General features: G+C 39.5%; 1 protein-coding gene across 1 annotated transcript; it reads right to left on the bottom strand.

Annotated features, from left to right (window-relative positions):
* Positions 1 to 42,552: 42,552 nt before the first annotated feature.
* ankrd50 (ankyrin repeat domain 50) lies at positions 42,553 to 84,951 on the bottom strand. The gene is made up of 5 exons (XM_004553705.4): positions 84,685 to 84,951; positions 82,285 to 83,398; positions 64,224 to 64,456; positions 44,551 to 48,095; positions 42,553 to 44,262 (listed from the first exon to the last, which is right to left on the bottom strand). Exons 2-4 carry the CDS (start codon positions 82,788 to 82,790, stop codon positions 44,554 to 44,556), a joined length of 4,281 nt encoding a protein of 1,426 aa, XP_004553762.2. The 5' UTR covers positions 82,791 to 83,398; positions 84,685 to 84,951; the 3' UTR covers positions 42,553 to 44,262; positions 44,551 to 44,553.
* Between the last annotated feature and the right edge of the window lie 59,228 nt (positions 84,952 to 144,179).

The following is a 144,179-nucleotide window of genomic DNA, read 5'->3' on the forward strand; positions in this document are numbered from 1 at the left end:
TTTTCAGGATATTTACACTGTAATTGTCTCACAATTGTATCAGTAACAGTTTTATATAAAGATTTCATTTTGCAAATAAAAATAAATGCATTTTATATTATTGCTTGGAAGGAATTAATGGAAGGACTTACTATACATTCTGAACATGGATGCATCATGCTAAGACAAAAGATCTCTGTAGACTAGGAGTTACACTGAGGGGAAAAAAGACTTAAGCCTACATTTTTTTCATTGTTAACTTCGGAAATGTGATGTTCACTGCCTGCAGCACAGCTGTTGGTCTCAGTCTGACCTGAACACTTGCATGTTTGCAGTGCATGCTAGATCTCTTTCAGTGTGTCAAAATACTGACTGTTACATTTAACTTCAGTTTTTAGGAAAATGGAAGACATCACAAGGAGCCAGTTTAGGCAAGTGGGGCAAGTGATGATTGAAGACTGTTTTGATGTGCCAAAAAGACATTAGAGTAGAACTCCGCATTGATAGTCTCACATTTGGGATGAATTCAAAGCACAAAAGCCCTTGAAAGTTTAAAAAACAGCAGGCATTCTCCTCCTGTATAAACCTTTGCGACTCTAAAAGCTCTCGCTTGAAGATAAAGCCTGAGATCCAGCTCTCATCAGCAGAGATGATCCTCGAAGAGAAAGCTGGGTCAGTTTGACACAGAAAGTGATGTTTGTGCTTAGTGCTCAAGTTTGAGGTCTGTGGTGAAATCAGAGTGCTCATGCAAGTGGTCAGGAGAGACCTTTCAGGGAGCTCTCTAAAAATAACAACCATGGTGTTGTAGTGTAATAGTGTAACTGTTATGTTTTTTCCTTACAAAGCCACTAGTGATGGTGGCATTGCTGTGCTTTTTATGAGTTTGTATGACTTTTCTGAACGTTAACATACCAAGTGAGAGAGACTGTTGCTTTATACAATTCCTCAGAGTATATCTGAAAATTGAGAGTTGTAATATGCAATATGATGTAAATATAGCCACTTCAAGTAGAAGTAGCCAATTAAACTTCTTGCCAATCTGTAAATAACTGTTGTAACAGATATATGAAGCATAATAGTTATTTGGGATGATGTTGATTAATGGTTGCATTGTTATATGCTGCAAGTATGTAGCAGACTTAATTACTGATATTTCAATATAATCAATTATATTTTCCAAAGGAAGATGATCCTTCTCTGACCATTTGCTGCACACATGTATTTAAGTACTGGAAAGCTGTGTAGAGCTAAAATCTATGGAAGACTGCCCATATGGACAATGCATTCATTCCATTCAAATATTAAATCTTGAGAAACTCATTAAAATTTAATCTAATGTTTGCTCACTCAGCTCCCAAACCCTGAAGGAACATATTGCTATCAGAAAATCAACAGAATAACAATTAATTGTGCATCCTATACACTGAATCTGATTCAGGTAGGGGCCGTGTAGAGGCTGCAATCACAAGTATCTGGGAAATGTTTTGAAAAAAGACAAACCACAAAATATGCTTTTCTTTTATGTGTGTTGGGATTTGTGGGTATTATAGAGCAGAATTTGGAGACAAATACTTTATTAACACACAACAACGCCTTGGAAAAAATTCTGAGTACAGGCGGCTTTTGAATCCACGGAGCTGTAACGGAATTTGTCTGGATCCCTCTTGTCCACGCACTACTGACCAGCTTGAGCCAACAGAAGAGGTAAAGGGTGTGTGGAAAACTAGAAAGAGAGGAGAGAGGGCGAAAGCGCTTTCAGTTTAATTGGAAGAGGTTTGGCGTTATTCCGAAATGAAACAAAGGGGAAACGGGAAATACAATTACACCCGCAGAGAAATGTGTCAACCAGGTTGTGAGCTCTCTCGCCATGCAGTCTCACTCCTCTGAAATGAACAGTTCCTTTAGCCAAAGGCGCTGAGAATGGCTTGTCTCACAAAAGGTGTGAAGTGAAGACTTTGTGCTGTGAGGGTTTGAGAGAGACAGCAGCACTCCCCAGGCTTAGTGAGGGTGAGATAAATAGTGAAAAGCAATGCTGTCTTTAACAGACCTCGCCATCTGGGCCTGTCATGAGAAGGAGACAACACTAAGATAACACCGAAGCTGACAACAAATCTACCTGCTGTGGTACTTTCCTGGTATTAATAATGCCGTTAATTAATGTAAACATATCATTTAGCAGGTGATGAGATATTAATAGCAGGTCAAAAGGAGCAGTGATTAGACAAAAACAGCAGTCAACTGGTAGGAAGATTGTCAATAACCTGTTGTTCATGCTGCATAATTGTCTCTTATCTTTAAATGGCATGTTGCATACTGGGATAATGAGCAACCGTCACTCAGATGGGTTCAGTCCAAATGCCACAGTGATGAATGAGGAGGCTGGGAGATTACACATGTGCTAATGGGACCTTCTATATAACACTTTTTACATTAGGCTTTCCAAAAAATTGACTAAAAATACGCCATATAGTAATATTAGCTTAGAATTTTCTTAATGCTTGCTCTAGGACACTGACTACACTCATATTAATGGTTAATTTTTCCAGGTGGCTAGGAAAGAAAGCTCTGGTCTGTAACGACATTTTCCAGATCTTGTTGAGGGATCCTATTTGTCCCTAAGCCAGATCGGATCAGAAATCCCTGTAGTGTATTTTGGATATGCTGCAGTGAGTCTTCTCACTGTAGGGCATGACAGAAATGCCAGGAGGCATCCTGATCAGTAGTTTTTTTCTGTGGTCAATATTACCCTGTGATGGAGGCTTACCTAAATAACAACCACCAGGACAAATAGGATGCAATATTTGCTAATATTTTAATCCCTATTTTTTTTTTAAATATGCAATATCTCATCATTTTCATAATGGCACAGTTCATGACCATGGGGTGCAAGACAGAAAGACCAGTTAGTCTAGAACTTTAACTTCAGGCTTTGCTCCCTTGTCCGTTACATTGTCTTGCATAAGCCCACATGTCTCATGTGCCGTCATCACTTGTGAAAACAACCGGAATACATTTGAAGTGCAGTTTCGTGCCTTGTCTTGACCAGAAGCTAAGTGTCAGCCTCTGAAACTGGAAAATGAAACCAACAGAAAAATTGCAAATCCTTGAATGGTCACCTTCAGCAACCAAGCTTCGAAAGAGTTATAGTGCAAGAGTGAATAGAATGACTGCAAAAAACAAACAAACAGTTTTGGTTTCTATAGGTGATTTCCCACATTAAAAGAACTGTGCATTTGGAAATTTTCTCTTTTATAATAGTTCATCACACCAGTCACTGACCAGTCTCTAGGCCTGAGTACAGTGACTGCCAGCAATCTCCAGTAACAAATCGCAACTAGTCAGGGAATACACTTTTTTTCCCCCAAGTACTGGGTACCAGGTGTTTGCTGACTAGTTTCTAGCTCTGTGACTAAGGCCTTATTTAGCACTGATCAGTAAATGTTCTTGTGCAATAATACTCCACCATATCATCTAACTAAGGTCAGTTCTGGCTCCAGAAACCAACATGTCAAGAACCATAAAGCTAAGGTTGAGGCATCAGGAGGCAACTTTGGTCACGTCCATCTTCCCCACCCCAAGTTCAACAATAGCATTGTCTCACATTAAAATTAACAGCGTGAATCCAATAGTGATGGTTATACTTCTCTTGCTGGCACAGTTTTCCAGGTTTGCAATGAAAGATTCACATCAGGCTTTCTCCACAGTAAAAACACTGGGTTATCCCCCGATGACACTGTCATTGTTTCAGCATGTCATCAATTTGTTTTACTCAGGCACATTCATAGTGTCTCGTATCTCTTTCATCACTTCCATTTAAAACAGAGATACAGTATATTCATATGTCCTATCCAAGATAATTACTGTTTGGCTTGTGTAGACTGTATCATCAAAGGCCTTTCAAATCCCCCTTTGAATATTTTACTTCTTCTTCCAGACTTTGTCACTTTCTCAATATCTTATCACATTCAACTTAATAGGATTTTTTATATCATCGTTGTCTCCTTGCCCTCCTGCACCACTTCAAAAGTCTTGGAAATGTTTCTCTTTCCTTGTTAAGTCAGTTTTAGTGAAAAGCTCCTGGTCAGTTCACACAGATGTGATATCGTGATCTTTCCACATGATAAAACTTCATCAACAAAGCTACGATTCACCATATAAATACACGGCCACAGGAAAATTCAGCTTTGATAATTTCTACATGAGTGGAACTTTGTGTAAGGAAGGCGACAGCCTACACGGTCAATTCACATTCTGCAATTCATGTAATCATCGTTCGCTTGGATTTACAGGTTCCCCCGGGGTCACATTGCCTTACTCGCTCTGTGTCACACCCAGAAAACATCTGGAAACGCCATTGGCTAAATGCTGGTCTAAACAAGAAATCATTGGCCATTTAATGAGTGTATCAAGCTTTTGAGCCGGGAGTTTGATCAAAGCGAGGTTCACTAGACTATGTCTGCTTCCCTCCCTTGGGCTTTTCATCACATCACAAGGACAGGGCGAATGAAGAGTAAGAACCCAAGTCGAAATGATTAAAGCAGCAAGGCAAAGACACAACATACCATCCCTTTCAGGTGAAAAGAAGGAAAAAGTATCTAGCTTGTTTCTCAGAAATAAAAATTGAAAACCCACGTATTGGGTTTTAATAGATTTCAGGGGCACAAGTGTCACCAAACACACTGAACACATATCCATGCCTGTGAAAAACTGCAAACCAGCGGCTACATGTTCTTTTTTTTTTTTTAAACTACAAATTCTTGTATAAAAAACAAAGTAATGTCATTAAAAAAGCGAAAAAAAGAGGGCAAGTTAAGAGATTTAGTAAGATGTACTATATGTACTTCAGTGGTCCTTAAAAGAATAGAGTTGGAGTTGTGTTTTCTTTCAGAAAAACCTTAATTCATCTTTTATGTTATAGTATCATCAAAATGCTAATGTAAATTATGACAGAAATCAGTCCCTATGCTTGAGCCCTGGCAGAGTTTTAGTGGGATGTATAAAATTAATAATGAAAAGAAGAGATTCTCATATAACTTTAATCTATTTCTTATGCACTCAAAAAAGGATTCTTTACCTTCAAGAAGCATGAAGCAATAATTTTGAGTAGAGTGCAAGTGAAATAATTAATCACCAAGGACGCTTGGTATAAATTGAATGTATACCAATCAAGTGAATTTCATTTGATCAGATTCATTTAAATCGTCTACTTTATTTGACTAGATGTAACATTAAAATGTAACATTTTTAATTGTTCTTATGTAATAATGTCAGATGGAAATTTTACAAAATGTATTTAATTAAATTAAATTTTTTCTCACATCCTATCCTGCAATTACCCCGTCTTTACACTCCCCATTTGGGTGTATCACCTCCGACACACTTGCCTCAGTTCACTTGTCTTCCATGTCCCACCACCTCCTTTTCTCCTCCCCGGTGTCATCAGACATCACATCACTCTCTAGAAATATGAAATTCAATCCATCTGTGCTATTTCAACACAACCTTGAACTGTGATAATCACTTCCCTGCTGTATTGTGGCGGGGCCAAATATGTTGCACAAGCATTCCACTTTCACTGCACTGTTGCTAATGCTGCTCCCTCTCTAGCCACAGTGTTAATATGGAAATCTTTACCTCATAAACTACAGTGTAAATGGACATAAATTAGAGGGTTTCTTTCTTTCTTTCTTGTTTAAGCTGTTTTACCCTTTCTTGCCATGCAGTATTGCACAAAAGTCTTGAGTCACCCATAATTTATTTGCATTATGCTTTCAATGAGCCAGACGTTCTTGTAGTTTTTTGTAAAATGCTCTTTACAGGCTTTTTGGAGGTAGGTTCTTTTTCATTCCAGTCTTTATATCTGATCTTTTTTAGTTAAAAGTGACATATGCATTATTCAAACATAAAAATAAAAGAGAGAGTTCAAGTTGTGTTGAAAAATAAAGGTGGGTTCAAGCTCACCGAAAACTCTGTTTTTGTCTTATATACTATAATATTATGTATATTTGGAGATGTTTCAGTAAATCTGTTTCTCTTTTTCCTTGCAAAATACAAAGAACTGAAGGGTGACTAAAAACTTTTGCACAGTACTGCACTTTTTAAAAATAATCAGGCCTTTTGAAATATATTTTCTCAATGCTTTTAATGTAAAATGGCTTAGTGCATTTTTGGATCACAGGCAATCTGCCTTTTCTGGTGAAGCTTTGGGCCATGGTTCAAAATAAAATTGCTTTTATGGGTGAAAAATTGATAGAGAGCTTTGCTGTTCCCAGACTCTTGCCAGGGCAGTACTACAAAAAAGAAAATCATGTTCATGGAGGATGAAAAATGCCACTTATTTTTCGTTTTGTGGACAGATTTTGACATTTCAAAATTTAGGTCAAAGTGAAAATTGGTCTAAAGGTTTGATTCTCAAAGAGGGTCCAGTTACATATTAGGACGATGTTTTGCAGGTTAGTGAAAGCAGGAAAACAACTGACATCTTTTCATTCAGTAGGTTTGATGTGTTTGGCAGTAGTTCAAATGTCAGAGCATCAGCCAAGTACAATGTACCTACTTGGGATCATAAAGATCTACTTTAAATTTAATTTCAATCAAACCTTTGTTGCTCATTTCAGCTCTTGTTTGACATTTTAGCAGATGAAAGCAAGGCTTTCGATTTTTATTTTGAGGAATAAATATTTAATATCTAATCGACGGCTGATTTAAAAGGCTGTGAATAGCAGAGGTTAATATGGCTTTGGAACCTCTACTGAGGTGTGCTTGTTAAAGTCAAAATGTATAAAGGGAAAATTTTTAAACCTTTAGTGGACTCTTTCTTTTCTCCTTTGTCTTTTTTAAGTCAAAAAACTGTTGCCAGCTCAGAAAAGGAGAGACGCACAACTGTCTCTGGGGATTCGACACAATTGATGTCTGAACCATGAAAATGCAACACAGGAAGAAAGAGAAAAGTACATTTGGGATTGAATCAGGCTGAGCTGTCAGGCTTTTATTGATTTTGGTGCATTAAATGAACATTATGCTATTGTGTAAGACTACCTATCATCAACCTTTATAAAACTTCAACATAATACTGCCCAAGAGGAGAACTTACAGTCAGGCCCACAAGTATTTGGACAATGACATTTTTTGAGTGATTTTCCCTCTGCATACTACCACAGTAGATTTTAAATCAAACCATCTACTGACTAAAGTGCAGACTGCAGCTTTAACAATTCAATTTAACAAAAGGTACTGAATTACCAGTTTAGGATTTACAGCCATGTTTATACAAGGTTTCCCATTTTGAGAGGCTTAAAAGTAATGAATGAATTTACTGGTTCGTGGTCAGTTGAGGCTTTTCCCCTCATTTCCCTTATTTTATGACATATTAAGCAAATAAAAGATATTTTGAGATAATTCCTAGTCTCAGCTAGGGAGTCCAAGGAATAATTTCATTTGTAATGAAATAATGAGGGGACTAGGGAAGAGGATTAGGGCCACAGAAAAGAAAAGCCTCAAAATTAGACAGACAACTGGCTGACAAAAAAGTCAGAATTCTGACTTTAATTTCAGAATTCTGGAAAAGAAAAAAAAATGTGCCTGCTTTTATTCCTGGTGGCTCTCTTCTGTAGGGAACAGACCTCCCCTGACCATGAAACTGTCAGCCAATTGTCTATTTAAGTTTGAGCCTCAGGTTGTAATTGCTAAACAATTGATGCAAAATAACTCACACACAGATTGTTTGTTTTATAGCCCAGTTCCATCAAAGTTGGGACTATGTAAAATGTAAATAGTAACAGAATGCAACGATTTAGAAATATCATGAGCCCATATTTTATAGTAGCACATAAAAACATGTCACATGTTTAAACCATATATATACCATTTTAAGGGGAGAAGAAAAGGTCATTTTTAATGTGATGGTAGGACCACATGTTGAAATTTTGGGAGAGGAATGGGGTTTCATTCTAGTCTGATATGGGATTCTAGCTGCTCAGCTGTTCAGCACCTGGACTGTAATAGATGCAGTATATTGTCCCTCGTGCACAGAGATTCATCCAGATTCTTGAAATGTTTGAAAAGTGGAGTTTGCTCTGAAAATCTGCTATTTATTTATAATTATAGTCAGCTGTACATCCTGTTTCTAATTCATGATATATTTCTCTTTTTATCACTTTTTTGTTATTTATATTATATACATTATATGTTTATATTATATTTTAAATCACAATAGCTTTTATCAATGTCATTTAAAGTAATGGCAGCTGTATAATGAAAAAAAGTATAAATGCCACTGATCCCTTTGTTGTCTTGCAGCCATCATACTGCTTGCCGCTGGGCTGCCATTTATGAGGTGGTGACATCATTGACTGCTTCCCCTTGTGGATGTCTAGTATGAATGTCAATCCAGTGACTCCTGGGAAATAAATGCATAGCATGGCTTGCCTGTCAAGTGACAAGATAACCTAATGGTTTGTGGTAATACCACAATTGCCATATATATATATATATATATATATATATATATATATATATATATATATATATATATATATATATATATATATATATATATATAGATAGATAGATAGATAGATAGATAGATAGATAGATATAGATATATATAGATATATATCTATAGATATTTCTACTCAAACTCGTATCCAGTATGATTATGTTATGTCTAAAGTGTGTCACTATTTCTTTGGTTTTATATGTACTTGCTTTTCTTACGTTTTCCATTACACTGTTAGTAAATCTTCACAACTGAGCCTGAGAGTAAACAGGTTATTGTCATCAGTGTCCACCAATATCAATGTTGTTCAATTCAAAACAGCGTTGTTCTGATGGTCTCATTTTTTCCCCCCCTCTCAGCCAATATTCCCCCACAGGTACAATACTTAATTGAACCAGTATGAAAGTGCATGCATCATGTTGTCAGAACCAGAGCTGATTTAGTAGCTTTATTTGGAAGGACAAACGGCTATTAAGTTGTCACTCGGTCAAAACAGCACATTATATTGTTACGATCACCTCTGATTACCTGCAATGGAGAAATGTGTGTTGTTGTTTTTTTGTTCATTTTTTCCTTCAAAAAAATTTTAACAAAGCAAATTTCTAGTGTAAACAGAAGGTGGTAGGAACACTAACAAAAGACAGCTGAAGAATCCAGATTAAAAACAATCATATAAGCCTTATATGATTCACTATATGGAGCAAGCTAAAGCTGAGGCAAGTCTTTTATAAGTTTTTTCTATTTCTTTTCCATATGGGATTGTCGCTCAGCTGGGTGCAAGTTTTGTGGGTGCAGTGAAGTTAAGGATTTGAATATTTTGGTAAAATGTGGTTTGTGGGAGAAAATATTAATTATTACTGAGACAAAATCCTTTGTAGTTCTTTAGAAGAGGACTTATGCACCACCTGTTCTGTACAGTGGCTCAGCATAGCCATAGGAGACAAACTAATTAAGAAACAGATAAAGGGTATGCATGTGACAAAATCACATTGTCCCTCCGTTTTCTGTACTACCATCTTCTTTTAGCTAATGACAGATGTGGCACTTTGGCGATCCACTCCAGGATAGCATTCTCCTGTTTATCTACAGTCAGGGCACTTTGGTTCCCATTCACAGTATTGACGGTAGAACCACAGAGGACTCTAGAACCAAAGATGATTTACATGCTGCACTAAGGGTTCTGACCAAAAGATACAGTACAAACACATGTACTCATCCTCATTTGTCTTGGCACAAAAACAATTGGATAAATCTAAATTATTACACAGTGTTACGTTACCTTGTTACTGCCCTTCAAGTCTTTAAAAGGAAGTTTTCTCCTAATAAACAAACATTGTACTATTTGCAAAGGTTTCTTTCTTCATCCATTTGAACTTTTTCCCTTTTGACTTTTCCACCTGCCTTCTTCTTCAGGGAATTATTTTTTTGTGTGTGTATTTCACAATTCCTTTCATCTCACCATCTTCCTCCGGCTCAAGAGAATGTATCTTAGGTCTTAGAAAGCAGCTCTACTTAAGCACAGTAAGAGGACTTGAATGCAGTGCCACAAGCCAATCCAATGTCGGCTGTGGAGGGCTGCTGAGGGGATACTGGACCATCTGAAAAGTAAATAAGCCACTTGGGAACTTCTGGAGTGCCTCCCTTAAGAGACTGAAAGTGGGGGGAAAAGAAAAGAGGCCAAGAGAGCAAGCTTAATGGAAACACTATATTCTGCCACCCTGGAGACCTTATAACCCTGCTGAAAACCTTGTCATTATCGTGTCATTAGTTGTAAGAGTGAGGGATTTTAGTGATCAGAATACATATTCTTAAACCTTAGTCCTTCCATGCCATGCAAGGCTAGAAATTTAATGCTATGAAATGACATAAGAAATTGAATATATTTAGGCATGACACACTGAAAATTTATCTACAGTTATCTACTATCTTCCTAAGTCATTAAATGCAGATGGTACGTTACTTTTTTGCTTAACATAAAGAAGAAGACTGTGCCCACTTACTGCAATAACAAATAGCTTTGGCCATAATTTCTGCCTGTGTGAACAGAACTGGAGGATATTTTTGCAATTCATTCTGAGCTACCTTAGAGCAATGGTGTCAAACTCACGGCCCAGGGGCCACTTGCAGCCTACGTCACCCCTACTTGTGGCCCGACGTGAAGAAATATGACGCAATTTGACTCTTGAAGTTACTTTTTTTGTTAGGGAGGATTTGTTTGCTGTTGAGTGCAATGTTAAAATAAGCTTTTTAAAAAGCAAAAAATGATTTAATATGAAGGCAATATGAGCAGAGAGAGCAAACATGTTGATGGATTGGCTGTGTTAGTTCAGTGAGAGAGTTATTTGTAAAGAAAACAATTTTCACTACCAGTCAAAAACTAATGTATACACTTACGTCTGCATTTTTATTTTGTTAAATACGAACAAAATTATAGCAGAAGTGCTGCCACTTGTCTGGCCAAAAACAGAGTACCAATTTGTTTATTTGGTAGTTCAATGACAGGCTTCAGTTAGTTAAGAGTGAGAAAAAATACACTGCGTTCACATTGGAAAGTAATTGCTGGAGGTTGCTGGCTGTCCCTGTGAAATTATTGCAGCCAAGTCACCAGCTTCCATGCAAACTATAAAAAGCTGCAGCAATCTACCAAGAGACCAAAGGAATCACAAGGTGGTTTTTAGTCTTTGTAACTGATTTTACCTAGCGACCTGTGGTTGCCTCCATTACCAGCGCCTTAGCAGTTAATTTCACTGTGGCTGCCAGCATTCACCAACCAATGAGGTAATAAACCTGTGTAATACACCATCCCTGTGTGACTGCAGCATAAATAGAACATTACATTAGACAATACATGACATCTGTGCTCCCTGATGAGGAGAGTGGGACATCCCCTGAGCTAGTGTGTGTACTAAACCTAATTATCATATTTATGTCATGTTTTCCATAAGACGTTCTATTTTTTGAGTCTCAGCCCTGGTATAATCTCATCATCTTGCTGCAGCCTCCTCGGTATCAGTTTCTGAATTGGCATTGAGTGCTAACTGTTCATTTCAATTTGTGCAGCATCTAACATTTGAAGCTGTATTGGGTGGATTATGACCACAAAACTGTATTTTCTTTTGACAGTTTTCTGGAATTATGCAAACTTTGTCTTATTACTTTTGCACTCATTATTTTTTCTGACATTAGGCATTTGATAGTAAGCTCTGTTAACAAAAAGGTACACCTACCTCCAACGGTTGATACGATCGGAAAAAACTGCAGCTCTCATATCCATAAATTATATGCCAGCTTCTAGGGAGCTCATTCCAACATACCTTTTGACCCTTTACAGGAAACACACACAGGACTGTTATGGCTACTAATGCAGCACCAGCTGTTATTTTTATGGATAATGTTGAAAGTCATAATGGTTCCTGTTTTTACTCACACTGAGCTAAGTTATTTCCTTTGGCAAAAAGATTTGCCTGGTGAGCTTATGTGCTTAAGGAAGTACGCTCTGAAAGATATGAGGTAGATGATAATGGGGCAAAGACAAGACATTTGAACAATTATATGATAATTTTCTTTCTCCTCATTGATCAGTGGTAACAGCATTTACTGCAAACAATCCAAACTGCACTGTGTTCCCTAATATTTAAAAGTCTCCTTATACTGTTAAGTGTTTCTTCATTTACTTTCTGAATAATTTCATTAGTTAAATGGAATTTGGTGGATTTATTACTGGACTCAGCTGAAGCCTAACAGCAAACGGCTATGACAGAAGCTGTGTAAGAAACATATGTGCGTACACAATCTGTTGTACACTACATCTGTGCTCCATGGAGAATTCCCAACGTGACATCTGTTGGCACGTTTATTTTTTGTGTCCAAATCAGAATAAACATAGCCTTTTCCCATGAACCCTTTTCTTGGCCTTGCCAGCATAAAACTAGATCGCCCACATGTATCAACCTCACTCTTTGCTCACCCATACACACACACACAAGTGCTAAGTAACAGTTGTACATATGCCCACTTAGTAGTTATCTTTATATGCAATATGCTGATTAAATTCCTCTTAGGAACATAATACTAAAGGCAAAAGGAGTTACTATACCAGTAAACATAACTATAGACTCCTTTAATTTTATTTCTTTACACTGTTTTAACTTGTTAATCCTGTAAATTAGTAATTTTATTGCTTAGCTATTAAAAGTCATCTTAATGCAAAAATCAGATATGAATTCTTGCAGTAAACAATTTTATCTTACGTTTATCTATGCGGAACACATAAAATCATCAAATATGTCTTCACAAAGCCTATTTGTAGATGTAAATAAAGTAAAAAATCACAGTAGTTGTGTCGTGTGTAATGTCTTTGGAAAGCAACATTTGTGAACGCAGAGCTTAACACAAACAAATAAACAACATGTGAAACTCACAGCCTCTTGATGGGATCACATCTGCCAAGTGGGTGAAAAATGCTTTGGATAAACTCCTGAAATTCCACTTTTCCATTCAAAGACGTTTTACAGAATGTATTCACTCATGTTTTATTTTGGTGGTTGCAGGTTTACACTCAGCAACTTTTACCAAACATATTTTTTTCTGTTTCTTTTACTAGTAGGTTAAACAAATAAACAAAACAATTAACTTCTTGATTTCAGTATAGCTGTAATAATAAACCTGAATTCCTGTACAACTTCATCTTCTGGTTTTGGGTAAATACGCAGTGCCAGGATCAAATTGGAAAACCTGTCCAATTGGGATTTATTTTAAACTTTTGATTGAACACCACACACTGCTTCTGTTCACAAAACATACACTCAACAAAAATATAAACGCAACACCTTTGTTACTGCTCCCATTCCCCATGGGATGGACGTAGAGACCTAAAATTCATTCCAGATACACAATATAACCATCCCTCCCAAACAGTGGTCACAAATCAGTCCAAATGTGTGGTAGTGGGCACATCTGCTATATTGAGATAATCCATCCCACCTCACAGGTGTGCCACATCAGGATGCTGATCTGACATCATGAGTAGTGCACAGGTGTACCTCAGACTGCCCACAACAAAAGGCCACCCTGGAATGTGCAGTTTTTTGCGCTATTGGGGGTCTGGGGACCCAGAACCCGTCAGTATCTGGTGTGACCACCATTTGCCTCATGCAGTGCAACACACCGTCGCATGGAGTCTATCAGATTGTCAATTGTGGCCTGTGGAATGTTGGTCCACTCCACTTCAATGGCTGTGCGAGGTTGTTGGATATTCGTGGGAACTGGTACACGCTGTCGTATACGCCGGTCAAGCACATCCCGAACATGCTCAATGGGTGACATGTCCGGTGAGTATGCTGGCCATGCAAGAACTGGGACATTCTCAGCTGCCATCTGCCCTGAACAATGTGAACCATGATTCATCCGTGAAGCGCACACCTCTCCAACATGCCAGACGCCATCGAATGTGAGCATTTGCCCACACAAGTCTGTTACGGCGACGAGCTGGAGTCAGGTCAAGACCCCGATGAGGACGACGGGCATGCAGTTGAGCGTCCCTGAGACGGTTTCTGACAGTTTGTGCAGAAATTGTTTGGTTGTGCAAACCAATTGTTCCAGCAGCTGTCTGGGTGGCTGGTCTCAGACGATCTTGGAGGTGAACCTGCTGGATGTGGAGGTCCTGGGCTGGTGTGGTTACACGAGGTCTGCGGTTGTGAGGCCGGTTGGATGTGCTGCCATATTCTCTGAAACGCCTGTGGAGACAGCTTATGGTTGAGAAATGAACATTCAATGCACGGGTGACAGATCTGGTTGACATTCCTGCTGTCAGCATGCCAATTGCACGCTCCCTCATTGCTTGTGGCATCTGTGGCATTTTGCTGTGAGACAAAACTGCACATTCCAGGGTGGCCTTTTGTTGTGGGCAGTCTGAGGTACACCTGTGCACTACTCATGATGTCAGATCAGCATCCTGATGTGGCACACCTGTGAGGTGGGATGGATTATCTCAATATAGCAGATGTGCCCACTACCACACATTTGGACTGATTTGTGACCACTGTTTGGGAGGGATGGTTATATTGTGTATCTGAAATGAATTTTAGGTCTCTACGTCCATCCCATGGGGAATGGGAGCAGTAACAAAGGTGTTGCGTTTATATTTTTGTTGAGTGTAATTTGGTACAAGGCTTTTACCATACTCTACAACAGGGGTGGGTGTCGTGCACAGCTGATTTAAATGGCTAAATTACCTCCTCAACATGTCTTGAAGTTCTCCAGAGGCCTGACAATGAACTAATCATTTGATTCAGGTGTGTTGACCCAGGGTGAGATCTAAAACCTGCAGGACACCGGCCCTTGAGCCCTGGAGTTCCCCACCCCTGCTCTACAACATTCCCAGTCAGTTTATATACAGTAAAAGTATGTGTTAAAATACATATTACCTTTCTTGTGGAATTAAAGTACTTAAAGAATTTAAGTCAAATAACAAAAAAACATATTTAACCATCTTGATGGTTTTTGTACACAGATCCAGAAATGGACAACATTTCCTCTACTATGGACATTGTTACAGGCCTGACTGACAGTAACAGATGAACATAGCCACCACCTACATCTTTAGCCGATTAGAACAATGTGGAATAGAATGACAAAACAGAGTGACACAGTACACTCATAGTACCAACCTGACAACAAATTGCTAGACTTCTTTTTGATACAAATAGCTAATTAGCCAATTACATGCCAGTAGCCAAGTGTCTTTAGACATAGTCAAGACACATAGTCAAGATGAAGTTAAAACTGAGCATCAGAATGACAAAACGGTCGATTAAGGTGACTTTGAATTGAACTTGTTTCTTAGTGGGCTTGTCTGAGTATTTCAAAAATTGTCATTCTGATAACACTGTAATATTGTTTAAAAAGAGACTTTTAACAGGAAGAAATTTACACATACTTTAGACACACTGTTTATTTACATTTACCCAAAACTACCATCTTTTCAGAAGTGCTTTTGTTGCCTAAACTTAATCATCTATGATTATGTGTCACAGTCATGTAATTTTATGCTTGGAACCCCCACCCCCCAAAAAAACGTTGCCTTGGAAAAGAAATGAATAAATCCAGAAACAACGTGGCCACAAAAGTACATTTTGAAATCTATAAACAGAATTTCTGGGTGAGAAGGTTTGATTTTCAGTTCAAAATATGACAACTTTTCAAGAGAAGTAATACAATCAATTTTTCTAACCTTTACAGGCCAAAACCACAAATTTCTCTTTCAGCAGATTTCAGGGTAGCATAAAAGGGATTTTTTTTTTCCCCTAGCAAGTGAAGTTCAAACATGCCAGTACACATATCACAATGTAACGCCATTTCCATGTCTCGCTCTTGATACATTTGATGTGTGTGTGTGGCCTTGTGTCCAACTTTATATTGCCAAATCAAAAGAAAGCTATCTCAGGAATTTTTGACATTTGGAAGACGCTTCACTGTGGGCAGCTTTTTGTAGTGATTCATGTCTTAGCGATGGGTTGCTTTTCACCACAATGTTAGTAACAAAGCATCAGACACAGCTAAACATTGTGTGGAGGGTGAGTCCTCTGAGCTCTAACAGATGGGGGAGCAGCAATCAGAGGTTACAGAGGACACAGCATTCTGTTTAAGAAGCTTTCTTTAGCGAGGAGCTAATAATGTTGTGAACTTTCCCTCCGTCAGAACCAGTAAATACATTTTAAACAGCCCTATTAAGTCATATTCTGCTGTTTTAACACAGAAGCCTGTTTTATGACTGGATGTAAAACATTAATAATGTGCCTGTATTTGTATCCTATCTTATCAAAAAGTAATTTAGAAAATTTGTTATATTCTAATGGACTGGAATTAGTTTTTCAGACAACCTCTGCATACAAATCCAATAAGCCATCAGACCCAGGAGTCAAAATGACGTGTTTCAGCATGTGAGTGCTCTTGAACAAACATCCCTGGTGAAAGTACAGTTACAGCTGCACTCAACATTTGTATTTATATTCATAAGAGGCTCCATAGAGTAGTGTTTTTCACATTCCCTTAAAAAAAGTATAAGATCCCCAGGAGGAGACACAAATCCCTTTGGGGTTGTGTCAGGAGGGGTATCCGGTGTAAAAATCTCTTTTTCCTTTTTTGTCCACAACTAAAGCTTGCTCAAGAATTGCATTTCCTAGTGCAATAATCAGCTGTTTTAGAACACACAGTGGAGCATAGAACCAAAATAACTTGAATGTGAATGTTAGATTTTACATTAAAAGGATTATACTGCTCTGTACACTGCAAACCCTCTACTGATTAAAAACAAACAAATAAAACTAGAAACACACCCAGTTTAACTCGTTGGAGAACCTGGATAGCTTGTTTGCTGATAAATTTGTCAGACATTGTAATGGAGACTTCCAAACTAGTACTATTTTCTACAGCACTTTACATCAACCCTGCCAGGCCTGTTGAAAGTCTTCCTCAGTGTCTGAGTAAAACTCTCAACTGTAGCTCAACCCAATACAAAAGAAGGGGTCACCACCTCGTAACACTACAAAGCAACTGCTAATCAAAATACACCAACTACCAGCAATGGACCACCTAGAGTCAAAATGTTAGTGCAGTTGTGCTAGGGACAAAGGCCCAGTGTCATTGCCTTTTAATTGGGTAAAGTCTGTCTACCTGAAAACCTAGAAAATTATGTTTTTAAATATTTGTAAACTGTGAAAAAATATATTTAAATCCAAACCAAGTTTTCTTAATCCTAACATAGTAGTTTTGTTGCCTAAACCAGCAAATAACACCAAAACTCAAAAGTGAATGCAGGGTCATTCAAACCCCCAGCCAAGAGTCAGTTTGGTTAGGTTACAACCTTATCCATCAGGGGTCTATCTTTTTTCAGACTTGTATAGAGTCGATGGTCAGTTAAGTGAGAGAACAGACGGGATGAGGGAACAATCTGTCGGTCAGGCAACGAAGGGGCTGCAAAAAATAAAAAAGTAAAGTCTGCAAATTTACAAGTCTATAGAGTTTGCAGTCTACAGTAGTTTCACGCCTTGTGTAGTCAAAGTTTGGAGTGCACTCTTTTTGTCTGTTCACTGTTACCAGTCGGGACAACTGATGGAATCCTACCAGAAGCCAGATAAATCACTCATGGTCAGACTGGTTGAGCAGATCTGGATCATGGAGTTCACACTGGAAGGCTCGCTATCTAGTGGAATCACTGGAATTTCTTCACGGTACTCATAGCTTGATAAAAGACCTGACCTGTATTTACAAGCAGGTTTACAGTCTTACAGTTTATTTTACATTCTCTTGTACAACATTCAAGTGAATTATAAATTCAACAATTAAAGAATCATTGTTGCAACTATTTAACATCCTGAAAATGTGTGGTATTCTTCAGCTAACCCATTAAATTGTAACTGATGTTAGAATTTCTTCAGCCTAACTAACATCATTGCAATACACACACATTTATACAATTATTGGACAAATTAAAATATGAGCGTGACAGCTTACAAGTTTCCTCTCAGCCACTTAACATGAAAAATGACAAAATACTCTAATGACTTAGATATGACAGACATAATAGTAAAATAATATTTATGAAATGGCATCATCAAAAGTAATTATCTGTAAATCATGAAGAAAATTAACATAAGTGCAATATGTTAGCTTACCGTAAATGCACAACTTCCTGTAGATCTTCAAAATAAAAGCTCCTTCTAGGGACAGCAGGAGATGTATAAACCAAAACCAATCTTTCATGCCATCACTTCTTGTAACAATAAAATAAAACAAATAAAAGAACGATTTCATAACTAGACAAATGACTTATAAATTACTGCTTATTTTAACCAATTTTAAAGAACAAATCTTCTGTCTGGGTGGTTGACAGTTAACAAATCTCTTCATTCTCCCAAAAAACTCACTTTAAACCCTACCACTTTTTTCAAATCAAAGAAAAAGAAAACTACAGAAGTCAAGTTCACTTCTTCTTTTCAACATGGCTGAAAAAAGTATCATCCTTGGTCCCAACATCACTGCCTCCTTTCTCGCCTCTCAGGGTGACATTTCAAGCTTAAGAATTAATTTATCTTCTTGCATTAAACTTTATCAAGACCAGAAAAAGGATTTATGGGGCTTTAAAAAGTCTCCTTACAGGTTGAGAAGAGTCTTTGATCTGTTTGATCAGGACACACTCTGAGCTTAGCATTTTAAAGGCAAGAGATCCTTTTGCGTGTGCACCAACTGAAATCTGTTACAAACTATAATGAGTGGTGTTGCAAGTATATGCTTCAAGCCACGTTAAATATCATCAACACTTTTCTTTTCTAAAATAATGACAACTCCAGTGTGTCCAGCACTGCCACATGCAATTTAATCTGTGCTTTGTTATAGAATCGGAGAAACATCTGGCCATTAGGGTTGACGACTGAAATGCAACCCAGTCTGTTAAACTGCTGCAGTGAAAATTTCATGAAGAGAGCAGTTGCTTTTTTACAATAGATACTCATGGTTAGAGCATTAAATATGATTAAAAATAGTTTATTTTCCTTGACATATTTTTTTGCTGTGTCTACTGTTCACCTCAGTAGGTAGAATCTCTCTGGAACAGCACATGGTTGGTTGAAAACAGACTACAAAGCGTTACCATTCGGCTCCTAGCCAACAGCCTCTAGCACCCACTCCACTCCCCCAACCCCCACTACCATAATTGCAGGGTCCTTGCACCCTTCAACCAAAATGGCTTCCATCCACAGCACTGCTGTGGATGAGAGGGTTTCAGTTGTATTAGCATGGAAATAATTAGGAAGAAAGGAAAAGAAATAGAAACAACAGTTATCACTGTGAGATGGGGTAAAAGCAAAAAACGGCAGGTGAATTTTAAAAATCAAAACTGTATTCACATATATGGCAAAATAGACAAAAGGCTGAGCCGATTACAGGTAGATCTTCTCATAGACGGATCTTAACATATTCCATCCCCCTGCAGACAGGGGACTGGCTGGCAGACAAAGACAAATAGAGGTAGGAGCTTCCTGCAGTACAGGGTGAAGCTGGTCTGCCCCCCCTGCTGTGGCACCCCACCTTCATGTCCAGAAATAACTGGTGCAGGGTGCTAACAAGTCAAGCCTTCCTTTTATCTGAGCCCTGGGGGAGGAGATTGGTGGGGGAAAGACGCATGGAAGGGTGGAAGTTGAGAGATTTAAGCAGCCTGACTTGCATCCGCTGATAGTCATGAAATATGTATGGACACCATGACTCAGCTGGGCCATAATTGATGTGAGGACGGCATTATCAATGGCACCTCCCAATTTGGCTGCACCTGTGAACCCAACCCCCACTCAGTTCCCAGTCCCCTATCCTCACCCCCACCTTGTGTTGCATCATCCCCCACCCCCATTTTTAATGAATTTCAGTTCGAGACAATGATAGACAGGGAAAGATGAATTGAGCGAGGCGCACCTAGAAGCTCAGTCACAGCCAGAGTAATTTGCTGTCAGTGTTAGCATTTTGTCATTAGCGTACTCTTGGGCTTCTTTCATGTAGTCAGGCTGCACTTTAGCAAATATTTGCAGGAGAGTAAATATTAAGTATACTATCATGTGCATGACAACACAATCAATACTGCAAAAATTAAACTGTCGGTCTACCTCTGTAGCAACACTTTTCTTCCTGAATGGATTGCTGTTCCCTTTTAGAGAACCTGTTATCAGCAGCCTCAGTCACACTCTGAGAGGAAATGACACTGGGAAAGAGTCATATGGAGCAGTTTCTTCTCACAAACATGTAAGCCATTAGATTACATTTTTCACCCTAGAGAAATTTCTTACTGTTGGCAGTTCTTGGACAAAGCAATTAAAGCTAGAGATTAACCGAAAAATTTGCAGCATCATTAAAAATACAGATAAAGCAATAAAGGATTTAGAGCCTAATAAACTTGAGTGCTAAATGTCTACCTTTTAACAATACATCCATACGTTTGGGCACAGTGACATGTAGTATTGACATTTCAGTGTAAAGTTATAGATTATTTCACTGTCCTTCTGCTAAACGAAGGAGACAATCTCCCTGTGCAAAAACACTAAAGTCTTGGACTATTGAGGAAAGACTCAGCAGAACAGAAATCAATAATCAGTGGAGTGTGCATATCAGTTCCTCCTTTCAGAGTCGGCCTCAGCGCATGATGCAATGCCAGATATCATCCTGAGGGAAATTCAATTTGCAAGGCCAGTAGAGAAAATAGTGCTCATCCAAAAGAATAAAGAAACAAAAGAACAAACAAAAAACTAAAAGGCACTACAGCTGCAAATAACACACTGCCTCAGAATCATCAAATATTCATATCTGTCACTTTACTGAAGTTATTGTTGTCATATGTTTCTTTTTTCATTCTAAATGACAAACACAGCTTTAACCTGCCGTGTGTGTGCTGCACTCACACTGTGTGTCTTTTTAGCCATTACTCTCAAAAATACAGGTCATGCCCACACTACTGTTCCAAATTTGGACCTTAAGATAGCTGGTAATGTCAATAATACATTTTGTAGGTCAGATTGTGACCTGTTCATATTCACAGTCTTCCATTTCTGTAAATCAAAACCTCTCAGTATGATCTGATATATATATATATATATATATATATATATATTTTTTTTTTAGCACTGTTCGGTATGAAAGGTAGTATTTCCTTGTTCCTTTTCTTTAAAGAGCAAATTCAATAGAACTACACAATTTCCATTTCACATTGAAAGGTTTTTTTATGTGGGGATGTGGGGGATGATGGGGGTGATTACAAAGGAAACCAGTAAAACCTGTTTGGATAGCTGCTGAGTGGATATTGATTGGTTTGGCAATGATTAAACCCCCAGGACTCAAAAGAAGCTGTTGCTGTACCACAGGACTTTATTTTAAAGGTTCATGCATAATTAATCACCAGCGTAAATAACAGTCCTAACAATTCTTAATGTCTCAACATTTATCAAAAAGAAAAAATATGGAGAAATACAGGATTGCTCTTCATCCAATTCTTTTGTTAGAAAAAAAAGAACAAACAAATAAAAAGCTCCTTAGATCAGTGGTTTATAAAGTGTACCTTATGGGATATCTGTGTCAGTAGCCCATTGGTATTAATCATAATATAGTGTTTTATCATTAAAATCATCACATTCAGATTGAGCTGTTATTTTGTTTATTCTTTATTTTTGTTGGATGTGAGCGCTGTCTTGTCCATCCCAGTCAGTTTCCAGTGACATATTTGTCTTTTCAGTGTAATTTTCAGTAAGTATGGAGCTTTGCAGTGCCTAAAAGTAGTGTTTTTATTTTTATATATTTAATGGATAAGCAAAATAAATCATAAGTATTCCTCTCTTGCTATGCAGCTTCTTTCAAGTGCTCCCTTTGGGGTTGTCATACTGCCCCCATTTCATTCTGTCCCCAGGATCCTGCTCTGTCATGCCAATTCTTTGCATGTCCTCCTTCACTACATCCATGAATCTGCTCTGTAGTCATCCTGGAACATTTCCATTCCTTAAATGACCTGTCAAAATATTTCTTGACCAGTCAAAAACAAAACTTTCAACATTGCATCTTCTCATTTCTCATATTCATGCAGAAAAACAACAGTCTTGAGTGCACAGGCCTAATCTGGGAAACATGGAATGTTGGAGGGATGTGCAGAGAGGGAGGCAGTTTGAACCTGACTGCTCTATGACTGAGCACAGTATCTAATTTATAAGGTCCAATGTAGCAAGGTGCAAGTTTCACGGACTTTAAGGGAATGTCCTTTGCAGCCAACCACACCTTTTGTCCAGGTGAGTAATTGGGTGCAGGAAGACGATGATGATCGACATACCTTTTATTTTGATCGGCTTTCTTGAGCTGGGCTTACCTAGTCTGGGTCCAAATCTGCTGTCAACTTTCAAGATGGTGTTAGGCCGAGGGCACCGGAAGTTCCTGCTACCCCTTTAGACACTTGGTGAGCGAATGTCTTTTTCAGCTCTGCCACAAATGCATCATATGGGCAGGCTGCAAAAGGTCAAAATTTTTAAAAAGCCTTTGCCCATGCCAGTACTCTTCCCCTCAGTAAACTCACCATAACAGAGAGCTTAGAAGGCATCATTGGGGAAGGAACGTACAGAATGGCCGAAAATTAGCGAACATTGCAGAAGAAACTCCTCACAGTGTCCTACTTCACTAGGAATGGCTCCGGTGAGGGGGAAACGGAATCCCGAAACACAGTAAACAACGAAATCCAGCAAGGTACAGAGTTAGATGACGAATGCACCCGAAGAGCAGGGAACTGAAGAAACTTGAGAACTCCACTTCAAGGTGGGATGAAGACTCCAGACGGGAAACAACAGCATCCTCACATCACAGACACTTATACTCACACACATGTAGATGCTTGGCTAACAGACTGTTTTGTTCTGCTCTGTGAATGGTGTGTAGGAATTATTTAATAAACACAATTAAATAAGTAGTCAGATGGTACAGATTGCTAATTTGTGTGCACAAGAAGTGTAAACATGTGTTATTAAAAATCTTGTCACACTAGTCAACAACTTTTTTATGTTACTTTTAGTAAAAGACTGGCAAAGATTTTTGAATCCACTATAGTACCCTTCTTAAAAAAAATATGAAATAAAAATATGGGTTTTGACTCATCTGGGATCATGCCTAGTTAATCCATTACAGCATCAATCAATATGTAAGTCCCAATTCCAACTCCCTGTTGAACCATCTGTTACATTGTACCAGTTGGTTGTGCGGAGAGCAAACTGATCCCCTGATTTTCTGAGTGAGGCTTTCAGATGTTCTTGCACACTTCATAGTCCTGCCTGATTGCAAACTGATTACAGGCTTCAGATTGCTCTGTTTTTTGTTTATTAGTATTCTGGAGATTAGAGGCCATCACCAAGTGCATCCATTCCTCTCATTTCATTTCCTCAGCTGTGAAGTAAAACTTATTAGAAGTTTGATGCCTGCATACAAATCGTGACTTTTTGATGACAAATGTTTTGAAGTTATTAGACATCAGTTTCCTTCAAAGTTTCATCAGGAAGTACATGTGGCCTGCAGTTATTATGTGGTGTAATATCTATGAGCTGAAGAAAAATGAATACTTGCATATTATTTAAATTGTTACCTCCTTTGTTTTTATATGTCTAGCTTCAGAGCAATGGAGCAAACACTTCCAATTACTGGCTTAAAAGTTGACCTTTAGGTCTTTTTTGTCATTTTTTTAATCATTGTACATGTTGTATTGCCATTTTATAATGTCAGAGGGGCTTGTGTGCCTGACTGATACCAGGGGCTATGTTTGCTCATGGTTCCCCAAGGCAAATAGGTCCTGGATGCAGGGCCAGACTAAGAACAATTCTGGACACTGCTATAAAGATTACAAAAGCAAGGGGGCCCCACCCTGGAGCCAAGACTGAGAGAGAGGCTCAAGGGCGAGCACCTGGTGGCTGAGCCTTAGCCCGTTTAGGCCATGGAGACATGGACTACCACCCACAGGAGGGACAGTGTCCTTCCCCACCAGAGAGGTGAGAGAAGAGCAATCTCTCTAATGCATGAAGTTGAGAGGTACTAGTTAAATGTAGTCAGGCTCACCTCAAAGCACAGCTCAGGTTCTGCAACCAGACTCTATTCCACTCTGGAGTTGCCTTCAGTCAGAGGCAGCAGGAAGGGGTAGGTTTACTTTTGTCTCCCTGGCCCACTGCCTGAATCTTGGGGTTTTCCCCAGTGGATGAAAAGTTGGTATCTGAGTACCTGTAGTTCAGGAAGCAATCCTGACCATCACTTGTACTTTTGCACTGAACGTCAATCTAGAGTACCTGGCCTTGCTGGAGTCCCCAGAGTCTCAACCGGAGTTGCGTTCCATTATTGGACTTCTGTGCCCACTACAGTTTTCCCATGGACATTTATGTGTTCAAAAGTGCACTTGGTACCGGGACAGCCTAGGTGGCAGTTTGACGATCAAATTTGCAAAGGTGTCATCAGATAATCATGTTGCTAAGAAATGGTGAACAGATGTTTAACAGATATTACTAACAATTAAAATCTTACCTATAGTTCTCACCAAAAAATAGACAGTGGATGTCAACTGCTTTTTTTTTTTTGCAGGTATCGCTAACATTAAGGAAATTTGTTTCACTGCACTTTTAATTTTAAACATCTTCACCTCTATGATAATATGCAAGGAGGTGCTTTTCTCCATCTGTGATGATGACCTTGATGATAATATTTAGTGTGTTATGTTGTCGTTTTTTAAGCTTTTACTATATGCATGTTTGAGATCTGCAAGAAAAATGGAGAATTCTCCTCAGTGTGTGATGCAACCCAATTACAAAAATGGTTAGTATTTTAAGACTCATGAAGCACTTTAAAGATAAGGTGAGAAGCTCAGGACTCATTTGGAAGGTGTCACTGCTCCTTCATAACAAAATAGCCAGTTGAGGCGGTTCAGTTATCTGTCTATGGTGATTGCTGGATGCCTCCTAGGTGAGCGAATTCAGGCATTTCAAATTGGGAGAAGATGCCAGGGGCAGACTTAGGATACGCTGGAGAGATTATGTCTCTCAGCTGATTTGGAAATGTCTCAGTATCTCTCTGGGAGAGCTAGAGGTGGCAGCTGCCCCTGCAAGCAGGATCCTGATAAACGTGGACGGATGGATAGTTTTGGGTTTGTTGTTGTTTTAAAGGTCATTTTGAGGTTATTTCACCAGTTTTTATTTAATTTTTGGGCTGATTTTTTTATCCTTTTGTCATTTTACGTTACTCCCATGTCATTAGTTAACTTGTTAACTTTTGTCTGTTTTTATTTTATACCTTATGAAGCACTTTGTGATTTTTTTTTTATCTAGAAATGTGCTATATAAATAAAATTTTACTTTACTTTTACTATTAGTCTGCAGTAATTTCTGATTTGTTAATCAGTCGTGAAGAACTTTGAATTCCATTTTGCAAAACAAGCTAAAGGCAAGTAAACAAAATGAAATTAAACAACTGAAGCTCCTCTAATAACTTGTGCACAACTACTTCAGTTAGCATGTAAGTGAGTGTATTTCTCCTTTTTAAAAAAAAAAAAAATTCGAACACAAGAAAAACAACAGTAGCACACACACAAGTCATGTTGTATGACCGCATGATGCTCCTACACTGAGGACAGGGGTGTCCAGTAAAGACTTCCTGTGGCATCACAAGGCCTGCTGGATGTCTTTGTTGTGTCAAAGAATGTAGTATAACCTACTCATCTCTGTGTACAATGTGACCCATATTCTCTCGCACAGGCTACTGCCGAGTTCCCTCATGGCAGGAGGACATTCGGCGGTACAGGTGCAATGAATCACACAAGGACACATTGTGTGGCAGACATGAAGCTCCTGCACAGTTCCCTGGGTTGAATAAATGAGATGAGTGAATGAGCAATCCTGGTCCAGTGGGTTTTCTGTGGACAGCTAAAAGTTTCTTACATCCTTCATGCAGATGAACTGCTTTTTTGTACCATTTTTCTGTTTTTGAAGTACACTTGTTTAGCAGTTGAAATACTAGATAATTTATCTATCTGTCGTTTCTTTAGGTGCCAGAGAGTCGTTATAGTATTACCAATAAGACAAAAGTTGTCTTTTTTTTTGTTATCATTTCAAGTTCACAATTTCCCTTTGAAGTTGTAAAGCCTGAATTTTTGGTTGCATTCTAAAGCATTTTCTCAGTGCTTTGTCCAGTTCTGACATTTCATTGACCCATGTCTCATTAAAAATCCTCGTCTTTCACCATTTTTCACCCTCAGTGCAGGCCAAGCAGTAAATTTCTGCAGGGGTGTTAATGTGCAAGAAGAGCTGGCTATCTTTATGGGTGATATGAGTGGGTGGTCTGCGCTCTGAGGGCCTTCTGCAGCCCCTTACCTTGCTGTAATGAGTCATTCAGTTCAGTCATTCTGCTCTTTGCTTGATTTGCATGGCATTGAAACATGCTGTACAATTCCAAAATGGGCTTTCAGTGTCCTTTCTGTACCGATTATCATGACCTGAAAAGTCCTCATTAACCAGCCAGGATTGCTTTTATCCATAAATGGTCTTGTACTGTTTGGAGAAGCATTATACCTGATTTTTAAATCTGTAAGACGTGGTTTTCTTAGTGGTTATCGACATTTAATATAAGCGCACTTCTCTAGAAGCCCGGGAGGGTGAAGGTGTTTTATTTACTCACCGTCTGTTGTAGCCAGTGTGTCTATAACTACAACTGTAAAAATAAAAGTATTATCTGTCAGCTGTACTTGTGTTGTGTGTGTGTGTGTGTGTGTGTGTGTGTGTGTGTGTGTGTGTGTGTGTGTGTGTGGGAGGGCTACCATTAATTAACAAACTGCATTTTGTATTTACTCAGGTTACCTGTCTAGTATTAAACTTTGATTGATTATCTGAAATATGCAAATCAGTAAAAAAGACTTTTTTCACAGCTCCGTATCAATGCAACTTGTAAGTTAAGTTGGTACTCACTCCTTCAATTCAAATATTGTGACTTCTGGGCTACAAAAGTTAAGATTACGATGGCCATCATACTAAACTTGAGGCTATAACAGGACCAAATCATGGATTTGCGGAAGGTGAAGTAAATTGTGTTAGTATTCCTGAGGCTGTCCTTGACCACAAAACAATACAAATAAATGCACATAAAATGTTTGCTGGTGTTGTCACCTTCAGACTGGGGTGAACTTGGCATGCTGGGAACCAAGAAAATTAAGCTTTATAACCTATGGTTAACTTTGTAAAAGGGTCCATTTTAACGGTAATCAAGTGGTTTTGGCGCCTAAACCTAACCAACCACTGAGTGAAAAGGGAAGAAGAAAAATCTAGTAAAAATGTAAAAATACTTCCAGACAAGACTCTTTGTCCAAAGGCAGGTGTCTTTGTGCCGCAGGCAAATTTGAAATGCTTACATGGTTCAAGTCACATGACCGTTTGGTATTTCCACATTTGTGTTTGTGGGAGGTAAGACAAACCTAAGCCAACACTTTTGGTTTTAAAAAAAAGCATGGCACTTAGTGAAGCACCTAGTGAGTTACATGAATATGGTTAGTGAAGTGCAATAGTCATGGGTAGAATCAAGAAACCTCCGTGGTTAGAAAAAAAAAATCCACGCTGACTGTTGATAGAAGACAGGACACAAAATGTGGTCGTCAGTATCAAAAATGACACATTTATCCAGTCACCTCAACCTCCTCTCAAACTCAAACTATGTGACAATCCTCGTGCTGTTTCCAAATCCAGAGTGCTGTCATTATTCACATGGCCACAAGAGGTTTCTTGTCAGGAGGCATAAACACAGCCCATACCACCGCTCCAAACAGCTGCTTCGGCGCTTACTTATCAACTGACTTTTCGTCTTGTTTCAGCACTTGTGTAAACTGACATTTCAACAGTCAACAAGGTTTTAACAAAACATCACAGTTGTTTTCAGTGATTATACGTCACTGCTTTGACCTTTCCTGGCTGCTCAGTTTAACTGATGGTGTAACTGCCTTAAAAGGCACATTCCTGTGATTTAAGTTGTAACGGAATAACAGACACACACCTCGTTGTGAAGTCATATTCAAGCTGCTTTAAGTACTTAATTTGCAGCCCAATAGAAACTCTCTTATGTGCACAAATTTGACGTTTTAAGACATTTTAAGTAGCTTAAGCTGTCTGCACTTGCAACTTTGTGCATACTTGCTAGAATGCACATTTTATATTACATTGTCTGTCTTGTGTGTTTCATTGTCCTGCCTTTATGTGAGGTCACACTGTCCTTCAACTCAGTTGAGTGCTTTTTCTGTCACCATCACTTATGCTGATCAGTGTCTGCAGCAAGGCAAACAAGACCGACAAGTGTGCATTTATTACATTTTGTAAATAATGTGATCCTGATTGTGGATTAGAATAGAATCAGCTGAATACCCCGTATTTTACTTAACACATAACACAACACTGTTGCGCTGTGCAGATCTGCTAAACACTGTTTACTTACACAAGTATACTGATGAAAATAGCAACAGCTCTTTTAGTGTAACATGCAATTATACAGAGATTTTGTTGGATATGCTGGTTGTTTACTGCACTGCATGTTTGAAGGCTACAACAAACGGAGGGCTTGGCAAGGCTTTGCAGCAAACCAGTTAAAGATTCGCTTTTTGTAGAAGAATAAAGGTTTATTAGTCTGAAAGCTGCTAGGAAAACACATCAGGGTTGATTTGCATTGTTAAGTGTCAGTCCCTTATTTAATCTAAACGTTGTTGAAAATGTTTTTTAAAATGAGCAATATACCAATCATCCATTTTTTTTCTCTTTTTTTTCTGTCTATTTCTGGGCCCTGAGAAAATCAATTTGGAAAGAAGACATTTTTTCCATAAAGAGGAGATATAGATTTTAATATTTAATAACTTATTAAATAACTTTGTGGATGGGACACTTTTTTGAGACAGTGCAAATTTATCTCCTTGTCTTGCGTAATATCTCGAATGCCAAAACTGAATTTAATAAAGTAAATACCGCCAACAGTGTCAGCTTGTAGAGTATATTGAGAAATTATTCCTCAAGCTATTTGGGGAAGCCATGCACAGTATTAATCCTAGGTATTTTTTCTCTCTCAAGAAAAGCTCAGAGGTACTGTTTAATAATTTGGCAAAAGCAGCGAAAGAGATTGTTCCTCTTCTTCTTCTGGACTTAGAGAAAAAACAAGAAGTAATGAGTGAGGAACAGAATTATTTGTGTTACTGATGTGCTTTGCAATTTCAACTATCATGAGTTTACAAGTGGAAACATTTCAGGGCATCTATTTATCGGATTCCCTGGTTTTAGGGCAATGTTTTCTACTATTAATGATACAGAGGTTTGACATCCACCTGACTTGCCTGCTCCAAGACTCTTTTGCTGCACATCATTCCCATAAACAGATAGAAAATGAAGGGCAGGATCTTGCCTGTAGTTTCATTTATATGTTAATCTATCTGTGGACCTTGGTTGGGATTTGAGTGATTCCAGCATAACGTTTGGTAATGTATTCAGCTGGACATATTCTGACAGCAGTGGAAAGCCTATACATCCTTGTAGTGCAGAAGCAATCTATCATTTGTGAGGTTTGGCTGCATGTCCGCCTTCCACTCTCCATAACTGTTCCACTAGCAATAAATTGTTAGTTGAATATTGAATAGTAAGGGAAGCTGAGGTTACCTTGTGTCATAAATCCAAAAGAAAAAGTAAGAGTTTGACTATGTTTAATTCACAACACTTTCTTTCCATTCATTCCCATTGAAAACCATAAGTGCCAACTGTAGGCAGGAACGGAGGAACAATTTTTCATAGCCACTAATGCAAACACATGCCTGTTGAAAGTCATGGAAGTAGTCATATGATGGATGGACGCTATTGTCTGATGGGAAAAATAAAGGCTTTGGATTGAGCTGGTCACTCTTTGAAAAGGTTGCATATTAAAAAAAAAATAAAAAAGAAAGTCTCATCTGGAACACAAGGTAGAATCTGTCTGACGTGTGACATAATTTATGGTGGACACTGTAGCATTATGATTTTAACGTGTTAGGATTTTGCAGTATTGCTGTACATCAAAGGTAATGCTTGATAAACCTACATAACAGTCCTTCTAGGTAACAATCCAGTTGATTAGTGCTGGGAGAAGTATATTTATTGTTATAAATATGAATACTTTGAATGGCTAAATTAATTGAAATATGGTTTTACTTTTTAGTCGCTGAACTCTTTGATGCATTGCATTGATACATACAGTTAGATCCATAACTTTGAGTAAGTTCAGACTTTTATCTTTAAGCCATTAGCCATTTTTATAAATCGAAGCTCAAAATTAACAATGAATTAACAAAAAAGAAAATCGACACATTAGCAGTTAGGCCAGGTGAGGCCTGTTCCCTTGTGATTTCTTGACAAATGAGGCAAACCCAAAGTCTAAAGTAATTTTAAAGTTTTAAATTTGTATTTTGTAGTTTTTCACTGTAATTTTAAATATGAGACACACAGAAGGGTTTATGCAATTAAAGAAGACTATTTTTTTGGCTAAAAAAACAAACTTTAGGGGTGGCCAAATAAACAGTCTGATAAGAATGAATTGAATGGCTAATTCAGCAACACCAAAGTCCTAACGTGCATGATCGCAGAATTATTTTCATGGTTAAGAAAAACAACTTCACAACTTCTAACAAAGTCAGTATCACTTTTTGGGAGATGTATTATTGTCAAAAGCCTAGAGACACATTTTTAAAGGAAATAGAGAAGATTTCCAACAAAGTGCAAACCATTGGCTACACTCAAGTGAAAGGTGAACATGTACTAAAATGATCAGAAGAGAAAAGTACACATTTACACATGACACATCTGTCATCTGGAGACAGTGTTGTGGTGCAGGCAATAGTACCAAATCACTGATGTTTTGTGATTTTGTGACTGCTGCTAGAAGTAGCAGGACAAAATGTACAGTGCTGTACTCTACTTAGATTCAACCAAATGCTGCAAAACTTACTGGACTGCACATCACAGTGCAAATGATCCAAAATATACTGCAAAAGCAACCCAAGAGCTTCCCATGTCAGAGAAATGGGATATTCTTCAATGGCGATGGCAGTCATATGATCTCAATCCAACAGAAGGCTTTTAAGTTATTAAATATAAATCTGAATGTTGAGACCCACAACCAAGAAGCAAGTGAAGGTGACTGCAGTAAAGCCCTAGCAGAGCATGTTGAGGGAGAAAACATAGTATATCATGATGTCCATGGGTTTTAGACTTCGGGCAGTCAATGACTGCAAAGGATTTTTATTCAGGTGTTTAAAATTATGGTAGTTTTTCCAGTTATACCTGAGCCTATAAAAATTAAGCTTTTTTAGTATAATTATCTTACCATCTGATGGAAGTCACTGGCTGACTTAAATTTAATCATCTATAGTAGATGATGAAATTTCACAAGACAAACAGAAATTTTGACATACTTGATAAAAAGTCAGTGACTCTTGAATGCCTTTTTAAAAACTCTTCTAGGAACATTTGCACTAAACTGATCCTTTAGCTGAGATGTTTTACTGGATCATGCATTTCATCACTTTAACATGCATCACATCATCAGCTTTTGGTAAATTGCATATGTTTTAAGGAATACATAAATGGCATATGTGCAGTACAAATGAAAAAGGGAATGGAAAGAATTCTTAGAAATATGGGATTATCATTAGCTTTACTGGAGAAACTCTTAGATCTCTTCCTGTTGCTCTATAAATGAGTCCATCCTGCACTCGCACCAGTTCTTCTTGGTCATTCATCGACAGACTCTCTCTTGGCGAACCGCCATGGTTCCTAATGAGGTCAGACTCCTGCCTGCTCATCTGCCCTGATCTGCAATATGTGTGCCATTATGTGAGGGTGTATGGGAGAGAAAGCAAGTAGAAAGCCTTTTGTGTGTGTTTTTGTTTTGTGGCAGAGAAACCCTTGGATAAAGAATTTATGTAACTATGTATATCTGACACGGTGTGCTTTCTGTGCCATAGGTAATGACCTTGAATAGGGTTCGTGCTAATGAGGAGAGGGAGAGAGCGGCAGAGAAGTTCAGGGTTGCCAGGTCAGTCCTGATTTGAAATGTCATGCACTGGTTGTGCTGAATAGAAGTTGCTTTCAAGGTCTGGTGTCACACACAAAAGCTTGGCCAGTGATTTGAAGGCGGTAAGTGAATGTCTAAGGGGAAGAACCCTAGCAGCTACCACAACTAAAGCTTGGACTGTAATGCACACACAGGCTGCTGTGAACACCAAGAAGAAGTAGTTTTTATTATATTATGTTCAAGTCTGATTGGAGGAAACAGCTGGTGCTCTTGTAGTGCAGATATTACAGTAATAATAATAATAATGGATTGGATTTATATAGCGCTTTTCAAGGCACCCAAAGTGCTTTACAATGCCACTATTCATTCACTCTCGCATTCACACACTGGTGGAGGCAAGCTACGGTTACCACAGCTGCCCTGGGGCAGACTGACATAAGCGAGGCTGCCATATCGCGCCATCGGCCGGGGATCGAACCGGCGACCTTCCGGTTACAGATGCGCTTCTGCAACAAAAATGCAGAGTTTGTGTGTGCATCTTGACAACATATTGCTATTACTGGATCCTTTTCACCAGGGATGTGTATTGTGTCAGTACTGATACTGCTTATTGATGCAAGACGTACTTTCCTGTAATACTGTAACTGTTGGATGACGTTTTTAATCTCACTGTCACAGTAAACAGCTGGTAACTTGAGCTAGCCACAAAACATTAGGCAAGTTTAGACAGTAGTGTCAGTGCTAAGATAGCCAGTTTAAATATTGCATTAAAGGAGACTTGCAATAATCTTTCTTTTTGTACTTTTTTTTTTTTAATCTATGGAGATTTTTGTGACGAATGTTTAGGCAGTGGACAACAGCTTTGGTACCCAAAGCTTTCTGGTTTCCATTTTGAATCTATTCAAAGTCGCAGTGCTATCGACTAATAAGCCTTTAGACACATACATAAACAATGTGTTTGGAGTGTAAACAAAAATGATGTTTAAAATGCATTGGAAACCAACACTTCTCATATGAACACTGGGTCCATTAAGTCTAATGAACCTTCTTCTTCTTCTTACCTCTATTTTGACCCCTATCAAGTCTGAGGGGAGATTGCATAGGTGGATCATTAGTAACAAAATCCTTGACATTCATTGTTCACTACTTTACTCCAGTATATTTCATCTAAATGCATCCCTAGACATTGAGGTACTCCCATCATAATTTGGGGAAAACGATAAATTGGCTCCCATTACTGTCCCAAGAGAAACAGATCTGGTATAGCTAATCACTGGTGTTACCATTTGGAACCAAAGAACAATAGCCATTCTAGAAACAGATATCCCCACTACGGAGTGACTTCTATTCATTTTATTGCATTATTGCCATGACAGAAATACACCATTGACGTGTTTGTCCCAAAGATGCCAACAAGAAAATCACTTTCCTAATTTTTCATCTTTGTTTTGCTGTGTACACCGCAAAAAACACTATCCATCAAAGTCTTGAGACAGCTGATTAACATCTGCAGCAAAAGTCAAATCAGGTCAAATCTCCCTAGCACTCTTCACAAAACAAATGTGAATCCTGGCAAAAGCGAGAGGGAGCAAACTGATCGTAAAATTGAAGCCATGAGTCCACGGCTGTGCCAGTTTTTTTTTCATGTGTTCATGTGCAAAACATTGTTGAGCAGGAACCATTTTTGAAATCATGTGCCATTAGAGTCTTAGCCCATGTTGTCATTTCAATATTTCTCTCCTATACGCTAGTGAAACCCAGAGAATGTCTTTGTTTTACCGTCACTGTTCTCCATCTGTCCCCGGGCCCCGTTACACCCAAGACTTTGATTCAGTCGACAAACGGTGTGTATGTGCAGCAGCAGCAGCAGAGCAGGGTTTTTGTCCTGAGTTGAACTCTGCAGCAGCCGTGGTAAGGGCTGCTGCTGCTGACGGAGGGAAGAAACAGAGAGAGGGAGGGACGGAGGGAAGAGACAGAGGGAGGGAGAGCAAAAGACAGGGGAGGGTAAAAATCTGCCTGAAAGAAAAGAAGAGTGACACAGAAGGCGGACATGACAAATAAGAGAGAGAAGAAAAGTCTACGAGAGCCAAAGACAGAAAAACCAAAAACAGAATAAACAGCACGTGAGTGAGTGACACGAGGGGAGAGAATGAGCCACGAAAAAGAAGAACAATGGAAAAATTGTATGTAGGCACAAAAACAAGACAGGAAAATGAGAAAAAGCAATGGGGCAAAGACAGGAGGAAGAAGAAAATACAGATAGGGACAGGCAAGAGAAAGGGGATGTTGCAAGCAAAGACATGAAAAATCTCAAAGGAGAATGGCCAAGACTAAGAAAGATAAAGCTAAACAAAAGGATGGGGGTAGGGGAAATACAATGGTCTGGGAGAGAATGGCAGAAGAAAATTCAAACCGAAAGCAAGTGAGCAAGGCATCAAAAACAGCTACAAAATAAATATAAAAAATTTAATAAAATGAAGGAAACCGAGCCAAAGAAGAGAGAGAGAGCCAGGTACCCAGAGGGAGAGAAAGAGAGAACCCTTGCCAACTGTGAAATTTCCTCAACTCCTGGCGATAATAGCTCTGCATAATAAGCTGATTTAGCAGCTCAGTACCAATAAAACACCCAGGTGGTGCTCACTTTTCTCAGCTTGACGGACAAATGCTGTGTTTCAAGAAAATCTGCTTCTCATTGTTCTATTCGTGCTATGCTCGTAATGTTCAGCTGCTGTAAAACTGAAGAAAAAGGCGCTTTAGTTTAGGGTCACATGGTGTCAGTGATTTTTGTAGAGTAGATAAAGATTACATTGTCGTGCTGCGTTTATTGGCCTGCGTGCTTGAAATAGGTAGGACGCTGCTGGTTAGAATGGACTTTTAACATAAATTTATGTGGTACTTTTTAATGTCAGCAACTCTAAATCTCCTACTTTTATTCCATTAGCATTATCATTTATGGATGCTCATTTTTGTTTTTTCATGTATGGTAATCTTTCTGTATATGAACTGGATAAAACACCTTTTTGAGATTCTTAAAGATTTCACTTCTGTTGTAAGGGGAGGGGACAGCTAGACATGCATACAGTGACATGCTAATGTTTGGCAAGTATAATAGTTTTCCATGTTAGTTTAGCATGCTAGCAAGCTAACATAATTGGGAAACAAACCATAGCTATTAGCTAATGATGGAGTCCGATGAAATGATAGTAATCATTTTTGAGATCAGCATGAACGTGTACTAATTTTCAGTGTTTTCCCATAATTGTTGAGACATTAAATCTATAAATAGTTTTACTTTGTGGTTAGCCTAAATGAGGCAGACAATCACCAGTAACATTAAGACAGCAGTGAACTGATTGGAAAGCACTGATGTATGTGCACAGTATTGTGACACTGCATCTAGTTCATGCTTAATGGAAATAGAAATTTTGACTTACTGGTGGCAGGAGATAAAAAGTTATCAAGATATCAAGTTTTTTCTGAACAATTCGTCCAACAGCTGCAGGCTCAGTAGAGGCTTAGAGTAAAAGTAGAACCGGATCCTGCTTGTAACTGGGAAAAATCCGAGTTTGCTTGGTGACTGCGCTGAATTTATTTGGAGTCAGTGGTTGTAGAGACTACGTGGTTGCACAGAGGTTCAGTGCGCAATGCTCTCAACTTCTGGTGGGAGGCATCATATCTCCAAACAATCACAGTCTGACTGGGAATGACTGCAAATACTTTCAGATATATCGTAAAAGGTCTACAAAGAATTCTCATCTAATTTATAAACTTTATATAAATTTATAAGCAGACAGATTGTTGACACATTCGATCCGAGTCAGTCTGCGCTGATGAGCTCTGTTCTTCTCTTTGCAATAGCGGACTCAAGTCAATTAGTCGCCAAAGGCTTGTACTCTGGTTACATTTTTACAGATACATTTCTATCCTGTAGCATCTACCTCATTATTTGGAGAGAATTTATTTTCTAATGTATGAGGTTCTGGAGTGAATGCAAGTAGTCATCACCATCAGGACTGGACTGGGACAACAAAACAACCCTGGCCAATATCATGCATACATGCATTATGTATATGTTTCATTTTGTTTGATTAATGATATTGAAACAGTTTTTCTTTTTAATCAGGTTGGTACAGTTGTTGTAAGGTTAGTTCTTAGTTGCACTGCACTACAGCGTGTAACAAATTACACTTTAGCTGTTAGGAGTGACCCGTGATCAAAGCAGTCATTTATTTTACTTTAATCATTGACTCTCTCGCTTCCTAATTTTGTCCCTGTTTTTTCTTACCATGGTAATTTCACCTTCCGGTGTCTCTTCCTCGCTCTCTTGTTGGGACTGCGGTCCTTCCTCCTGCGCTTCTCCACGGCTGGCGCTACCAGCAGCCTCCTGTGACTCAGAGGGCTTGTTACTAGTTGTTGCTGATACTGCAGGTGACGGTGCAGCAGCAGTCCCAACAGCTAACATGTCAGTTAATTTGACACATCTGCTGCATTTATTTCTTTTTCTGTCTCAGCTTTGCAGCTTCACCTTTTCACCACTTCTTCCACACTAAACTCTGTTCTACGAGGTGCATGAGTGCACAGCAAACATAGGGGAAGACCTGTTGTGTTAAAGAGATTTGATTGGGCAATAGTAGATGTAATGAAAATGGGCCGTGCACAGCGGCCCTTCTATTGACCCATCAGCCCAAAAGTGTGTCAGCCCACCTGGGAAATGCCCAGTATGCCAGATTAATAGTCCAGCCCTGATTACCATCATCACATTATAATCAGATTGCATGTAAATATCAACTTGACCCCATTCAAATGCAAACTGGTAGCAGACTGAATCCCATTTTATTGCATCTTGAAATACCAAAGTTGCATTGAAGACAGCAACTGACAGACACAACAAGAAGAGGGTTGCAAAAAGTTTTGTTCATGCTGCAGCCTCCAAACCCTGTTTTCTCTAGTGTAACTAACGTAACAGCAGAAATGTTCATTTCCTAAAGAAATAGGGAAAAAAAGTAAGAGGATCACCAGAGTTGTTAGGGTTCATCAAATGGGTACTATAAACTGTGGAAAATTTGAAACAATTGTAGACAACGAAGATGCATCAGCTCATTGGCACTGCCTTTTATAGAAAATCTTGCTGTTAACATATGTAAAAAAAAAAAATCATATTTCTTGCTGCAATCTTTATAAATATTCCTAAGAAAAACCTATTTACTGTACTTTGTTCTAAAAATCAAATGTGATTCTGCTTAGCACTGCACACTCTGCACTCAGAAAATAAGCCTTTAGTTACTTTGTCTCTTAGAAATGAAATAACAATCTGCAACCTGTTGAACTTGGCAAACTTGGTTTCTCACAGTTTGTCTTTGACTAATGAAACACAGCCACAAGCTAAATGTGGCTGAATACATGTTTAAATCCCTACTTTAGTTTCAACTTTTCCTTTTGATTGTTTAACATTTATACTGTATTCACTATTTACTTTGTAAATTTTTTTGTAGCTCTCATAACGATGCCTTGTTTTACTAAATATTGTTTCATATATTGTTTCACTGTGTCACAGGGTAGATATTTTGGTCTTACAATTCCCAGCTGTTTCTTACAGATTCCACGTTCCCACATATCACCACTGCCTGATGCAAACCTCTTAACTCCAATAGGGATGAATTGTAACATTACATGCCCCACGTGGCCTGGGAAAGTTCACCGACCTCCTGGGTTTATGAAACCCTCACAAAAGCACCAACTGTTCTCAAAAATGTCTCGTCTTCATGATGTAAACAATGTCATTTTTCCTACTTCCTCAAAAGCTGACATTTTGGAGATACACGGTTTGCATCTGAAAGTGACTATGATGGAAAGAGACCACAGAGCTGTGAAATCCTGAGTTCTCTGCTTAACAGACAGCTGCTTTTGTCTCATACCTGAGTATCTCAGTCTGTGAAGCTATAGTCTTTTTATTATGTAGAGCTTGGGTCCATTTATTGTCCTTGGCTTCAACCATAATGATTAATGATGCTTAGTATGGTGGTGCACTATTGTAAACTCACCCAAGCTCAAAAGACAGGTTCTTTAGGGTTTTTTTGTCCTCACAGCCAGACATTTCAACTTTAGATTGTACCATCAGGTGTGTTACTTATCCTGTTCAGAGTTTAGTGAAAGTGGAACACCTGTGTTCACGCTGGACCAGTGGGTTGAGTTTCAAAGAAGAAAACAGGTTTTCCGGCGAGAGTTGATGAAAGCTTTTCATCCACGATCCTTGATGAGAGACTGTGGGGATTATGTAAACAGGCAACAAAGAGGAATACAGTATGTCAGTAATCTCTCATTCTGCAGCTTTGTTGGCCATGAGTTGGTGCATTGTTGTTGAGCGGAGGCTGCTTTGAAAGCTGCCTGTTTTTAAGCACAGGCTTTTATCTAAAATATGAATTCGACTTTTCGGTTGATACTGCGCTGTGACACATAAAGGAGCACACTTATTTTTTTCAAATAAACCCATTTTGAAATTGTACCTTGTATAAGACGTGCATTCATAAAAAATGCATTTAGTGCTTTGCTGGATCTGAGAGCAGTATACTGTATGCATGTTTTAAATGCCTCAGTTGTGAAAGCTTGATGAATGTATTCGTTGCCCACCTGCTGCTGGACTGTGCTGACACAAATCCAAACTGGAATGGTCTTTTTTTTAACTGAAACTCTTCATGAATGAACTGTTGCCAGTAAACAGTATGAAATTCAGCAGGCTTCCTTGTCACAACAGCGTCCGAAACCGGCTTTGCGATTACTGTTTGTTAGCTTTGTGGGAGTATGAGTGAGATATTATACTAACATAGTAGTGCACAGTATGATCATAATGTACGTGCAGGAGGATGATGGGATTTTAGATCCATATCTCTGGCTCAAATACTACTTTCCGGGGTTTAGAGATGTCTGTCTTTCAAACCCACTTGTGGGGTTGTTGGAGCTAAAAATCTTGCAAATTTAAGTGTGCTTCTATGAATTATGGCTGATCACGTGATGTTTGTAGGAAAGAGGAGTGTGAAATGGGCTTACACAGCCTGTTGTTGAGTTTCCATTGCATACATGGCTGCCAGCAACTAGACATTAAAGGATGGGTTCGGATGTGTTTTAGGTGTTTGTAGCACAGCAGTAATATGGCATTTTTATAATATGCAATGTATACAAGTTGAGAATTGGGATAATTTCACCTCTGCAGACTGGCTCTGACCCACAAAGAAGTATTAAGCTTGTTTGAGTTCAAATATTAAATCAAGAAGAATCTGCTTTCCAAAGTTATGGTCTATTTATCATTCTCTATATTTGTTTCCATAGCCACTGCTGGCAATAACATGTAGGTTTGTTCATGTGATAAATTGTGGGATTAGAGCTAATGTTTCCCTGCCAAAAAAAAAAAAAGATACCCATTTGATCTGTCTAACTCAGCTTCCTTTGTGACTGAAATGACACATATAAACTAACGCTCATGTTTGCACAAGGGTTTCATTATCTACTGCCCATCTGTGTGTTGCTATTCTTTGGTCTGCAACTGACCGAAAGGAAACTTTTTTTTGTAAATTAAATTTCATGCACTGTTGCTATGTCACATGATTATAATGTAGGTACAATAATGCAGTCATGACGTTTCTTGCAAAATTGGTCATTTGTTTATTTTATTAGCAAATCCTGTTGATTGCAGCCTGTTTGCCAATATAAGTAAGAATATTACACATAGTATTAAAACAAAATTCACATAGAAACATCTGCAATCACTTTTTGGCACAAAACCTGCAATAAAATAGTTGGTGACAGGAAGTGGGCAGGTCCTGAGATGAACTCACTTTTGAGGCAAGCGATAACCAATGAGAGCGCAGGATAACGAGTGATACCGGTGACTAACATATGACAGGAAAGTTAATCTATTAGGGGTTATCTAGACTAGCGATCAGAGGTCAACTTCAAAGCAATTCATAGAGCAAATTACTTCCTGTGTGTATGCAGCTTAAAAAAAAATTTAGTTTACAATAGAACACTGAGTGTAAGATTTTATTGATGAGTCAATTATAACACATTTTTTCTTTGTATAGTGTCACTTTCAGGGCAAATTGTTTTTTAAACAAACAAACAAAAAATCGCTTTAAAGCAGGATTTTGTAAAAATAAATAATAATAATTATTATTATTATTATTAATCAGTTAATTATTAATTAATAATTAATAAAAATATTTCCCAGATAATCTAAAAATTAAACATACTATATGTAAAAAACAAGATCTACACAAACTTCTTCAGAACAACATAACACATAAATGTAGCAGTTAATGGATTTAAAGTCTCTCTCTCCAACCAAATTGCAGCCATTTCCTCTTCGCTGTGAGTTTGGAGAAATTCACCTTTATTTCAGGTCACAGTTTTAACAAAGCTCGCAGGCTAGTAGTTCCAGTCAATCTAATTTGAACGCCACTGAGATGAATGGCTCTGCATGGCTGCACTCGTGTCATTATAAAACTGGAGGGACATATTTAAATACCCCATTGTAAAATTTCTCCACAAGTCTGCCACTTGGCTGCTTCTTCACCAAATCATTTCTGGTACTCATCCCAAGATGCTGACTATTTATACTTGTACAGATGCCAGTTTCCCAGAACAACAGTTAACATTTGGAGAATAAAACTGGTCTGACATGATGTAGAGTCGTGCTTGAAGTCTGATTTAAATTGTTCAGCTATAGATTTGAACTTACACATTCTGTCCAAGAGTCAACGCAAATTCTTCGATGTGTTTACTCAAGTTAATTGATTAGTAAGAATGACTGTTTGGTGATGTTTACAAATTGTAATTTAGCATGTAATTAGTAATGTAATCCACGAAGCAAAATCTGGCACATACTCATTCATCTCTGCACAAAAAGAGGATTTGTTGAATGCATACAGTATTTTCTTTTCCAACAAAGCTTTGCTCTGGCTAAAGTCTCATAATCGAGAATACATCTGAAAATGCAGCCTTTATTTGTTTTGTCTCACTAAGCTTCGATCAACTGAAAAGGCTTTATCTTGAAAACCCTCTTCAAAGTGTATATTTTTGAAAATTGTATGCAGAAGTTGGAAAATACACAGATTAAAGCTCAACATATGTGATCACAAAGAAACTTGGAAGTAAGACACCAGCCGCACACACACACACACACACACACCTGCCAAAAAGAAATCTTTTCAGTGTTTGCATTCTTGTGAGGATTGCTGATCTCAAGACAAGCTGGGAAATATGTTCCCCACAAGGACACGAGAATTAACAGCATTTTGTGATTCGACAGTCACCTTGAGCCAGCTTAGATCGAAGTACACGCAGGTTTCTGTGAAGCCAAACAAGAAAGCTTGTAGCTAAAGTGCTAAACAGAGATCACATTTACTTAAATGTGAATTCAGCACACACGTGGCTCTCAAAGGCATGCACTAGTTGAAGGCCATTGGGTTTAAAATACCTCTGGAACAAGCCAGCCACAACTGTCTCCATGTTGTGTATATTGTGAGGGAACTTGTTAGCGCTGTATCCAAAACAAGGGCATGGGTGGAGAGCAACCAGATGTGGCCACTGGCAGACGGTTCATGAGGAGATCCTCCAAGCTTGGACAGTGCACACTGTATGACATCAGTACCAGATGGTTCATTCATTAACACCCACCCTCTCAAAACATACAGAGAAGCCTGTGCTGAAGGTCCAAAAGTCTAAATGGCACTTGAACGGCTATTTGGTGCATTTTTTCATGACATTTTGGGTGGTGGCAGTTAAACCTAATTATTCAATAGAACCACTTTGTTCAGATTTAACTCTTTGGTTCAAAGTTAAGTCTTTTTGAAACACAGCTGAATGTTTTCACTGTATACTTTGCATCGATTTGGAATTTGAATAGGAGATAATTCACAATCACAGCCAAAATCCAGTAAAAGCACCCAGTTTCTTTATTGTGAAACTGCGTAAGATTAAATAAAAATGCTATTAAATCAAATCTTTCAGCTACTTCTGTTAGAGCTCTCTTTCAGTTTGCTTTTAACTCAAATGAACAGAGTGAAATGCAGGAGAGGGGGAGGCCGCGATAGCACTTGGCACACTTGTCTGCTCCACTTCAGCGTGATCCATGTGTTGCGATGCCTGCAGTGTCCTGGTTTGGCCCTCTATATCAAATGACCAACAGTGAAGTAGATATTAACAGCACATGCTGTAGTTTCACAGCTCCAATACAAGAGAGAGAGAGAAAGGGAGAGAGGAAAAAGCTGTCAAAAGAATACAAGTACAAAAATATACGCATGGTGCAGATTTTTCAGGTTTTGGTACATCCCCATAAATCAAATCTCTTTCCTTTGGTGGCTTTTTTATTATCCATCTTGTTTTGGACCATTAACGGCCAACACAATCATTTCTGTCAGCATACTGGCCTCAACTATCTGGCACTGTTACTATAAAAGGATGCGAAATGAAATAAGCAAAAATGTCTGTTTCAGCAGTAAAGCAAATATGTTTATTAAGCACTTTAATATACATCAGAAAATTCCACTTCATAGAATACAGGAATTCTTTTTAAATGAAAGTTGAATGTACATTGGAAGCTATTTACAATCCAATCACTGACAGTCAAATCAAAGATGGCAGACAAAACACAGTCAAGACAAACAAGATAACTGCTTAATAAGACTATACAGTATGTTTTTCCAACACTGTTTCTAAACCCGGTCCTGCTTAGAATCCTTCTACTGTCCCTTCATGGCATACATTTGAGCTACTGTAGTACTGAAGAGCTGAGAGCTTTCACTAGGGCTTATAAGTGTTTGTGCATGCGATAGGCTTCTACTCCTCGATCCCAGTTCTTGGCAATATATCTCACCGTTAACATTATGAAAAGCCTGCAAAAAAATATGACACAGCCTGTAAACACTAACGCAGCTCTATAGAATTCATAAGAAACAGATGTTTCAGTTCCCTCAGTGTCACAGCTGAGCACCTCCTCCCCTCAGTCTCCCACAGGGGTAAGTCGTGTCCAACTGATCCTCAGTGTCTCACAGGGAGGAGGCGGGTTAGAATATACCCATTCAACTTTGGCTTTACAACTTTGCATTACAGACAATGTCACTAACAGCTAGTAGTTGTCTTAATGGCTGAAGCCTTTCTGAGTCTGTGTCATGCCCCTGAAAAATCCAGCCAGGAATTAACTGAAAATGAACCACATGACGATACGGAAACAAAGCTTGGATTTTGTTTCTTGCGATGCAGTAGGTTATACATGTAACTGTGCTGACAAATGTATTTTTAATCACTTGACATTGCTGCTTTTAGCACCAAAATGGATTATTTAAATATTTTTTTTAAATGCACACAAAACAGGACTCACAACAACAACAACCAAAAAAAAAAAAAAATCCCATAGGGACAAAATTATTATTTTTGTTTACATTTTCGATGAACCTCCCTCTTTCTTAGATATTTTAATAATGCACAAACTTACATAGCCAACAAATTGGGAGTTCAAAATGACTGCAGGCAACGTCTGAAAACACAGCACCATGATAGAATGTAATGCAAAACCAAAAAGTGGCTTTTTTTCCCCCAAAAATAAATACACTTTTATATACTTGTGATGAAAATAGCTATTGACACATCACACACAAAGTAAGTTTAACACGCTGCTCAAAGTTAACACAGATTATTTGGGGTCTCTAGAAAGGCAGACTATCAATGCGCTTACTTCATACCATGGCATCAGTTACTGTTATGTCCTCTGGTTTGTTACATTGTACTCGCAGTACATTGTTGTCAGTGTTTAAAAAGTAGAACAAACATTAATATAAAATAACAGGAAAAAGCATTGGTACGTTTTCTCAAACAGTTACTTAGATAAAACATGGATGGGATACGAGTGACTAGAACAAATGCATGTCTGTCATTTTACTCTTAAAAGTGCATACACTGTTTATTAAATAGCATTACATTAAATTAAGATGATAGTTTGCATGGATACATGGAGAAGGCTGTAACAGATGTAGGCACATTGAAGTATCAGTTCACATAAGCCTTAGGCAACATTTTGAGGTCTCCCACTGATGAAAAGTTTAAAAAAAAAAGTGTTTTTTTTTTTTTTTTAAATGCAGATGAAAACAGTTGCTTTGGCACATTCCCTCCGCCGTCTGCATGACGAATGGCATTCAAGACATCTGAAATGGCACAGGAATGATTTGGGTTAATGTTTTGCTTGGGAGGCTTTCTTCACGCAAGTCTGATTAAATAAAACTAATGGTGGTTCTATTCAGTGCATTCCGGTATCATCTATGTGCCCATTTTTTGCTCCTTTATTAGTCCTTAGACAAGCCAAAAGCATGTGTTGTTTGCTATGTGCCCTCACCTTTTCTTGATTTCAACATATAAACACATGGTTGCTGTATTACATTAAAATCACATGCTGGAATATTAAAAAAACAAAACAAAAACAAACTCTCTCTTACCAGCTATAATGGAGTCTCCTTTTTGTAGTTAAACCCATGGTCTGATCCTTCAATCTGCAGTTTCAGGGCTTGTTTAAGGCTTAGCTCCGTTTCCCCTATGGGATAGTTCTCTAGAACATCCTGGTGGCCCCTGTTTTGAACAGTCCGTGGAACTGATACCCTACCCAAGAAAACCTGATTACCCTGTAGATGATAGTTGGGGTTTGTCATTATCCCATTCCTCTTCTTCTCAGAACAGCTTTGCTGCTGTATGAAAAACTGATCCTGGCACTGTCCCCTTTCCTGCTGAACTGAACCACCAATCATGATCTTACAATGAGGATCTTTCACTGCGATGTTAGCTACCGATTTATTAATGGCAATTCTCTTGTCAAACTGGGTCATCTCATACTCCAGAACCTGACCTTGGGTTGAGCCACTGTTCTTGATTTTCTTCTTGTCTCCCAGTGTTGTTTTGCTGTTTGCTGTGCTATTTCCAGTTTTAGTTCCCTTTGTTGATTTAAGACCGGATTTCAGCTGAGACCAGTCAAAGTCACTGGATGGGGATGATGGCTGCTGACTAATGGACTTTGTCGTAGAGGACGGAGATACAATAGACTGTCTGCTCCGGCTGCGGGGCAGTGAGTGCTGCTGAATCTGTTCTGTAAATGTCAGTCCGTGAAAACTGTCAATGGGCACTGTCTGTGCTGTGGCTGTAGATGATGTGGTTCTCAAAGAGGAGTTTTTTGAACTCTTGAGAGAATTATTTGACAGGGAGGATTTCTGTCTATCTACAGTGGAATCAGGAGACTCTGACGGTGAACTGAAGGCATGAACAGGCCCGTTCTGTAGACCTCGTCCAGATGACTGCACATCTCCTGCCCCAGTGCTGCCAGAACTACTTGATTTGATGGTGAGGGACTGCATTTTACCAGTCACTGCCAATGGTGTTTTTTCTTCCATGGTATGCACTGGGGAGGGGTTGCAGCCATTTAGAGTTGTAGCTCCATATTTTTCTAGAAGTTTTATAATCATTGAATGGCCACCTTTTGCTGCTACTCTCATTGCCGTTCTTCCAAACTGATCAGCGTGGTTGGGGTCAGCACCGTTTTCAAGAAGTATTTGTACAACATCGATGTGACCCTCCTGGGCAGCTATGCCTAGTGCCGTTGCTCCCTGATTGCATGTGTGATCTACATGTGTGCCATTCTCTATCAAAAACTGCACGACTTTTGTATGGCCTTGCCATGCAGCAGACTGGAGGGCAGATCTTTTTTCATTGTCACAGGCATTCACATCAGCATGGTAGTTAATCAGCAGCCTCACCATTTCAATATGCCCTTGCCAGCAGGATACATGCAGGGCCGTTCTGCCCTCAGTGTCACAAGCTTCCACATTTGCGCCATTTTCAAGGAAATATTCTGTCATGGCCAGCTGATTTTCAAGTGCTAGTATGTAAAGCGTCGGGCGTCCGTCTGCATCTTTGTAATCTATATCAGCACCGTGGCTCAGCAGCAGTTCAACAATCTCCCTGTGACCTTCTAATGCAGCTACCCTGAGAGCATTCCTCCCATCATATCCCCTCTGGTCACTGCATGACTTGTGTTCCAGAAGAATTTGCACACAGTCATAATGTCCCTCTTGTGCAGCTAATATCAGCGGTATTCGACCATCATTATCTACCTCTGTGCAACGAGCACCTTGTTCAATAAGGGCATCGCAAACTTGCCGGTGGCCCTCAAATGAAGCCATGTGAAGCGGGGTCCAGCCTGCATCATCCCTGTGATTCTCATCAAGACCTCTGTCCAGCAGAGTTCTGACCACCTCCACATTACCCTGAGCAGATGCAATGCTCAGCACAGTCCTTCCCTCACTGTCAATACTATCAACAGCAGCCCCCCAAAAAAGTAGTGTGTTGACTACAGATGCATGGCCCATTGATGCAGCAGCCAGAAGAGGGGTGCGGCCATTGTTGTCTGTATGATCCACATCAGCCCCGCCTTCTAAAAGCAAGTCAACTACATCTACATGTCCTTCATAGCCAGCCACGAGGAGAGGAGTCATGCAGTCTTTGTCACAGTGGTCGACCTCTGCACCCCTGTCGATCAAAAGGCTCACAACAGATGCATGGCCTTTACTTGCAGGAACACAGAGAGCAGCGACTGAAAGGGCAGTCCTTCCATCAACGTCTTCATGATTAACTTCGGCTCCATGGTCCAACAGGTGCTCAACAATTTCTCTGTGTCCCATATAGGCTGCAGCAATAAGAGCTGTTCTTCCTTCATTGTCTGCTTTGTTGACCTCAGCGCCATGTTGAAGAAGGTTCAACACAATGTCTTCATGACCTCCCCAAGCAGCAGCTCTTAAAGCAGTTCTGCCATCGGCATCAGCACAGTCCACTTTGGCACCAGCATAAAGCAGAGCAGACACAACTTCTGAATGTCCACCCCATGCTGCTGAACGGAGAGCAGTCCACCCATCGTGATCTGTATGGTTTATGTTGGCCTCACAGCCAATAAGGCAGTTGACCACTTTAGTATGGCCCTGCCTTGCAGCAAGGGTAAGTGCCGTCTGTCCATTGTTATCTTCTAGCTCCATGTTTGCCCCTCTAGATATAAGCAAGTTGACAACATCAAGGTTTCCGCTGTATGCAGCATTACTCAGCAGAGTTTTTCCACCGGAGTCACACTGGTTTACAGATGCCCCATTGTCAAGTAGTGTCCTTATCGAATCCTCTCTTTCTAGGGCCTGTTGTACAATACATGAAGCATGATCATCCTCATTGTTTACGTGTGCACCAGCTTTGACCAGTAGCTGCAGAACCTCCTGTTCCTTTGGTATGGAGGTGCTCAAAGAGTCTTTAGCAGGAGTTCCATTCCAAACCATCCAAAGAGCCAGATTAAATGCTTCAATCTGTAGATTGGAGTTCACAAGATGCAATGCAAATTCCTGCACCTCAAGCGGCTTGAGCTGCTTTGCCCGGCAAGTATAACTCATTGCCAACATCCTATGTCCCTCTGCTGCATTGCACAAGTACTTTTGGGTGCAGTGCTTAACATCTAGTAGCCACTCTGCAAAACTGTAGTGAAAGAGGATTTTAGTGCTCCCAAGGCCATCGACCAATAATTTGGAGAGAATGTCCATCTTTTTCTGAAACTCTTCCATGGTCAGTGTCATGTTTTTGGTCCAGACTGCATGGTACAGTTCTTTGACTGTGAGTGGCCTACAAGTTGCAAGGATTACATTAAGAATTGGTTGTACTTTGGCAAACTGTTTTCTGACAAACAGTCTCTGGCAGAGCCACAGGTAGAGGCCATTAAGAGTGCCCGGGATGTCGCGGATCTCACGAAGCATGATAAAGTTTTCCACCACACCATCCAGGACACGTTCCAGGTAAAGGAAACAACCACTGCTCTTGATGTGAAGTTGGTTAAGCATCTCAGCTGTCTCCTTGGTTAGATGCTGCCTCAGGGCCTCCTCCTGATCCAGCCTGTGAAGGATGTACTGTTGCACGTCCTTGACGATGTAGGCCTTACGCAGATCATCAAGGCTGATTTTGCGGAATCCTGAAACAGAAGGGAAGGACATAAGATGAGACTGATGGCAAATTGAGCTAATAACTTACTCAGTATATTAAAAGATCCAAAAGATTAATTCAAGAATGACCTTTGCTGCATTATTTGCTAATGATGAGTAGAGTTATTCTCCCCACACTGGTCATGTCTGACCTTGAGATCCTGCCCTGTACTTAGTCACTGATCATGTACCTTTGGATAATTAGGTTAAGTCAATCTTATTTCCCAAGGTTCTTAAGATAATTAATAGTAAAGCCAGGTTGTTAAAGAAAATCCTTTCAGAGGAATTGAGAGCATAACCCCTCTAACTGCTGGAAACGGAGACAATCAGTGAGTGTCCACTCTCAGCTTAGCCCATGAAATACCAACAAAAACAAAATCATGTCAATTAGTGGCTTTAGTGTATTGGCTAAAACAGCTATTTCAGCTTAGATAGAGAGTGCCAGCATTAGGGAAAAATGTATAATAATTTAAGTATAAACATGGCTGAAACAATGAATACAGCGTAATAATAATAATAATAAAAAAAACAAGCTAGAAAGCCTTGAAGTAACAATGCAGATAACCATTTAAGAAACAAATCTCACATCCTGAGAGAAAACATAATTTATTTCAACACTGGAATCCACTACATTGGTGATTCAGCCCATTCATTAATTGCAGAGACTAATCAGCTAAAGCATATCTGCTGTAAAATGGAAGAGAGCAAGGGACACGTTATTTGCATGACTGTAACACATCAATGGTCTGTAAAACATTTCTCCAATGCCTTACTTATCATGCAACATGCTCCCACATTGACCTTTATATATCCTACTGGGGGGAAAAATAATCACAATCACTTAATGAATGATCTTTAATGGGAAATCCTCTCTGAGATGTGGAAAAATGGCTCCATAATGGCCTCTGCTAATGGGCATAAAGTGAACTTTCCTTCATGCTTAAACAATCTGTTCATGGTCTGTGTAGTCTGCAGCCTTGAGGGCAGTAGGAGCATTTTTGCATACTTTTATTTACAGTTCCCATGCTTCTCAGGGTTACTAGGACAGGAAAGAAAGTCACCAGGGTCTGTCTCAGTGTTGTTGACATACTGTTTTTTCCCCAACATCTAACAAGCCTCCTACTATGGGAACAACTATCTGGCACTTTCGCTCCCTAAACTGATGTGCTTCTTTGCCAGCCTGAGCATCAATTCATTAAAATAAAGATATTTTATCTTCAGATAAAACAGCTTAAAAGAAGAGAGCATTTAGAAAGGTTTACTAACAAGTTCAAAACTTTTATTCTCCATAGTGAAATGTGATTGCTTTGGTTATATAACATCTCTCCTCAGTATGAATCGGATTCTGTCACCAGGCCTGGAGCAGTCCTCTCTTCATCCGACTGCTATTGTGTGGGTAGAAAAGACAGTGAAATCTTATTCCACATAGGCCCAACGGTAACCACACACTTCCAGGCCAAATAGCAAACCTAATGACTTTAACAAGAATTCCCAAGCAGGCACTGATAGTTTGAACAGATCCTGGTAAACAGAAGGAGCAACAGGTTCCCTTTACCGCTGGCTTCTGTGTTGGTTTAAGATAAGCAGGTTCCTTCAAACAGTATCTCACAATAATTCCCTTTTACTCTGTCCTTGAGGCCCTTCGTCACATTTCAGCCTGTGAAAAACTGGTTACTTGGTGAAATTAAAACACTCACACTTCGGATAATGGTTACACTTTATTGTAAGGTCTTTACTGTACAACCTAAAGCCCACTGAGAAGAGTGTTTTAATCAGTACTGTATAAATAAAACTGAATGAAAGAATTTAATCTGTGATACAAGACAAATATTTACTTTGTATTTACTTTTTAAAAGGCACTACTTAAGTGTCATGAAACATCTTATGACTGAGATGCTAAGGAGTGAACAGTTACTGGGATTAAGACAGGACAGGATGAAATAGGATTCATGTAAGATTTCACCCAGAGATCTATTATACAAAAAAATCACGTTCCATTGTTCTTTACATTTGTCTGTATCGTTTTATTTCTTTAGTGATGTGGTGGCCTGTGGTAGATCTAAATGAAAAAGAGGAGACTAAGAATATATATACACATCTAAGAGACTCAACAGCCAATCACACACTCCCCACATCTGTCTGCATACAGCATTATGTAGTATTAAGTCTACAATCTGGGACAGAATGAAAACCTGAGTAAGGAAAAAACCAAACTCCCATATAAAAAAATAATAAATATTATGAAAATATTAAATATGAACATGTAAACACAGGTTTATGTATGGGGCGGTTATGGGAATTCTTTACACTTTAACAAGCTTTAAAGTAATATTCCCCATCATTACAGCCACTGAAAGGCCCTAACCCACTTCTAGTATGCCACTGTTTTCAGTAACTGTGCACATTTTCCACACTCCCTTCAGCCTCTTCTCTCCAGCTCCATGACCTCCCGTATCAACTCCCACTACTTCAGTCCTGGAGGAGTCACTGACATTACAAGAGCCAAATTCATGGCAAGCATGTGATGTAGCCATGTAAAAATCACTTCTGTTTCTGAGTACTTAGAGCAGTTGTGATGTCTTTATTTCATTCTTTGTTTACAAACCTTGGCTAAGTACTCATTTAAAAAGGCCTTTGTTACTTCAGGGTTTATATCAAAAAGATACAGACTTGACTGAAGGCACCACACGATCCTAATTCGCATTCCTGGTCTCTCTGTGTGCTCACAACTCCCCTGGCTGAAACTTCAAGCAGTAAAGATCAAATTTCAGCCCATCATGTTATCATCAGAGGATCTCTCACTCATCCTTATATCTCATTTTGTCTAGCCTCTTGTTTCATGTCAGGTGTCCAGTGTGTGGGGGGTTTGTTTTCTTTTTCCCTCAGCTTGAAAGCTAATCTAACTGGTGTACATGCTTCCTTTCTCTTCTACTGTTCTGCTTTGCAGGCCAGTGCACAATCACAAGTGCTCCACTTGACACAAGCACACAGTTTCAAATTTACATTTACAGTCTCTCTCGCTAACGACAGAGAGCTTATGTCTTGCGACTTTCTGATGCTCGGATGTCAGTGATGGGTCCTCCTACTTCTTCTGGACCAAATCCTTCTTTGGGCATTCTGGGTTTGCTCCAGCTGGAACAGGAAACCCACTAGCTTGGAAGGGGGAAAGAGGCCATGAAAGGGAAAAATAAGACAAAAAATGCTTCATGCTTTAAGAGACCTCAAAATGCATTTGTTTTTTTTGTTTTTTTTATATCCATCGATATATCTCTATATCTATAGATAGATAGATAGATAATAGATAGAGATATATCTATCTATCTCTCTATCTCTCTCTCTCTCTCTCTCTCTCTCTCCTCCCCGTGATGATTTCTTCTATTCACAGTGGGACTAAGAAAAACATTCAGTATGCATTACAGCCCAATTCTGGAGATGCTGCTCTATCATGAATATTTTCTCTGGGGAACAGAAGAAAAATGCTTCTGTGCCGTAGTTTATGATAAACTGTTTCTTCTACATTCCACGGTCGCTGACACACCAATTATGAAGATACAGTGAATAGGAAAGCTGGAGGAGGGAAGAGATCGAAATTTGACTGCAGCCACCATGAAATAAAGCACTTGCTCAGATAAGACAAAAAAACCTACAACAAGAAATAAAACAATAGACCTACTTAAGTGCCTTTGCTCACCAAAATTACATCTCCCTTCAGTCACATACTGAAAGATAGCCCACAGCTTCTACTTAAGTCATCAGCAGACATCACTTCAACTGTGAAGTCATGGCAATATTATTGCCCTACTCCTGCCGATAAAGCAATAAAACAACCGCAGGGGGAATGTCATCCAACCTGCATTTGATGACTGCGGTGTAACAGGAACTACTATTAAGTACTACACAAGAATGCATGAACTCTCATTGGCTACAAATACCCAGACGCCTTCCAAGAACCATTTTCTTTCTTTCCAAAACCCAGCAGTCATGAAGGCCTAGATTTTGCACCATTTTAAGTAGGTTACACAAACTGTAGCCGAGCAGTGTGTGTGTGTGTGTGTGTGTGTGTGTGTGTGTGTGTGTGTGTGTGTGTGTGTGTGTGTGTGTGTGTGTGTCTGTCTGTCTCTGTGGATGGTTCAGACCCAGAACAAAAGCGACTGCTAAACAAGCAACAAATGACACATTCATCAGGGTGAGGGATGCAGCTCCTGAGTGCAGGCCTCTGAGCCAGCTGCTGCTCGTTACAGAGCTGGATACCAGCCACAAGAGACAGGGTCTCGCGTACAAAAGAGTGACTGTTTGCTTTCTAGATTAATTTTTCAAATGACGAATGAGCCAGCGTGTGTGCGCGCATGTCTGTCAAAAAAACTTGAGGTCTAAGCTCATCAACTGGGACTGTGGAACGGCAGCTTCTCAGATTCAGCACGATCTTTCGCAAGACCCCATCTTAAGTCACTGGATCCATAAAGAAAACAGAAATCCAAGCCTCACTGCCCTCTCCTCAGGCTCTCCAGTAAACCCGCGCTCAACCAAACGTCTGTTCAACAGCTGCAGCGTTCCCAGCTCCAAAAAACACGAGAGAGCCAACCTCCTAAACACAAGTATGTGGAAGAGAGTGAGCTCCAATGGTCTGCAAACTCGAGTCCTATGCAAGTGTGCTACTCTTCAATCTTTGAAAAATACTGCTGAATTCTTTGTTTGATTGTTTACAGACTCCAATTTGGAGTTTAACAGTCAAAAGGCAACAACTCTTTCTGTTTTATTTTGGATAAATGTGGCTTATTCACAAGTGAGAACAGACTGAGGAGCTGAGATCTGAGAGGTTTCGGCTCAAATCTGGAGCTGATTTAACAGCGCAAAGATGCAAACAGTTGCCATGCTACGCGACCACCAGGCGAGACGCAGAAATGATTACACTTAACAATTAATTTAGGTTTGCTTGAGGCGAGGCACATGAAAACACTCCCGCCCGAACATGCCTCTGCTGACTTTCAAACGGGATGTGAAAGAGTTCCAGTCAAACCTGTTGTAGGGCAGCTGAAGAGGGCTGATGTGTTGGGGGTTGGGTTAACAGGAACATATTCACAACAAGGCCACCTGTGCAAAGAATACTACATCAATCATATAAAAATCTATGCAAAACACAGTAGAAATACTAGGTTTTTTTCCACTAACCCACAAAGAGCTTAGTTATTATTTTGAATGGCAGAAGCTCATTAAGATGGTGACAAGAGGCTGACTCAAAGCAGAGCACCTGTCTACCCCATATGAGATATCTACTCTAAGAGACTTGTCACTGCTATTACAGCTAGCTTCTTGCAGCTGCACAGATGGCTGCAAATTTCATTCATGCCAAAGATTCTAACAGAAACCCCAAACAACAGACATAAATCATAAAAAGTAGCATGACATTTGTTCCAAGTGCACATTTATCCATTAAACGTTCAGACTGTCACAGTGTCCACTGTGAGTCAAATGCTAGTGTTTTCGAGTTTTAGGGAATAGGGTGATGATCGGAGCACATCAGACAATATGAGCGAGGTGTAAACTAACTGTGGGAATTCTTTACTAGTTTTGGATGTCATACAATTCTCTCAAATATTTAAAAATTTTAAAATAAGTTGCCAAGTATACATTGGCGGTTATGAATATACCTTGGCCCCCAACCTAAATAAGGGCTGTTTGGAAGTGGATATGGAATTCCCATGGAATCTGTTCCAGACTAACTGTCACTGAATCATCAAATAGAACTGATTCTTTCTGAAGATGCAACGTTGTAGCTTTGCAATAATGGTAAGCTTCTGCAACTGACCTTCTGACCATGTTTTTGTTCATCATTACACGGGTTGACCTATGAGTAACCTCATTTGGCTCTACCGCCACATGTTTCCATTCACCTGCATAAAAACTGCTCAGACTAGCTTGACAGCAATCAAGTCAAATAATCCATTATCTAAGATCAACAAGTGTTGCCAGGTAGGCCTGGAAGCATTTTGGGAAGACTTCGCATGTACAGATTACAGATTCAGCATGAGGAAAGCTTTGACGGCTTGCTGCGGAATCAGGCACTTGCAAAGTCATTCTTGGCACACAAGTGAAGAGACAGTGTGGTATATTTAAAAGATAAAATATGTCTTTAGTTGCAGCAACACACTGAAAACCATCCCAGGAATTCTTGAAGGGTATTTTAATTAAGGCTTAATGTAAAAACCCTTCAATTAAATCAAAAACCAACAAGTCTTGCTCTGTGCCACCAAAAGAAATGTGAAAAAATGAAATAAAATCACAGGTTCATTAAAATCTGGCAGAGGCATGCCACATACCAAAGGGCATCACCTCAGGTAGGAAGAGGCCAGCCAGTTTTGTTCGCCGTGCTCACAGTCATGTGACTGCACTGCAGCACCCAAGGTGTTATAGATACAGACATGGTAGACCTGTAATTTGCCCGGCTGACAGACGGCATGGTGGTAAAATTACAGTATTCAACAGGGATTATGGTCTCCAGCTCATCCAAAGTGAGGCTCAACATGCAGCCTCACAGACGACAACTTATACATGAATACGGACATAAATCAGTTTGTCCGTGTAAGCCAACTAAAGAAGAAGAAAAAAAAAAAAAAAAGAGGGGTAAGCTTATTAATAGCATCTTGCTTGCTTTTGTTAGCCATGGTGACAGAGAATCTATAACGAAAACTAAAAAGAGAACAGAGTGAACTTTGTGTTTTAATAGTAGGAGGCATTTGCTGAACGTGATTTTGGTTTAGTGTTGAGCAATTTAGTCTCTGGTGAAGGCCGCAGCATGACCAAAATATGTTGGAATCAATTATTAAATTCTTTTGACTATTAACTGTGGAAGTGCTTCTTCTTTCACTGCTGAAAAGTCTTGGCATTGTTAAGCTCCAAATTCATCTGTTGTTTGTGCAACCATATATCCAGTTGTCCAAACTGTGCCACAAAATGGCATTTTACTGTGGAGTCAGTAAGCAAAGCCGTTTTTGCCTCTCTTCGGGGAGCATTCCACAGCAGAAAAGAAAAACTGTCCTCGCTGCTTTATGACTGTGTTTGTCTTGTCAGTTGGCCAGTAAGATCTTGCGGTCCCTCCAGAGAGGTCTTACATTTGACCAAAAAGAAACCTTACCAAAAAAAACACATCTAGTGCGATGTTAAGAGTTTTGCTGACCTTTCTGTGAAGGGATTCAACCATAGGCCTCCAGACAAAGGGCTTCTTGAAGAAGTGCATGCACTTTAAAACAGAGCTGCTCTTTTCTTTTGTGGTCACTAGTGGTAAATTAGTTCAGCTTCTTGGCATGTTGGGTTAAGAAAGCTCCATTCATGGTGGACAGAACGAAGGTGGAAGATGTGGTTCAAGCCCTTGCTAGGGTGGTCTACCCTCACCCGAAAAAGACACAAATACAGGAAACAGAAACACAGTCCCACCCCAGAGTAGCACAATTTCCTGAAAGTGTAGCTTTTACTACACAATAGCTGTGAAATCTAATGACTTATCTATATGCAAGCAGTCCTGCAAATTACTCTTGGTTTTTTTTAAAAACAAAAATCCTCACGAGCATGAGCAAATGTGTCACGTTGGGAAGGAAATGAGTAAACCCACCATCAAAATGTCTCAAAGGATGAGTGTCTTTTTAAAGCAGCCACACACTCCTGTAACATTCCTAAGACTAAGCTGGGGTATAACCGTATTAATTAAAGCTGTGATTCATAACCAAGACAAGCTTTTATGTGAGGTTTTGTGGTGGCTACTTTCCAAGTTTTGACTGGTAGGCCCCCCTTAACGCTGGCAACGTTGCTCCTTTTCACCCACTTGAAGAAGTAAAATCGGGAAAGGAGTTAAAATAATTATGTATTTTATTACAGTGGAAATCAATCTAATTGAAGTTGCTGTAACTCTCCTGAGCAGGAATGTGCTTGTTTAAGGGGAGTCATTATGTTTCACAGCTTCAGGAGCACACTGATACTATATTATTATAACTACTGGCACTCCATGCCTTCTCCATCCTTCCTCATCCCTCGCTCATGTTGGCTTTTCACTCAAAATCCTAAATACAGCTTGCACGAGGTTTTGTTTTGCGTTTCCTTTAAAACAGGCTCTATCACAGTTACCTTCCTCCTTCTGTACTCGAGGATTATTCAGAAGATGCTTGCAGACAGAAGAAAAGATTTCGGTAGCAATTCTCTCCTCACTCTGATTATCTCAGATCTTAAAAACACATGCCTTGAGCTCTCCATAAGGTTGGCTGTTAGCCGGTAATACTTGAATTAAATAAAAAAAATAAGCTAAAATATGGACATTAGGTAGGAGTTATGATTTTTGAGTGCAGAAGCTTCAGCAGTAATCATCAGCAAATGAAATATTCAGCGTACAGCTCGAACATTGCACAGCCCTTTCTGGATGCTAATTGGTGGAGAGGTTTGCCTCACTGTTCCAGTGGGAGTCTTGCAGGACAGCAAGACTTCCATCCACAAGTACTGCCCATATATGTTTGTGCCAAGGTTGGCAAAAGAAAGGTAAACAGAGTGAATTGAAGTGACAGTATACAGGACCCAGATACACATGTATCTGAGACGCTGTGGCCTGTTAATCTTAAAAATTTTTGTTTGGTTCTTAACCAAAAATGTTTTATCTAAATTTTTTAAAGTTATTAGCAAAAAGTTAATGATGCAGTTCATTTCTGATAAATTATAAAACATAATTTTAAGCACTTTGTACCTAGAGAACAAACCAAGACTTTAGATTATCAGACTGAGGCAAAGTGTCTGCTAAAAATACCCCCCCATATCGTTTACAAGTAAGAGATGGCAGTGATTATTACCTTAGTCCAGTTGTATATATTTTTTCTATTTATAGCACCAGACTGGATTTACACTTTGATCTGATGAGTCAACCCTGTCTGCATTTTTGTGTCACTGTCAGGAATGTCGTCACCGTGCTACAACTGTGACCTTAAATGACTTGTTGGCTGGATGTCACACTTTCTGACTGGGAAGAAGAAGGGATTTTTACTTAAAGAAATGAAAAATGAAGCCTTGCTTTTCCAGAAGTAAATGTCAATATGAGCCATTCCCTAATAAAAAAAAAAAAAAAAAAAAAATATTCATCAGCTGATCAGACACCTTCATGTAGTCCGTGCAGTACTCTCTCGAGCCCCCACACATACATGCCTGTTGAGAAACAGTGACTTTAACAAGTATGAATCAAACAGTATTGTTCGGATAGGAGCCCTTACAGTCCAGTGATGCTTTCATGTGACAGACGGGAAAAAAAAAAAAAAAAAAAAAAAAAAAAAAAAAAAATCACATGAGTCTGATTCAAATGCTATGTTGGAACTAGAGCTGGGCGATAGAACGATAACGATATGTATCGCGATATAACTTTTACTCGATAGAGAAATTAAGCTATCGCGATAGACCTCGCCGCTCTTGTCCTCTTAAAAAAAAAAAAAAAAAAAAAAAAAAAAAAAAAAATATTCATCAGCTGATCAGACACCTTCATGTAGTCCGTGCAGTACTCTCTCGAGCCCCCACACATACATGCCTGTTGAGAAACAGTGACTTTAACAAGTATGAATCAAACAGTATTGTTCGGATAGGAGCCCTTACAGTCCAGTGATGCTTTCATGTGACAGACGGGGGAAAAAAAAAAAAAAAATAAAAAAATCACATGAGTCTGATTCAAATGCTATGTTGGAACTAGAGCTGGGCGATAGAACGATAACGATATGTATCGCGATATAACTTTTACTCGATAGAGAAATTAAGCTATCGCGATAGACCTCGCCGCTCTTGTCCTCTTAAAAAAAAAAAAAAAAAAAAAAAGTCAGCCAATCCAAATTAAGTAGCGCAGAGCCGAACCAATCACAGCCGCAGCGTCACGTCGCGTGACTTGTTACGTACAGCACAAGTGCCAAGCCGCACGTGTGTTTGTTTGGGAAGCAGCCAGCGGGTAATGGAGCCAGCGCCTAATGGAGGAAATGAGTGTGCCGACTAGAAAAATCAACCGAGCGTGACCGAAGAGAAAACAGATGATGGTTCCAACGCCGGAGAGATTGTCAAACGGAAGAGCCATAGAAGTTCTGTAGTGTGAAGGTATTTCGGCTATTTCAAGTCTGACAAAAAACAGAGTAGCGTGCACTGTAAATTGTGCCGAAAGCAAGTCTGGAAATACAATAAACTGGTGCATGCGTCACACTGTGCGCCACGTTATTGTTTCGGTGAAATTAACTTCTACAATACTGTTACTGTTAATTCTACTCTCTGCAGTGTTTAAATGCTTACATATACACACAGTTACTGTCCGTCCACACATACGATTCGGTTCTGCTTCTATGCCCCAGCTTTGTTTACTTTTTCCCACCGAGGCTTCTAGACTTCTGATTGGCCAACATTTCTGCACGGTTAGGAATCTAGCGCCACCTGCTGCTTTGGCATGTTCATAGCAGCGTTTTCTTTCATTTCTCCCTTTATGTGTGGACGGGATTATTTTTTAAAACGAAAACGGAAAATCTCCGTTTTCAAAAATACCCGTGTACGTGTGGACGTAGCCTCAGTCTCTGACTGGAAGCGCTAATTCGTCATTCGGCTTTTGTCAGACTAAAGTAACTGTTAAAACTGTTTGAAAAGCTCAGCTATACAACAAGGAGAGATTGAGAATTTCCTTTTAGTTCTCAGTTTATTGGATATTGACAAAAGTTAGTCAGTTTTGTCTGTTCTTCTGTAAAACAAACTAAGATTTATTTTTAGAATTAATATTTTGTTTCTAAGTGGAATTGACAATTTAGTCTGTTTCGTTTGTTCTATTTTGAAACTTAGACGCTTTAGCGGCTGCCTTTTGTGTAGTTTGCAATATTTGCCTTTATCTATCTGAAAAAGTCTCATGTTCCTTAAGTACATCTACCCTGTTGAACTTATTATGGGAAATAAATATTTAAATAAAAACAAGCTGCTGATTATTTCACATTTTACTTGTGAGCAACGGCACATTTAAATCTTACAAATATAGTTATTTGGCTTATATCGTGATAGATATCGTTATCGCCTGAAATGAAAAAAACATATCGTGATATGAAAAAATCTCATATCGCCCAGCTCTAGTTGGAGCTATGATTTAAAAATGGGCTGTAAGTATTTCGATGAGACCAATAGCAAAGTAGGAAGAAAAAAAGATGGCAAGAGATTGAGGTTTGAGCTGAAAAAAATAAATACACACACACGCACACACAACGGGGGGGGGGGGGGGGGGGGGGGGTGTGTATTTAAACAGCCAACCCCCACCTTGCACCTTCATACAGCCCTCTTTTCTCTGTCCCTGCTCCACCTTCTGCTGGATGGCCTTGATAACTTGGCACAGATTCTACCCGGCTCCCAACCAAAATCGCTGCCTAAGTGTTTCCACTGCACTACCGCTACAATGCCCTTACAGTAGCACAGCTCAAAGAGAAGGTAAAGTCAGAAAAAGCAGGATTTTTTTTCGCTACAATTTGCATCTCAAGAGTGAAATTTTAGTCCAAGTCAAAGGTAACAAGTCCGACGCTTATTCGAATCGGAATGATCACATAACACGGGTCTGCCAGAGGGATACTGTGCAAAATTCTTGTACTCCTCACAAACTGACCACTCTTTGTTTGTGAGGCATTAGCCAAGCGGATGTGAGTGAGGCATTCTGCAGCAGAAGTCAGTATGCCTCCTTCCTGTTCGGTCTCTGAGGTGCTGAAAACTTCCCAAAGCACATTCCACTCAGAGATAGACACAAGGAATAACAGTTGAGCAAGAGACAAGGAACTCTGAGTTTTGCTCCTGGGGAATAAAGTCATCTCCTTAAAAAAAATTAAATGAGAAATTCCAGCTGAATGCACTTGCTGTGAGTCAGACTGAAGCAAATTTTGCAAAAATCAAAGGTAACAGAAAGCTTTGAGTTACTCACATAAAAGGAGTCTGAATTCTTTTAGTCATTTTAGAAATACAGGACCAAAATTCAGGTCCAGTGAGCTCCCTTCAAAACCTTGTGGTTAAAGGTCATTCCTCAAACTTTATCAGCACTGTATTTACAAAACCACAAAGTTCGCATTACCACAAACCAGAGTATACTGGGAAACTGACAACCTCCACTGCGACTAAAACGGACGCTCATATAAAATAGTAGTTTGCTTTGCAGCAAGCATGAAAGTGGACGCTTTTGGCAGGTCACTGCCATCTCTAAATTGTAAACAATATGCAAGATATTTTTAGGGGACACTTGGCCTCAGTCTGGTACTCTAAAGTTCTTTGGTCTATTTTCAGTCCACTGCTGCATGAATAAGGAGCATTCATAGTGCCATATTAATAATAAGGTACAAAAGACAATAGAATACACTGTGAGTGAGTGTGTGTGTGCAAGTCCACATCCGTCTAAGTGTGATGGGAAAAAAAGAAAAAGTCAGTCTTGTAGAAGAATTTCCAGCACTGGACTAAAAGCGGAAGACTGGATCCAGACAAAACAAAGACACTGCTAAAAGCATTAGATCAAGGCTTACTGTAGTTCTGCAGGAGGATTTCAGTGCATAGACTAGATAAAGAACTGAAATAAAAGGTATTAACTGTGGAATATGTTCATAGAAATAAAAAGACATCAGCAAGTCTAAACGGAAAGGAAAAACAAAACCAAATATGTCCTTCACTCCCTTCAAGCAGGGACATCACATCTCATATGTGAGGTTGGCACTCTTTTCAAAAGTAGATTAATCTTTTTGAACCAATTGCTTGGCAATTGGAGTAAGAGCTCAACAAAAGCTTGGCCATCATCAAAGAGGCAGTAAAGAGAGAATGAGCTTCAAAAATGGAGAAAAAGAAGATAACTGCCACTTATCAGATTGTTCCACGATGAAACTCACCTCAAACCATATATTAAAAAAAAAAACAAAACCAAAAACCAAAAACAACAGACAAGTACAAACAAAAGAGGTGCAACAAGCAGAAATAGAACTAACAAGTAAAAAACAAAACAAAACAAAACAAAAAAAAAAAAACATATACCAAAGACGAAAATGTTTTTTAAGACTATGTTCCCCTGCTGAGTCCGCTCTGAACATGAAGTGCACACCAGATAAAATCTCACTATTGAAATTAATGATTTGGGCCAGACACAAACTGCTGCCGAAAGAAAATCAAATATAAAACTTCTTCCATCTGTGTTGTCTGTGGACACAAAGTTTTGGAAAACGCTTTAAACTAAACTGATACCAATCCACACGGGTTCCTACACAGAACCTTTTAAGTTAGAGGAAAGCGTGGGTGGGCGTGTCTTTGAAATTATGAAGTGGGCAGCCTGCATCACGGTTGGTTTGTTGAATTACATGCACGATGCCCACGAACGACTCAAAGTGAGACTCTAGTGTCCTGAATTCCTGTTTCCACTCTTATACAAACAATGACTAAGAAACAAACTCACAATGGAGAAACTAGACCCATGGAGTGGTTGGAACTTTTGCACGGAAATAATAATCAAAATAGCTGACAATTCATTTTCTTGCAGGAGACCTACAGCGGGTTAAATAAGTACTAAATGTGTTACCAGTTTTCTAAGTTAATACAAAATGTGCTATTGAGATGAAATTCTCACCAGATGTCCCATCCAAGCCCCACAAGCAAAGAAATCAAACCATAGATGTCCATAAAATTAAGTGTAATAATGAGAAATGACACAGTATTGAACACACTTACTGAAATGTATTTAATACTTTGTACAGAAGCCTTTGGTGATGCCTCCTGTATAGAGAAATTCTTCTCATGCATTGCTCAGGGGTGATTTTGGCCCATTCTTACACACATACCTGAAGGTTTCCTTGACCCCTTCTATGAACTTTTGTTCTTTCCATAGATTTTCAATTGGATTGAGAGCAGGTGTTTGACTCGGCCATTCTAGCAGCTTTATTGTCTTTCTCTGAAACCAACACAGTTTCCTCAGCTGTGTTTGGGATCATTGTTTTGGTGAAACATCCATCCTCGTTTAGTCTTCACCCTCCTGACGACAGCAGTTTCCTATTAGGAATGTCTCTGTATATGTTTTCTATTTATCCTTCCTTTAATTATATGACGCGTGCCATTGTCGTATGCTGGAAAACAGCCCCACACCATGATGGTCCCACCTCCAAACTTATTTACTTTTGGGATGTTATGCAGTGCCTTTTGAGCTTCTCAGCAAACTTTAAATTTGCTCCAACATGCTTTTTCTTTAGCAACAGTCTTGTGTAGCGAGCGTGCATACAGGCCATGGTGGTTGACTGCATTTCTTATTGTTTTCTTTAAAACAATTGTTCCTGCTGATTCCAACTCTTTGTGTAGCTCTCCACAAGTGGTCCTTGGCTCCTGGAAAGCTCATCTGATAATTCTTTTCACTCCTCTGTCTGAAATCATGCTGGGAGAACCTGGTCATGGCCAGTTTATGGTGAAATGATATTCTTTCCACTCCTGGATTATGGCTCCAGCAGCGCTCACTGGAATCTTCAAGTGGTTTTGAAATTCTTCTGCAACCAATGCCATCAGTATCTGTTGCAAAAATAAGGTTGCAAGGTCTTGCAAGAGCTCACTGGTTTTACCCATCATGGGTTGTATATCTTTGGTAATGAGATACCTTTTTATAGGGACTGAACCAGCTGTTATTCATTAGCATTAAGTGGCAGGATTGCTTTCCAATTACTGATAGATTTCAGCTGCTGTCATGACTTTCTAGGTCTTTTTGCACCTCCATTTCTTCATGTGTTCAACAGCTTTTCCCTGTGTCATGTCTCATTATTGCAAACAACTTAAAATATGGACAGTTATAGTTTGATTACTTTGCATGTGTGAATTGAATTGAGGGGTTACCAACATCTGGTGAAAATTTCATGTCAATAGCACCTTTAGAAATATAGTTACTAAGAAAACTGGTGACGCGTTCATGATTTACTTTACCTGCTGTATATATGAAAAGCATATTTTAAGAGTCCTGAAAACAACTTTGAGCGTGACCTCTTAATTCTAATTACACTGTTGCATTTAATTTGGAATATATACAGGAATACTATTTGTATTATCTAAAATGATAAGAGGCAAGCAACATAATCCACTGAAGACAAGCCAGAACATGAACAGACTGCCAAGCAAATTAATTTGCTGCTGGGACTAGATATTAAAGAAGGATGCTTGTTACCTGTCCTATTAATTTTATAGGATTTTAGGCGCACATTATATTGTTACCATGCATTTCTGTACATACTATGCACAGAGACCTAATCGCGATCATACCCGATCCAATATAAAATCAATAGAAATATCAGCACTACAAATAGAACTGCTTTTGGAGAATTTGATCATACAAACATAGGCATTTCATAATTTATGCAGGAACAAAAGGAAGAACGCATGTAGCTTGGTCATCCCCAAATCTGACCGCAAGCACCTCCTGAGGAGGGAGCAGCACAACTATTCAGACTGCTGGGATGTTGTGTAACAGTAAAAAAGGTAAAGTGAGGGCACTAGAAGCTCCCACATTCAATGGCTTTGGAAAGGTAGACGGGGAACACGCAGCAATGTGAGTCTGCAGAGGCAACTTCCTCCCACACAGTTAGGTTTTTGATTAATGTTATGCCAGCTCATCGCCACAGAGTAGGCTGCTGGCCTGACAAGGAGATAATAGCAGTGGGTATGGTACAGTGTCACAAGACAAGGAAAAGCTGCATCTCTTACAGAAGTCAGCAGTGGTGACTAATCCCTTCAGGCATGTCATAATGTTAGAAAGCATTCGAAGCAGTGACAAAAAAAAAGAAAAAAAAAAAAAAGAATGATGCTGCAGGCTTTGTTTGTAACTGCTGTATTTTTTTTGTCAAAATGTGTATTATTAAATCTGAAAAATGGTTGCCATCAAGCGGAACAAGCATACAGCAGTACTGACAATTGCAAGTACTTTCTCATACATCAAACTGTCTCTTTTCAACAGCTCAGCTCAGTTGTAATAATGGTATCATAGTGATTTTGACAATGATGTATTGATTTTTAAAAAACTACATGTAACACCCTAAAGCTTTTGGAAAATTGCCTCTATACTTGGAGAACAGTTATCTTAACTGAGCAACGAGAAAAGTTGAACCATTTACCTGTGAACAGTTTGGTAATGGCTTTGTTCTGTCGTCGTGCGGAGCAGATGAGCAGCAGCCAAGGAGGCAGAAACTCATGGTGACTGGCCAGGAGCTCTGCAATGGTCCTGGGAGAACCTGGGGAGGACCTCTGTTCCCCCTCACCCAGCTGACTGCCTTCATCAATGGAGTCCACAAGCAGGAAGAGTGCCTGCTGAGGAGGCTTCACACTCAAGAGAGGCAGGAGTACACACCTGATGAAAAAGGATGAGACATGGAAGGAGAAAGAAAAAAAAAAATCTGTTACAATGTTTTCATCTTTTTGATTTTGTTCAATTGATGACATAAATCATCTTCTTTCAGGGGTTGCCACTGCAGATTCTGGTCTCTAGCATACTCATCTGCATGTTCCCTTTCACTACTTCCATGAATCTTCTAATTTTCTGCTTCTTCTCCTGCCTAGCAGCTTCATATCAAACAGCCTTGGTACTCTACATATGTCCAAACCATGTTAAGCTTGCATCTTTACCAGCTCCACCTGTGGTGTCCCTCCAATGTACACTAATGTAATGTTGTTGGCCACTCCCAGTAAAAATCTTAAAATCTTCAGTTCTGCCACCTCCAGTTCGGCCTCCTGTCTTTTTGTAGCATGTATTTAAAGTCATGTACCTCCACTCTTTGCATCTTCCCTGTTACAACTGTCTCCCTCTCATTCACACACACATATTCTGTCTTGCCTCCACCGGCTTTCATTCCACTTCTCACTAGAGCATACCTCCAACACTCCAGACCATCTTCCACCTGCTCCCTACTCTGACTGCAGATCAGGGTCATCTACAAACATCCTAATCCATGTAGACTCTGTCCTGACATCATCTGTCAACCTATCTTGACATAAAGAGTAAAAAAAACAAAAAAAAAAAAAAAAAAAAACTACCTAAACCTTGATAGGTCAGTGCATTGTCACTTTTATTTTTTTATGTTGGTTTAGCTAGCTAAATTCTATATTCACTCTTATTTACCCAGAAAGTGATGCATGTTTTTATTTCCCCTTCTAATGAGCTCAGATATTCATGCTTATGAAATAAAAACTGTTAGTAATAGTAATAAACATACTATTGACATTCTCTGCACAGCAAGTGCTTCGCTTCAAGATGAATACAAACAGTTGGTCTAATACAGTGAAACAGTGGCTTTACAAGGACACAAGAGTCACAACACAACCAATTTCAGTTAAACTGTTTAAATAGGGAGAGCAAAGGTGTTTAAGTACATCTCCATCCAGCTCAAATTGGATCCATTAACAGGCCTGCTACCGATGATCTGCGCTCAAAGAGAGATTTACAGATGATACAATCACTATAATTCGTTCGCCTACCACCCCCCCCCAGTGAAAAAACTTTGCCCGACAACTAGATTTTCAGCTTTGAGATTATGCCAAAGATGCGGAAGGAGAAAAGTGTTTTGCAACTTTAACCACAACTAAACATGGATATTTTCTTCAAGTCGAATCTCAACTGATCTCCCAATAACATTAAAATTGATGCCTGAACATTAACATCCATTAAAAAAAAAACAAAAAAAAAAAAACTGTAGCATTCAGTAAGAAAGCAAATGTGTATTTTAAGCATATGCCACATTAACCGTTTATGAAAGTCCAAATGTAAGTGAGGCATGATTCTGCTTCAAGGCTAATATGCAGATCACACATAAATGTACACTGAACTAATTTTTGTTCGCAGGACTTCTGTTCCACTGTGACTGCAACTAGTTTGAATCCCCCATAAGATGTCTGCCTGGGGAAAATGTCATCTCCTAATACTCACAAAATTGCTTCCAGCTCAGCTGGCTGTGATAAAGGATCTGAGGATTTCATATTAGTGACATTTTACTCTGGGTCTAGGTTAATTAAACATTTAAAGGAGGTTGAACAAATTGATTACTCAACATAAAAACTTGACTCAAGAGTAGACGTGGCTGCGGGGCATTTGAGGATCTTTTAGGGTAGCTGCCGCGCAGATAAAAATCAGTCACCTTCCGGATGATGGGATGGTCTCTTTAACTACCACTCTTCTTTAATGGAACTGACATTGCTTGTAAGCGTTGTCATAAAACACCAAGACGCAATTTTAACAAGATGTTTTTTGGATGTTCAACAGCCTGTTACTAACCCTGCGGCTGCAAAGACATTCCCTTTTTGAGGTTCTACCATTCAAGACCTAAATTTTACTTCAATTTATTGTCCGTAATGAACATGAGTGCAGGAAAAGCCATGTTATTTGGGATGCAATTTCAGTCTAAAATACAAAAGACGCCACTTCTACAATTAATTCTTCTTGAATACTAAAAGAACTTCGACTAAAAAAAAAAAAAATCCCCAAAACTCTGATAGAATAAAATAAATACCGTATTTCCCGGACTACAAAGCGCACCTGAATATTAGCCGCACAAGCTAAAATCAGGGGAAAATCCTGTTTTGTACATACATTAGCCGCACCTGACTAAAAGCCGCAGGTGTTTCAATGTTGACTTATCATATGTAAGAGAATATGCACAAAGGGAATTGTCAGGAAAGAGATGGCTGTTTGGAGACACACCCCTTTTATTAATATTTTGAAAAACAAGTTATGGGTACATATTTGCACATGTAGTACATAACAGTAACCTACAGCACACCAGAAAAATAGATTCGGACTACCTTTTAGGCTCAGGTGCAGTGACACGGCTTTAACAAGAAGAAAAGTCAGTCATTCACCATCTTTCTCTTCTTCCTGCGCTCTAAAACCACCAAAGTCCTCTTCTCCAATGTCGGAAACGAACTGGCTCAGGATGGCTTCGTCATCCACTCTCCGCTTCTCTCCTTCGTTGTCACTTTCAAAACCAAAGAAATCCTCATTGTCAGTGTCAGAGTCGAACACCCTCAGAAGGGCCGTGGCGGTGTCCTCCTCTCCATCATGCAGCAGTCCAGCCCTTCAAAATCCGTTGGTGATCGTGGATGTTTTCGCACTTTTCCACACTGTCAGAATCCACCGGTGGAGTTGGGCATAACTTGCTTTTCGCAAGTTTATCGCCGCTCGTCATCCACGCCTCCCGCTGAATGCGTAGCGCTACTTTGAAGTTTGTTTTTCGTGCTACTTCGTACGGCACTACGTTGCCTGGCGGACGGACATGTGACTAACATACCACTCTTGAACCCCGATCCTTCCGCCAGGCAACGTAGTGCCGTACAACAGCGGAACAAACAAAACAAATCGTCTTACGATATCACAAAAATCATGGAAAATCCATAGAAAAGCCGCACCTGACTAAAAGCCGCAGGGTTCAAAGCTTGTGCAAAAAGTAGCGGCTTATAGCCCGACAATTACGGTACTTTTATGTTATACAGAAATCTGACAATATGGGACTCGTATAACACCCTAACTTCTAGTATTCAGGAAATTAAAAGCAAATCCAATGTCTATTCTATTCTATTGTTGTTTCGATAGCCCAAGGCAATCTCTTCAAAATATGTTCTTTTTTCTAAACAGACATAACCTCCAAATTACTGATGTTATAATTGGAAAAGTAGCAATCAATCATAATTAAAAAGCTGGAATTAAAAGTTTGTTCTCTTTTAATTGGTCATTTCAGTACCAGATGAAATCCGTCCAAAGTCAACAATCAATAGTTATACATGTTTCTGTGAATCTTCAACTTTTGTTGAAGACTTTACAGAGAAATCTGAACTCTCAACAGCAAAAAAACAAAAAAACGACAAAAAAACAAAAACAAAAAAACAAAACAAAACAGAGTTATGGTTTTATAACCTTCACACTCCAGTGTGATGCTGCTCAGCCTTTGAGAAACACAATCAATCACTCCTTCTTATGGTCGCAGCCCGCACAGAACCTGCAGTGCCATCTGGGAGCCCTGCCAAAAGGAATGTCCATCCACAGGGGTGACTGTGTGTGTCAGTGTGTGAATAGTCATGTTTGAGGCCATGTTGCCTACTGAGACAATCAAATCCACAGCGACAGCAAGCGGTCGAAACAAAGAGCCATTCTTCTCTCACTATTCAGCTACTTTCGGGCTGTCAAAGAGTCAAAAGACAAGGACTGCAGACAAAGGAAACTTAGCGGGATGTGGGACATGGAGAGAAAATGAGCTCAGGAAAAGCTGATTTAGTTTGCCAGACAAACCTGCAGCATACCTGGACCAGAAAACCAAAAGTATTTAAGCTTCACATGGTGGTCTCTGACTTTTTTACCAACCTTTTAGTTCTTGTTCAAATCCTTAACATATGCCCAACCCAATGCCAATTGCCATTTAAGTCTAGAGCAAAAAGGAAAAGAAAAAGTAGAAGAGGGGGATGTGAAATGCACCTAACACAGTCACCATCTGTCATGTTGTATTCGCGACTGCGGCAGCCGTCACTCCCACCACAATGGTCAAAGCGAAGCTTCCAGTGAAGATGTCTGGGGCGACAAGGCAGCGCTGGGCACCGAGCCAGTGCCTTGTAAATTTACGCAGCTCATTTTAGAGAGCTAGCCCATACCCACACACTGTATGCACACCAAAACTATGATTAGAAAATAAGATCCATGCATGGCCTTGACACTGCTCTGTTAATTGAAGAATAACCAGCAGCGGAGTTTAGCTCTTAGCTTCAGACAGATCACAACACGGAGAGATACCGACAAAGCTTTCCTCCATAATGGCTTAAAAAGACAAAAGTTGAAGCGAGGCCTTTGCTTTTAAAAAACAAAGCAAAAAAAACCCCCTCTCTCTCTTCATTTAGTATTGAGTCAATTTGGAGGAAGCCTGCTTAGCATCTTTGCAAAGTCAAGACAATTTAATACCACAGAGCTCAATGACATCAGCTGACTCATACACCGGCTCATCCAAACTGAAAGGGACGACTATCTTGCAGATCGTTTGCTCACAGTTTCCTTTGTGATTCGTACATTATGAATTATATTACTGCAATCATCCCGTCGAAAGTAACCACACTGACAAGAACAATAAGAGTGACTGGTGCTGTGGGCAAAATGTTCTGAACAAAGAGGCTCACACACTTTAACTGTATTCTTCCCATTATGTTGGGATCGACCATATGGTCTTGTTTCCTGCTCAATCTGTCATCATCCAACTCCAGTTTCATCTGATTGGACATAAATTGCAATTCTATGGGTTTATTACAGACTTGGGGAAAACATTTATGCACTGAAAAAAGCTGGACTTTTAAGCTTTAACAAAAACAAAAAAATGTGGTCTGATCCAGAGTGGTTACACAGGAGCAGAACAGCACTTATGTAAGCTTTGGACTGGCATATTTACATTAATTTGAGTTGAGTTATTAGACAGATAATCCTCTGAGGATGTCAACCTTGCAGCAGAAAACTAGTTGCTTTTCAAAAATACTGAAATGGGCATGATAATCATTTGTTCAAAATGACTGAGCGGAGAATTAGGTGATGTTAAAAAAAAAATCCCTATTAAACTCAAACAACTGTATTTTGTTGGAGTGGAATATGAGCTTAAAACATGTCATGACATTTTTCTGATTAACGGCACCATTTTATTAACATCCCCCCTGACATAAAGCTACTCTGCACACACTTCTCGTTCTCTATGTGAGCTTGTAAGAAGCAAGTACGGCCCATGATTCAATAGCTTGCAGAACCTCATTTCACATCAATAACTTATTCTCCTCATTTTCTGAATGACTTATCAGTCTCTTATGTCGTGGTGGATGAATTCTCTTCATTTCAACATTACTTCTGTCCGTTGAGGTTCACAGGCATTTAATCATAGTTCTTTTTAGCTACGAGACAGTTCATGATCAACTCCGCAAAAAAGCCCATCACCAATTTCGCTGCCCCTCAGCCACCTTGCTTGACAGGTGGTATGAGAAGTTTAAGCCAATAATGATGACATGAGGTAGCCTTTGTCAGTTGCAGTTGCCAACAACCGAGATGACAGTAAGCGTTTGGTTTTTGCCAAAGTGGTGCTTTGCCTTAAATTCAGACATCTCCACTTTGGTCTCATCTCTCCAAAGGACACAGCGGTCTATTAGTTTATTCAGATCCAGGTTGGCAAGCCTTAAAATGTGCTGCTATGCTGTTTTTTGAGAAAAGAGGCCTTTGCTTGACAACCTTTACAAGCAAGCCATCCTTGTTGACTCAATTTTTAATTGTGCCGTGATCAACTTTTAATATGCCAATTGAGGCCTGTAGTCTGTGAGACCCGATGCTTTTGGGGTTTACCTAAAGTTTGGACTGCATAGTCCAACCTTTAGATAAATCTGTTGGGGACATCCCCTCTTGGGAAGATTGTGGAATTGTGTTAAGACACATCTGAACTCTCCTGACCTGTAAATGGCACAATATCACACACGCTGATGATCAAGTAATCAAGTCCATTTGATTATCAGCACATGGCTACTACTTACTGATTCTATAGGAATTAAGAGAGTAAGGATATATTTAGTTTTCACAAGACTCTGCAGGACTGTATGTTGTTTCATGGACAGGGCTGAATTACCGTATTTTCACAACCATAAGGCGCACTTAAAAGTCTTAGATTTTCTTCAAAAAGTGCGGCGCGCCCTATAGCGCAGTGCGCCCTGTGTGTTGTAAGGAGGACGTAGTAGAGAACACCATGAGAACGCTAAAGGGTGAAGTGTGTGCGTTGACTTTATTGCACATACCTGTATAAAAGAACAGGTATGTGCATTATGCAGGACATCGTTGTTTTAACAACCCTGAAAATGGCAAAGAGACACGCTTACGAAGCACAGTTTAAACTGAAGGCCATCAGCTACGCGGAGGAACATGGAAATCGAGCAGCGGCGAGAGAATTTAAGATTAATGAATCGATGGTTCGCAAGTGGAGGAAGCTGGAAAACAAGCTCCGGCAGGTCAAGAAGACGCAGCTGAGTTTCCGCGGACATAAGGCGATCATCGAGCAAAGAACGAGCGGGAGAAGCGTTTCGACGGTCACCATTCGGCTAAAAGCAGTTTCACTTTCACTTTTTATGAAACGGTGCCATTTTTCCATCCGGACCAGGACTACGGTAGCGCAGCAACTTCCAGCGGATTATAAGGAAAAGCTGGCCATCTTCCGCTCCTACTGCAGCAAACACATCGGCGACAAACACATCCAGCGATGGATGACCGATGGAGACCACAGTTTAACCAAGAGTGGAAACCAGCGCCGGGCGAGTTACGCCACAATTTGCCAATGGATTGTAGATGCTTGGGCTAACATGTCTGCTGGCACTGTTGTTCGAGCTTTCGCAAAAGCCGGCATCATTTCCGAGGAGCCGCACGGCACGGAAAGTGACTCTGACAGTGAAGAAAGTGAACCTGGCATGTTTGATGAAGATTTAGCGCAGCTGTTCAATTCAGACACAGAGGATGAGGACTTCGATGGGTTTGATTGATGATAAAAATGTGAGTACCAAACTTTGTTTTGCTCCTGCTTTATTTTTAAATACGCACACTTGTATGCTTGTGTGTTGTTGATGATGACGATTACTGGTAATAAAAATGTGAGTAAGGTACCGAACTCAGGTTTGCTCCCGCTTTATTTTTAAATACGCATACGGTACTTGTATGCGCCCTATGGTCCAGTGCGCCTTATGTGTGTGTTAAATACAGTAATGGCACACATAACTGAGACTGCGCCTTTTAGCACAGTGCGTCTTATGGTCGTGAAAATACGGTATAATAGATTTATAATTTCGATTTAAAAAAAAAAAATTATGACAATTTATTATTTATCCCACCACTTTACTCCTGACTTGGGTATTTAAATTACTTCTTGATGGATTGCCATTCCAGGTCCCCAAAGGACACAGTCTGTTGACTTCGGTGATCCCTTCACTTTTATTCCAACACCACTTTGAGGTTGACATTTCCCGTTTGGAGTAAAAAGCCAACTAAGATGGCTACTATTAACTTCGGTGATCCTTTGACTTTTCAAATAATGTCATCGTGAACCACATTAGCACACCCACACAAACATTTTGCTTAAAACGCACCACTCTGTTCATGTCTAGCCTGACAAAGCCACCAGTATGTTGCACTAAGTGCACCAGTATGGTACATTTAGTGCTGCCTAATCAGCAAAAAGACATTCGAGTTGTCTCTTAGAAAAAACAGTAAACGTGTAATCTAAATAGAGATACCCAACTGTAAAGCCTCTAAGATTGTGTTTACATCCTGTAAATATATTAAACAGATTTCTTACAAAATATCAATGTGTTCAGGACTAATTTATCTAAAATAGAAAAAAATACCACATCAAATAACAGAAACTGAAATTTTACACTCATCAGCCACAGCAAATAAACCACTGTCAAGAAAAGCAAACAACCTTATCGCCTCACAATCCAGTATTCAGCTAGAAAACCTTGGCATTCATGTGAATTCACTCATCCCAACAAATTCTTAGTGAGCATTCAATTTCCAGTGTTACTTTCAGAAGGAAAAAGGTGAGAGTTCAACAGCCTTTCAGAAGAGAGACATTATTTTTGTCAGGTGGAGGAATGAGCTAACTGTGGAAGTGTGACCTTGTCTAAATCTAAGGGTAACTAGCATCTTAACTGAAAACCCCAATCCACAAAGGCTCCAACCATCACAACTAAAAGGGATCAACTTCTGACAAATATTTCCATCCACAACCAGACAGACATATGACTACTGCCAGAACTGCAGGTAGACCTGGGGCTGGGTGACCAAATAATTTAAGTATCAGTTCTGCTTTGAATGATTATGGAAGTGGGAATAATGCGAAAATTATTACTGTCTTGCATTAAATTTTGCTATGAAGCACTTGCAGCAAATCAAGCGCACACCTTTCCTTTACAGCAGAGAAATTCAAACCCACACTAAACTCACTTGCTGCTTAGAGCAGCTTCAGCCAGGATGACGGAAAGCCTTCGGTCAACAAGACGCATCTACAGGACGTAAATCTCTCAAAGTTTCACAGTTAAAGCTGTAGGTGGGTTATTGGTTCCTTAGTGTCTCCAAACTGTTCAGGGTCTCTTACCCAATCCAACTTTCAGATGTCTGCACCAGCTCTCTAATATTCACCCACTGGCTGCTGAGCATGTCTCAAGCAGGCATCTGAGTCCACTGCCTCCTGGGGCTCTCTCTTCGCCTCATCTGCCCCCGCAGACATTCCCAGGTGGAAGCAGACTGCCAACGACCGGCGGCTGCCCTTGCGAGGCAGACTTTAGAGTCAAAACAAAGCCTAGTTAGGGCCCAACTCCTCTTCTTGATGAACTTGTGTCCACCACCACCCTTTACATCTTAATTTATTAATTTTTCAATTGAATTATATATTTTTTAAAAGATTCCCTATAAAAAAAGATTTTTTAAAGGCAGTTTATGGACAACCATAAAACAATAACAGAAAAAGTATGACAAAATATGTGAGTATCATTTTTGACAGCTTAATGACAACTCTAAGACCGTAGCTGATCTGGTGTATTTCTTCTTTTATTTAGAGTAATTTGAGACAGCATTATTTTTTGAACATTGTATAGTGTTCACCACATTTGCAATAGGTGGGGGTTTATGTCAGGCTATAATGTGGGCATACAGCATGAAAAGCTGCACCTACTTGTGCCATTGGTAGAAAAATGAATTACTATATTGACGTCTTAAGTATCCGAGGATTTGGGAAAAGGGCTCCGACATCTCAGCCATGCTCCACTTCAGGCCACGCTTTAGCCTGTGGCATCAAAACAGGTGTATAAACCTTGAAGGCAGATTATCTGACATAACACAAAAGTAACAAAACAAAAATCATTTTAGAAAAGCCCTGTAAGTATTTGAAAAGTGTTCTCTTCAGCGGTTCTTTAAACCTGCTGGACAATGCAAGAATCTGATCTCTTCTTAATGGATTTGCACGATCAATTCTGCGCTGAATCCCTCAGCAGACAAATGCCTCCTGCTTGACCGAGAAATGGTGTGTTGGAGACTGCTTGGTCAGGGGGAAGTGAGAAGCATATGAAAAGAGATCCAAGTTGCTTTCATGCAAAAACAGCTACAGCTTTCAAAGGCAAGTCCGAAAAGAATCTTCTTAATAGACCATTGCTAAAGTGATAAAGATTAGATTAACTAAAATGTGAGTCTTATGACTTTTATTTTTTTATTTGAAAGCATCTCACGAGACTGATCACACACAATGACTACACTGTTCACTGTGTGAGAGTATTATAGTCAACTTATTACCCAAAGTAATTCCAATTGTAGTTGTTCAAAATGGACCAATTTCTTGGTAAATTATAATAAAACGGGATCTCCTCATTCAACGTTATGCATCTATATAATGATGCTCTTTAATGATTTGACAAAGTGTAAACACACTTCTTTCATTGCCACCATGCATACCTCCTCATACCATAACTATTCCAAATCCCCCCGAGCTCTTCCCAACCCAGACGAGGTGTGCATTCCTGGCCAGCTATCCAATACCGTCAAAGGAATCTGAAATTTTATCCTTTTTGGGCCCCCCTCCCCTCCCTCTTGTCCTCATCCAGTACTCTGCTGTGCTCCTGCTCTCTTCACACACAGATGTACACAGACCCACAGCTGGGTCCATGCAGCTTAAGCACACAAATACACACAATGGGAAGGATTTCAGCACTGACAGGTAAACCTTCAAGCAGAGGTTTTACCTGGATTCACAGATTTCTGGTAACAAAGGGCAGCAGAGTGATGCTGAAGCTTTCTGCTTTCTAAAAATAATCTCAATATTCGATTAAAGCCCCCGAGAAGTGCTCCAATGAGCAAAATTTGTCTTTGTTTTTGGTCCCTAGTTGTTTCGATGGGTTGAAAGTGGGTGTCCGTCAAGGTCATCGTAAGCTAAGGAGCTTGGAAAGACAAGCATCTGGACTTCTTTAAGTTTCTCGAATACACTTCAATAGAATAGAATAATCCTTTAATTGTCCCACAAGGGGAAATTTGGTTGTAACAGCAGCCAAAAAGACACATATACAAACAAACAGTACACAGGACACAGAACAGAAAGATACACAATTTTTCTTACATATTTACATTAAGGACAATGGTTACTATATACAGAGAGTACTGTACAGTTATTAAATTAAATAAAGATAACTACAGATAAGAGGTAAACCAGGTTGTAGTCCGAATCTGTTAATTAACTTATTGCAGTTTCAGCACAGATGTAAACATCTATGTTTGTTGGGAGCAGTTCTGATTGTACAGTCTGACAGCTGCAGGGAGGAAGGACCTGCGGAAACACTCCTTCATGCATCGAGGATGCAGCAGTCTGTCACTGAAGCAGCTCTGCAGTTCAGCAACATTTACATGCATGGGGTGGGAGACTCTGTCCATCAGAGATGTTATTTTGGCCAGAGTCCATCTGTCTCCCACCACCTGCACTGGGTCCAGGGTGCATCCCAGAACAGAGCTGGCCTTCCTGATGAGTTTATCCAACCTCTTCCTCTCAGCTGCCGATAAACTGCTGCTCCAACATACAACACTGTAAAAAAATGACAGATGCCACCACAGAGTCATAGAAGGTCTTTAAAAGCGCTCCCTGCACTCCAAATGACCTGAGCCGCCTCAGCATGTGGAGTCTGCTCTGACCCTTCCTGTAAAGAGCATCAGTGTTGTGGCTCCAGTCCAGTTTATTATTCAGGTGAACACCCAGGTACCTATAAGAGTCCACTATCTCAATGTCCACTCCCTGGATGTTCACCAGTGTCAGTGTGGTGGGTCTGCGTCTCCAGAGGTCCACCACCAACTCCTTGGTTTTCCCGGCGTTGATCAGCAGGTGGTTCTGCTGATACCAGTCAACAAAGTCCAGAGTCCACTGTCTGTACTCTGAGTCGTCCTCACCTGTGATGAGGCAGACTATGGCAGAGTTGTCAGAGAACTTCTGTAGGTGGCAGCGTGGGGAGTTGATGGAGAAGTGTGCAGTGTAGAGGGTGAAGAGGAACGGTGCCAGCACAGTTCCCTGTGGGGCCCCAGTACTGCAGACCAGCATGTCAGAGACACAGCCCTGTGTCCTCACATACTGTGGACGTTCTGTGAGGTAGTCCAGTATCCACTGGGACATGTGGTGGTCCCACATGTGGTAGGGCTTAAAAACTGGGACTCTCCACCAACTGCTCTTAGAACTGAAGAAGCTTCTCGGATGAGAGGTGAAACATCTTCAAGGAGACTTAAAGAAGTCCAGACACTTTTCTTCCAAGCTCCTTAGAATTCAAGTGGGTGGAACTCTGGTGGAAAAAGGTGATCTCATATTCATCTCTACCAATCAGGGTTCTGCAGCAAAATGCGATGACAGTTGTGGGATTGTTTGCTTAGGTTTCCAGACCATTATCAATCAAACGGGTTTAAAGCACACCCACACAATCCGGATGAGCCACAGAAGACTTGTCCAGTTTGTTTTTAACCCTTTTCTTTAAACCATTCAAACACTAGAAAGTCTTAGAAGTTTGCTTGTATTTAATTTGAAAGTTTCAAATTGTAACTGACTCATCAAGTTTTCATCAAGTTTTCAGGGGCTTTAACCATTTAAGTAATATGTCAGGCAAACATTCAGCAAGTCTAGCTTTGAAAAAAGCTAGGATTTGCTGTTTTCCTCTGTTCCAAGCCCTAATAAATTAGAGACTTTTATTTAGACTGTGAGATCATATGGAGATTTAATCTTGGGTTCTACAAACATGATTTACATTTTCCACAATTATCCAATATTCTGTAGACTAAATGAACAATCAGAAAGGAGCTCCACTTCATGAATGAGTATAAACTTGCAGCAATGCTGACTGTGAGTGTGTGAGGGTAACAATTACATGAATCAGTTTTGTATATCCACATGCAGCATGTAGGCAGACATATCCACAAACAAATAAGCTCTAACAAAAAGTACACACATAGCCGGTGGTGTGGAGACAGACGTTGGCATTAGATTGCTGAGTCATCGGTGCAGCCACACCAGTGCTGCCATTTCTCCTCATCTGTTCTACTGGAGCTGATGCGTCACACTGGGAGTCTTTTTTTGGTTTCTAAAATGTGGGCCTAATCTGCAGCGAGTTTTCCACAGCCGTGCACCACATGAAAGCCAGCGAGCTGCTTTCATTTAAGGTCCCTTAACCCCAATAAGCACGGCCGCCCAACGTGTAACAGTCAAAAAGTCAACACAAAGAGAAAAAAACACCGCAGAGCTCCCGCTTGGTTAGTTTTACTTCAGACTCGGGCAGCCAATATGGGTGAGGTCACAGTTTTACGTTAATTTTATATTATTTAAAGCTTTCTCTTGTTTAGGTAACAATCAGATCAGAGGCCTTCGCAAACGTCACTACATTTATCTCTCTGGCATAATCGGTCACATGTCAAGATGCTTAAAAAGGAAATCCCATTGTTGCAATACTGTCTAAAAAAAATGACTAGGGAAAAAAAAGGTTTAACAATATTCATGAACTCACCGGAGGCAAGAACAGCTGATCTAATTTTTCTTTAGCTTTGACTGATGTGACTATTTTTCCAGAGTATCAACAGTTGTTTGGAACAAAGCAACAAGCAAAATCTTTTACAAAGAACCGTCTGATGAAGCTGCCAGAAAATCAACATTTCTAACCATCTTTTAGGAAAATCTCAAAACTGCATCATCAATTTCTTCCACAGACAATTCTTCAGGGAATAAAACATTGCCAAGAAAGTTCAAATCTTTTTCACCAGTTAAAGCCACAGTCATTCATCATTTCTGAAGTCTGTGCCCTTTCTATAAAAATAGAAACTCATCCAGCTGCAATTCAAACTTAACTCCTGCTTACTGGATAATAGCCTTACAACAGATCTGCATATAAGTCACACCTACACTAAAAGCCTGCTTTGTCCCATCAGGGGAAAAAAAAAAAAAAAAAAAAAAAAAAAAAAAAGCAACTGTTGCCTGTCATTTGACCAACGCGACTGAGTTAATTCCACCTATTCGAAGCCAGCTCTTTTGTCCTGAAGGGAGAAAGTGACGCATGTTGGATGACAGGAGGCTGACTGGTTGTTTAAAAATCACAAACTGATTCAAACGGGAGGACTCCAGTCAAAACATGGCAGTGGCCTTTGATAGCGCTAAGACACAGACTACAGAAGAAGCGATAAAGACAGAGGAATGTGCTTTGGCTTTGTCTGGAAGTCGAATCTTTGATGATACACTGCAACTCAAGTGTCAAAGCCTTTAGATAGCTCTGACGGCAAGCAGTGAATGTACCAAAGTTTATTTTATGAAGTTTATTGTCTGAACAAGACACACGCTGGCACTGGCAGACTTGAAGCACACAAAGGGCAAATTAAAAGGTGAAACTGCCTTTTGATGCAGGCATGAATTAAAAAAGACTTTATAGAAAGTCTGGCTAAAAGAACTAAAGTCATGATAATAATCTATTAAAGGATTTTTTTGTTAATGTTACGATTAAGGCCACAGATTTTTCTTTTTTTTACTGACCTTCGGATTATTTCCTTTCTATTATTTTAGGCCAAAAAAGCATTTCAGATGTTTTTGTCTATCCAACATACAAAAAATAAAAAATAAAAAAAACAGGATTTGAGAAACTTGAAAGCATAAATTCCCATGTAGATTTCTGAATTATTGCTTTTCTGTGCCTCTTTCCTGTATTGCCTCCACTGCTCTCTGTTTCACCACTTGCTCCTTTGCAAACTTTACAGAGCAGTTGACAGACAGGTTAACTCATTCACTGCCAGCCATTTTCAAATCAGGTAACTCCCCACTGCCAGGGTTTTTGAGCATTTTTACTCATTTTTGAAGAGCCACAGAAAACTGTGTGTTATGATCATATAAACGCTGAACCTACCAAAATGAAGAACAGACTCTCTTCTTTCATCCAAAAAAAAAAAAAAAAGCTTGTTTCTACCATTTTCCATTCTTTAGTAATCAGCTGTAGAAGAGAGGTGGGTTCCACCAAAAATGCCTGTTTTGACCAAAAAAGGGCGAAAACGTGCTTTTTGTGAAAAATACATTTCAAGCAGAAAAGTGCCTTTGACACTAATATTTCTTGCTTTGTGACACCTCTAACATATAAAATAGTTTTTCACTTCTATAAAACAGAAATAACACTGAGAAAGGTTATGTTTTATCAAAACAATTTATTTACAAATATATGAAAAAATAAAATGTACATACGTATTCTAGCCCCTCCCATTGAAAAACGTAATTGACGTCTATAGACGTCAATGGCAGTCAACGTAAGTTTTTCAATTGACGTCTATAGACGTCAATGGCAGTCAACGTAAGTTTTTCAATTGACGTCTATAGACGTCAATGGCAGTGAATGAGTTAAGATGGAAATTCATCCGATTGAGCAAATTGGACTTAAGAGCGGGGGAAACAAGGAAAACCTCCATCGACTGCTCTTTTCCGTCATCGTCGAATCACCGTTTGCTGTTGAATCGGTAAAGTTACAAACAACTGCAAAGAAATGAACAAAACTTGTTGTGTGCCAGCGTGAAATGCCTCCAAAGTCCTGACCTTTCGTCATTAGCACTCTCCGTGCTCCACACGCAGGTTTACGGATGCACTGCTGACATCTGATCTAGTAAACATGAACTAACATCAAAACTGAACTGATCTGTCCTTTAACAGAGATACTGGACCGACAGATAAGTATCCAATCAATGAATCAATGAGTAGATAATCAGGTAAATTTTAAGAACTTGCTTTAATTCTGTTTATTCACTTGATTGCCATTTATTGTTAATTTAATCATCATGTCCACAGGACCCATCTTAAAATGCAAAATTGTTCTAGTGATACTTAAAAATTAACTCTACTTTGAAGATTCTTCATTTAAATAGTACATTTGCTTCTTATTATTAAAGTCACTGCTCATGCTACATCTGTTTGTAACCTGTCAGCAATAAAACACTGAAATTAAGGATTACAACATAAAAATGTGCAGGGATTTATTAAAATGTCCAAATTTTGGTTAGTTGTGGTATCGGAGTGGAAGTAAGTGGACGTAAACCCATGTAAACCCATTGTATTAACACAGTGCTGGTGATTACTACCAAAACTGACTTGTTTGTCTTTGACTAGGCCAAAGAATTTTGCAGGGCCTCTTGCACTCACTCACTAGGTAATGTTTAAAATCACAGCTGGAAGGCAGGGGAGGAGGAGGAGGGGGTCAACAGCTCCTCAAAAAAAAAAAAAAAAACAAAAAAAAACGTGTTAAACAAGACCCTTAACTAAATTAAACTTGTGTGACTTTTATTGCAATAAATGTGAACCCAAAGGTAGTTGAATCAAAACAAGATGTGAATCCCTGTGTAAACGTTAGTCCTGATGTAAATTACTACTCATAGAATAACACTGTTCCACGTCCTTCTTTGCTTTGTACTTTTCTAAATGCCACTGCCAGATGCAATCTTGACTTCCTGAATCCAGATAGCATCTCGATCAGCAGGGGATCTGTTCAGATTTTTGTGTACAACAGCGCCTGGGATGCTTTTACACCTGAGATGGCGATAAGGCATTTACTCAACTGTTTATGTGGCTGACGAACACAACAGTCAGAGATAATAAGCCTTGTGCCTTTGTTGTCTGCAGATTTAAAGCCTGAGGTCTCGAGTGTTACAGAATATTTGCTTAACGAGGCTGGGTTCAGTGAAGTGTCCGCAAAAGGCCCTCAACATTCAGAGTGACACAGAGCAGAGCTGAAGTGAAAAATCTGTCCCTGTTGGGTTCAGTCTATTTTTCAATGTTTCTATGATAACCTGTGTTTTACCTCAGAGGGGCAAACTGAAGTCTGAATCATTGGTGGAAGCCTTGTGATTACAAGACGATGACAAGACAAGCATTCCCTTAGGAATGAGTGGGTTTAAAAAAAAAAAAAAGTGGGTTAGGTTGACTCTGGTGAGTAATTGAAAAATGATTTACCTTACTGAACATTTGACCTACTTTTCTTCCTGTGTGTGATGCTGAGATGGTACAATAAGCATCACCAGATGGCCAGATGAGAAACGTGAGCGTGTGTGTACAGTGCTGCATTCCAGCCTGTGTTGCATAGACGGCCTGACCTATACTGTGTAGACAAGTCGTGCAAGTAACGCACACACGCAGCTCCGTTTAAAGCCCCCGTCTGCAATAACAGTCCATCTTGATCGTATTACATGTCCGGGCAGGGTGCTCGAATCCCACAAGCCTACTGTACTTCAGCCTTACATGTGCACTTCATCATCTTGCACAGTGTTGGACTGACCCAGGTGAACCTAACAATCACAGTTCAGTTCACCCAGGTCAGTGAGTCAGTGCTACTTCAAAGCTTCTTTCTCATGAGTCTCTCACCTCGTGAGCTAAGCTACAACTTAAAAATATCTGACCTTTCCTGAATCCGAAGCCAAGCAGGGACAGTCCCACCCAGCATGTCGCACGGGGGGGACAGACAAAACCATGACAAGAAATAACTGGAGAGGCTACTGGGGCGGAGCTATGTCATGAGTGTGTGCAGGGAAAAAAAAAATAAACGGGGGGAGGTGCATCAGGGTCAGGAGGTGGAGAGGGTAGGTTTGGGGGGGATGGGCTGACTGCACTTTACATTTCTAGTCAAACCAAATTCCTAGATTTCCGTTACTACCTGAAACACCGTTTTTTTAACCATTTCTTTTTTTTTTTAACTTAAAGTTGCAAGAAGATATGAAGAAACACTTAATAGGCAGATTTATATTTTCCAAAAAGGAATCATAATTCAGGTAATTTTGTGCAGTGCTGCAATAGGTAGCTGTTTCAGTAAGATATATAACTGCATCAGTTTATTTTTTTTTAATGAATCAACAGGAAAAAACTGATAGAGACTGAAAAACAGGATGGTGGTGTACATGTCTAATCATCCAGTATTTAACAATGAGATAAAAGCTGACAAAAACAGATAATAGTCACATTGGGCAAGCTGCAAAATTTGCTTTTATTATCAATGTTGACTAATTGATTAAGCAAAGAATGAGGTCCTGTCGACATGGATTAGTTATCCGTCTCACTATAAAGAGGTGCTAATCTGTGAAATCATCTGCTTGCAGTCATACTTTAACTGTGTGAGTGTGTGTGTCTTTACCTCTTGAAAGCCTCTGTGGGGTTCCTCTCGCACTCTCCAGGCTGCAAAGTGTTCTGCACAGCCGGATCGCGCACCTTTTCCTCATATCCTGGCAGTAGCCCGCTGCGGCAAATCTGAGCCACCAGACCTCGGATGAAACCGCCGACGCACAGCGTGTCCGAGTCATCTGCCCGGCAGAAGTGGAAAGCCAGGCTTTGCTGGTGTAGACCGCGGTGGGTTCCCTGGGCTGATGTGGGCCATAACAGCTCTGTACACAGTGCAGTTTTCCCACTCCCTGGCCCTCCCACCAGCAACACACCCCAGGAGCTACCCGACTTTGCAGATCCTGCTGTGAGGGTGCCAGGGTTGGACGCACTACCACCAGGTGCCAACGGGGGCTGTTTACTGGGAGTGCTGATTACTCCACTGAGGTTGTTGGTTTTCTCCTGGAGGCAATGCTGGATCTTATGGAATACCCACTCCCGGCAGTAAAAGCGCTTCCCTTTCAGCAAACTGGTTTGGGCCATTTTGATCTAGTGCTGCTGTTCCACCTATTCCTCCTCTTCAGGTTCCCTTCATTACGCCCCTTCACATTTTCATCTCCAACAAAGGCTGGCTTTAAATTCGAACATCCATTTTGTCAGGTGCAAAAGAAGGATGCACTTTAGATGTCCTTGGTTTTAAGAAGCAGCGAGAGTGAAGGCAAGCTGGGTGAAAAGTAGAGAAAAAAGCAGAGTCGCTGTGGATGGCAGGAAAAGCAACTGAGCTATGAAGCGTTAGAGAAAATGTAGGTCAAACTGAAAAAAGGAAGTTTAAAATTGAGGTTTAAACCATAGATTTTCCACCAACTTTTTCCATAGCTTCCCCACTGGTTGAACTAAGTGCTCCTTGTTATTATGAATGTGTTGCCTTAGCATGGCGCTGGGCATGGCAGGGCACTCGGCTCTTGAGTGCATCCACTGGCAAACTCAAGCCACCGCTGCTTGATAGAATTAGCCATGGAAGTTACTGATATATTTCCACTGATGCATTTCAGATGCCACCGACCAAAAGGGTGTTTCCATTACATTAACATGGAATAGACTGCCAGTGCTGAATGGCTTTCTCCAATAACACACTAAGCCTGCCTCCTTCCCTGGAAAACAGAAACAAAATGAGAAGACACAAATTTAAAAAAAATCATCAATATGTCCTAATTAGTCAAGTAAGCAGTTGATGAGACATAGTTTACTCTCCTAGAAGCAGGCAGTGGAAAACACAAGTGCGTAATTTATTTACACATCTACTGCCCTAAAGAGTCTCCATATAAGCTGAAGCAGTTTGACACCATTTATCATCATGCACAGTACTTTTACAGATATTTTCCAGCCTACAAAGAAGAGTGAACTCTATTTAGTGAGCTACAAGAGGTGGGCAAGCTGGTTTTTCGGTGCTTTCATCCTCCACATCCCACATCACTGCCTGCCTGCCCTGCAACTAAATTCTTGGCAGGGGTTCGTCCAGTTTCTCTAGTCTATCCACTGATCCCCTCTTCCTTCCTATGTGGCTTTAAATCCCAAACAGTCCACATCCGTCCTGAACTGTGAGGGGGAATAAAGTCCAAGTAACAGGACCCCCTTTCCTGCACGTACAAAGGTCGTTAACATGGGCGTAAATGTAACATAACCGCTTTTTTCTAAGGTTTTGCAGCAATGATTAAACTTTAGAGGGCAAAAAGGCCCATTGAAGCTCTCACCGAGAAGATTCTGGCACTTTGGTGGTCAGCTGCACTTTAACCATCTTCCTATTTAGTTGTTCATCATCGCTGTTGTTTCTATACTGGACCAAATGCAAATATTCCCCAGTCTCCCCAGCCAAGAAATCACACGCTTACACACACCCAGAGGCTTACACGCACACGTGCGCGCGCACACACGTAGTCTTGCTGGTTACTTTGTAACACTGCCAAATAACAAGGGTTTACACGGGCTGCTATGCATTTCCACATTTCTGTTTTTCTAAGGCGCTCCCCGCCGTCAACACAAAGCCTTCCAAATAAGTGTTCAATACATCAAACCTTAGCTGTCTTAAGACGGAAGGCGACCAAAAAAACAAACAAAAAAATACATCCATCAGAGAAAACGACATAAATTCACTTCAGCTGACTGGAAAGGAAGCGCAAGTCTTTTGTATAGCAGACAAACCTCACCCATTTCTAATGGGATACAATTTACACCTATGGGGGCTTTTAAAAAATGACTAGACCGGCGAACAACTGCATTTATTAAGAAGGAAAAAATCATATAAAGGCTAACTGAAGACGGTCATGTTCCTACAGCCCACCAGAACTGTTCCTTCAACTTCAATTGAGCCAATTGTGGAGCGTTTCTCTGTCTTCGCTAGTTTTAAATGTCTCACAGTCCCAAACGGTTTTCCTCTCACCTCTTTCCGATTCCTCTCGCTGTTTTAGGGGGGGGTAAAAGGGATTGCCGTGTCCGTAGTCTACACCCTTTCTGTCCAAACCAAAGGCTCCGAATAAACCACACGACCGTTGCTCCCGGCGTAATTCAAAGCCCAATTTTGTGCATTTGAGCAACGTTCACGTCTTTCTTTGAATCGCTCCTTTCTGTCGGTGTCGGCTCCTCCTGCTGCCCCTACACAGCTCCACAGTGAGCAGACTGACTCTCCGCCTCCTAACACTCTACATTTCTCCCCACTGCATGCAGAACACACGCTAATGAGTGGCGCAAAGCTTTTTGGGATTTGTAGTTTTCAACCTTTGGTCGCTCTTCATTGTGTACAAACAGGTGGTTCAATATAAAAGCGGAATAACAACTGCAGATGAATTATTTTCTCATGGAACAGTTATTTCGCTTTAAAGCCAGGGTGTCAAACATGTGGCCCGGGGGCCAAAACGAACGGTACAAACCGGTACAATAATGTCATTACAAAGACTGGTTCTGCTCATATCCAATCCAGTTTTTCAATATAATGTACTTCCTGTTGTGGAGATGCTAATTATACTAGACAGGTATGAACACTTTCATTTTATGACAGGTGAGCACACCTGTCAGGTTAAGATCCCAATGTTTTTCTTTGATTTATAGTTTATATCTTATTTGTTCATTCAATCTCCACTTATCTCTTCTCTTACACAATGTCAATCTTACATTTACTGTTTTTAACTAACTTTAGTGTTTACTTTTATTTGTTTTTAATCATTGTTTTAAATATAAAAAAAATCTCTCGCATTGTATAAGGCCCTCACCGAGTGCCTGTGGTACTTTTATTTAACTGTGTTGATCACCAAGTTGTTTTAATTATAAAGAGATAAAATATGCACCTTACTTGAAAAAAATGAATAACTGAATTTTGTTTGTACATAGATAGATAGATAGATAGATAGATAGATAGATAGATGCATGGGATGGAGGAACTGTCAATCATGAATGACATAACATTGACTAAGATTTATAGTTTGCTTTTCACTCACACTATCGCCATTGCAACCGATAGCAGCAAAGTTGTACATGCACATGATGATGTCTGAAAATATTTCATTACTTGAACATGAGAAAAATGACCCTGCTTTGATTCTGCCTAAGGCTTTTTAAACCTTTAAGACCTACCATAGAACCAAGTCCGCCAGAGCTTATATTATATTTTTACCTGCTGTGGAGCCATTTTTGGGAGCATTTGAAGTTGCTATACATCAATACAACCATTATAGCCCAGATTTTAATAATATGTATTCATTAAGTGCATAGTAATTACATAAATTGCAAAAAAGTGCAATAAACTACAAAAAAAATTGAAAATCGTTTTTGTTTTTTAACATATATTTCTAGTTAGAGAAATTTAAGAGGCTTATCCCTCAAAACTGTAAATACAAAAAAGTTGCACAAAATAGTTTCCCACCACAGGAAATTTATTTTGAGTGTCTTCATAGTTTTATTTTTGAAATACACCAATTTTTATACACTGCAGGAAAAACGAAAATAAATATTATACTGCAAATTTGCAAAAAAGCAGCATATGCATCAAAATAAACTATTTCCAGCAGTGCAGTATGAGTCCTAAGCATCCCAGAAACGACACAGAAAGTCATAAAGTCAAAGATAACTTTTAAAAAGACGAGTATAGGCCCTGAGGACCTGATAGTAAAAAAGACTACATTTCCGCGAAAATGACGTCACTTCCGGTTTCGGGCAGGTTATGGCGGAAATGCAAAAGTTCGCGCTGACGTCTATTCCAACGTAGGAAGTGTTATGAACAGCTGATCGGACCGGCACAGCGTGTTTCTGGAATATTATGTTTTTGTTCCTGCAAGCGCTTTTTATGCAGTTTTTGCAAAGCTTTATGTGGAAGGAAACCGTGACCGAGGACAAGCTGATGGCATAAGATGTGAGTACAACTCCTCCGGTTTCATATGCAAAAAAATTTTTTGCGCTAGCTTACGTGGTTGCAGTGCTACTGGGATTTAAAAATAGTTACGCAAAACAGAGCGTGCCCGCTCCGATCGGCTGTAAAGGGTTAATTAAGGACACTGCAACATTTGCATACTTTTTATGAATGAAGTGCAGCCACTGATGTTGAGCAGAAGATTAGCTGTGAACTCACAGTAAATCAACGATGCCTTATACCTGGCTGAATTATGGCTCCAAGGTCTTTATCTGGGGAGTATATGAGAATGTCTTTATAATTACATTATACTGTCTATATATAATCAATCTCAGGTTTTTCCTTTCATTAGAAAGCTATTAACTGTGATGTACTTCCTGCTTCATGGCTGACACACCAGATGCTGTCATTGTTAGAGAGCAGAAGGCAGGTGCGTGCTTTAGAATTAGGTCTTCCTTTTGACTCTGATGAGGCATCTAAATTTGGCAGCACCAGAGTAATGACAGGAAAAAAGACTGAGTGTGCTCACACCAAAGACAAAATATTCAGTCACTGCATGTGACAAAATGGAAAAGGGCTACACAATAAACAATTTAATGACTGAATTCTCCGATGATTAAATTGTAGTTCACCTGTGTGCAGACCTTCCCCATTTTAGTCTCTGAGTGATTGTTTTTGATTTGTGAACAAACCAACTAAATGGCTGCATGTGTTTTATAATTCATGAGAAATTCACTGATGAGCAACACCAGCTGATTTGTGTGTGTTTCGACCAAAGCTGCACAAAGAAATTCTGTTTGTTACATAAGCCACTTTAGAAATGAAATCCGTAAGCGATCAAGATGCAGCAGAAATGAGTTTCCCAAAAGTTTTTTTTTCTTCCTTCCAGCAGGGAATTCAAATTCAAATTCAAATTTTTATTTGTCACGTACACAGTCATACACAGTACGATATGTAGTGAAATGCTTGGACAACTGCTCGTGACCTAAAGAAAACAAAAAAGGAAAAGGCTATGAATAAGAAAGGAAATAAATATGAAAAATTAAAAAGGGTAAATTTAACTAGGAAGGAATAAAATATAAATTAAGGTTAAAAATGAAATAATTGTACAACACAAATTAGAATGAAGGGTAAATTTAACTGGGAAGAATAAGATAAAGATAAATATATAAATTAAAGTTGAAAATAAAATAACTGTACAACAAAATACACAATACACAATATAGAACTATATAAGAATGTATGAAGAAATCTAAATCTAAATAAATATATACACAATAACAGCAGCTGTACAAGTATTAACTGGAAATGAAGAATATAGTGACCAGTGTTGTGCAAAACCAAAGTCCAGAAAGTCCAGTGTGTGTGTAAGAACCATATGTGTGGGTCAGTACTGTGTGGTGGTGTGATTGAGAGACCGTATCGCCTGCGGGAAGAAGCTCCTCCTCAGTCTCTCTGTGTTGGTCTTCAGGGAGCGGAATCGCTTTCCTGACCTCAACAGAGAGAACAGTCTGTTGTTGGGATGGCTGAGGTCCTTCACGATCTTCCTGGCCTTGGTCCAGCACCGCCTGCTGTAGATTGAGTGCAGGTCAGGGAGCTCGGAGCGGATGGTGCGCTCAGCTGACCGCACAACCCTCTGTAGAGCTCGTCTGTCCTGCATGGTGCTGTTCCCGAACCAGGTTAAGATGTTTCCCGCCAGGATGCTCTCTATGGTGCACGAGTAAAAGTTCCTGAGCACCTTGGAGGGCAGTTGGAAGTCTCTCAAGCGTCTGAGGTGGTAGAGACGCTGTCGGGCCTTTTTCACCACGGTGTTGATGTGACAGGACCATGACAGGTCCTGCGTGATGTGAACTCCGAGGTATTTGAAGCTGTCCACTCTCTCCACTGGGCACTCGTTGATGACGGGGGTCTGGTAGTTCCTCTCCTGCTTAGTGCTGAAGTCCACTATCAGCTCCTTTGTCTTACTGACGTTTAGAAGGAGGTTGTTCCTCTGGCACCAGTTCTCCAGATTCCTAATCTCCTTCAGGTAGGCCGTCTCGTTGTTATCAGAGATCAGGCCCACCACGACGGTGTCGTCAGCAAACTTGATGATGGTGGTGGAGCTGGTAGTGGCCACACAGTCATATGTGTACAAAGAGTACAGCAGGGGGCTCAGAACACACCCCTGGGGGGCTCCAGTGCTGAGAGTGGTGGAGGCTGAGACATGTCCGCCCATCCTTACTGCCTGTGGTCTGCCAGTTAGGAAGTTGGAGATCCACTGACACATAGATGAGCTGAGTCCCAGATGCTCCAGCTTGGTGGTGAGTGTGGAGGGAATTATGGTGTTAAATGCAGAGCTGTAGTCTATGAAGAGCATTTTAACATAATTCCCCCTTCTAGTGTCCAAGTGAGTGAGTGATGTGTGGAGGAGATGAGAGATGGCATCGTCTGTGGAACGATTTGGACGGTAAGCGAACTGTAGTGGGTCCAGTGTGTCTGGTAGTGAAGAAATGATGAAGTCTCTGACCAGGCGTTCAAAGCACTTCATCACTACTGAGGTGAGGGCTACAGGGCGATAGTCATTGAGAGAAGCAGGGTGGGGTTTCTTCGGGACAGGAACAATGATGGACTCTTTGAAGCATGTGGGGATCACCGACTGAGATAAAGAGATGTTGAATATCTCAGTGAACACAGGAGCTAGCTGGTATGCGCAGTCTCTTAGGATACGACCTAAGAGATGCACACGGGGGCTTTCACGCTGATACTTTTTCATCTAACTGGAGGCTGCTGATCTCACAACTTATTTATCACTCCCTGAAGAATAACTTCAGGGACTTTTACTGTGAGGTGTAGCTGCAGTAGGTTGTAATAGCTGACAGTGTGTTGCCGGCTGAAGCTGACTGTGCTCAAATGAAGATAATTCAGTCTTGTGCTAAAGTGAAGTTCCACTTCAGATCTAATTTTCTATACTCGCATAACAGCCTTTTTCTTCATGGTAAGGTATTACAGAAATGATTGCTTGGGGATAGGCTCAAGGCTGGGTTCAAGACAGACAGGAAGAAAAAGACAGGAGCTAGGATTGGTGGTTAAAATAAGGCAAAACAAGACATGATAGATAGATTCAGATACAAAACAAGTAAAAATAAAAAAAAAGTCTGAGGATACGCAATAATAGAAAAAGTTTGAAAGGTGTAACCTCTAAACTGTCCCAAACCTTATATAATTAAATTAAGCAAAGTGTGATGATGTGGGTGGCACAGCAGCACAGTGGTTTGGTGGTCACCAGTGTTACCTGGTTCTAGGTAACCCAGTGTAACCCAGAAGTTCCTGGGTTTAAGTCCATCTGCCTGTGTGGAGTTAGCATGTTCTTCCTGTGCAGTTTCTCTCCGGAAATGCTGGTTTCCTCCTGCAGTCCAAAGACGTGCATTTTGGCTGACTTCTAGTGAATTAGGGCGACCTGTCTAAGCTATGCGCTGCCCAGTGGCAGCTAACATAGGCTCCAGCACCCTTGCAACCCTGAACCAGATAAGCAGAAGAGGACTGATGATTCGTGCGATGATGTCAAAACTGTAGACTCAGTATGATGGGAAACTCCAAACGATGTTGGGGCAATCAAGTCAGAACATTGTTCACACTTGACAGTTTTCAAATGATGCGCAAAATAGGTAATAATTCTGTTGTCACTACTGGAAATACTGTACTCACTAGTGAATGCAGGAGGCATGACATTGTGAATCCACTGAGTATACCTGTGCTATTCTCACAGTGACACCGCTTGGGCTTTGCAGGTTCAAGGCTTTAATGTCTTAACAATTGCTTTCTCCCAACAAAAACCAAAAAAGTGAATGATTAACTAATAATTAATTAATCAGATGAATTAATGATTAATCTGAACAGACTACATTGCACACAAACAGAGTGATGAGATCATGATGCCATATGGATAGCATCTTAGAAGGTATACTATTAAAGAATAACTAAAAACATTAATAGGCTTAACTCTGAAAAGGTTCTCTAAAACTACAAAGCACAAAGTTCCACAAATACATTAGCTGCATCCACTGGAATATTGTTGGAAAATGATCTTTGTCATAGCTTTATCTCTTACACAAAATGATTATTCCATCCAGATAAAGGCAGTTTTGGAAAAAAATACTTAACAAGTATAGGAAATATCCCATCTTTAGAGAAACAAAACACTTTCTCTACATCTACCAGCTGCTTCAGTTTTTTGTTCTTTCAGATAGCCTGTTGTTGTTGGTGTTACTACCCAGAGCAGGAAACATGGACGTGCCCCCTTTGGATGCAGAGAGGAGATAAGCAAATCCATATATTGAACTCTCCTCCAGAGTAATCACAAACACTCATCTACCTTACATGATACTCAGTCTGCTAATGCTGCCCCTCAGCAAATAAACAAGAAGAAGACAGGAGGCAGATAAATGACTCAGGTTTTCCATTTTACATCTTACTTTGGGCGATTATAGGGCTGAAACTAATGATGCTTTCCATTAATCTATAAACAACTTTAAAAAAAAAAAAAATTGTTCATCACTGTCCAAAATTCAGAGGTAGTCACTTCAAACACAGTAATTAAATAAATATTTCATCAGAATTGTTCAGCACAACGGCTATAATCCATAGTAAAAACCTTTTTTGTTGTTGCATAACAGAAAAGCTGTATTTTTTCTGAACTCCGGCCCATTTATCTTTTTCTTTTAAGTCTTTTTGTTCACCGCTTCTTTTAAGTTGTTAATTCCAAGGAAAAATCATTTAACCCTTGTATGGTGTTCGGGTCTGTGAGACCCGTTTTCACTTTTTTTCAAAAGAAAAATGAAACAATTAATTATTTTTTCAACCTGAAATTCATTGGAATTGAAATTCAGCACTCAGTAAATCTCTGCTTTGGTTTTAATAACTCTGCATGTGGTTGCATTATAATGTACATGCAAAACTCTTGCATGACAATAATCAGCAGTTTAGCATGATTATAAAAAGTTTAATTACACACACTAAAGTAGGTTAAAGATATATCTTATATTTATGTATACTGAAGCACCAAACATTTGTCATATTCTTTAAGGTCACTTATATATTAAATGGATTCTTGTATAAAATACTGTACAGCAAAAGCAGGTGAACTGGATATTGTGAAACACCCTGTAGATTATAAAGCTGCAAATAAAGCCAAGCTGACTGGGACGTGTTCCACATCAACTCCTGTAATGTCATACTGAAAGATCTGATTCATCTCAGCTTGAGAGTGACAGTGGACAGGGGGCTCCTCTACGAGTCTGAAAAAACAAAGAAAAAAAACACAGCTTGGAAGAATAAAGTATATGAACAACTTGATGCCCTGAGAAAAACACAAAAGTACAATAGGTGCCAATTGTGCACAATCTACGCCTTTAATACTTTGACAGAATGATGAAGCCAACAACATCATGTTAGATAGTGACAATGGTTAACATTATGCACTAAATATCAACAGGACATTGTCATTGTGAATATTTTAGCATGCTAACTTTAGGATGTACCTCAAAGCTAGAGACTTGTTTGTGTCAAAATTTGGAATGCATATTGTCACCTGGCACTAGAATTTGTTACACACCTTAGATATTACAAAGTAAACCTTAGTCCTGAAGTAGCTTAGACATATTTTCTTATGCACAGTGAGTGTCAGGATAATGTGTGTAGTTCTAAGAGTGCAAAACACTAGTACTCTCCAATCTGCCTGCCATTCCAGGATCAGCAGGAGCCAAGTTACAAGCTCACTCCTCCCCTTAGGAAAACTGCAAAGCTGCATGCCGTTTATTCAGGTTTTTTTTCACACTGTGCTCCTATCCACACTCCCCAATCTGCCAAATTCAGATAATTACGGCTATTTTTTGTCTTTCTGTCAACTAAATATCAACCAGTCCAAGTCATAGTCCTCAGGAGGCCAGACCAACTTGAGCTGCCATAATTGTTCCCACTTTTGTGTATACTCACGATTATTCTCCACCTTGTTATTAAGAACACGATGACGCATGTTTGGTGATTGGGGCTTGGCTAGAGAGTGTTAGGTTTGCTTTAGAAAATTGAGTTGGAGTGGTCCGTTGATTTTCTGTTTTTGTGTCTTTTCCTCTCTGGAGAAACAACTTATCTATAAATTCTGGTTATTGTGGTGTTTTGCATGTTTGACCGAAATGGTGTCAGGGGGAGGATGTCAGGAGAATCTGGCCTAGATATTGTCAGAACCTGTCCTTTCTCATATGCGGTACACAACAGGAGATTATCCAATTCAAATGGGTTCTCACTAATGGAAATAGCAATGCTCTCTTTGGTTTAACCACTCACTAGCCCTGAATACACACAATTGGATTCTATACTAGGGAACAGGCAGGTTAAAGGCTATTTAATGATTCTTTAAATATTAAACAATGTTAAACAGAGAGAAAAACTCCACCAGATGTGCCTGAAAATGTAAGCATCACAATTACAAAATGTCTGCAGTGTAAAATATTTAAATACATCAGTACTACAGCAGAAAAATGCGAATGTGTGTGTGCATACATATGAGAGATAAATGTGTGTGCCCTGGCAGGGTATTTTGTTTGCTGACTTATAACTGACACTGCAATGAGGACAATAGAAATTACTACTGGGGCAGGGGGCCCTTTTTAAAATTTCAGCCACCACCTCTCAAAATGCCCGTACACGTCCCTGCAGAACAAATACTGTGTAATATTTATGGCCATGATTTCTACACAATGACAAGCAAAATCAATACTTCACCACCCAGAATGATAATGTGGCAATAATGAACAATGAGGATGCTGACCGTGATAACTCATGCAACAGCACTCCACTCAGTCTCTGAATAGAGGCTGAGTAAAACATAATTGGCAATCATGGAACCCGAAGCTACAGGCCTGTAAGCGCTAATTTGCAATCACAGAATGGGGCAACGCTGGTACTCCAAGAGTATTCGGGGTGTGTGCGTTTGTGTGTGTGTGCTCATGAGTCACAAACTGCTGAAATAATTTGAATGCATGATCAATTTCTGTTACTTTGAGCGATAATAAGCTGTACGAGGAAAGATTAAACCTGGCATGTACCTTGGTAGCATTCGCAGCCAATTAGTGTGTCCATTTATTTATAGAATAATATTTCATTTAAATGATTGGTGGTGGCACACACTCGATTCATAAAAGAGTGTTCATCTTTCCTTTTATACAATACGTCTTTGTGTAGCACCAGACAAGAAAATTCAGTGGGAAAAATCAATCTAACTTAAACCATTTTTGTTGGTAATACGAGTCCCTAAAATGGCTTATCGATAAAGAGTGAAAAGAAGAAAAGAAACAGCATTATTCTCAGCTCGCCTCAACTTTGACAAAAAAAGAATCCTTTGTCAGTCTTTGATATCGGCCCTCAGTGGCAATTTTATTTTTATAGTTCACGTAAACTGAATGTGCTTAACTTAAAAGATAAAAACATAAAAATGTGACTTAAATTAATATGAAGTACAAGATTAATTTGTACAAATAAATAAGTTAAGATACATACACACTAACAGGGCTATTAAGTGTAAGACTGTGGGTACAAAAAGGTTTTAGAATTGTTTTTGAATATAGACTTGCCTTACTGACCTCAGATCAGCAGGCTGTTTGGAGGAGAAATACAAATTCATCATACATTCACTGAAATGTGTTCTAAATGCATTTTGCAATTATTGCATGTCGGATTCTGTTTTTCACAAAGCTCCAGCATTGTGTTACATCTGGTTTGTGTTACATCCAAAAGTTGTTTCAACATGTGTTCACTGGATTGTTTTGCCAATTCCTGTTGATATCTTGTTTAGTTTGAGAAGATCACTCATTTGCTTGAAAATTCATCCAAAACACACCAAACTTTGGAAAAGATGATGGAGTCCAAAGTTATCAGATAAACCGCTAGCGCTAACTAGCAGGGACAGTCCCTGCTAGTTAGCGCCAAGCAAAATGCTACAGATACAAAATATTACACCAAGCTAAAAAAACCCCAAATGATACTCTTCAAAATGCAGCTTTCAGAATAAAAAACTGCACAGTAACCTGTGTTATTTGTCAAATAATGTTATTACAAATGCTGTACCAACATCACAATTGGGTTGAGAGGTTTACTTCAGTCACTTGAATTACCTGATGCAGCATCTAGCAAACAGCATTTGATATCAGTCTGTTACCATCTTCCCTCTGCAGGTCAAAGACAAGGAACATCCTTCAAAGCTGGAAAATGAAGCTGACACGTATGTGAAAATACCTGCAGTTCCTCTATTGTACACTTGGGTTGGCTCCAAAAGTGAATCAGTCCACGTAGACTCCTTGTCAACCCTTTCACACACTATTCAAAAGCTGTTTTCTTGTATTTGTGTCAGTGTTGCACATAAACCACTACACGGGACACTGATGTGTCACTCCATACCCTGCCACCCACTGGTCAGCCAGCTGTCCACCTAAGTGGACATGTAAAAAAAACTCTTTGAAAAGTACATGTTTTAAAAGTTCAAATGTTTTTTTTTTCATGCTAAAGATGAATAAAAACACTTGAGAAAAAACCCAGATTTAGGTTGTCATAATTCATGCATGAAAGGGTTAAAATACCAAGTCTGCGTAATTAAAAAGTATATATAAACCCTGTGACAAAATGGTTGTTCTCTATAGACAGTTTCCCTCTTCATAACAACTCTGAATGTGATGTTTGTTTAACTCATCCACCTGGCCAATTGAGGTGTTATTATTATTATTATTATTATTATTATTATTATTATTATTATTATTATTATTATTATTATTGTTATTGTTCCATCCCTTTCCTTCCGTTTATCTAGGGCTGTGTCGTGGAGACAGCAGCTTAAGCCCAGACCTCCCTCTCCCCAGCCACCTCCTCCAGATTGTCCATGAGTGAGACATTCCCGGACACCTTACCTAGGAGGCACTGTGCAGGCATCCTTGTGAGATGCCCAAACAACCTCAACTGGCTCATCAACTGGCAATGTGGAGCAGTAGCAGCTCTACTCTGAGCTGGTCCTGGATGGAACAACTCCTCACCTTATCTATAAGGGAAAGGCCAACCACCCTTCGGAGAAAGCTCGTTTCTTTTGCTTGTACGATCTCGTTCTTTCGTTCACTACCGAAAACTCATGACAATAGCTCAGGGTAGGGACATAGATCGACCAGTGAATCGACAGCTGTGGTTTTACGCTCAGCTCTCTCTTCACCACAACGGACTGTTACAACGTCCGGCATCACTGCAGCAGCAGCAACAATCCATCTGTTGATCTCCCCTCACTCATGAACAAGACCCAGAGATACTTAGACTCTTCCACTCCGTCACTTGGCTACGCCCAGAAATTCTATCCATAAAAATTATGAACAGAATCGGAAAACATATTTAGGCTTCCTGTGTGTCTGTGCACAAAAAACCATCAATAATGTTCATATCTCCACTCGTCAGAAGTGATGTACAAAGCCACAATTTTCCTCTTCCTGGCACACAAAGTGAAAACAAGCAGCTATGTGCACAGTGTCGAGATAACTGAAGAACCATTGTAAGAACTAAGAGCATAACTGTGACTGTAATGAAATAACTGACTTTAATACAGTACATTACTGCAGTACTATTACATTAATAGTAACCACCAGCACAGGTGTGCTGCTACATCCACTTTGCAAGAAATAAATCCAAAAGGTGAGTTTCCCTGAAAGGCCCTGAATAATCTCACAATAGACAAGAAATCTGACACCGACAGGTAATGTTAGTACAGAAGAGCTTAACATGGATATCCGTTTGTAAGGTCTGAATGATGTTGATAATTAGCAGCTTGAGTGATATAGCAAACACAGACTGGAAATATGCTTATGCATTAGCACCAAATCTGATACTGTTGATGTTTGTTGTTTCCAGAAAATGCATAAGATGTAATAACTCTTTTTTCTTTTAGTTTTGCTGCTTTTAGCCTCCAAAAAAAGTTTTTTTTTTTTTTATCAGACTACGTTCTTGCTTTCAAATAATGGATTCACACTGAAAAAAAGAAATTGGGTGGTTGTTACATTGTATGAAATTCAACAACTTAATTTGTTCTTGTTGAGATGACATAATAGGATCTAGTAAGAGTGGTTAGTTGCCTGGACTCATGAAATTCCCACGATCAGACGAGATTTCAAACTGTAGGAAAATCACTGGAGTTATAAGAGGCAGACAACTACACACACACAGCAACAAAGTCCTGGGTTCAAATCCACAATCTGGCTAGTTTGCAGTGGGTTCCCCTGAGTACTCTGGTTTCCTTCTACAGTTAAAAGTCATGCAGTTATTAAAGTTAGGTTAATTGGTGAGTCTAAATTACCCATAAGTGTAAATGGTTGTTTGTCTCTATGTGATAGACTGGTGAGCTGTCCAGGGTGTACCGTGCTTCTTACCCTATCACTTCTTGGTTATGCCCCAACCCCCCTGCGAGCCAGATAAAAATATGAGGATGGAAGTTGTTGTAAATCCATTCAATTTTTATGTTAACCAGACTCTAGACTTGTTGAACATTATGTAATATGTAGACAACATGTAGTATTTAAGTGACCAAGTAGTTTTGGGGTAAAAGTTATTGAATAGTGTTGGACTAAAGTGACACATTCGTGTAGGACTAAAATATTCCAAGAGCTCAGCTTACTTCATCTAAACATGTTTCAATCATGTTTTATTGAAATGCACAGGTTTATTGAATATGAATAAGTTGTGTTGATTTTACTCAGTTGATTAATTTCCTGCCAAAGCAAAACAATTGTGTGCACCACTGTCCACTATTGAATTAAGTAAATCCAACATGTTCTTTGTGTCTTGCTTTGGTTGCTGCAAACATGGTGAAGATGGTACATTACAAAAAGAAGAGCCCAAAGCTTTTTGGGGTGAATATAGTTTTTCTTTTTTCTCTGTCAGATTGGACAAGTCGTCCATGCTCACTGTCCTCAGGCTTATACACAAACAGCTGACAGGCAAACTGCATGATTCAGATGAGTGACCCCTCAGAAAACGAGAGAGCACACATAGCAGTTTCAAGGCTACTGAGCTGCATGACATTTGAAAGCGGAAAATTATGTTATGTTTCACAGCACAGCGTTCCTCAGATCAGAGGGATATGGTGATAAATATGTCAGTAGCTTGGTAGCATACTTAGGTATTTTTTTGAGGTGGAAATTGCGGTATGTCTGCTAAGAAGAGGAGATCAAAATTAAAATGTCATCTTTTGAATCTTTTCCAGTTGTAATGCTTTAGGGCTTGCAGATTGCATTGCAGAAACATCCATCTTACATTTATTAAGCTCATCTTAAAATCTTTCTTGTTCTTCGCATTAAATTTTTGACATTTTGTGGAAAGTTTTTTAACCTCAGTTTATATTCACACCATACAACAATGAGAAGGATATGCTTTTATAAGAAAAAAACCCCAAGATAAAATAATTACTGCAAAATGTATTTAAGTAAAGGACAGACTGAGCTGAATAATTACTGAAGCTGTTGTGACTGAACATCTGGCATCTTCACCAAGCTAATGAAGCTAATTGATTTAATTGGAGTCAAAGGTCAAACTGAAGCAGAGCTGAGAAAAATCTACCTTCAGCACAGAAGATAGCAAAAGGAAAAGTTGGCACGCAAAGAAACCAACCTGTCCTGATATATTAAGCTTTCGTGTTTATTTTCTAAATTTTAACATTACACCAAAAGACTTCCCTTTGATGCAAGAAAACATAAAACCATTAAGCCAGATTGCTTTTATTGACTTTATTTCATCTATATGGGTCATGAACTCGTGTGCATCTACTCTGGTTTATGCTCCTTTGCTACGGGCTTGTCCAGCCCAGCAGACTGAAACTAACAACAACTCTCTGAAATATTTATGTCTCCAGAGACTATCTAAGGGTGTGTGTGTCTGTGTGGGTCTGTGTGTGTGTGTGTTTAGAAGTGGCACAATAAACTTCCCAGCTCTGTGTACCCTGCATAAAAGAAAAGGTTTTTCCTTGTTTTTTCCCTTTGCCTGCAGGCTGTTTCCTTCTTTGTCACTGTCAGCATTACCTCAAATTCACACAGTTATTAAGGTTGTCAGGTACATAAATCAGTCCTTATACCATTTTGTCACAGGCATTCAAAAAAAACCTTTAGTGTTTGTAGTTTAGGGGTTATTTTAAATAAGAAAAACAAAATGCATTCGGAAGTTTTTTCTTTTGTTACTTTTTTTTTTTTTTTTTTTTTAGATATTTCCATATTAGTATATAATTTTCATCAAATTCTCCAGAATGATGGCTGCTATCTGAACATAGCTTCTTCAACAATGCTTCACAGTTGACCTAGAAACACAAGCAGTTTGGCTCTGATTACCAGATCCACTTTGTAAGAATTAAAGGCCCTGAAAAATCCCACAATAGACAAGAAATCTGACACGACAGGTGATGTTAGTACAGAAGAGCTTAACATGGATATCAATTTGTAAGGTCTGAATGATGCTTATAATTAGCAGCTCGAGTGATTCAGTAAACACAGACTGGAAATATACATTAGCACCAAATATTATTCTGTTGATGTTTATTGTTTCCAGAAAATGCACAAGCTGTAATAACTCTGTTGATCCCCTAATTGCCAGCAGGCTAAAATCTTTGATTCATTGAAAACTAGGGGGAATTTCATTCCAAACCATGACCTTTTGAAGCCTTAAATGGAAAACAATGGTGTGGTGACATTAAATGTGAGTAATTACCATGATAAACATTAGAGGTGTTTAACATTGCCACTGGAAGCATGTTAGCATGCTAGCATAATAGCAGCTAAGAGCACCATGCAATGCTTCCTTATAAAGTCATCTCTAATGTTGTGTTTGTTATGCCTTATTGTGACTATTTGGGATGATGCTAACAAATAATTAAACAAAACAACTAAATGACGAAGCCAATCAATTTAATTATATAAAGAAGGAGGGTGCTAATCAAAATGAATAAATTAATTTAACCGCCGTCTTCACCAACCTGCCAAAAGGACCTTGGCTGCTCTGAGGTGATGATATTACTGCAGTTTCCGTTTCATTGTAAATTCATAACTCCTCATTCTTAATTTATTCCAAAACAACAGGAATACGTACCTACATGTTATTTCCTGAAATCTGGGACATGGAAATCGACTTGCGAACACTGTAAAACAGCTCATACAGTTTGTGCATCATTAATGACAAATATGATGAAGGAGACAATAGAGGTGGGTGAGCTGTGTGATGTTTGTTTCTCTACCTCTGCACAGGACTGGGTTTAAAAATATCATCTGGTTGTGCTTCTGTTACATAACCACCACCACAGCAACAGCCATCCTTTTTTTCCCCTCCTCAGTTCTGAATTCTGAGGCGTTAGCTCTAAATATGACCGCCGAGCACTCGGTGAGCTAAAGACGGTTATTAAATGATTCATTTAATAATAAATGTTTTTTTATGTACAAAATATGAGTAGAAAATAGAATAAATGACTCAAATATACTGAAGACATTGAAGTCATTCCATCGTTTCTTCACTGCATATTTAGTGGAGTCATGCTGCTTGAGATTGCATTCCTCTAGAATGGCAGTTTTCTCCCTGCAGATGGAACAGGAGGCATTCAAATTAAACTCCATAGTGTCTACCCATTCCTTAAGGAGAGCTCGGAGCAATGTGGTCTCAGAAGTGTCATTGCTGTAGTGTTTATGTTAACAAGTAGCTGAATCCAATGCAGCCCTGAGTAATGAAATGCCTATTTGTTTCCTCTTTTTGCAGTCATGCCAGGAAACACAAAAGAAGACTTCAAATTAAGAGGCTGCGTAAAAAAAAATGGTGGAAATGTAAAATGTTAATTTCAAACGCTTACTTTTGATATTTGATATTTATTTCAGTGGTGGTTAGAATACCATCATGTTTACTTTTTCTTCCTCCTAGCGTTTTTCCCGCTCGGTTGCAGGGTCCGCTTTTCTGCAAAGTCGTCTCCACTTGGGTCGGTCAAGGGCGTCGGTCAGATCGGCTTCGATCTTCTTCATGTCGTCCTTGATTCGGTCCATCCATCTCCGCTTTGGTCTGCCTCTAGGTCGACGTCCTTGGGGGCTGAGCCGCAGTGCTGTTCTCACTACTGAGTTCCCATCGCTCCGTACCACATGTCCGTACCACCGCAGCCTCGCTTCTTGCATCTAATCTGTGATTGGCGCGATTCCCATCCTCTTTCTAACGTCGGTGTTCATGACGTGGTCCCATCGTGTCAGGCCTAGGCACCATCGCAGCATCCGCATTTCCATCGTGTGAAGGGCTTGTTCGTGCTTTGCGGTGGCTGGCCAGCACTCGGATCCATAGAGGGCGACGGGGCGCACTACACTCTTGTAGATCTTTGACTTGAGGCGATTGGGGATTCTTCGGTCACACAGGACGCCGGTGACTTGGCGCCATTTCATCCACGCTGCGTTGATCCTGGCTCATACATCTAGTAGGATATCGCCGTCATTGCTGATCATCGATCCGAGGTATTTGAAATGAGGTACTTTCGCCAGATCTTCTCCATCGACGCTGATCGTGCCGTCGGTCTGGGGGCCAGCCTCTAAGTATTCGGTCTTGTTGGTGTTGAGCCTCAGGCCGAAGTCAGCTAGGCGAGTCTTCCACTGCTGCGTTTGGTATTGCAGTTCTATTCGCGATTCATCGGCCAGGAAGACATCGTCAGCGTAGAGAAGTGTCCAGGGATGGGGTGACTGGAGATCCGCCGTCGCAGTGTCCATGCAAAGGATGAAGAGCAGCGGGGAGAGTGCCGAGCCTTGGTGGACGCCCACATTGATGTTAAAGGGCGGCGATGTTCCCACTGGGCTTCTGACCACGCTGGTGACTTGTCGGTAGAGGAGCTTTGTCCAGTTGACGCAGGCTTCAGGAACTCCATGTGATCACAGGGAGTGCCAGATGAGGTCGTGTGGGACACGGTCAAACGCCTTTTCCAAGTCGAGGAAGGCCATGTGGATGGTCTTGGACTTCTCTCGGTGCTTCTCCAAAAGCAGGCGGGCAGCATGGATGGCGTCCGTCGTGCCACGCCCCCTGATGAAGCCACATTGGTTGGGCGTTAAGTTGACGATTTCTCGCATCCTGGCGTCGATGATCCGTTCAAAAACCTTCATGGTATGGCTTAGGAGTCGGATCGGGCGGTAGTTGGAGCATTCAGCCACATCGCCTTTCCCTTTCCAGATGGGCACCGTTATGCTGGTTGACCAGGCTGCTGGGACGGTCCCGTCTCTGATGATGCTATTGAACAGGCTGGCGAGGACTAAGGCGCCTTGGCGCCCGAGCAGCTTCCAGACTTCGGCTGGTATGTCGTCTGGTCCGGTCGCTTTGCCATTCTTCATATTTTTAACGGCTGTTTCCACTTCCTTGATGGTGATTGGCGGGACAGGTCCTGGGACGGGCGGGGCACTGTGGATTGGCTGGTGAGGGAACTCCACGTTGCAGATATTGGAGAAATACTCGCTCCAGCGATTGAGGATGTTTACAAAAAGGGGAAACCTAATGAAGCACAGAGGCTCTACAGCAGCAAAACTGAACAGTTTTAACAGAAAATCGCATTGTTGGGTGTTTCCTGCAGCTTTCTTCAATGCCATTAGGTGCAGTCTTGGAGAGCAGTTGCGAGTCGGACAAATACACGAGCCAGGTTTGTGCAATGGGCACTTTACGCCCAAATCTGTGCGCAAACTGTATTCCTTTGTAAGTAAATGCAAACAGACAGCGCAGTTTGTTTGTTTGTGACTGTCAATTGGGGGAAAAAAAGCTTAATTAAAAAGGATTTTGTGAAATTAAAGAAATTAAACAAAGTTTGCCTTGGATTTGTTGACTTTCACTCAGAGTTTCCTTCTGTATTTAGAGAGGAGCTGCGCTGTGGGATTTTATGACCCTAACAGTGGTTGTTCAAAATGCAGTTTATGTTTGCAGACGCCATAAAGACAATTACAGCAAAGCTTCTCTAGGCTTTCCTCTTTACACTTTCCTGTTTGTCTGATCTTTTACATAACTGCAGAACACATCTTTAAATAGATGAATCTAAAGTGGAGAGGGGTGTGACACAGGAATATGAAAACTGTGACTAGGATGTCGGTCACAGAGGCCTAGAGATCAGTCCTGCAATGTAAGGACAGGACACTAAAAAACAAAACAAAACACATTTTTAAGGTTGTGTGACTACAAATGTGCCCATTTTGATAAGATTAAAAGGGATTATTTGATTTCTACAACAAACTGTAGGTAAGTGTATTTGTAAAAGTAACATTTCCTATATATATTTCTTATAATAAATATATATCTAGCTATAGTGGGTTTTCTTCCAGAAAACAGTGGAGAGTCTATATGTCATCAAATACAAAACAGAGTAAGGTAAAATAGGAATTTTACTCCTGAATTTTGAGGTTTTACTGTTTCCTCATTTATTAAAATTGAATGAAAAGCATTCGTGGTGTCACAGTGGTTAGCACTGTTGTCTCACAGCCAGACGGTCCTGGGCCTGCGGTCAAAGGTATGCATGTTAGGCCAAATGATAATTCTAAGTTGACAATAAATCTTTCACTACAAATATAAAACATCTGTGTTGTTCCAAAATTTTTTTTACTCTGTGTCAAAGATGAAAAATAACTTAAACAAATCATTTTTGTACACATGCCATCAAACCCTGGCTTGGTTGCTTTGGTCATGGCTACAAATAACACATGGTTGTTTTTTTTGGTGGGAGGGGCATATGCTCTGCAGTGACCTTGCAACAAATGGCTCAATTATCCAAGGTACCAGCAGACTTCATGCATTCTCTGGTTAACCCCGCGCTGTCACACACAGTCACACTCACTCAAGTGTGCAATGGCCAAGGTTCAAAGGTCACTGCACTCTGAGCAGAGGCTCTGAACTTTTCTTCTCTCTCTTCCACATGGACTAATTTGGTGACTTAATGACCAGTGCCTTGCAGAAAGAGTTGACTTGCATAAAGCTAAAAGTGGTGCTGCAGTAAAACTTCTCATAAATGAATAAGTGTATAGAAGCCATAAAATGCATCATAAATGCTCACCGCTTGAAAAAGAAAATAGAAAAGAAAGCTTGGGTGAAACGAGGACTTCTTTATATGGAAGCTGGTCTTGGTTCTGTGACAGTCAGGGACAGTGACGACTGTCATCAAACTGTGGGTAAACCAAAATCTCTTTCAAAGGTCCTGCAAGAAGAGAGTGTGAGATGGAACGTGAAATGAAAATCAATCACAAATGCAGTTGCTGTTAAAAAATCCCCCCGGCCTGTCTCTCTTTCACGATTTCTTCTGATCTTTTTCTCACAACACTTTGATCATTCCTGGTTGCCCTGCAGTTTTTTGTGAATAATGTGTTTTCTATTGGCAATACACCTCACTTTATCATAAACGGTTCATTGTTATGCTAATTCCACCTTTAAAGTCACAATACAATAAACTCAGTTTTAGTTCCAAAAGCAGTGCAAATGAACGTAGCGCATAGGACTTACGAGTGAACCTCAAAGTAATTATGTGTACATCCTTGAGGAACAATAAGATGTTTCCGAGCAGCAGGAGGAACATGTTAGCACCATTTTTTTTGAGATTTACTCAGTTAGCACGCTTAACTCACAGCAAAAAAGTCAAAACTTTGTGGGGCCTCTTTCAAACAGTCCAAAGATTTGCATTTTAGAGTAACTGGTAAGTTAGGCACTGCTGGCAATGTTAAACAGCTAAAGCTTTGAGTCATCAGTGTGGCTATAAATATGCTATATAAATGTCAGTCCCCCTTGAGACGTATGAATGACTAGTGATTATAATATACAAAATAAATCAAATGCAAACCTCATTTTACACATTTAAAAACATGATTGATTTTTTTCCATTACAAAATTATCACCAGAGAGCTTAAAGTTTTTTACAAACCACAAATAAGTTTCACTCCCTAAACAGTACAATCACAATACGTTAGAGGGTTACCTGAGGGACTAGTTCCTGAATCCTTACAGGTACAATTACCCTTCTACAATTATTTTCAGAGAGTGCAAGTCACGCTAGGAAATTAAAAAAACATTTAGACAAACAAAAACAAAATCTCTTTTACCGTTTTCCATATGGAGGTAATTTAAGGTAAACTGGAGACATGAGATTAGTCCCATCTCATTTCCTGCAGAGCTGAAGTTAATGCTAAGGATTTTTTCTTTCAAGTCGTGACCCACCCACAAGCTGTGGGAGTTTTGAAAGTGTTGCCAGGAGGTCATAGAGTAAAAAATTAAATTATTAACTGAACATCTCATTAAAATAGCTTTCCTGAAACCCCCTGCTAACCACAGAATCTAACGTCTGCTTTTAAAGATTCAGTGTGTGGTAGGACTTGACTTAAGCGGTCAAAGAAGTGCAGGAGACTGATGCTGTCCAGTGTAGCAAGTGATTTATTCACCATTTTGTGACCCAAACAATATTTACAAAGAAATAAAGAAACGCAACTCCAAATTAACTCAGTTCAAATAAACATAACTCAACTTAAATCAACGGAAATTAAAGTCAAACTGCACACAGCTCCACTGACCGGAACCTCTTTTTTTCCTCAAACACCTGAGTTCTTCAGCTTAAATAGTCCCCTTAACCAAACAATTTCTCCTCTGGACTATTTCATTCAGTAGGTTGGTAAGATGAACATGATTATATTCAAACCTCTACTACTCCTCTTTACTGGCAACATAAACTCTGTGGTGTAATCAATACATATTACAACAATAAATCTATTTCTTCATAAACCCTCTAAACTCAACTTTATTAAATTATAAGAGTTCTTCTCCTTCTGCACTTGGTCTCTTCCTGTGACCTCAGATGAACCCAGAAGCTATAAAGCAGGAAGTAAAACTACATTTCCTCCTTTTGTTTCTGGGAGACAGGTAGGTAAGGTAAGTTCTAAACAATACAAATTAACAGTTGAAATAAAGAACATGTTAACTTAACAAACTTGTAGGGATTGATTTAAACCAAGATGCTATATTATATAATCTGTAAAAGTGCAAAACATAAACAAACCCGGGATAGTAGATGTTTGCCTATTGCAGACTACATATAAAATATGGTTAAATCAAAACAAGAATGTTAACTAAGAATATAGACAAATGGTCTTCTCACCCACTTTGTCACACAGTGATATGGCAGCTGTTTGAGCATCACTGCTGCAATAAAGTAATATACAGTAGTCATAAAAAAACAGTAATGTCTGGAATAGACCAATAACATGAGGAAGAAGAACCTTGAGTATTTGTTTTGTTGCTTAGAAGGTTATGCTGCATCGTATCAGAATATTTTGAAGAAGCTTTCTCTGAGTCTGTGGACTTAGAGTATATACTGACTTAAAAGTGTTCAATCAAAGAGACTACGGCTTGCTGGCTGGTTGTTAAACAATTTGCTTTGTTTAAGATTGTGGTCCAAATTTAGAAGGTTTTTCATCAAATGAATTTGTTGTTTCCTGAAAAAATGCATTTCCATATGTTCCCAGTGGCATCACTGCAAGCTAAAGGTGCAGTAATTACTTTGAAAATGACATTTGACCGAGACCTTAGTGAGTGGGAAGTATCTCATAGACAATCATACAATCTACTTCTTTTTGCAGCCAGAGGTGTCTCCTCCTGATGGCTGTTAAACATGATACTTCTACACTGGCTCCAGTTTTCAGGCAACATTTGTGTTTTGCATACAGTTTCTGGTAAAATCGCCCTTCTCCAATCAATTTAATAAAGTGAGAAAGTGTCAGTGAAAGATAATTTATAGACTCTGACTTCAGAGGAGGCCCATGGAAACAAGGTGTCCAGCAAGCTCATCTCATCCTCAAGTGGTAAAATTTCATAAATGACTGCTTGAATGGTTTAAAGTGAGAGTTCCATCTTCATTTTCATTCAGACCAGAAACAACAAAAATAGTTATTGGCAAAACATTGTGCACTCAAAGTTCATGTTGAAGTCAGCAAGTCTGTGATGCTTTAAACTAAAGCTTTCTGTTCTGATCAGCTGTCTGTGGAAACTCCAAACTCTGTTTGCTCTAAAGGTGAACTTTTCTGCTTTGTACAGTTGGAGACAGCATGCTTTCTTTTTGAAACTCTGACATCTTCACATTCTGAGCGATGGAGTTGGATAAATCCCATATCCCATTTTTGCAGCAACCCTCCCCCAAAATTCACAAATACAGTGTGCATCATGTTTTTTGTTTTGTTTTTCATGTGCTAGTAAAATTATTAGCAGCAACTGTAACTTGAAAGTGCAATATGAACAGGGTTCTAATGCCTTGAGAAAAACACAAATAATCTACAACATTCACAAGCTGTTCACCTATTTTCTTTCTATCTGTCTCTGTATTCCTCTTCTCTCCCTTTCTGAGCGTGCTCTAGCGATCCTCCAATGCATTTCAGGGAAGATTGCTCTGTCAACCTCTTTAAAGGTGGCGATTCACAGCGTGCCACTTCCTTCCCCTTCACAACCAATATGCAATTATTGCCTAAAGTGGGCTCTATGCTGTAGCAGGTGCTGGAAATAGTGTTTTGCAGGACTGCTATCCAGTCAGACATTAACTTTTTTCCTCTTGCTATTATGGACCCTTTATGTAAATGCAGCATAATATCTATGCAGATATGATGATTGACACAGATTTAAAAGCTTGTGAATTGACATTGTTGATGACCTAAGGAAAATGAACACAAAAAGAGAGCATAGCCTTTCTTCCTCCAATGCCGGTGCAGGGGAAATAATGAATGGGAAAGAAGCAGAAAACTCACTGTTAACTCTGTTTTGGTGCAACACGGGCCCACAACCACCTACACCCAGCATTAATTCAAAGAGAAGATTTTTTTTTTTTACATCCAAGTAACACCCCAAAAAGTTTCTGTTCAGAAAAGAAAATTTGTCATTCCTTTAGTTTCTCTCCAAAGTGACGTTTTTCTTTTCTGACTGTGATGCTGAGCTGAATTTGATCTTATCATAACACTTTCTAATAAGAAAACTAGCCATATTAATTTATAACAAAAAAAATCACTATTCCTTCTTCTTATTTTTTATTATTATATTTTCTTAATTGCATTTGTTGCAAAATGGCTGCACTAAATTAAACAAATTTACTAACTAGTAGAGAGAATTAACACTATACAAGAGAAGTTTTTGCATTGTAATAATCAATAAATATCAATTCACATGCATTTAAATCTGTGTCATTCGTCATAAAAGTAATTTTAAACACAGTGATACTGTGCAGCTGGGCTTGCGTAAGCCAGACTTTGAGACGTGCCCTTCATGTTTTTTTGAAACTAAATAGAGTTTATTTCAGTTTGTGAAGCTAGCTTGAGCAAATTAAAAATTGCAAAACAAATGTAAACGTGCTGAGGATGCTGTGCTCTCACAATCAACCGTCCTGGTGTGCAGTGAATTCACTATTCTACTACAACTATGTCTCTCCTGCTCGTCTCTTGCTTTGCCTCTGCAATTTAAGACACACAGATATATATTTTTTCATCTTTATAACTGCTACATTCCTCTATAACTGCTACAGTCTGCTGCCTACTCTGTGAGAAAACTTTACATCTGTGCCTGCATACTGCCTACTTTGAACTCTAAGAATAAACAACATCGCAATCATTACAGTTTAGAAAATCTTACATCATTTGAGAAAAAAACTGAACAAGATTACAGACTTACAGTCCTGAAATATAACAAACATATAAATACAAAAAATACAACAAAACTGAAACTTGAGGAACTGGCTTTAAATAACTTAAAAAAAAAAAAATCCTAAACTGGCCTTTAGTGCAGCTTTGCAGTAAACCCACTCACTGAAACAGATTATTTCAGCTCTTCTCCCTCTGAGCTGGTTTCTAATTGGCTGCCTCTTGCAAACAAAATGTTCAAGCTAGAAGTTTAGCGAAATCTGAAGTCTGAACTTTGGGCTAACAGGGATTACTTGGATGACTTCATTATTTGAAATGTAGGAAAGGTTTAATACAAGAATCCATCGTTGTAACACCATATGGCAGAGAATGAGGAAAAGCAGGATAGGTTTGTTTTAAGGAAACGGTACCCTATTTACACACACAGCAGACACAAAGCACATTGACATTCGTCAGCTATAGTATTTGTGTCCAGCTGTATTTATCTCCTTTGAGCTTTGTTCTTACTCTGTGATTTCCAAAAAATGTGGCTCTTCAGCAGCTATTTTTTTTGCTGTGTTCATTAGGTTGTCACCAGGTTTTTCATGTCTGAGGCTCAGTGCTGAGCACGCAGTGGGGTTAATCAGCTTGTTTGCTGAACATAGCTGTATGCTGCAGCTGGAAGCTGAGCGAAGAGACTGACCCCTGCAGTGACTATGGCTTAAAACCAAAACAAACTATGAGATGAAAGTTAATGAAAATTCTTTGTGGGTTTCTCGCCTAAAGTGAGCTCTTTTACAACACACAGCATATTTTCATTACCATTCAGTATTAAAAAGGGATTTAACCTCAGGCCATCTGTGTATGTTCATACACATCTGAATCTCAGACTCGGGATTCTTGCACTTCCATGCGTGCAGGACAGAAAAAAAGAGAAAAAGTGTTTTCAGGGTGCAAGTGATATTTTACTTCAGTAAGTACAATATATTCCTAAGAATCATGTTGAATGTGTACCACGATTGTAGTCCAACGTACAGTACCATCATTTACATGTACCCATCTGGCTGTGCTACAATACGTTTCCTTTGTATACAGTTTAAATGAACAATGCTGTGTTCAGAGATGCAGAGCGTCTGCAGGGGCTTTTCTATCACATGTTTATCTTCTCTTGGACAGTGGCACCAGCCACCGACACTGGCGTTTTGTGTTGTGCATACACAGTGGCTTTGAGACACAACTTATATAAAGATTGCTTCTTGTTAAATTGTGAAAAGCTGCTTCTTGTTAGAGGAGAGAAAAGCTTCCCTCAAGCTGAATTGTAGAGAGCTCACGGAGTGCCCAGATGGCAGAGCCTGTGTGAATGTTGAGCAGTGGAAGTGCTGAAAAATTGCCAAGCAAGCTATGAATTTGAATGATAGATGTTGTTCATCATCAGTTCAACCAGAATACAGACTAAATATCTTCGGTGCAAAAGGAAAACCGCTAATGTCTCAAAAGGACATTCAGGTTTTCATTTGATCCTTTGATAGGAACCGGCACAATAAACATAATTTGAGGCTGGACTTTCAAAAGCTGGCAACATTTAATAAACTTACATAAGTATAAAAAAAATAAAAACTTAATTAGTGTTAGGCCATGATAAACAGATAGCTGATTCATTCCTGTGCCCATCAATGCATATTAAAGCACAGTTTTTTGTCTGTTGACACCAATGGTGCCGTTGAGCAGTGTTGCAATACTGCAATGCTTTTTATTTATTTTTTTCCTTTCTATATTTATATGGAAATATAACATTTCAGTCTACTGTGAATATACTGTACTTTTACACAGTTCTTATAAATACAATGTTTTCATATACATAGCATAACATAAAAATGCTAAACCCACTCTTTTCCCCACTTTTATTTTGATTTCCAGCTCAAATGCTTAAAAAAACCCTCTTATCTGTAGTAGCAGGAACACCAGAGAGGTTGTCCATGCATACAAACATGTGATATAAGTAATACAGTACACATTGCTGGAAATGCAGAGGGCAGCTTAAAAATGGATCCTGAGCAGTAAATGGAAGCAGAGTGAGCGAAAGAGCAGATTCCCACAATGATTTTGTTGAATTCCATCTTACATCACACAAATATTCAAGTCTTTCTTTCTTTCTTTCTTTCTTTCTTTCTTTAATGTATTTCTTGAAGATATATAGATATTTTAGACCTTTTGCTTAATATAAACAGGCTCATATGAATCCAATGCATCGTCCAATTTTTCTTGAGCTTGTGCAGGTTTTCTTACAGCATAAAAAGCAGCAAAGTGTCTAAAAATTGAAGATACTCAACCAAATAATGTGATCTAAACAGTTCAGAATTTCTTTTAATCTGTTAAATTATTTAATTAGACAAACACAACAGCAGCTGCACTCCGCTGTGACATTATTTCTGAGTAGTGTGCAAATTTTCTTTCCTGGTGTTTTCTCGCTCTTTGCAGATGCAAATGACATTTCCAAGATGAACAATCTAAACAAAGTAATGTGTGTTTTCCAGTTAACACATTCATTTATAAATTTAATTGTGATGTTTATCTCCTTCACATTCAACCTCATTTATATTTGGTTCCCAAAGAATTTTGTGTAATTACCAGGCAACCATCCTTTCTTCCTAGTCTTGAAAAGATTGCCTATTTTAATTGTCGTGGGATTGAGCCATTACATTATATCTATTGTCACTGTGTAAAAGAAATGCACAATACATTTTTGTACAACATATAAAATATTGTATGTCCAAAGTAACCATTAATCTGCCATTGTAGAACTTGAGTGCAAATTTCTTACATTTTACTTTTAGATAAATATTTTAAGTATATTTCCATAATGTTTTCTTTGTTATTAATCTTCCCTCTTCCATTTCACCCTTTCATTTGAATCTGCTATTATGAAATAGCTCACAAATGTGCTAGAAAACATGGAAGTCAGAGTGAGTGAGCAGTCTGCGGAGTGAAAATCCATCGTGTTCCTCAGCACCATCTGGTGAAGTATTCTGGAGACCTGTGGGTGATATGTATGCATGCGTGCATGCGTGCGAGTGTGTGAGTGAATTGTGTGTGTGTCGTACATGTCAAGTGTGAGTCTGTGTGTTTGTGCAGGAAGCGAAACCAGGACATATGGCCTGTGAACCTTATATCAGAACAGGGAAAGCAGGAGGGAGAGAGGATGTGAGCAGTGATGGTGAAGCTGTTAAACCCCCCACATCTAAAAAGTAGGTCTCCATGAGCAATGGAACAACAAGGTGTTCCTCAAATCACACCCTCAATTTCTTCTTTAGATTGGATTAATATGACCTTATAAAGGCCTATTTATCTTTTGAACAAATTGAACAAGTAAATCAAAGCAAGCCCAAATACCATGAATCAAAGCAAACCACAAGCAAGCTGAACATCAAATTCTGTAAGTACAAAAGAAATTTTTCACTGAAAGAAAACTTTATCCATCTTGGACCATCTACATTTGAGAATGATTCATGCATTGAAGGAACTGCACTGAGCTCTCATTCTCTGCCACATAACACCTTCATACTTGGGAATGGCTGCAAGGTCAAAATCAAAGTTTTTATATTCTTCTGTTATGTACAGTGATTACAGTGATTTCATCGCAATTTCATCAAGGCATGGCATTTGGGGCTGTGAATCTAAGTTCCCTCTTGGTATCATATATAAGTCAACTAACCTGCTGCCATTGAATGAAATACTGCAACTTCCTGTATATTGCTGCACTCTTTGTCGACTGCAAATACTTCAAAACATAGCCATTAAATTCTACTCCTTTCCTCAAGATTTACTAGCTAACAGTGTAATATAGAGTAGATTTTAAACAACTAATATTCGTTTTTAAACTTCCAGGCATTCACTCACTCCACATCATATCAATTTTATCATCGATGTTCATGTGATACAAAAAGGTTTCCACAGGACTATATGCAGTTCTATGAAAAACTATATGAAAAAAGTACACACTTCCATAGGAATTAAGCATGTAACTCAGGTGCTACTAACGAATTGCACTTGATATATATGTTATAAAAGCAGAGGTTTTGGCAGTTTGATGGTATATGTTAACACAATGGTGCAATTTTCCCATGAGTGAGCATCCCAGCAAATTCCCCTTACTGTGCAAGGATGTGCAATGCTTAAAGAAACTAAAAAACCCCAAACCTACATCTCAGACTCCTCAGTTCTCATGTTACCATGTTAATGACAGAACAGGTTAGTTAAAACTAAACTCAACATATCAGCACAAATACTTCATACTAACTGTTAAGCATGGTGGTGGAGGGGAGCTGATTTGGACCTGGGTGCCTTGCAGTCAATGAATTGACTATGATCGCCTTTGTATATCAGATTAGAGACTGATGAAGTCATAGGAAAAATGACTTCTTCAAGTTATTGCAGCCAAATTTGCTTCTACAAGCTACTGAAGCTACTGGTCTGTGCTTAGTTTTTCACATAGAGTCATGTGTAAGCTCTTTTTCACATGACTATAATAAATGATATTTTGCCTGCAGATCACTGAGGTCATTCTCCCAATAATTCACATCAGTTCCCCCAATAACTGAGAAACCTTTCTCTGTTAATGTGCACAGGCTCTGGAAGAGTCTGCCATCCCACATAAAGTCCCCTCCAACAGTTGACCATTCAGAAGAATATAATTAATCATGTGCTCCTTACTATGTGTTCTAACAAAGCAAAAAGACAACGGCTATAACACTGTTAAACCTAATCTCTGTGTACAGAGTGGAATCTGTGTGCGATGTGAAAGATATGCGACTCAGGTCTGCATTTTGAGGCCAGTCTCTCAAACAGAACCAGAAATCAACTAAGCAAATGTGTTACGTGTCATGTGGAGCACAAAGCCCACAAAGGTGCATTTAATTTGAACCAACGTGCCAGGCAACAAGCAACAACTACTACTAGCAACAAACAAGAATGAGACACGGGGCAGACTGCTCTCTCTAAATCACAGCCCTTTTAAGCCAGCTGCTGTAATTAGCGCTGGAGCCTGACTGGAACACCAGTCCAATCTGCGATGGTGGAAAGCTGAACAAAGTCGAAGGATCCATGATGGAAATCAAAATGTGGAACATACTAATCAGCATACAAAACAGACAGGGTTAAAAGCACAAAAAGGCAAAGGAGCTCTGCCACAGCAAGTGCCATAATACATTATATTTTTACTGCGTATCTGTTCCAGTTTTATGTCAATTTTCTTTTTTTTCTTTTTTCCCCTTTCAGCTGTTTTCCTTTTTAGGTTTTGTATACATTTGGAAAGTGCTCTGGGTCAGCCCCTGTTGTTTTTAAATGTGTATAAGTAAAAACGATTGGACCTGATGTGACTTATTATGAGAATATCAAATTACCATGCCATTGTGTCAGTGTCACTGTTGCCTCTGAGATATGCACCCAGTGTCCTTTAGCTTCTTTGACATTTAGAAGTGTTTCTTGTTTATGTCCAGTAGGGGTGGTAGAGGAATAGGTCACAGCTGGTACTGGTGCCCAGGCTGCTTGGTTTCCAACCCTTTAGTTTCATTTTGCTTTACTTAGTTTTAGGGATCAAAATTAATCGGTTTGCTTTAGGAAAACTTGGATGAAAACACAAACTGCCATAATAATAATAATAATAATAATAATAATACATTTTATTTATGAGCGCCTTTCAAGTCACCCAAGGACACTTTACAATAGGATAAAACACTTAGTAAAATAATGGCAGAATAAGAACAATAAAACAAAAGCACAAGATAGAGAACCAATGTTTCTTATTTCTGGGGGCAGAGAGTTCCACAGCCTGGGAGCAGATCAGCTGAAAGCTCTGCTTCCCATGGTGGTGAGGCAGAAGGAAGGCACAGCAAGCTGGATAGAAGAAGAAGATCGAAGTGAACGGGCAGAACAGGTAGTGGTTAACAGGTCAGAAAGGTAAGGAGGAGCGAGGTTATGAATGGCCTTGAAGGTGAGCAGAAGAAGTTTGAAAATTATCCGGAATTTCACAGGGAGCCAGTGAAGTTCCTGAAGAACAGGGGTGATGTGCTGGTAGGAGGGGGTTCTGGTGATAATGCGAGCAGCAGAGTTCTGAACCAGTTGAAGCTTATGGAGGGATTTATGGGGGAGACCATGGAGAAGAGAATTGCAGTAGTCAATACGGGAGGTAACAAGACTGTGGACAACAATGGACGTAGACTGGGTGGAAAGAGAAGGAAGCAATCTGTTAATGTTGCGTAGATGGGAGTAGGCAGAACGGGTGAGATTATTGATGTGAGATTTATAGGAAAGTGAACTGTCTAGGATGACACCAAGGCTCTTAACCTGAGGAGAAGGGAAAACTGTGGAGTTATCGAGTAAGAAATGGTTCGCCTTCAGAAGGTTGGATTTGGTGCCAATAAGGAGGATCTCAGTTTTATCCTCATTGAGCTTTAGAAAATTAGAGGTAAACCAGGATTTTAACTCGGATAGACATTTTGAAAGGGAGGAAGGTGGGAGGGAGGAATCAGGTTTGCAAGAGAGATATAACTGGGTGTCATCAGCAAAACAGCGAAACTGAAGATCAAATTTGCAGAAAATGGTACCTAGAGGGAGGATGTATATTATGAAGAGAAGAGGGCCTAAAACTGAGCCTTGAGGTACACCAGAGGTGACGGTGAATAGACGAGAGCGGAATGATCTTAGTTGAATAAACTGGGAACGGTCGAGGAGATATGATTGAAACCAGGCGAGGGGTGTGTCAGAGATGCCGAGAAAGGAAAGTCTGCTTAGAAGTACAGAGTGAGAAATGGTGTCGAAGGCTGAACTCAGATCTAAAAGGACGAGAATGGTGAGAAGACCAGAGTCAGCTCCGATCAGAAGATCGTTAGTGACTTTAAGTAAAGCAGTTTCTGTACTGTGACATGAGCGAAAACCAGATTGAAATTTCTCATAGATATTATTATTAACCAGGTGTAAATGAAGTTGAGCTGCAACCACTTTTTCGAGTATCTTAGAAATGAAGGGTAAATTGGAAATCGGATGGAGGTTGTTAAAGTTGTTAGGATCTAAAGAAGGTTTTTTCAGTATAGGAGAGACTAGATCAGTCTTGAATAAGGAGGGAACGATACCGGTGGTGAGAGAAGAGTGAATGATAGCAGAGATGAGTGGGAGTAAAGAAGAGAGGCAGGATTTCACAAGCCCCGTGGGCATGGGGTCAAGATGACATGTGGCAGGCTTTGATTTACATATGAACTCGGAAATATCGGATAAATCAGGAAGATGAAAAGTGGAAAACGTCTCAAAAAGGAGAAAAGGTTCTGTAGAGGGCATACATACAACATTTGATCTGAGTTGCTGGTGGAAGTTATTGATTTTCGTAGTCCAGAACAGCATCAAGGAGTTGCAGGTTTCAGAGGAATAGAAGTGCGGTGGTAAAGCATTGGGGGGTTGAATTAGTTTGTTGAGAACTGAAAACAGAGTCCTTGCATTACCCTCATAAGAACTGATAATACCAGAGGAGAAGCTTTGTTTGGCCTTGTTGATGGAGTCTTTATACTGAAGTACGTGGTATTTATAGATTTCTGAATCAACAGTTGCCATAACATCACAGTGCAACTAAATAAAGGGAAACCGTGACAAAAAAGGCTTTTAATTCATGCTCATATTGCTGCTAGAAAAGGTCTGTTCACATTTCTTGTTTCATTTGCAAAAATGAAATGTCACTTAATTCAAAATGTCATCAACAAAAGCCCACATTAAAATTACTTGCATTAAATTGACAACTCAAAATAAATCAGCAAAACAGATTAAATGAAAATATCCTTGTTGCATTGTTGCTCTAATGCACCACTTAACTCATGTGAACAGCTGTTTTCAGTAACATTTTAATAAAATTTATCCTAATACATTTGCTTACGAGTAATGTGTTTTATATTGTATAATGGAACTATAATACCAATGAATGGCATTCGTACTTGGATTCATGCTTTTGTCTGTCTGATGATACTTTGTCACATGAGTGCAGAGTGAGAGGTCATCTGAATGTAGGAGTCCTCCGTCACAAGTATTAAAATGGTGATACATAAGAAATGAAGCCAGCATTTTGCCAGCACTCCACCACATCCTAGTGGTATGTGAAGTATGTGGGCTGATTTATAATGCCTCTATTATATGACTGCATCGCAAGAGGCATGAGACGTCAGTGTGACAGTACGAGCAATCGCCATCCTACAATCCGTAACTCAGCAGACTGTGAACAAAAAGGAAAAGATAACAACATAATGACTTTATGACTGAGAAACTGCAGAAAACAAAGCTGGTAAAAGCCTTAAAGGGGAATCTGACAACTAGTTTCAGTTACATCGCACAAATTATGTCAATAAGAGAATGAAAACATTAAAAAAAAAATACACAAATATGCAATTTTCATTACATTTTAGAACCTTGGTGCACATTTGTTTAGCCACATGGCACCAATAAAAAATATTTTCTTTTTCCTTTTTTTTTTCTAGAGACATTAAATAACCAAAAATATCACTGGATGACATAACCATCATATTTCACATGGCAGTCTGTTTGCTGTGGGCTGCCATTAATCAGTCTACCCTCCATAATTCGAAGAAGGAAGGTCTGTCTGAGAATGTCAAGTATTTCGGTGGGAGAACAGACTCATTGGCAGATAAGACCAGCTGAGGAATGTTTAACTGGCTAATGTAAAGCGACAAAAAGGGGAAAAGGAACGCATGAAACACCATATTTTTATAAATCAGACCCACCTACACACATGCACAGGCATACACAGACACACACAAGCACACATGCGATGAAACATGACTTATGGAGCTCTCTGCTGTCACAACAAACAGAGCAGCGGGTGACCCGTGGAGTCAGGAGGCGTTTCTGGAATCAGCTGTCTTAGTGTAAAAACAGTCTCCTGCTGTTTGTACAATTGGGTCATTCCCAAACTCGGCAGGCTGAATGGAAAGACATGCAGAGAGCTGGGAATTTCCAGATGACCATCTCCACCCTCTTTTGAATTTTTTTTAACTTCTAATGGCGAATAATATTATCTATCCAGAATTAATGTGCTACACTTACACATTCCTGATGCACAGACAATTTCTGTACCCAAGCAGATGCTTCCTGCTGCCCTGAGCGGAGCGAGGAGCTGGCAAGAGACACAAATCAATATTTTTTTCTAAAAAATGTATTTAACGGTGCACTTAACAAAAGGACAAATTCTTGTTTATAGAAATGACCTGTCCAAGTAGCTGCAGGCAGGCAGAGAGCTGATAGAAAACACAGCCCGCTGAGCTGCTGGACATTGAGCTGCTTCACTGGAGCAGTTAGTGGGAAATGGTTTGCTCAAGGGCTGCTGGACTTACGTGATCTGATTTTCTTCAGGGAATACAAACCAATGCTTTTAAACCTCTACTGAGTGTTCAGATGATAAACCTACATATCCATGTATATGACCCGTGATAATCATTTATTAATGGAAAAATACATTAATTACAACCATCTGCTACTGCTAATACCAACAACAAATCGAACTAATTTTACAGCCGTCTAGACTGTTGAAATCATCTTTCTGCTCTTGAAATTTTGCCACAGTTTTATATATAGTGCCAATTCACAACAAAATCTATCTCAAAGTGCTTTGTATGATTAGGTGAACAATTTCGTGGAGAGAATGATAACAATCAGGCGATCCTCTGCGAGAAAGCACTTGGAGACTGTGGGAGGCAAGAACTCCCTTTTTAAGAGGAAGAAGTCTCCAGCAGAGTGGCAAGAAAGGTACACTGTTAAATATTGTAGGAACAACAATTAAACCAGTAGTCTGAGAGCAAAGTGCTCTGTTGGGGTGATACTATGAGGTAAGGAGTGACCCCCTTCACATTACCTAATAATATTTTCCACTGTATAAAGATATCACTGTAGCTTTAAGAGATCTTGTTGCTGTGTGATAGCTGGCAGTGTAAACCAGGTCATAGCAACAGTTTTAATGCACCAAACAGGATCATTATGGCTGGTAAAGAGCCTTCCCCTCAGCTCCCCTGCCCTCCCGTAGACATCAAGTCAACTGTGTCATTGGCCTGCTAATGGGAGGGATCACGCTTGGCTGTATAACAAGAGCAGGACAAGCTGTCAGTGGTCCTCTGACAGGTGCAGCTTTCCCAGAATGCCCTGCGGCCATGCCGCAGAGCGCCACCGAAGCCCCTAAATCTCCGGCTGCTCTCTGCTGACGAGCCAAACGCGTCCATCTCCCACAGACAGAAGTAATTAGGTTTTCACCCGGGCCTTACGCAGCAAACTGGGAGAATACTCTGCTGCTGTCTCACTCTCTCTTCCTCGCTCCCACTCTTCCTTTCTTTCACTGCCAATCAAACTAACTCCAGCTTTCTCAATTAACGACATTTTTGTGCATGTTTGTGTTCGTGAAACACAACGAGGAACAGACAGAAAGCCTGAGAAAATGAACGATGCTCAAAACTCCCACAGCTATTAATGATTTGTTATAATAACCACCAAACCATCTCATCCAGTAAACAAGTGTGGGTGTGGAGGCCTTGTCATTCATACAAGCCCGCTGAGCAAACACGTCATCTCACCAACAGCTATTTATTTACATAATACAGTTATATAAGGAATACAAATGCCTAATGCAGGACTGCAAGGGCTAATCAGACCACATGCAATACTCTGGAGTTTCAGTGTGACTGATATCACCACCTTTGCTCCTTGTCAACTAAGTATGTATGTTTTTAAATCCAAAGTATGCTGCAGTTATCTTCTGAGTTATTTTTAAGCACTATTGTGTCTCCTAGAAACTATGTTTATTCATCAGAAGTAAATTTAGCAATCAGTTTTGCTTCCTGAATGTGTGTGTGTGTGTGTGTGTGTGTGTGTGTGTGTGTGTGTGTGTGTGTATATATATATATATATATATATATATATATATATATATATATATATATATATATATATATATATATATACACATATATATATATATATATATATATATATATATATTAGGGGTGCAACGATATTCGTATCGATATTGAACCGTTCGATACAGTGCTTTCGGTTCGGTACGCATATGTATCGAACAATACAACATTTGTAATTTATTTTATCAACTTTCCTTCTGACGATGCTGTCTGTGTGGAGCGCTCAGTGAATCTGCGTTCGACTACTCCGCCTAGGCTGCACTGTCGAGCGCAGATCCATTGACCGCTCAACACAGACAGCATAGACAGAAGGAAGAGCGCAGGGCACCTCCCCCACCCTCATTCAGATCTGGCGTTTGGAATTATTTTGGTTTTCATGTGACGTATGACCCTGAAGGTAAGCGAGTCATGGACTAAAGTAAAACAGTATGTTGGATGTGCCATGTAATGCTCAATTACATGGGTGGGAACTAGTGTGTTAGCGCAGTTAGCTCGTTAACGTGTTGGCCGTCTAGCCCCACACACGGGGCGATCGGCGGTAGCTCGTTAACGGAGATTTGCCGTGTTGTGGTGTTAAGGTCATTTCAACGAGATTAACCTGAAAGCACTAGTGGGAACACAACGAATATGACTGCACATTTACGCCGACATCATCCTAGTGCAAAGACAAAAACAACAAGCATGCTACTAACTTTAGCCGAGTCATTTAGACAGCTGTTTAATATGCTGCTGAGAATATAGCCCAGAAGAAGCGGATAGTATAGCTTTTATTTTGGAAAGAGACATTTCTCTGTAATAAACTCTCTTTTCCAAAGATGAGTGATTCCTCAATCAGATACAGGGCTTGCAATATCGCTAGCCCGACGTCCTGGGGCTAGCGATTTTTTTCAGTCGGGCTACCAAAATCTATCTCTTCCCTGCCCGTCGGGCTATTGTAGGAAGAAAAATATATGTCAATGCTTTTGCATTCTTTCAGAAATGTAGCTGGGTAATTATGTCATTGGCATCGGTGAGCCACTGTCAATATGTGACATATTGAAATCGCGTTTGAATTTGCGCTTGTTTTTTTGCTTTCACTTTGCAATCGTGCGAACTGTGTATAGAGAGCGACAGCACTGATCTGTGAGTGATGAAAATTTGTGCACCAATTCCTCTGACATCGTCTTATTAATTGTTAGCTTACTATGCAAACATGACAAGTGAAATCTCCCGCAGCAAGCTTAAACATGTGAGAGGTTGATCGCGCAGAGAATCGCTGAGCTTATGTGAGTGCGTGTGTAAAAGCAGCAGGATATATATTTGACTACGATGACCTGGATGACTGAGAACCTTCACAGACAGATATATATTTTAGTTCTGCTGAGCCAAATAAGACAGGTCAGGGTGAAGAAGTGACAGCCAAAGAAAAGCTTACCACAAAACGGAGAAGTTATGACAAATGAGACTATAAGGCAAAAAGAAAGTGCAGCTTTATGGTTTCATGGACAAAAGAATTTCTGTGGCTGCAATATGACGAGCTAAATAACCAGGGCTGCACATAAGTGGTCCGCAGGTGCGCATTCGCTGTCAAAATAAAAAACACGCACAAGGGTTAGGGTTAAATTTAAAAACTGTACTTTTGAGTTAAAATATATATTTATAATTTTAATAAATGACAAATTAAAAAGGCATGAACATTTTTTTGTATCGAAAAAATATCGAACCGTGACACCAAAGTATCAAACCGAACCGAACCGTGAATTTTGTGTATCGTTGCACCCCTAATATATATATATATATATATATATATATTAGGGGTGCAACGATATTCGTATCGGTACGCATATGTATCGAACAATACAACATTTGTAATTTCTTTTATCAACTTTCCTTCTGACGATGCTGTCTGTGTTGAGCGCTCAGTGAATCTGCGTTCGACTCCTCCGCCTAGGCTGCACTGTCGAGCGCAGATCCACTGAGCGCTCAACACAGACAGCATAGTCAGGAGGAAGAGCGCAGGGCAAGCTAGCGAGACAGAAGTTAAGCTCTCCTTGCAAGATGGACCTCCCCCACCCTCATTCAGATCTGGCGTTTGGAATTATTTTGGTTTTCATGTGACGTATGACCCTGAAGGTAAGCGAGTCATGGACTAAAGTAAAACAGTATGTTGGATGTGCCATGCAATGCTTAATTACATTGGTGTGAACTAGTGTGTTAGCGCAGTTAGCTCGTTAACGTGTTGGCCGTCTAGCCCCATGCACGGGGCGATCGGCGGTAGCTCGTTAACGGAGATTTGCCGTGTTGTGGCGTTAAGGTCATTTCAACGAGATTAACCTGAAAGCACTAGTGGGAACACAACGAATATGACTGCACATTTACGCCGACATCATCCTAGTGCAAAGACAAAAACAACAAGCATGCTACTAACTTTAGCCGAGTCATTTAGACAGCTGTTAGCACGTGATTCTCCTTATGCTGCTGAGAATATAGCCCAGAAGAAGCGGATAGTATAGCTTTTATTTTGGAAAGAGACATTTCTCTGTAATAAACTCTCTTTTCCAAAGATGAGTGATTCCTCAATCAGATACAGGGCTTGCAAAATCGCTAGCCCGACGTCCCGGAGCTAGCGATCTTTCCAGTCGGGCTACAAAAATCTCTCTGCCCTGCCCGTCGGGCTATTGTAGGAAAAATATGTCAATGCTTTTGCATTCTTTCAGAAATGTAGCTGGGTAATTATGTCATTGGCATCGGTGAGCCACTGTCAATATGTGACATATTGAAGTCGCGTTTGAATTTGCGCTTGTTTTTTTGCTTTCACTTTGCAATCATGCGAACTGTGTATAGAGAGCGACAGCACTGATCTGTGAGTGATGATAATTTGTGCACCAATTCCTCTGACATAGTCTTATTAATCGTTAGCTTACTATGCAAACATGACAAGTGAAATCTCCCGCAGCAAGCTTAAACATGTGAGAGGTTGATCGCGCAGAGAATCGCTCAGCTTATGTGAGTCCGTGTGTAAAAGTAGCAGTATATACAGCGGGGAAAATAAGTATTTGACACATCAGCATTTTTATCAGTAAGGGGATTTCCAAGTGGACCATTGACACAACATTTCCACCAGATGTTGCCATCAAGCCAAATATTGACGTCATACAAACAAATCAGAACATATAAGTATACAAGTTAAACCACAATAAATAAAGTGAAATGACACAGGGAATAAGTATTGAATACATGGAGATAACAAGGGGCAAAATGACATAGAAAGCCAGGAGATCACCTGAAATCTGTCAGTATTGATAGAGAAATCCTGTCCCCTATCAGTACCAATTGATATCAGCTGCTTAAGTCCTAATTGATGGCCTATAAAGGCTCCTCATTACCCAGAAGGCACACAGGAAAGACTTCATGATGGGTAAAAGCAAAGAACTCTCTCAAGATCTTCGTAATCTTATCGTTGAAAAGCATTTTGATGGCAGTGGCGTGTCTAGAAAATTTTTGTTGGGGGGGCCAGGTAGGGGCACAGATTTGGAGAAGGGTGGCAGATTTAATTGGCAGATAATGTTTTAAAAAAAAATTCTACCAACCCTTAACCATAATTCAATAATCCTATAAACCTAATAACCAAATGCACTTTTAACTCTTATTAGAATGAGATTTTAACCACTACGGTGCAAAGTTTTTAGATACTGCGTTGATAAAGTACAAGAGATACAATCAGTGCTTTGTCAGTGTTTACTCAGTAGTCAAGGACAACAATATTTGCATAGTATTTTTACTGACATATAGTGCACATATGTTTTGGGCAAAAACATTTTTGAAAATTAAAATACGAACATTTGTAACAAACAATTGACAAATTAGCCGATGCCAATGCAAAACTTTATCTGCTTGTTAAAAAAAGAAGATAATCTTCTCACAAACTGGTGTTTGATTTTGAAACAGGAAAAAAGTGGGGAAACAACTGAAAAGACTAACATTTGAATGAAACCTGAAAGCAAGTAAATACTTTCTATGCTGCCTTATGGTAAACTTTGGTAATATTGATAAAGAACAACACTGGCTGATGATAAAATACAGTCAGCTGGCATGGTGACACTGCCAGTATTAACCTGCAGGGCTGGACTGGGACAAAAAAATTGGGCATTTTTACTACAGACCGACCCACCAGGTAGTAAAGCCATAAAGACTTTGACTGAAAACAAATGCTGTTGTGACAGTGATGTACAGTCTTGTTGGTATATGTATGATTTCTATACATTTTACGTCAGATAAAAACTTTGGTTGTAAGATTTAGATAATTATTTAATAAAAACTAGGTATTTTAAATGAGAATAAGAAAGAAAAGTATTTCTTTGTGCCCACCTTTCCCTGTTAATGCCCTACCTGGCCCCCTGGCAAAACTTTGCTAGACCCGCCCCTGCACAGTTACCAGCTGTCAGCTACATAAAAAAGGATCCTGGTGTTATTTGTCTCTCAGAAACAGTTGATAACTTCCCTTCAACTCATTCATGTCACCTAAAAGGTAAACCTGTTTCTCCATCACCTGTTCAGCTCTGATGGTTCAGTAAGGACATCTCCTGGTTTCATCTTCATGTTTCCCTCTCACCACATATCTAAACAGACATCATGACCAGCAGCTTTACAGCTGTGGCTCCAGCAAACATCAGCTGATACTAGAAATTAATATTAAATAAATTCTAACAACAGCTGATCAAGCTTAAACGTGCTGCTGTTGTTTAGCGCAACATCTGCTGGTTTCCTCTTTCTGGCGCAAAGTGGGCGATAAACAAGAGAGAAAAGCCGATCAGCTGATCATTGATCAGTTTCATGATTGAAGTAGCAACAGGAGAGGGAGGGGGAGAGAATGAGAGAAGAGGCAGCTGTGCAGCATAAAGACAGAATAAATCCAGCTTTGTGTCTTTTTTCCATTCTAGCTAAAGTCCGGGACAAACTGCGTCTCTTCTCAGCTCAATACGAAACGTGTAATATTTTCTCTGAATGAGGGACCATTCCATTTTTTTAAGGAGCCGTTGGCAACTCTACTAACCTTATGAATAAAATAAAGTTCACTATCAGTAACATCATAGCACCCACCCAGCTGTATAAAAACTCCAAGCTGGCTAGAACGCAGTATGAGTTATTGCAACTGACAGTAAAAAGTCAGCAACATGAAAATAAACTCCACCTAAACTTGGTTTATATCTGACCCAGATAGACTGCAGGTCATAACTTCTTACCTGAAGTTCAGTTCACCTGACACTCGGACTGGTGGCTGCTTCGGGTCTCTCCTCCTGCCTCCCCTTCCGTCATCCACCTGTTGCCTCTGTGGAAGCCCCGTCATAGCCACCACCAAACAACGGAGTTATTTCTACACATCGACCTGCATCTGGCCAATCCACCACCTCTCATTGTTCATGCCCTTACAAAAAAAATAAAAAATAAGTCACTGGGGATATGCCCGGTATGCCCGATGGCCAGTCCAGCTATGTTAACCTGCAACCAAATCTGCAGCTCCATACAGCAATGTTACGACTTAGATTATATCTTATAACGCATAACTCTTATGTTAGCTGCCCTCAGTAGCATACTGTCTGAAATATTCCACGGCTGCAATAATTCTTTAAGTGTTATTTTTTTCCTTGGTATTCTAATTTCACCGAAGTTTACTAAACTCAACAAACTTGATATTACTTACCGGGACATTTATTCTGTCCTCATTTTCTTTCACCGAAAAATTGTTTCCTGCAGTGACATCTTTCGCGCTTGGCTCTCCTACCTTTGCTAACGTGATGCGCATAGCGCAGAAGCGATGCTGCATTCACTTACACTCGGATATCTGAGCGTCACCGTGAAAACATAATCGGACATTTGATATTTGATTGAATTTTATTGTTTTGCCTTTGGGGTGGCACCTGGGGTGGCCAGTCTGGTTTGGGGGGTGGCCTGTGCCCCCCCAGGCCACCCCGCTGGACACGCCATTGTTTGATGGGAATGGTTATAGGTGCATTTCCAGAATGCTGAATGTTCCTGTGAGCACTGTGGGGGCCATTATCCGGAAATGGAAAGTGCATCAGTTCACCATAAACCTGCCACGATCAGGTGCTCCACGCAAGATCCCTGTCCGAGGAGTCCAAAGAATAATCAGGAGGGTTCTCCAAGAGCCAAGAACCACTCGGACAGAACTTCAGGAAGACCTTGCATCAGCAGGTACTGTTGTTTCAAAGAAAACTATAAGCAATGCACTGAACCGCCATGGCATCCATGCACGCTCACCACGCAAGACTCCATTGCTGAACAAAAAGCATGTCAAGGCTCGGTTAAAATTTGCGCAACAGCATTTGGAGAAGCCTGTGGATTATTGGACGACTATAGTATGGTCAGATGAAAGCAAAATTGAACTTTTTGGCAGTCATTCTACACACCATGTTTGGAGAAGAAATGGCACTGCTCACCACCCCAAGAACACCATACCAACAGTCAAGTTTGGGGGTGGAAGCATCATGGTTTGGGGCTGCTTTTCAGCAAGGGGTACTGGCAGACTTCATATTATTGAAGGCAGGATGAATGGAGAGATGTACCGGGACATTCTGGATAAAAATCTGCTGCCATCTACCAGGAAGCTAAAAATGAAAAGAGGGTGGACATTTCAGCAAGACAATGATCCCAAACACAAGGCCAAGGAAACAATGAAGTGGTTTCAAAGAAAGAAAATCAAGTTGCTTGAATGGCCCAGTCAATCACCTGACCTAAATCCCATAGAAAATCTATGGAGAGAACTGAAGATTAAAGTTCATAAAAGAGGCCCAAGGAACCTTCAAGATTTAAAGACCGTTTGTGTGGAAGAATGGGCCAGAATCACTCCTGAGCAATGCAGACGACTGGTCTATCCATACAAGAGGCGTCTAGAAGCTGTAATCACCAACAAAGGCTTTTCTACAAAGTATTGAATAAAGTGTGTTCAATACTTATTCCCTGTGTCATTTCACTTTATTTATTATGGTTTAACTTGTATACTTATATGTTCTGATTTGATTGTATGACTTCAATATTTGGCTTGATGGCAACATCTGGTGGAAATGTTGTGTCAATAGTCCACTTGGAAATCCCCTTACTGATAAAAATGCTGATGTGTCAAATACTTATTTTCCCCGCTGTATATTTTAGTTCTGCTGAGCCAAATAAGACAGGTCAGGGTGAAGAAGTGACAGCCAAAGAAAAGCTTACCACAAAACGGAGAAGTTATGACAAATGAGACTATAAGGCAAAAAGAAAGTGCAGCTTTATGGTTTCATGGACAAAAGAATTTCTGTGGCTGCAATATGACGAGCTAAATAACCAGGGCTGCACATAAGTGGTCCGCAGGTGCGCATTCGCTGTCAAAATAAAAAACGCGCACAAGGGTTAGGGTTAAATTTAAAAACTGTACTTTTGAGTTAAAATATATATTTATAATTTTAATAAATGACAAATTAAAAAGGCATGAACATTTTTTTGTATCGAAAAAATATCGAACCGTGACACCAAAGTATCGAACCGAACCGAACCGTGAATTTTGTGTATCGTTGCACCCCTAATATATATATATATACATGTGTGTGTGTGTGTGTGTGTGTGTGTGTGTGTGTGTGTGTGTGTGTGTATATAAACAAAAGGTCAAAATCACTTTGATAATTACGCTAAATTGTATGGAAAACACAGGGAGAATGTGAGGACTTCATATGCAGATTCAAAAACAAAAATACTAAAACAAAACAAAAACTGCTGCCTTAAGTTATACAAATTATACCAAATTATCGGGTCTTATGCTTCACTTCACTCTTGACTAATTTATCCAAGCCTTATGTGTTAAAATTAATTATGCTGTAGCTTCTGTTAACTCGCACTGAATTGCACTTTACCAATGCTCTCTTGAAAAATGTGTCTTTTTTGATTATGTTGATAGCAAATAGTCATAATGGTGACATTATGTCCTTGTCAAAAACTATCTGTTGTTATAAATCAGAAGCATGAGTGGAATAAATGTTAAATGGTTATAGTGCACAAAATTATGTTTATAGCCTTTTTTTTTTTTGCATGAAATTGGGACAACACATGAGAAACATAACTCACTTATCATAGTTTGTGGATTACCTTGAGTGACAGTCTTCATCTGAGAAGGGAAATGCATCATAATGCTTAAAAAAATTAAAATAATAGAGCCTGCAGTGTCTAAAAAGTGAAGCAAATGTAAAGTCCCTGAAATCTGCATTATTTCTGCTGGGCAGCAAGGGGCAATTCCTCTGTCCAGTGGTATAGAAGTCTTTTAGAAAACAAAACTACATTTTATTTCATTAATAACCCCAGTAAACATTTTCCTAATAGGTTCAACTGTTTTAAGTCTAATTTGACACAGTACTGATACAGCATAATGTTCTCTTTGTGGATTATGGTCCCATTTAGGCTAAAAGAGGCAATAAAGCAGGGCACTGTGTGATAGACGAGTCACTACCGACCTTACCTCGGAACAAAAAGTAACCTCCATCCTCAAATAAAGTGAAAACATAATAGAAAATGTCCTGGTGATTCTATACTTTCACAGTTTCATGATTGACTTGTTTTTGTTGCTTTTTGAGGATAGCGGGTGGAGTTGAGGGGATTGTATACAGGTGTTTGTCTTCATAAGTTATGTCTAATCAATCAATCAATCAATCAATCAATCAGTTTTCCACAGATGGCCTGCAATGTTCTTGAGACACTCAAGCAATAAAGCAGAAATACAATCTGGAAACTCCATGGGCCCACCCACTTCAGTTTTTTATTTGCAAAGTTAAAAATGTGTTAAGTTTGATATTGTTGCCTGCAGACTGCAAATCAATTGTCTTTCTGAATCCACTGCTAAAGTGACATTAAGCCTCCCTAAAATGAAATCAAGTCTAGCCAGTCATTTCCCATTGTACAAAGACATTTCCTGAGTATAAGTTGAGTATCCTTTGCACTCACATCCTCTAAACATAAAACAGCAGCTTTGTGCATAGCAACTAAAAACAAATTAATTGCTGAAAAGTGACCTCAGAAATATTTCATGTTGATTTTTTTGGACTGCTTCTCTTGACTTTGGTTCATCAAGCACAAAGTTTTGTGCATGGTTTTATTATGGATTAGGGAGAGTCTTTTTGTTGGATACAAGTTTGTGTTTATGTTTCATTTCCTCTTTCTGTTTGTGTGCTTTTATATTTACAGCTTATCTTTGTTTTGCAAATCCATGAACCCACTAGGCTGATGCTACAAAGGAAAGTGTGCTGAGGATGGTCAAGACAGTTCCTGCAAAACAGTTTACGTTCTGACATGCTTTCCTAAACACTGGAGAGAGAAAACAAGTGTTCTGTCCCTTTGCTTTTCAGGACCACTCGACATAAGTAGGGCAACGGGAAGTGATACGACATTTTTCAAAAGGATATTTGGAACACACGCACTTATAGGCCAAAAGTAATTCTTTTGGTTCTGCTGCTGAAAAATCTGAAATGATGTATCTAGCTATGTGTATTTTCTAGGCTGGGACTGCACACCAGATTCACAGCGAGTCTGCCACAAAGTGGGAACAAATTTATCTTGGCATTCACTTCCTGGCTACAGCAGAACAAGTCTTCAGTGCATCTGCTATAGCTGTCTGGGAGTTTCTCCATGATGACAAAAACTGATTTTATCTATTCTTAGTCTGTTTTGTGTGTGAGTGTGTCACATATATATAAATATATATTGGTGTAGAGTAAAGAAGAAAACTGTCAGTTGGCTGAGGTGGTTGTCCTTCCAAACTTGTGAAGAAACTTGTTTTTCCTGTCTTAAAACGTTTTATTCACTCAATATTGATGTAATAAGATATTCTGCACACATGGTGTCAGTGGCCAGTGAAAACTTCAGGAAACTTCTCAGGAAGAAAAACATCTTATTTAGATCCATAAACCTAGGAGTTTATCTGGTGGGTTCTGAAAGGTTGTCAAGAGTCCAAGGACAGCAGGAGTTTGTGAAACTGTGCCATGAGCATCTGAGAGAGTGGAGTTAAAAAAGTACCAGAAAAAAACAAAACCAAACATGATGCAAGTATGTTTGGTTTAGTAATATAATAATGATAAATGAACAACATTAAACACACAAAGTAAATGTTGTGGGAAAGCCTGAACATTTGCATAAATGTCTTAGTGCTAAAAAAATCTCCAACCATATAATATTTTGATGTTAACCATTTCTAAATTTAGTCAAATGAACATTATTGTTAATTGCTGGCCATAAATTAGTGCTCACTGGCTTTACTGGGGTAGCAACTAAACACAAGACATGAACACCTTCATTAGGCAAACCTGCTCAATTGTTCATTAATCCAAAATCTAATTAGCCAATCACATGGCTGTAACTTGAAATAACCATCAGGTCGGGGAAGAAAGGTGATTTAACTAAATTGGGCATGGTCTGCTGGACAAGTTGCTCTGAGTGTTTGAAAACTACTTCAGTTTTCAGGAAGGAATCCAGGTATGCAGCAACTGGCTGTTCTCTTAGTGAAAATACCTTGTTGATGCCAGCAATCAGAGGAGAATCCTCAGACTACTTCAAGGTGACAGTAACTCAAATAACCACTTGTTACAACCAAGGTATGCAGGAGAGCATCTCTGAATGCACAATACATTTAACACTGAAGCAGATTGGCTACAGCAGCTTAAGGCCAGGGCATTGGTAAATTGCATTTGTATCAAACAAATCTGCAGCAGCTGTGTGATGCTATCATGTCTATAATCTAAAATCAGAGACTAAAATCTCTGAGGAATGTTTCCAGCACCTTGTTGAATCTATGCCATGAAGAATTACGGGATCTCTGTAGGGAAAAGGGAGCCAAACCTAGTCCTATCAAGGTGCACTTAATAAAGTAGTCAACGCAAGGTTAATTTATTGAGCTAATGACTCAATCAGCTGATTGAAAAAGCAATTACTTTGTTGTTTGTGATTTAAAAAAATAAATTAAAGAAAAATAGCTTTTCAGATTGAATAGCGACAACGTAAACAGCATTTCAGTATTTTTCAATTTTGCATAGAAATGAACCATTGCCTGCACTTCAGGATCATAAATCTTCTTCTATTTTTTTTCTTTTGTAGATAAAAAAAAAATAGATAGTTATTCAAATCTGATGTTAGGAATATCTGATCTGACCATAATCTTACACAAAAATGCCACAGACTTTTTCTCTAACCTTGAAAGGCTGTTGTAGAGGAGAAAGATTTCTTCTTCTTTTTTTACCGGAGCAGTCATAGAGATGTAAATAATGTGTGGAAAGAAGGTGTGGTTTGCTAGGAACAGGCCAGATCTGCCAGCTGACAGCCTCCATTATAGAGACGGGGCTGCAGACTGGGGTTAACTCATGCAGATCAAGCTGATGTGACGCACCAGCAGCTGCTTTTTCATTCACTGACTGCTCAGTGCAGCAGGGTTTAACCTCAATCTGTGCAGTGCTGAGGCTCAGCATGTATAAAAAGCAGCTATTGGGATTACTGTTTTTGTTGTCATTTTTTTAAACATATGTAAATATATATATTATGTCTTTACAAACTGAGCAGGTATTGATCATTTCTTTGTCCATTATTGGGGCTCATTCACAAATCTATACTGTAAAAGTCTATGCAAATATTTTAAACAAAACTCCAGAAGTCAGCAACGCTTTCTTTATTTGAATTTATTAGTAAATTACTAACACATTTGCAGTTGAAAGTTGAAACCATGGTGTATTAACATTTCTTAAAAGCTTATAATTTCTAAAAGCTTAACATACAAAAAACCCTGGTTTAATATCCCAATTTTTAATGTCTGTTCAGCAACTGAAGTGACTCTCATCTTGGGCTAACGTAGGTTACATTTGTTTTTCTCCTGGTCTGTTATTCTCTTCTGGCCTGGTCTCTGGGGACATGATATTCACCATCTTGGCAATTTTAGCCAACAACATTATTATACCATCATCACTTTCAAGAAATCTCCTCAGAATGTGCTCCTTTCCTGTCTTCCACCTCAGACACTATTCATCTGCTTTGTCCACGATACACCTTTAGGCATATGTATTTCCTTTTTTAGTGGAATTGGAGCATGGCAGCAGGCTGATGGCAAATGGAGGATGATTTTGATCCACTAACACACAGAGAGTGGTGAAAAGAAAATTGGCCTGTGTGCACATTTCATATACTGATGGAGATTTTGCATGCACTTTTAATTTGAGTGCAATGTAAGTATAGCCCAGTTTACCAAAAAGTTGGGACACATGTAAATGATTTTCAGCCTATATTTATTTTGGAAAAACACTTTTCTTTTCTTTTTTTAATTTTAATATAAGCTATTTTTGAATTTGATACCAGAAACACTTCACAAAAGTTGTGTCATGGTCCCTGTGCCCCGCTGGTCGATCCTCTATTGGGCAATATGTTTGTGGTTTGTTTGCTCTCTCTCATTCTCTCTCTCGCTGCGGCGACGCTCATTGCGGGCTCCCGCTGCTGGCCCACACACCTGCTCATCACCGCACCGGCCGCTGATCCCAGCTGATTACTGCACTACTTAGATGGCGAGTCTGCACTAGTCTTCGCTGGATCGTGAGCTATCAGCGTCAGTTAAACTTGTGTATCTGCCAACCTGTATTTTGAGAATCTTTTGTAATTATCCCGCTAACCCGATATTTTGTGTTTAGATCGTTTTTTTGGAACCCGATTCTGAGAGGAGTGATTGAGGAGGAACATTTGTACAGAAAGTGTGGAGCACCCTTCTCCCAACCCTGTTTCCCACGGACCCTGGCGACCCGGACCCGTTTCCCCTGCACGTTGTATATAGCCACTTGGTGAATGTGTTCACTGTAAATAAACGCACTGTTCTTCGCTTAAAGGAATACCCTGGCCTGCGCCTGAGTCTCTTTCGGAAACCTTATCAAGTTGTGTGTATCAAAGACTGCGTAGACAAATATTCCAGCAACATATTAGTAATGTTTCTTGGTGCAAAGATCCAAAGACTTTGAGGTTTTCTACAGTACATACAGAAATATTAATACAAAAACTGACATAAATAAATAACATAAGACCAAGAAGCAAAACACACATGAGAAAGGGACAAACCAACAACCTGACAAACTACAAAGGGAGACTGTGATATACAGGATACATAGAAGAGTAGTTACGGCAGGGTGGAAATAGCTGGGGAAAGTGCAATCATCTCAAGATTGCTGGGATACACAACTTTGTCTTCTTGTCCTTTTGTTTTCTTGTCCTTCTAGTGAACCTGTTACTAACAATGACCAGTCACAATTATGGAAAAGTGTATCGACTGTAGAGCAGATGAATTTTACAATGGGAGGTGAAACTGTACTATAGAGGAAATATGAAGAGGTTAAACACACAATACAGACAGAAAGCACTATGTACAAAATCCAATGGAAGGGAGTTTCAGTGAATCCAAGTCCCCGATCCTTCCCAAGTCTCCCGAACAGAATCTCTCGGAACACCACTTTCCTAGGCACAGGATGAGGCACATTAGAAACCTTCATAGAGTTAACAGAAACAGACTTACAGAGAGGCGAGGTGAAGACTGCCGCGGTTAGACAATACTCAGGCTGGCTGGAACAACGGGCTAGGGTTTCAGCCGGGAGACATGGAAGACATTATGGATGCGAATATTCCACAACCGTTTTAGATGAACAGAAACCGGGTTGATAAGGGAGTCGATTTCAAAAGGTCCAATGAAGCTTGGAGAGACTTTTAAGCCAGCTGCTTGTTCTGCTCTTTAGTGCATGGCTGATATCCCAAGGATGATTCACAAGGTGAGAGACCAGTAGCTGATGAGGTGTGAGAATTGTGAGCATATTTAGCCCAGCTCTTTACAGCTCTTGGTTCATCTCTCACGAAACATTTGGTTAGTGATGAGTTGGGCTGTCTCCAAGGCAGACAGAAGCTTGGGAAGAGCCATGAATTGAGGTGCTTTGGAGAAGCAGTCAACAATGGTTAGAATGATGGTATTATCTGCAGACTGTGGGAGGCCAGTGATGAAGTCCAAGGAGATATGCTACCAGGGATGAAAGGGCCCCAAACCTGGAATTTGAAGCATCCACCTCCACAACAAACTGTTGGGTAGTGTCAGGCTGGTACAGTGGTGAGCTGGTCCTTAAGAGTGTTGAAAGCTTTCTGGGCAGCTTCGTTCCACAAGAATGGTACCTTGGAAGAAGTCAAAGTAATGAGTGGAAGAGCAACTTTGCCATAACTTTGAATCCAAAAAATTGGCAAACCCCAGGAAGTGGTGAAAGTGCCTCCTGGAGGTCGGTGTGGGCCAGTCCAAAACCACCTAGATCTTTCCTGGGTCTGCTGTGATGTGTCCTTTCTCCACTATGTGACCTACCAAGGAGATGGCATTGGTGTGGAATACAAAAAGAGCTTATTTTCTAGGCGACGTGGGAGAACCATTCCGTCGTGTGACTCGTGGTTATAATAAAAATACCATTTTTATTTTGTATTTTTGATATGAGTCAGAATTTTGAGTTCATCATTTTGGCTTGACGTCAGTATTTTTATTTTTTTGTCACAGACAGCTTTTTCTTGTGACTCATGTGAACCCTGCAGCATGGTAATGCACTGTGATGGTGACAAAGGCCTTTTGAATCACCTGGGACGATGTGGGTACAGACAGTCCTAACAACCCCACAGCTTTTAGACTGTGCTGAGTGGAGTGGAGGCAGGTTGACAGGATAGGATAACTTGCTGGTTGTAGCAGAAAAACAAAAGAAATAAATACAATGTCAATATTTATGTTAAAAAAAGCACTCTTATCCTCATCTATGCTGCGTCAGTTCTTCTGTTTACTCCAAATAAACAACTATTTATGATTGTGGAGCAGCTGCATTTCAAGTAAAATCAGTCCATGCAAGAGGCTTTTGCCAAAGTTGGGTGTTAGACAGTAAAATACTCTTGAATTAAGACTAAGCTTTGGTAGGCTAATGAGCGTGGTGTGGGTGAGTCATTACTCTTTCATGTCTATTTATGCAGATTGCAATTGGTCTCACCCATCTCTGTGATCCATATTTCAATGCCTTAGATAGTATAATTGCAGGCTATGCTGTTTCTATTTCTGAGGCCTCTTTGGACTGTGAATGCCCAAAGAGAATACAGGAAACTGTGTTTGAACTGCAGGACCTGAGTGAATGGAGAATACAGCTGAACGCAGATCTATGCAAAGCAATGTAAACATGCAGTACATTAAAACCACAGGTGGTAATCAACAACTAAGAGATATGAGCACGAAACTCTGTCTGAGTTTTAACTCCTCAGCATGCAGCAGCACAATTATTTTAAGCCGTACCACCTTGGAATCATTTTCTGCAGCTTTAAGTGTTATATGAGCACATGTGGTGGAGATGGACTCCCACACAGTGGAGTGAACAGACCTCTGTCTTCATACTAAATACAGCTCTGATGGAAAATCTGTGTCAAAAAGAGAAACAGTACAGTTTATACAGTAGAGCTCAGCAATTTGTCTGTTGGACATCCATCAGAAATTGTTTCCCTGACTAAACTAATGGTGGTGCAGCCAGGGCTGGTTTCAGCCTGAATTATTAAGGCCAGCTTGTAGAGAGAGAAAAAACCTAGCGAATTTAGAGACATAGCACAATCTCTGGTTCGAGGCCAGAGAAATCTCTGGTCTCTGAGAATCATACACAAGAAAAATAAGTGTACTTCACCATTGTTTCATTACTTACATAATATACACAAGGTTTTTGGATGTTTTTTTTTTTGTCTTTTCGCAAGCACTGGGTCAGTGTTTGCAGCGTTAGCAATCATTCTGTGCCAGACCTGGAGTGCCTGGGAGAAGATGACGACCAAAGAGGTTATCTCCCTGTTGCTCCGACACTAGCACCTTCACCTCTCCGGGGCAGCGAGCCTCTCCTCGCCTGATCTGTACAGAGGCAGCTACTTCCATAGGCTTTTCTCCTTTTCCTGATTATGCCTCCACATCTCCTCTGCCCTCCGTCCTCCTGCCCGTGACGTGGAAATGAATTTTAGTATGGCATGTTGAGGAATGTATCAGTTCCTAAAATGCATCTAGAGGAGAGGAGAGGCTTAAAATCGGGTCGTATCTTTTCCAGAAGCATTTTTACCTTCAACATATAAAAGTGAGATGACACAATGATGACATGAGGACGGCTCTTGAAACAAGCCATTCTTTTAATTCATAAGTTGATGTCCAACATTTCTGGCCTTCAGCGTTTCTCTGTGTTTGATTTAAAAAAGTTAAAATATCTTGTCACACTGACTGCGAATCAAGGTTGTCATACTTTGTCAAATTCCTACACTTCTCCCTCCTTGTGTTCTTTCTTTGTATGACACGCACACTTTCTTTTCCTCTCCACATTCCGATCAAACACTTGTTTGATAGCACAAGAGGAGAGACAATCACACATCTAGATATTCTTTTTAAACAGCCTGACAAAATAATAGATGCCACAAACGTAGAAGCTTGAAGTCAGATTAAAAAAAAAACAACCCACAGCCACGAGATAACCGGAGCTGCTGCAACATGCAACCAATCTCGCTGCACCACCTTTTCATACACCAATTCAAGGCAATGTTGTGACACGCCACAAGCAGATGGTTCTTTTAAGAGGACGATGTGATGGAACAGTAGTCTGTGTGGTGATTAGATCACTTGGATTTCACCTCTGTGTGTTTGTTTTGTCTCCTGCACATGAGATTACATCTGTGAGGAGACACAGTTCTTTATTGTGCAGCCCCAGAGAGAAAGTCTGGGGCCACATGTGAAAGAGCAAAGTACTGTTTAGTTGTAGTAACAAGTGATAAAAGTAGCTGTGCATTATCAACTGTGCAGATCTCGAAACACCTGGCTGCTTGTTACCTGTCGAAGAATCTCTTCTCATAAAAGCATAAAACCCAAAGTGTTTATGAGTCGTTACTAACACCGTGCATTATACCTGAAAGAAACAACAGAAGAAATAAACACATTACACCGTCAAAGCTGAGCCGTGTTTGTGGTGGAAGTTGTAAATGTATTAGCAGTGGATAAAACTGCTTCCATTGCTTATCTGAAGTTTTGCTAAATCAATCTTTTGTCAACTTTTACATTATTTTAGTGATTCAGTTCATAACATGGTGTCTTGCAAGCAATATAAACTTTGCTCACAAAGTCATCACATGGAACTGCCAACACATGGCTTTGAAAGCTCTGTGTAAAAACTGGTAAATGGGTTTTAAACAGGAGTACAGCATTTTGTGAAAATAGATGCACTGAAATAGTTTCAAAAAGTACTCCTTAAGGCTGGAGCCCAGCCCAGCTGTCATAGAGTGAGAGGCAGGGTAGAGCCTGGACAGGTCACCAAACCATTCACACTGTGGCCAAGTTAGAATCACCTAATTAGAATGTCTTTTGATTGCACTGCCAAACTGGAGGACAGAGTTAGAGCGGGTCATCTACTAATTGGAAGGTTGGTGGTTCGATCCCTGCTCCATTCTGCATGCCAAAGATCCCTGAGCAAGCTACTAACTTCAGCCTGTGTGAATGTAAGACAGAAACACATTTAAGTATAGAGAATGAGCGTGTTGTATAAAGCTCTTGGAGTGCTCAGGTAGAGTGGAAAAAGTGCTATGTAAGAACCAGTCTATTTACCATACAGACACAGGACTCCACACAAAAAGCCTCCAACCTGAATCAAAACCCAGGACTTTTTCTGAGCTGGTATTACTAGCTACTTGCATCTAAAATCACTATATAGAATTTAAAAGTACAGTGTTCACAGTCAGTTTGACAGTAACTTTGAAGCTTAAACATAAGTAGCCTGAGGGATGGCTACTATGAGGAAGCCTGGAAGCTTTACCAGCAGGACACATCATCAGTTGTGTGCCTCAGCTTTGCAGGATGTTTCGGCCTTTTATCATAAATTATTCTGCCAATTTTATTTTTCTAAATTCTTGGAATCTAGTCCGTGAAATTTCATCACAGGTTTTATGTGAGACAGATCTTTCAATTTGAACAGGAGCCATTTGAAGAGGCTTTCTGCAACTGCGATCTGTATAATTTGTCTTTAAAAAAAAAACAATCAGCTGTGTGTTTTTAATCTGTAAGAAAACAGCTAACACTTTAGCATGAGAACCAATTTACAGTTAAATTTAGCAAAAAGCATCAATTTAGTCGGCTGGTCCTTTAGTTTGTTTCTAATTTTTCTTCATATACCCACATTAATCCTTTTTACTGCAAACATATCTAGGTTCAAGGTTGTGCGGGGACATTGGGAACAGGTTGCCAGATCATCAAATTGCTAATACAGAGAAAGGGAATTCATGCTCATACCACCCTCTATCTCTAAATGCTTCAGACAGTGGTCCTCCATGTGTCTTTGGTGGAGACACACAAAGAACACACAATCTACACCCAAGAGGTGCAAACCTAGAACCTTGTTATTGTTGTGCTAACCACTGTACCACCATAACAACCCCAAAGCACTCCCTGCCAAGGATGGGTACTGAACATTTAGTGGGTACTGACTGATTTACATCTGCACTACTAAGTACCAATTTACACTAAATCTATTGTTGCTAAACTTTGGTACTAGAACATAATGGGGTTTAAGCAAGAAAACAAGGGACATCAACACATCTGATCTGAAAGTTCATTACAACACTTACCGACCTGAAGATTGTACTGTTTTTGAGTGGCTGTAACCCAAATTCCCCTCAAGACCTGCAGTTAGCACACCTGCATATGAACCAAAGGATGGACCAAAGGATGATTACGTTTTTAAAATCCTTAGTGAAACATTGCTAGCTTCCTCAACGTTTTCTTCAGGTAATTAATTAAACGTATTTTTACAGTGGCTTCTCTGAAATTTGAGACAATATGTCCACAATGTTAATACATAACCATAACCGAGAATGACATTACTATTTAGTACTGTAGTATACCAAAACTGACAGTAATGTCAGTTTCACAGACTTTTCCAGACAGCAACAAAAGCTGCTGGTGTGGTGTAGAAAATGTTGTAAATACATAAAAAGTTTTAGTATTGATTCAAATGCGAAATGCACTCAACCCTACTTTGGACCAATCAGACTGTCCATCTGTAATTTTAAGGGCAACAAGCAGTCAAAAGAATGGTGGAGCTTTTAATACAATTTGTGTATATATATATATCTACTTTGAAATTTATTCAGACTGTCAGTGAAACACGTGAAACCCATTTAGGGGGCCAGAGAGGTCAGCAGTTAATTGCAGGTGCAAACAGTTATTAACTCCACTAAATTGACCTGCAAATGAAGTCACAGTGTGTTTTCATTCATGTGGGAGTTATTCCATAAATCCGATACCATCAGCTAGGCTGTCAGACACAGGGAAATTGACATTCAAGCACTTATCCTGTTATTGTCTCCATTCACTGGCACTTTTTGTATTTTGCATTGTGGTCACTCAGCCCCACCCATCCATTAAAGGTTAAAACAAAAGAACGGACCATTATTTACACAAGCGTGGTAATTCTGGCTGAACTCCTACTTTTATATTAGAGCATATTTTTTGAGGACTCTTTGTTCACTGCAGGAAATAAGTCTCTTCTCCTTTTCTGTGTTTAATTCACAATTATACCCAAGACTTTATTCATGCTGACCTTAAGAGTCACTTCTAAAAAAAAAGGGAAAAAGAAAATTTAAAATGTCTCTATTTTAAGAGTCTGCTCCTTGATACATTATAGCCCAATAATTCATTCCCACTAACTAAAATGGCCTTACAGTTGCTGCTTAAGGCAGAATGCACCCAGGTGAGTTTTAGCTATATCCAAGGGGTTGCTCAGCCAGTGGAAAAAGTAGCACATAAAACTTCTCGAGCAGATGTTTGTCACAGAGTTTAATATATTTTTTTATTCCTTCCTTTATGAAAGGACCACATGACCCCCTCAGCAACCAAAAATAATCTCCATATCCATTGAGAGGATTATAATGATATATCTACCAGAATGTGAGACATCTAATGAAGACTGAAAATTTTGTTTAGGTAATACTGACCCTACTCACTGATTATTTTCATCTTGCTTTTGCTGCAGCTGCTGTCAGGACGTTGATTAGTAGTATTTGTAATAAGTATGTTGAGACACGCCCACACAATGCTGGACAGCTTTTCTTGTGGGGGTTTGAAGAGAGCCTGTCTGAGCGTGTATTAACTGTTTTGATGTTTTATGTTTCAGTCCCACTCGAATAAAAATAGCACAGTAACCTTGTTGTATCCAAAAAGAAAAAAAAATGCAGTTACATCATGATTACCATGATGTGTAAACCAATTACAAATAGTTGCCATGACAAATATTTCCAAAAGCAAGGCAAGTGTATAGGTCACCTTCTGGGAGGCAACCTGTCTCCAAACAATTGCGATCCAAGTTGGACTGCAGTCACTTTCTGACAGGAAGAGGTTTGCAAATAATTGTGATCTAATTTACAAATACAGACACAGTGTCAGTCAATCTGAGCACAACTTTTCTTTGATGCAGCTCTTTGCAATATGGGAATCAGCTGATTGCTGACTGGTTTTATTCTAGTTAAATTTCTAAAATCAATTTGTAGTTCATTCACTGTCTTACAGCAGGACACTGATTTGTGGATTCATTTTGTAATGTATGTTTTAAATCTATGAGGTCCTGGCTGAACTCTGAATGTAAGCAGTTAACGAGAATTTCTGTGTACGTAAACACAACTGATTTGTGATTTTTGCTGATTTATTTATTTATAATCACAGTTAATTGTTGTTTTAAATTGCAAACTGATAGCAGAATCACTCTTGTCTTTTTGCCATATTATTGTCATCTTGATGAACTAAAGTCTGTCTGAAGATGCCAGGTGACTGCACGTCATCACAGACCTGTTTGCCGTTTCTGAACAAGATTGGAAATTCATATCACACTCTCACAATAATTTTGGTTTCCAGCCACTGTTTTCCAAAGTGTGACTGTAGCATTGGAGAGTAAGTGTGAACTGCCAAATACCACATCCAACATCTTAATCACACACAGAGCAACACATTCAGCTAAGGTAGGTGAGAGTTCACTCAATTACAACCACGCATGCACTGACCGCATCCCATCAGGCATGCAATCTGCAGCCGTCAGTCACATTCTGTATGCTTAATGACACAAAGCTTCAGAGTAAATCAGCTTAAATGGACCCCGGACAGTTAGGCCAGAAGTAAACGTCTAAACCTAAATTCTCTGTCCAAACAGGGATCCTTTAACAAAGCATGACCACAAACACAATGAACCTTTTCATGGAAGACTCTCTGGCCTGTCATAGCAAGAAAAAGCAGAGGTGGAACTAATAACATTATGTGTCACAGACAGGCAGTGTGAACTGTACCAACACTCTGCAATGACACATAAAGCAGTAGCCAATAATATTGTTAATAAATGCTTTATGATTTTTATTCCTGCTGCATGTTTAAAAGGGCAGTCGTTGGTGAATGGATGTTGTAAAGGTCATAAACACTAACCTCTCCATTTTTAATTATTAGAATATATTTCATACCAAACTTATTTGTGTTAAAGTATTCATTTTTCAAAGTAAAGACTTTTAGCCAAAGGTTAGGGTAACATATATTGGCTAGCTCAGGGTCACCCTTGTTTTTTTCAGACAAAAGCAGGAACCTCCAATCATTCGAGGTTCTGTCTGTTACCTGCTCAAAAGCAAATTTAGCTTTAGTTTTTTTGAACAAAATAGTTTTTTCATGTTTTCTTGATCCTTGTCATCTATTGTTACTTTTTATAAAAACAGCAAAATAACAATAACAATTATATATAAAAATGTAAAAAGTGTACCCTTTATCAAGCAAATATTGTATTCCATAAATTCAGTCAGTATCCCAAAATGGCTTTCCGGTGGACCTACATGAATTTCTTCAGGCCAGTCAGTGGAAATCAGGCTAGTCATAAACACTGACTTCAAAGTATCTGACTAGTCATCAGTGGCCTGGAGCATTTAACACTTTAGTGGTCTTTCATAATTTGTAAAGTACACAGTGCTCCCATACCCAGTTTATGACAACAAAACTATCAATGGTGAATACATGAAACTTTTCATGTATTCACTTGAATTATATTGCCTACAAGTGGTAAATATTAAAGGGGGGGGGGGGCTTGTTTAAGATTTCTAGAGATAATGTGGTAAAAGTTGAAGATTTACTCATTCAACTACTTTACTCAAGTAAAAATGAAGAAGTTCTGACTGAAAGTATAAAAGTACAAAGTAATCCTTTGGAGGACATTTCTAACAGCTATTTGTGCAAAGCTAACTGGGCCTTGTGGTGGATTAATTTAATATTAATAGATGAGAATATAAACTTTATTTCAAGTTTCAAAATTTGGTGTGACTTTGCATCCACACTAAAACTGAAAAATGAGTACAGTCAGGGGCTAAAGTGGGATTTGGCAACTCGAGGCAACTAAGATGAGTTGTAGTGGTGCACCATGGGGAAAAGATAGTTGAAAAGTTAATTTACTTCAATTTGTTTTGCAGGATGTTTCAAAATTTGAAAAGCATCACATCCTCTCTTTAAAATAAACACTAAGATAATATAAAATGTTACTAAAGACTTACAGGAGCCAGGTGTTCAGGGGTTTAGTTGGACCTAACTTTCGATGGATCTCAGCATATCCAGGCAGCACGATCACCTCTGCTGATGATTCTGTGTGGTTTAAATGTCACTGTTCTTTGTCCCTGTTTACACCAGCTGCCAGACCTGCAAGTACTTCAGCAGAAAGGGGAAGATCTTGATACCAAACAAGGTTTAATGCTGAGCACAACTCTTTCATCAAATGGAATGATGCCGTTGCCTAGGAAACGGGACTGGATTCATGTGTGATATTTGCCAAATGTGCTAGTATGAGTACCTGAAAGGAATGCTCCTATAAATAAATGCCTGCATATATGGCACATTTTTAAAGTCACATGCACAAGTTACAAGATTTTTTTTTTTTTTAAAAGTCTTGTGATACCTTCCAATAAAACTCTGTTTAAGAACTTTGAAGAAAATTTGGAAAAATAACCAAAAAAAAAAAAGTTAATATCCTCCCTAACGATACACTGAATGAATGAAGTAACAGTCTTTTTATCTGAGGCTATTATATAACTTGTGTTTACATTCAATATTTTATTTATGAGTCTCTTTGAAATAGCCACAGGATATAATCTGTATTACCACCGTAGCAATAAACATTGTCTTCTGCCTCTGGCAAAACAGAGTTTTTATTTACTGTTATTTGTACTGATTGCCACAAGACATTGCTTCTTTTTTTAAAATTTTGTTTTATCTTTTATATATTACCGAGCCAGTCCTTCTGGAATAACAACACTATATCTTTGAGTGTGCACTATTTTCTTTCAGTGACACAAAACAGGAGCCTCCACCTCCACAGAGTGTGGCTGGAGGGCTTTGTAACCCATTTCCACTTAAAGCTACTTGATTTTGAGCAGCACTTAATGTAGCGAACCCTCCACATGAACACACAAACAGAATGAGTGATGGTATGGGGCATGGATTGGAACTGGGGTAACTCAGCTGCCACATTATTCTGATAGTAAATAGCATCAAAAAAAGATGACAGCACCCATCCCCTTTGGGGTCGCGTCAGGAAGGGCATCTCATATTTAAATATGCAGAGCGATCCACTATGGCGACCCCTTGTGGCAAGGGAGCAGCTGATGGAAGCTTCTTTTTATTTGAGAGTGCTATGAAGGGGTGATCAGTTACTCTTTCGATGCTTTGAATAACGTGTTTTAACAGGGCAGTGGATTAGAGATTCATATGTGTGCATTAAAGCTGAGCAAGCGTTGGGAGAGCTGCATAATATTTATCCCAGTGGGATCGATAGGAGAGTTCATCTAGCATGCTTCATGTGGTAATTAATTAATGATGTGAACTCTCTGCCCCCCTCTCACGGACAATAACCATATCCAACTTCTTAATAGCAATGAACTGGTCTGCATTGGTGCATCATATCTTTATTCTCTTCCCCCTCCTGCCCCCCCCTCTTTCTTAAATAGATAACTATCATATCTGATATCATATCTCACAGTACAATAATATTGAATGGGTTGCATTGTTGTATTTTGTCATGTTTCTCAGGTCTTTGTCTGAATTTCTACGAACATTATTGCTAAGGATTGTCTTATTGCATTGGAGTCACACTGGGTTAAATATGTACACTTGGGTTTTAAGGGGTATTTATTATTTTCTTCTTTTTTTGGGGTTGTATGGAAGCCCCAAACGCAATTTCATTGTTCTTGACAATGACAATAAATAAATAAATACTAAATACTAAATACTAAGGGAAACTGAAGATCATGCAGGAAACCTATGCAAGCTTGGGGGCGACAACACACAAATTCTCATAAGTAGATCTGAACCCTGATTCCTATTGCTGCCAGGAAATTCGGCATGAAGACTGGAAGCAAAATGTAATAATATCTCCAAAGCTCACTGATTATCATGTATTGCTTGAGTTTACCAAAAGCTCAAAGCAATCATCATCAGTTCAGAGAGGGGCGTCACTAAACAAGATTCAAAATGCAGTCTGTTGAGTATTAGAGACGCTCGTACTGGTGAATCTTTTATGGAAATGAGAGTGGAATTAATCTTCTTTTAAATTTCTGAGACAAAACTGGACCTTTAATTAGAACTTCATGCTTCATTATTAAACTTTTCTTAGTCTGACCAGCACTAGCCACTACTTTAGAAATTAAAATTAATTAATGATGTGAGTATTTTTAAATTTTAATTACCACACAGAGGTTTTTCCACCTGACAAGCAAATATCTGCGATAAAAGAGTTCTAATGGGTGTTTTCAGGTGTAAGAAGGTGACAGACAGCAAAAGAGCTAACATCCAATTATCCTAGTAATGACAGATACGTTTTTGAAACCAACACTT

This window comes from Maylandia zebra, linkage group LG2, assembly GCF_041146795.1.
Source record: "Maylandia zebra isolate NMK-2024a linkage group LG2, Mzebra_GT3a, whole genome shotgun sequence".
In the NCBI taxonomy this organism is placed as follows: Eukaryota; Metazoa; Chordata; class Actinopteri; order Cichliformes; family Cichlidae; genus Maylandia; species Maylandia zebra.

What these genes read in the sequence shown, in the direction of transcription:
- ankrd50 (XM_004553705.4), bottom strand. Translation starts at nt 82,790, where the DNA reads ATGGCCCAAACCAGTTTGCTGAAAGGGAAGCGCTTTTACTGCCGGGAG. An exon ending in CCCACAGAGGCTTTCAAGAG is followed by an intron (nt 64,457 to 82,284) that starts GTAAAGACACAC and finishes CTTTTTCATCAG; the next exon opens with GTGTGTACTCCTGCCTCTCT. An exon ending in CATTACCAAACTGTTCACAG is followed by an intron (nt 48,096 to 64,223) that starts GTAAATGGTTCA and finishes CTTCTGTTTCAG; the next exon opens with GATTCCGCAAAATCAGCCTT.